The 123,312-nt window shown below is 31.4% G+C and overlaps 9 protein-coding genes, 2 long non-coding RNA genes and 1 other non-coding gene across 12 annotated transcripts; 3 read left to right on the plus strand and 9 right to left on the minus strand.

Annotated features, from left to right (window-relative positions):
• Positions 1-5,203: 5,203 nt before the first annotated feature.
• On the plus strand, positions 5,204-6,149 carry LOC126685898 (NDR1/HIN1-like protein 26). The gene has a single exon (XM_050379892.2). The coding sequence runs from the start codon at positions 5,321-5,323 to the stop codon at positions 5,960-5,962; it is 642 nt and encodes a 213-aa protein (XP_050235849.1). The 5' UTR covers positions 5,204-5,320; the 3' UTR covers positions 5,963-6,149.
• A 3,302-nt stretch (positions 6,150-9,451) lies between these two features.
• On the minus strand, positions 9,452-10,752 carry LOC126685897 (uncharacterized). Its single transcript, XM_050379891.2, has one exon. It carries the CDS (start codon positions 10,516-10,518, stop codon positions 9,673-9,675), a length of 846 nt encoding a protein of 281 aa, XP_050235848.1. The 5' UTR covers positions 10,519-10,752; the 3' UTR covers positions 9,452-9,672.
• A 14,461-nt stretch (positions 10,753-25,213) lies between these two features.
• LOC126654267 (small nucleolar RNA snoR136) lies at positions 25,214-25,361 on the plus strand. The gene has a single exon (XR_007632519.1). It is a non-coding gene; the product is annotated as a small nucleolar RNA snoR136 (small nucleolar RNA).
• A 3,553-nt stretch (positions 25,362-28,914) lies between these two features.
• Positions 28,915-37,123, plus strand: LOC126653783 (protein DOWNY MILDEW RESISTANCE 6). The gene is made up of 4 exons (XM_050347719.2): positions 28,915-29,237; positions 29,440-29,687; positions 34,861-35,185; positions 36,595-37,123. The coding sequence occupies exons 1-4, from the start codon at positions 29,040-29,042 to the stop codon at positions 36,835-36,837; spliced, it is 1,014 nt and encodes a 337-aa protein (XP_050203676.1). The 5' UTR covers positions 28,915-29,039; the 3' UTR covers positions 36,838-37,123.
• Positions 37,124-41,734: 4,611 nt separating this feature from the next.
• On the minus strand, positions 41,735-48,948 carry LOC126686904 (caffeic acid 3-O-methyltransferase-like). Its single transcript, XM_050381194.2, has 4 exons — positions 48,412-48,948; positions 46,226-46,536; positions 43,845-43,909; positions 41,735-42,170 (listed from the first exon to the last, which is right to left on the minus strand). Exons 1-4 carry the CDS (start codon positions 48,933-48,935, stop codon positions 41,847-41,849), a joined length of 1,224 nt encoding a protein of 407 aa, XP_050237151.1. The 5' UTR covers positions 48,936-48,948; the 3' UTR covers positions 41,735-41,846.
• Positions 48,949-58,974: 10,026 nt separating this feature from the next.
• Positions 58,975-66,267, minus strand: LOC126686907 (caffeic acid 3-O-methyltransferase-like). Its single transcript, XM_050381198.2, has 4 exons — positions 65,849-66,267; positions 64,223-64,533; positions 61,885-61,949; positions 58,975-59,320 (listed from the first exon to the last, which is right to left on the minus strand). The coding sequence occupies exons 1-4, from the start codon at positions 66,265-66,267 to the stop codon at positions 58,997-58,999; spliced, it is 1,119 nt and encodes a 372-aa protein (XP_050237155.1). The 3' UTR covers positions 58,975-58,996.
• A 1,287-nt stretch (positions 66,268-67,554) lies between these two features.
• Positions 67,555-68,494, minus strand: LOC126686908 (uncharacterized). The gene is made up of 3 exons (XR_007644013.2): positions 68,151-68,494; positions 67,930-68,009; positions 67,555-67,711 (listed from the first exon to the last, which is right to left on the minus strand). It is a non-coding gene; the product is annotated as an uncharacterized LOC126686908 (long non-coding RNA).
• Positions 68,495-69,190: 696 nt separating this feature from the next.
• LOC126686905 (uncharacterized) lies at positions 69,191-70,705 on the minus strand. The gene is made up of 5 exons (XR_007644012.2): positions 70,247-70,705; positions 69,918-70,148; positions 69,791-69,838; positions 69,462-69,555; positions 69,191-69,369 (listed from the first exon to the last, which is right to left on the minus strand). It is a non-coding gene; the product is annotated as an uncharacterized LOC126686905 (long non-coding RNA).
• Positions 70,706-71,080: 375 nt separating this feature from the next.
• LOC126687472 (uncharacterized) lies at positions 71,081-78,186 on the minus strand. Its single transcript, XM_056106308.1, has 6 exons — positions 78,138-78,186; positions 77,508-77,591; positions 77,040-77,120; positions 76,841-76,924; positions 75,378-76,757; positions 71,081-73,989 (listed from the first exon to the last, which is right to left on the minus strand). The coding sequence occupies exons 1-6, from the start codon at positions 78,184-78,186 to the stop codon at positions 71,081-71,083; spliced, it is 4,587 nt and encodes a 1,528-aa protein (XP_055962283.1).
• Positions 78,187-84,274: 6,088 nt separating this feature from the next.
• Positions 84,275-87,828, minus strand: LOC126686906 (caffeic acid 3-O-methyltransferase). Its single transcript, XM_050381197.2, has 4 exons — positions 87,340-87,828; positions 85,378-85,688; positions 85,015-85,079; positions 84,275-84,639 (listed from the first exon to the last, which is right to left on the minus strand). Exons 1-4 carry the CDS (start codon positions 87,756-87,758, stop codon positions 84,337-84,339), a joined length of 1,098 nt encoding a protein of 365 aa, XP_050237154.1. The 5' UTR covers positions 87,759-87,828; the 3' UTR covers positions 84,275-84,336.
• An 8,888-nt stretch (positions 87,829-96,716) lies between these two features.
• Positions 96,717-105,591, minus strand: LOC126686075 (cytochrome P450 81Q32-like). The gene is made up of 3 exons (XM_050380098.2): positions 104,644-105,591; positions 102,565-102,602; positions 96,717-97,364 (listed from the first exon to the last, which is right to left on the minus strand). The coding sequence occupies exons 1-3, from the start codon at positions 105,541-105,543 to the stop codon at positions 96,788-96,790; spliced, it is 1,515 nt and encodes a 504-aa protein (XP_050236055.1). The 5' UTR covers positions 105,544-105,591; the 3' UTR covers positions 96,717-96,787.
• Positions 105,592-116,263: 10,672 nt separating this feature from the next.
• On the minus strand, positions 116,264-121,348 carry LOC126687473 (uncharacterized). The gene is made up of 2 exons (XM_050382036.1): positions 117,005-121,348; positions 116,264-116,905 (listed from the first exon to the last, which is right to left on the minus strand). Exons 1-2 carry the CDS (start codon positions 121,346-121,348, stop codon positions 116,264-116,266), a joined length of 4,986 nt encoding a protein of 1,661 aa, XP_050237993.1.
• Between the last annotated feature and the right edge of the window lie 1,964 nt (positions 121,349-123,312).

A 123,312-nucleotide genomic window follows, 5' to 3' on the forward strand; every position in this document is an offset into this window, starting at 1 on the left:
ATGAGCAAAATCTCTATTACAGAACTCTGGCTAGTGACTGTTAAAATCTTAAGTTCTTAAACTTTAATTATTTGGTAAATAACCTAGCTAATCTCCTAGACTTTATTGTATGGAAGCTTTTGTTAAGTTAAAAGTAACGGCTAGTAAAGTCCAAATAATCATAGGAATGATTGATTCCTTGCCGTTTCTTTAATGTTTATTTAAAAAAAGCCTTTTGTTTACAGATTCTTCATGTTTCCTCTTTTTCTTTTCTTCTCTGTGCCTTGCACACCTCAATTACACTCACAACACCCACAATTTCATACATCTTATTTTCCACTTTTCTTGATATTACATCGAGACCAAAAATATTGAAAAATCAAATATTTTATAAAAGTAATATGAAATTTCAAAAATTAAAATAAAACCGCAAAACAGAAAACTTGAATAGATTTATGTTCATAGATTTATTTTAATAAAATGACAACATCTCAGATTTTTAAATATTATCTTAGAGTTAAATATTTTTATGATTATCGAAACATCTAACATTCTTCACGTTTCTTCCTTTTTTTCAACAACAGTAAGTTATTCAATTAATATTGGTTAATAATGGCCTATATGTTGGATAAATTGTTGGATATTTAATTTTACCACGCAGGTAATCTGTTAGTTATATTTAGTAATTATTGATCAGAATTATAGTTTCTCACTGTTAGAAAAATAAAATTTTATTAAAGTATAATAAATAGAATGATAACAAGTGGTGAAAATGACCTTATAAATATTCTTATATTCAACTGATGAGATTGAAAAACTTGATAAAGTTTAGTCTTTGATCAAAAAAAATTGTTAAAGAGATAGGTAGAGCAACTAATTATTCAGTTTAGTATTATATACAATTCAGTCTCTAATACTAATTTTGTCACGATCCAATTTCACAGACTGTGACAGCACTACAGAAGGAGAGAGATAATTACAAAATCCGTAGTAAGCATGTCGAGATATTGACACTTGTCTCTATCTCTCGTTTGTTCATGCCATAAGTTAATCCATATAATTTAAATTTCATTACTCATTGCCATATTTACTTCTTTAAGCATACATGATTAAACTATGTTAAACTGGTTCACATTTCATATAACCATGCTCGCATGCTTGAATTATGATCCGATTTCACAGACTGTGACCCGACACTAGGTAATGAGAATTGAAGTGGCCACTATGATCACTTCGATTCCGATTCGACGTTCTGGAATTCTAGGGATCTAACCAACATATATATAGGTTGATATGTAAATAACATCACAAGATTTTTACAACTTAACTCTAAATTGACTTCTAGAGTTAGACACATATTAATCATTATATATAACACGTTTACACAATTCATCTCACTTATACATTTTCATTTTAAACATTCACGAATTCAATTAGTCAATTGTTAATCTCTAGCTCCGATTTAAATAAAAACACTTTTGATTTTTGAATTCAATAAAAGCCAACACAAAGCAAAGTAAGTCGAGTCAAGTTTGAATATTTCATTATCATGTCGAACTCGAACTCATATATTTTTGATAACAAAGACTTATTTTCTGGAGCAGAAGTTCAAAATTATTGTCAAACCTTGGAATGTTGACTGTCTGCAAGTCCACATATCTAACAGTTCCGGATTATAGTAACTAGTAGTCCAATTTCAAATACTCTATTTTTTAACATGAGCGTAGCCGTGATTTGAACCAGTGACTATAATGCCCCAATGGCAACTTGATGGCTTTCAATTATATAACTTATAAGACATAGTTGCATTGAACAAGAAAGGTAGTTAGGCACTAATCTCTTCTACCTCTTTTAGAAAGCCTCTCAATTATTCTAAAAGTGTTTGCTATCTTTAATTATTGCTAAGATAGATATCCCCCGTATCTTCTCATGTCAATTTTTCTCCCTTGCCATTCATAATATAACTAGAAAAGCAAAGTGTATTTGCACATGACATGGACCTTTTTGCATTTAAGAGCGCATGAATATTCAATAAAATAAACACTTGTTGCAATATCTTGGCACCCATCAATTTTAATGTGTGATTTTTGTCTCCTTATGTCTCAATTATGTCTCAATTTGCAGAGATGTAAGTATGTATGTACTCATTCAATTTTTGTATTGGATTATCTCAAAGTCACTTGAATATTTAAAATGTCAAGTTTGAGAAATATATACTATTTATTGTAAATAAAAGATATAGACTAATTAAATTATTTTAGACTCTTTTAACTTTATTTTTTGTTTACAATAAATGATGTAGATTAATTTATCGACATGGATACATACTGAAATAATATCTCAGACTTTAACTATACTTTTTCTTTTAAATAAAAAATGGTATTTTTAATTTTATTCAATCGATTCTTTAATATTAATTATCTTTTTTTATAAATAATAACAATAATATTAAATATTAATAATATTAGTTAAATGGATTCTTTATTATTAACTCTTTTTTATAAATAATAAAATAAAAATATTAAATATTGATACTATAAGTTTATTTTTATTATTAATTTATTCAGTTTATATATTAAAAATAAATAATTTAATATATTAAAATAATAATAACCAACTTATTTTTTAAAATATAAAATATTATTTTTTAGATGAGAGGGTTTATTTATTCGTTGAAAAAGAATACATATTTTTTTTACAAGACTTATGAGATTTTTTTAAACAAATTTCAACTATGAAATGACACATTTAAGTCTCCATGTTCAAACTAATCTCCATTTGAGCCGTGTAGGTCCTTGCGGAATGTAAACTCTAATTCTAAATTTTAAACGGCCACATACAAGTGTACGATTTAACTGCAACCTCTAACATAAATAAGAAGAATGTCTTATTAATTCACCTACACTTTAAAATTGTAAAAGAAAAAAACAACATTTTAAAGTATATTTTCAACTCGCTGTAAATATTAAATATCAGAACTTAATATGTAGATGAGTTAAATTTTTAAAAATTGTAAAGGCAATTAAAATGAAAAGATATATGAAGTGATAATGATATTAGAAAAGTTGAGGCTTGTCCCACTTCAACTTGGGATTTGTCGTGCTCGTGCATCTCACATATCTGTTGTAATCAGAAAAATCAGCTGGAAGCATTTCTTGAAGTGGCGCTGGTCCGATCAATATGAACCCAGCCGGATAGGACCTTACATAACGACAAAATTCTGCTACTTTTTCTAATAAACTGCTTCATATTTATACTTGGAGTCCGAAATCAAGATTTAATTAAAGGTGAAGGAGCCATTGCTATTTATAGATTTTGATTGTTTATTCATTAAACATGTAAAACGATGATGATTTATGATTACGCTAAATAAATAAAATCAAGTTGTTGATGAAGCTTGAATAATATTGGATTAATGTTCTCTCAATTGAATGTCTATTAATTTGAAGCGTTGTATGAGTATGTTTTACTTAGTTAAATGAGAGTTTGGTAAGGATAGAAATTTATTTTGATTATAGAGAGTTTGATACTTAAATTAAACAACTAATTCACTCAATGTCTCAAAGTTCAATCTATTATCTTTAACACATTCATCCACTTAGAAAGTTCAAATCAATTTAAATCGAATTTAAATATTTAGTTTAAAAAAGTTTAATTTGAACTTTAAATAATCAAATTAGATTATTAATTTATATTAATAACAATTATATTTATAATAAATTCAGTCTGAACTTAATTCTATATAAACCTATATAATGTATGAATTTGAGTTTTTAGTTAAATTTTTTGTATAACGTGGTGTTTTTTTTATTTGAATTTCATATAAATTTACTTAATGAGCCAATTTTAAATAAAAAAAATTTCCTTTGCCTTAATATAATTGTTAATTGTTTTTGTTTTTATGTCCCAATTTTTTATATCTATTTTTAATAAATAACAACAGTTTAAATTATTTTTTATATATTTATTTACTTCCAATCCACTAATAAGTTAATTAATATTACTATTTATTAAAAAAAAAGGCTAATCACCTCAAAAACTACCGATCTTTCATTTTTTTTTTCGATAACACCCCGACCTTTTCATTTCGTCAATTGCACCCTATTTCGTATTTTTACGTTTCAATAGCACCCTAAAGTATTAAATTGAACTCTTTTCATTTGGATAAAGTTCAAAATAAATCCTTCATATTTTTAAAAAACTCTAAATATCATATGATGTTTTACATTATACATACAAACCCTCTTCTCTATAACAAAAAATAACTAAATTAATAACAAAAAATAAATAAATCCGTTCGAACGCCGCCGCTCTCTGTCACCCTCTCCGTTCAAACGCTGCTATCCGTCACCGGTCTTCCATGGAAGACGAGTTGCGCGTCTTCCATGGAAGACCTTCCTTTGGGGAAGACGAGCTGGTCTTCCATGGCCCGTTGAAGACCAGCAGCTATGCTGGTCTTCAACGGGAAGACCAGCAAGATCTGCTGGTTTTCCCGTTGAAGACCAGTAGTTCAGCTGGTCTTCCACGGCCGGAAGACCAGCAAATCTGCTGGTCTTCCCGTTGAAGACCAGCAGATCTGCTGGTCTTCCATGGCCGGAAGACCAGCAGATCTGCTTGTCTTCCATGGCCGGAAGACCAGCAGATCTGCTGGTCTTGGTCTTCCGGCCATGGAAGACCAGCAACTGGTCTTCCATGGCCGGAAGGAGGCCAGCTGCTGGTCCCGGCAGCGGCGGTGGGTGGTGGCGGATTCTGAAGCGGCAGCGGGTCGAGCGGAAAAGATGTCGGAAAATATTTTTTTTTGTTTATTTTGAATTAGTGGAGAAGATGGTTTATTTGAACATATTTTAAGTTAAGGGACTTGTTAAAATTTAGCCAAGTAGAAAATAGTATAAAATGATCCTTAGATTTGGTTATTTTATAAAATTTAATCCTTATAATCATGAAATCGTCTATTTTTTTTAATTTAGGGTGCTATTGAAACGTAAAAATACGAAATAGGGTGCAATTAACGAAATTGCAAGGTCAGGGTGTTATCGAAAAAAAAAATGAAAGATCGGTAGTTTTTGAGGTGAGTAGCCAAAAAAAAATAAGAAAATGGTAATTATTGACTATGTTAAAAAAAAAAAGTTTATAAAAAATTATTACATAAATTATATTTTTTAAAACTGCAAATAACTCTAGTTATTTTAAACCGAACTCATGGTGGACTCAAACAATAATAATTTCTACTTTCTGTAATGCCAGTGCTATCTTTCTCTTTATTTAACCCATCATTTCTCATTTCCTTAACTTACTAAACTTCCTACCATCTTCTCCCTCTACCTCCAACTCTCCACTGCAAATGTCTCTGGTCTCCATTCAATCTCCAAAACACTGCGCCACCAAAGCAACCCTAATCAACATCAACACTCATCTCTACAGAAAACTATTTCTTCTCTTCTCCACACTTTTCACCACCCTTCTCTCGTTAATACTCGTCGTCTGGATCATCCTCCGCCCCGGTAAGCCCCAGTTCTCCCTCAAAGAAGCGCATATTTACCAACTCAACCTCTCCGGCCCCAACCTGCTCAACTCCTCCATCCAACTCACCTTGTTTTCCCAGAACCCTAATGAGAAAGTTGGCATTTACTACGACGAGTTGCAGGCGTACGCTGCTTATAAGGGTCAGCAGATAACTGTGGAGACCACTCTTCCTCCGTTTTATCAAGGGCATAAAGATAGTAATCTGTTGACTGCTTCTCTGATCGGCGCTGGACTTCCGGTGGCTTCTTCGTTTGGTTTTGAGGTGGGACGAGACCAGACTGTCGGGAAGTTGGTTGTTAACTTGAAGGTGAATGGAAGGCTCCGGTGGAAAGTTGGGACTTGGGTTTCCGGACGGTATCGGCTTAACGTTAATTGTGTTGCGGTTATGGGATTTGGACCTGATCTTCCGGCCGGACCGCTGAGTTTGAAGCAGGGGACTCAATGTTCTGCCACTGTCTGAGTTGTTATTTGCTAACAATATTTATACACTATATGCAGCAGCCTGTGAGTTCATAATTAACTGTTTATTTGTGCTTGCTACGTTTTAATATCAAGTTTGTGTTTAAAGTGTTTTTGCTGCTCTCTAATTCTGTTCTGTAAATAATAAGACACGGATTTAATTTATAAACTATAGTTAGTTTCATTAATTAAGAGTTTATAGCTTATGTGCGAATTCGATGAGCTCAATCGATGTCAAAGCGGTTGACTATATAAGGTTCGAAATGAACGGAATCAAAATAATTATTTATTTTATTTTAAAATTATATATAATCAAACTAAATTTAAAAATATTTTACATCACTTAAATTTTTTTAGTTTGATTTGTCTTAATAGAACTTTACTGTCACAACTGAATTGAGTCAGGCTCAAGTTTAAGTTTTTTTATAATGTCAATACGAAATGAATTAATTAAAATTTATCGGTTCGGTTATCCAGTGTACATTAGCTATTTAAGATGTCTATTATGTACAAGTGACTATTTTGGACGTTTATTGGAAGACTGTCAAATGAGTTAGTAAGACCTTATTTTAATTTAAATGAGATCACGAGTCAAAACCGCATTTATATATACAACCATTTAAAATTTAAAATTACGACTTTGCCTCCCATAGGAGATTAGCTAGTCAGCTAGAATGTGAATTATCAATGCGGAGAGTTTAAAGATACCGTCTCATAACTGAGATCCATTTTCAAATCTTAGTGACCTCTACCCAAAAAAAGGTTGAAAGATATGATGGGGTGGGATTTGAGGAGAAAGGCAGAGATAAAGGCGGGAAAATAATAATTAAGTTGCTAGCTTTGGCAAGGATGCATGAAATTTCGACGTCAAATCTCAGCTTTATTGTACATAATAAGATAACACAAACTTTGTTCAAGTACTTGTGGGTCCTATCATCCATTAGGTTTTCAGAATCTTTTTCTTTAATTACCAATTCGCTCAAGTTTAAATAGAATAATATAATAGAGACCACACTATTTCATTGAGCATAATTGAATCTCTTAAAGTTCATAATGCATATCTATGCATTATGAAGAACAGTAAGGTTTCAAATTTTTATTTAAAATTTTTTACGTCGTTCTCTCTTCACTTCAAGATATAGCTAGCCGGAGGTTAAGACCGGACTGCTAAAAAAAGTACAGGTGAATTAAAAGTTAATCAATACCCCCGGTCAAAAGTTGGGGTCCAACCCGAATTTGATGATTAAATTTGGTATTCTGGAATTCTAGTCACGAACCATAACGATCTATCCTGAATATCCTTCCAATGATCAGAGAGACCTATTTGATTCCTACCCGACTAGTACATAATATGGACAAAAATAGTTCCATCCACAACTCCACAAAAATTGAAAGCAAAATCTGGTCGAAATGTTTTCAAAAGGGAGTAGCCTTTTTGAGGCCATAGGTATCAAAAGCTATTTGCTTTTAACTTTCTACAAAATGGGATTTCTTCTTCTTTTCTTTCCAACAAAATTGATGCTCAGGCTCACCAAACTACACATTTATAGTAGTTTTACATGAAGCTAGAGGTAAAAAATATCCTATGGTGAGCGAATAGCATTCACGACTACCGTTGCGATATGAGCGTGCAAAGAACTCTTACGCACAGTGATCACTTGATATCCTCTACAAGTTTTCAGAAGAATTGGGAAACAAGAAAAGCATTGAAACTTCCAAAAATATGTAGCAAGCGGAGAACCTATCTTTTTCCGGTATTCTGTCATATTCGAACTCAGTCGGGCATTATTGAGTTTTTAACTAGCAACTGTGTCATAACCGAGTAGAAATAAAGAGAGCTACAATTAAGCTGGAAATTCTAACAGAGCCTACGAGAGGAAATGATGAGGAGGAAGGTTAATTGTCAGTGTCACCTATGTTGCACATAAACTTTTGAGTCTTACATTCCGGCGTATGGTTACCGTTTTCAGACACGCTTTTGAAACTCCGAAACTCTCTATATATAACATATTCGTATAAGAATATATTTTTTTCAATGTTTTCCATTCAGCGTTTCTTGCTAGAACAGTCTAAACCATTCAGACACCCAGCTCCATGACACTTGTAAAGGGGAAGAACTGTTAGTGATAGAAGGTAATAAGTAATAACTTGCTGCTACAACTATACAAATCAGAGTCCTACAATCGCATTCCTAGCCGCCACATTGAAGAAGTTATGCACGTCCTTCATAGATAGATAGGTACCAACCAAAATCTTATGAACGTCATGCTATTAGATATATAACCAAAATCTTTTGAACGTCATTTAGAACAGACAAACATATCTGTCTATCTGGTTAATATTTTCAAAGAAGAGGAGAAATAAGGATAAAATTAGTTGCTATCCAAAGGCTAATCTTTCGTATCATTCCCTAAGCTTTAAGGATTCTGTCTCAATTTGATTTAGGGTTCTTTTACCCTTAAAATGCCTTCCACTTGTTTCAATTAATAGCAAGGACCGAAATTGGCTTTGTTGAAACATAATAGCTATGAAACATCCTACTGATGTACTCAACCCAGAAAAATACTTTTACTGGTCCAAGTTTTTGATCCAGTGAAAAGAAGAACCTATATAGTGTAAGGAGGGATTTGGTTTGTTTTCACTCAAAGACATCACTGTTTTGCTCTTAGTTCCTATCCCCTTGAGATCATACACATGCACACAGGTATCCGTAGATCAAGGACTACAAACTAATAACAGAATGGCAAGCTTACTGATGCATGATACTGAGGGCTACAGTGATGCGAATCATGCGATGATTCCGTTGTCGGATAATTCATCTAAACACCTGATTAAGCAGAGAGCTGGAAGAATAAGCTTCATAGCACAAATTGTATAAGCCAATACCGTTTAGCAGAAAATTTTACTTGTTAGACATCCTAAAAACAAATTTTAAAAGGAGGGAAATATAACACAATTGCAAGGGTTTCATGATCATCAAGGAAATATGAAATTCATTGTTGTCACAACTATATTCAACTAAAATTAAGATAGAGCAATTTTGGAAATTTGCGAAATTTTGTTATTAAGCTACCATACTAGACTAACTGTCAATTATGAGATACTATGGATATGGAATGGCTATTAGACTACCAAATTATTCCCCATACATACTTAATTTTCTGATATTTCTAAGGAATAAAGATAAAATGCTCTTGCCATTAAAGGTTACTATAGCTATCATAAGATTGCAATCTACTAAGTTTACCCTAAACCCCATGTTAATTCAGTCACTAGAATCCAGTTGCGGGTACCTCTGCTTTAAACTAAAACCAAAATTAACTGCCTTATCTCAGTCTAGCCATGCAAAGCTACAATTTTCAAAGGGTACATAAGTAGAAATCTAACTATGAATTCCAACAAAACATGAAGGCTCAAATGCAACATGCCCAACCATCAACAAACAACACTAAAAATGAGACATGAACTCCAGAATTAAAAAAAAATGAAATGGAAGAGTAAGAAGGTCCATATTGCACATTAGAAGCGAAGATTACGTTCACAAACAATCATAAATCCATTAAGCTCTCTTAATTTTATGTTAATACAATTTCCTAAGTATATTGGGAACATGCCAAAAGAAACGATTGCACAAAGCTAGTATAGTAGGTATATATAATCCAAAATTGTTATAATGCAGGTGAAAGCAGAAAAACAATAAACTAACCCACATCAAGATTGTAACAAATCAGAACCAATCCATTTCCAAAAATGCTTCTTCACAGACACAGCTTTATCCGCCGCCCTCTTTACATCAGAATCACAATACTCCTCCAATTCCTCTGTACAAAACTCCTCATCAGGTAATCCATCCACCATCACATCCACAGAGTGCAACAGATAACGCGCAGGCAAACCCGGATACGACAACGAATGTCTCTCTTCAATCTTTTGATTATAAGAGCCATCGATGATCCTCACATTCGCCCCATCGTTTATAATCGAACCAAGCTCTTCTTTAATAGCTCGAAAAACAGCAGCTTTCGGGTCCTCATCGGGTTTCATTTTCTCAGACAATGGTCTAAACCTATTCCTCACACTACCATCAGACAATTCTTGATGCGATTCAACTAAAATTGTATTATCCTTACCCAAAATTCGTACTGTCACGACACTGACTGTGCGAATCGGAGGGGTGGAGTCTGCCAGTGAGGTTTCACCCTCGGATAGCTCGAGCCAGAGATTATGGATGTTCTTGGTGCCGGGTTTTACGCCCCAGGAGGCGAAAGAATCGGAGGGTAACCGGGGTTTGAGCCAATCGGAGAGGGACTGGGGAGTGGCGAAACGGTGATGGGTCTTTGAAGTTGACATTACGGGGATGTTGAGGAATCTCCGGCGGTCTGGTGGCAGACAGAGAATTGGTAATTTCGGGAACTGGGGTTTGGTGGCGGAGGCGGAGGCGGAGGAGAAGAGGAAGAAGATGGAGATTGCGGAGAAGAATAAATCTTGGAAATGGGAAGGTTTAGTATGGGTGTTTAGAAATTGATGTGAGGATGATGGTGGAGTTGGTGGTGACATATCAGTTAAAGATTGATAATTTGATACAGTGTGGTGTTGAATTGCAGTATAGGAATTGGGTTTGATGGATTAAGTCCATTCTGATGATGAAGAAGAAGACGAGATTGTTTGTTTTGTGGGTGTTAGGGTTTGAAAAATTGAGGTGACCAATGAAGGAACATTTGGGATTAGATTTTTACAAATGGAAGAAGAGCAAAGGATTAGTTTGCCCCTTTAACTTAGTATAGATGATCCAAAATGTCGGATTTCAGAAAGTTAAACAAATAAAACTCTAAATTGACACTTTAGCTCATTTTCCACCTTATTACATGTAGGGGTGTGCAGAGTATTTGGTAATGTTAACCGATCGAATCAAACCGAAATATTATTGATTAATTTGGTTCAGTTATATTTATAAACTAGTGAGATACCCTTGCTTCGCTTTGGGTTGGATCAGTTTAATTTAAAATATAAATTTAAATTTAAAAATATAAATTATATACATGCTAATTGTTTAAAAATATCATGGTCGTTTCGATATTTAAAATTGAATGTACGTACGTTTTAAGTTTATTTTAATATTAAAATTGATATTGACTGTATAAAAATTAAATTTGTAAAATATATTAAGTGTCCACAAATTTTATAATAAAATAAATTAATAATATAAAAAATTTTATTTAAAAGCCTTATGATGTTGTAATAAAACATTTCAAATAATTAACTAAATATCAATGTGTATTGTGCAATTCAATTATTTTCAGTTTTGTACTGTTATAAATTTTTAAACTGTAAATTTTAGATGTCTTACAGATTTAGGTTAACATAAACAAATTGATAATTAAAAAAATTAGCAAAAGATGTCAACTTGTTTTTAGTTAAATTCAATGATTCAAATTTTAAAGTTCATAAATTTGATACATTTTAAAAATTAACAATTTATTAAAAATTTGCATAGAAATTTTATTTGATGCATTGTTTAAGAGGGTTTATTTTATTATAGAGATGGTCTTGACACTTTAAATTAAATCATTAATTATTATTTTTATTTTTTCTATTCAAAATCTTGAATCTAGTTCAAATTATTCTTTTCATTGTTGTCAGCCGAATATCAATACCCTGTAATGTATTTTCTTTTCGCCAACTGAACTAAATTAATAAGTCACATAAAAATTAAACATAACATGAGGATAAAAAAAATAGTTCGTTCAATTAAATTAAGATTGCAACTTGATGATTTTATACACGATCAATTTTATGTTTAAGCATTTTACACACGATAAATTCAAAGCCAACGAACCCAAAACGTGATGAATGTTTAGAAATTCCAATCAACAAAATAACATTATTTAATTTGATATCTTGAAAAAGCATGTCGTTTTTTAGTTAAATTCACTCTATTCACCGATTTGTATCTCAAAATATTTTTATGTGCTTTTTAACCCTTTAACCTTGTTTTTATATATTGGGAAGGAGATGAGTAGTCTACAAGCAATTTGCTTACACTGTTTTTTTAAGAAGTAAAAAAATTTAAATAATTTGGCATAACAAAGAAATATTTCTTGGAGGCATTGTTTCTTAGAGAAGTAAATTTTCTATTTAATTTAATTATGGTGAAAAATAAATTTTCCAGCTAAATTTTTAAAAAACATCTGGCACTAATCTAAGGAGTATGATGGGTCTACTGTAAATAAAAAGTCTAATATGGATTCTTTAAAATCAAGAAAAAAATATTTAACCAATATAATACCCTCAAGTGTAACAACGAAAGAAGAGTTAATGATTTCCATGTGATGACATAAAATAGAAAAAAAAATTAAAATACAATGGCTTTATTGAAATTTAATAATAGAACATGGATCTTTCTAACATTAACATGAGGAAATTACTATAAGGGACAAAAGAAATATACATTTGTTGTTAGTAATCTTGTAATAATGGGAAAGAGTTGTGTTTAAATAAAATTGAGCCCAAAAACACTCAGTGATTTTGGGTTGGCTTAATACATTATTTAACCCCTAAATTTTACAACTTTGTTTCATGTGACCTATAAACTAAATTTTTATTTCATTGGACCTTTTAACTATTTTTTTTGTTCTATTTAACCCCTAAATTTTACCATTTTGTTCAATTGGACCTCTTAACTATTTTTTTGTTCCATTGGACCTCTTAACTATTTTTTTTTCTATTTGACCCCTCAAACTATACTATTTGTTCTATTTAACCCCTCAACTAAATGTTTTCCGCAATTAATATCTAAACTACTTTTTTACTCATTTAACCTCTAACACAATGTATTAATTTAAAAAAATTAAATATATTTCCTACATTTAAACTAAAGAGCGATATATTTTATAAATTTTTTAAAAATCTATTTAAGGATTAATTGCTTTAGAATCATATATTTTAGCGTGTTTTACAATTTAAACACAAACTTAGAAGATTCGTAATTGATTTGAAAAGTTTGAAATTGCAAAAAATTAAAAGTTGGTATTTTAAAATTTCTAAAATTAGAAATTCAAGTTATATTTACGAATCACACTAAAATTTATAGTTTTTTTTAAACAATTAAATATTTATTTAATATTATCAAAGTATAATAAATTTATGTATTTTATAAATATCGTTAAGCAAAAGATACAAACTCCTTTTATCAGTGTTGAAATGTTAAAAAACATTTACATGTTCAAGAAGTAATATCATTTAATTATTTGATCAACTTTAATTTATTTATTTATTTCTACCATTTTGTTTTTAATTTATATTGTCGTCAACAATTTACGAAAATATTATTAAAATGATATATTTTTTAAAAAATCACATGTCATTGTATATAAATTAATTTATATGCTTTTAAGCATTTATTCTAAATATAATATGGTTAAAAAAGTTGTATTTTTTAGGAGGTTAAATGGGTAAAAATTAAAAAATTAAATGTACAATAGGAAAAAAGAATAGTTAAGGGGTTAAATATAACAAAAAAATAGTTAAAAGGTCTAATAGAACACGAAATTAGTTCAAAGGTCATAAAGAATAAAATGGTAAAATTTAGGGGTTAAATAGAACAATGAAAATAGTTAAAAGGCTCAATAGAACAAAAAATTAGTTTAGAGGTCGTATGGAATAAAACGGTAAAATTTAGGGATTAAATAATGTATTAAGCCCTTTATACTATGATTGTATATAAATTAATTTATATGCTTTTAAGCATTTATTCTAAATATAATATGGTTGAAAAAGTCGTATTTTTAGGAGGTTAAATGGGTAAAAATTAAAAATTAAAATGTGCAATAGGCAAAAAGAATAGTTAAATGGTTAAATATAACAAATTTATATGCTTTTAAGCATTTAAAGTTGTATTTTTTAGGAGATTAAATGGGTAAAAATTAAAAATTTAAATATGCAATAGGCAAAAAGAATAGTTAAGGGGTTAAATATACCCAAAAAAATAGTTCAAAGGTCTAATGGAACACGAAATTAGTTCAAAGGTCATAAAGAATAAAATGGTAAAATTTAGAGTTTCAATAGAACAATGAAAATAGTTAATAGGCTCAATAGAACAAAAAATTAGTTTAGAAATCGTATGAAATAAAGTGATAAAGTTTAGGGATTAAATAATGTATTAAACCAAAAGGTTCACTTTTATACTATATATATATATAGATTTGAAAAATCCGGTCAATTTAGTTTGGTTTGATTTTTATATTATAATTTCTAAAATAACCGACCGAATTAACCAAAATTCAAAACTACATCGTCTTGATTTATTTATATAATAGTATTTTGTAATTCTTGTAGATGTTGAGTACTTTTGTAATTTAGTGTTGAATATCCCAAAATCCTAGTATTTTTTTGTTCGTCTTTCCTTATAAAATCAAAACCCTTATCAAACCAAAACTCTCTTCCTTATAATCTGTGCCTTACCAAAATGATATTTGCTAAACCAAAATGAATTGCTCCTTCATCATTTTCTATTCTTTTTTCTCACACATCATTACACGTCTTAGAAAAATTTAAAAACTATGTTCAGTCCGCCATAAGTGAAAATGACGAATTTGTTTTTCCAAAATATTTCAATTTCATTTAGAAATAATATAGTGTAAGCTTTTAATTGTTAAAATCTCTCATCGGAGTTTCATGGTCATGACTAAGCAGGGGAGGTGGATACACCACTAATTTTAAGGGATAATATATTTGGTGTTTGATTTTATTTTTAAATGACAATTTAGTGTTGGACAAAATTTTATATCGAACCGATAAGTGAACTTATTTATAAATTACAAATTGATGTGTCTAGCTAGTTTCTTTCCTGTAGCCCTTAAAAACGCAGTTTACGCGGAAGGGGTCAATTTCCACATAGGCAAATACTTATTAAAACGTAAATGATGTGAAATTTATGGGTCGACTTATTTTAAATGGACAAAAGAGCCCTTTGCAACAGTAAAACATAATCTCTTTAAAAGCATATTTGAAGCCTTCTCCTTCCTCCTGTTGATTTTTTATTCTTCAACTCTTTCTTTGACATTGAAATAGAATTTTGTTATTGTGACAAGAGGTGCGTAGAGAGAACTTCATGGACATGCCAAAATTCGGGACGAAAGTTCATGACATGCGAGATAGGAGATTGCAGCTATTTCAAATGGAAGGATTAGTAGTGTTTCATGATGGAATCCGGCCATATCCGAATATAGAACAGATATTTTGATCCCACCGGATGGTGACTCCTAATCTTCGCGCTTATTTTCATGATTAATAGCATTGTCTCACATTTTTTTAATGAAAAACAGTGTTGTGGTCGATAAAATTTTGAGCACACGCCTCATTTTGCCATTCATAGAAATACATCGGTTCTATATTTTTTTGTATGCAATCACAGAAATAGTAATCATTATGTTTATATAGGCTTAAATGCACTAAAAATCACTAACTTTCGCGTGTTTTTAGTATTTAACACGAACTTATAATTTTGACATATAAATATATGAACTATCAATTTTTTGCATGCATAACATGGGCACCGTTTTTGACATAAAACGGCACCGGTTTTGACCTAAAACGGAGATTTGGTTATATATGAAAAAAATTGATATTTTGTGTATTTATATGCCAAAATTAAAAGTTCGTGTTAAATATCAAAAACACGCGAAAGTTAGTGATTGTTTGTGCATTTAAGTCAAATATATACGAAGACTTAAAATACTATACTTTCATAAATATTTTTTTAAAAAAATAAATGTTTGAATATTTGTATAAACATTCTGATCAAGTCACTGAAAAAAATGGGTCAAATTGTGTTACTATAAATATTTTAAACTTTAGATTTATATATATAAAGAAGTCAATTAAATTCCAATCAAATGATAAGTGGTTCGTCCAAAAAAAATTGTTACTTTTCTTAATAAGAATTTCGACTCTAGCTATGTATATGTTGATTTTTTTTCATTATTATAAAAAAAATCGGATCGAAATTTAGTTTGATTTAATTAGGTTAAATGGCATAAATGATAGTCCGCAATCTGATAAGTCGTATGATAAATTTCACTACAACTTTTCTATAATTATAAAAAAACTCATTTTTAGTTTGTTTAAATTTTAAATATAAGAATTTCAGTTAAGTTTTAATATAACCCTAACTAAAAATAACCAATCAAATTGACTGTTGGATTCAGTTTAAAATTTCGTTTCAGTTTTTTTTTGGTGACGAGGGAACTCCCGGTGGAGTCCACCACCATTTGGAGCGGAACGACTATCTGAATAAATTTTCGGGAAGGCTAATTTCGGCATGCCACCGTCGGACTTTTCATCTAATACGAGCCTTTAACAATTCATTCAAGTGCTCCCAATGAGTTCCGTAAGATGTGGAAATTACAATGACTTAACCCGTAGTTCTCTTTTATTATTTATATTATATTATAAACCAAAAATAAGTTTGGTTTTGTTAAATTTGATGTTTTTGCATTTTGCAGCAGTCGATTAAATGGGAACCACCGATTCCATATCCACAAGGACGGTTTACCTTTTTTGGTTCCCTGGATCATCAGAAAGCCAAGTCTTTCCACAAATTTCTCCATCACTTATAATTAGCGTCTGATTTACGTTGGACCTTAATTTGGATTTGGATGTGACCGAGTAGAGTCAGTTTGCAGATTATTTTAACTGCAAATTCTATCCTAATCAAGTCGAATTTGAGTTGGAATTACTAAAATAAACAGACCAAATTGAATTCAAATATCACAACTAATCGTCCACTTAATAGACTGCTGGATCCAATTTAAATTTGATTAATTTGATCCTTTTCTTATAATTATATCGCTATAATAATAATTTTACTTTTAGGTATAATCACCCTCAAAATTTAAAATATTTATGTCTTTTAGCAATTGCAAGTAAATTAATTAATTTTTATCATTATGTTTAAATTTGAAAGATTTGTTGCAATATTAAACTTTTGAATTTTACTTTTTAAATATAAACATTCAAGTCTTTCATAAATTATGATCAAATTTTATAAATTATGTGTAACTTCTAAAAACGATTCTATAAAAGTTTGATCGCAATTTATAAAGGCTTAATGACGTAAAATATCACAAATTTAAGCGTGTTTTACAAATTTAACATAAACTTTCAATTTTGGCAAATTAATACACAAACTTTTGAATTTTTGCAATCTTAGCACCGATCAATTTTTCTTCAAAAAAATAGAGAAAAATGCTGATGTGTACACCGGAATAACCACTGTTCTGGCGTCCACATCATCATTTTTTTCACCGAAAATTGATCGGTGTTGAAATTGCAAAAAATTAAAAGTTTGTGTATTAATTTGCCAAAATTGAAAGTTTATGTTAAATTTGCAAAACACGCTAAAATTTGTGACTTTTTACGCAATTAAGCCATTTATAAATGATGTAATGTTTAAAATTAAAAAATAAAATTTAAAATTTGGATATAATTATAAAAAAAACCTTTTAAATTTGAACATAATTATATAAATTAAAAAATTTGGTCGCAATTGATAAAAAAATATAAAATTTGAATTTAGAATAACTAGATCTTATTTTTATACTATTAACATTTTGAACAAAGGATCACTTTACCCCCTGAACTTGGCGCAAAGTATCAAAAACGTCAAAATTAGCAAAATGGGGTCACTTTTACCCTGAACTTGTCAAATTTGGTACAAAACCCCCCCTCCCCACTCTCACTCCAGAGAGTGAGATACACTCTCCGGTTTTCAAAGTGGTTTCGGTTTCTTAAGGTGGTTTTTGATAGAAAAAGGTTTAAAATAGTCCTAATTCTTTTTAAATATTTTAAATTAATACCTAATAATTTAAAAAAAAAACAATTTAATCCTTTTAATTTAAAATTTTATATGACAAATTAACCCCCAAATTTTATATATCTAACAAATTAACTTCCAAATTAAATTTTTAACAAAAATATTAAAACTTTAAAATTTTTTAATAAAAAAAAAATTAAATTCTAAAAGACCCACGAGTCTTGATGAACAGACCCATGGGTCTGTTCATCAAAGATTTGATGAACAATTTTTGTTCATCAATTGATGAACAGACCCAAAAATGTTCATCAAAAGATGAACAGACCCATCGTGGGTCTGTTCATCTTTTGGTGAACAAACCACGATGGGTCTGTTCATCATTTGATGAACAAATTTTGTTCATCAAAATGATGAACAGACCCATCTGGGTCTGTTCATTTTCTTCAAATGAAGAAGATGAACAGACCCAGATGGGTCTGTTCATCGTCTTCCTCGTCAAACGAGGAGCGGATCCGCTCCTCGTTTTGGCGAGGAGCGGATCTGCTCCTCGTTTTGGCGAGGAGCGGATCCGCTCCTCGTTTTGGCGAGGAGCAGATCTGCTCCTCGCCTGAGGAGCAAATCGCTCCTCAGGCGAGGAGCAGAGCTGCTGCTCCTCCTCGGAAAAGAGGAGCAGCAGCTCCCTTCTCCGGCGAGGAGGCTCCTCCTCCTCGCCGGAACTGTAAAAAAAATTTGAATTTTTTTTGGAAAAAATCTAAAAAAGCCCCTAAATTAATTAGGGTTGAATTATGATTAGTTAATATTTAATTATAATTATTTAGAATAAATAATGATTAATTAGAACCTCACTCTCCATTTAAGGTGCCACGTCAGCATAGGGGTGTTTTTGTACCGGTTTTTCCAAGTTCAGGGTAAAAGTGATCCGGTTTTCCTACTTTGAACGTTTTTGATACTTTGTGCCAAGTTGAGGGGGTAAAGTGATCCTTTGTTCTTAACATTTTATATTAAATTTTTGTTGGACCATGATGTAATCAAGTCGAGTCAATTAATAAATTATTTAAAAGTTATTTAACACATTTTAAAAAAATTTAAGGTTAATTCATTATTTATCAAATCTGGTTCGAATTGAAACTACTAAAGTAAATAAATCGAACCAAATTCATATATTAAGATATTTGACTCAACAAAGTCTAGGGTCTAACTGAATTTTTTGATTCATTTTTTTATAATTACATATTGCTATAATTATAGTCTTTATTTTTATATTAATATTTAAGATTAATTTATTCCTTATCGAATCGAGTTGAAATTGAAATTACTAAATAAATAAAAATCGAATAAAATTAAAATATCAAAATTTTCGACTCAACAAACTGATCTCAACTCTAATTGAATCGAACTTACACTCGACTGTATTGCAATTTGATTCGATTCGTCTCGAATCGACTCGAATCGATGATAGTATCTAACATCTTTTAGTAATAAAGGAAATTAATGACTACTCGATGAAGTACATAAGCCAAGTATTATGTTCCTCCCAACGCTATATCAAGATTGTGATGGCTTTGATGGTTACCTACGGTGCATCTAGTGATATAATTGTCGCTGTATTTCATGAGTGAACTAAATTTATAGACATTAATTGCCACTTTATATGTCACCATCTTATTTAAGATACTCTTAAATTTGACTCAGTCTCGCCATAAGATCAAATGGCTGATATTTACACCACGTCTCAGTTTTTTTCTTTTGGTCATTTTCAAGACTTAGTCACCGGAGTCAAGTTGGCATCTACTACTGTTATACAACAATTATTCCACATGGAAATCAAGAAAAAGGGGTACATTTTTATGAGACAAAAATTATTCATAACTGTTAATGAATTCGCTGGTGCAAACCGTGTATCTCTTGGGCAACTGTTCAAAGGCATCTTAAACGTGAATTAAGCTCTACGCAACATTTTTTTTTTTGGTAAGCCCATCCGGTTTCCAAGGCTTCGTCCTGACTAATCCGGATCCGACCCGTGTCGCGCACCTGGCATGGTGGGTGAGTCTGCCAGTGGGAATTTTCTGCATTTACAAGGACTCGAACCCGAGACCTTGCTTAAGCGATACCAAGCCGCTTACCACTTGGACCAACTCCCATTGGTAGCTCTACGCAACATTTTGATAGATCGTGAGTTTTCGATTCCTCCCATAAATACTTCTACTCCCCAATTATAAAAAAGCAAAAAAACATGAATTAAGTATCATGTCTCTCTGGAAGGAAGCCTTGAGCCTATACTCTTCGCATGTGCGAACCCAGCCTTTTTCGAGTGTGAAAATAGCCCGACTCAAATTAGAATTCAAGACATTAGTTAGTTCGTGGATGCGAACTAAGTATTCAAGAACGCATATGATATATTTATCATTGACTTAAAAGCCATTGTAACGTGCATTTACTGCACTTTCATGGTGTTTGTGACCACCAAAAAGCCTCCCACCTTTTAACTTCTTTTCAGTTGCACTCTGATGTTGCAATTTTGTCAGCTGCACCCTAATTCGCATTTTTGGGTTTCAATTCCACCCTCAAAATCAAATTGAACTCTTTTTCATTCGGAAAAAATTCATAAAAACATTTATAAAGTACTCGTTTGAACTCTTTTCCACACAAAAAGTTAAAAATGGATGACTTATTTTAACTTTTTTCAAATGGAGAAGAAATCAATTTAGTACTTGAGGGTGGAATTGAAAACCAAAGGTGCGAATTAGGGTGCAGCTGACAAAATTGCAACGTCAGTGTGCATTTGAAAAGAGGCTAAAAGGTGGGTTTTTTTTTGTGATTGAGCCTATATAATAAGGTGATATTTGAGTTCTACTAGGATCGTAATTTAAAACAAAAGTGATAGTATTATTCAAAATATACGGCTCAACGTGTCTTGGAACCGGAACTAATAGTTTCAATTTTGAACTGATTTTTTTAATCTATTTTCTAAATACCTATTATATATGTAATTATTATTAATATATTTTACCATATTAATTTTTAATATATCATACTATGCATGCATTTATAATTAATTATTGTTATATTATATATTTTCGATATTATCATATACCATATATATACCAATGAGCTATATCTTAAATGTTATAAACGCTGGACTGTAAACTGCTAGATCGTGCGTTCCAATTTTACCACAAGCACTCTCCCTCTCCAATTTTCAAGAAACAATATATGAGTCATAAGTATATCTTTTTTTTGTAGAGTACGATTAAATCTTAATGCGTACACAATATACGTTACTAAAATTTAACATTTTCATACACATCAATTATAAATTTTGCCATTCCTTTTCTGTCGGTATATAATTATATCAAATGATATATATAATATTATTTATTATAATTTGTTATTTTTTTAAATATTAACTGTAATTTTATTTTCCTATTATAGCAACATAAATTATATCTACCATGTATATACATATAGCCATCAAAATTTATAGTAAATTATATTACTAATTTTTTTTTAAATATAATTAATCGCATACTTAAGGTTTACTTCTAATTTTAACTATTTTTAAGAATACAATATTTACTTTGATACGAGTAGTGGAAATATTATCCAGGCGATGGCCGCTCTTATATGCAATGACAATCTAACATTCTTTTTTTCTATTTCTCATCTTTCATCATGTATGAATTTTCAAATTTAGATCTATCTCCTGGGATTAAGGGATCTGACTCATTGACTGGCCTGGATAATTAGACTTCAAACTTATACCTCATAAGGTGAGTTTGGCTACTGGCTAGGTGTCTTAAATCTTAACAAATGAGAACAAAAGGGCTTATGGAGTTTTAGTCTTTTTATAACGAGTTGTGGCACAACTAGCTCGACTAATGCAGTGTTTTATGGTGTAAACCACAAAAAACACTAAAAAATGCCATAAATACACTACTTATACACTATATACATACTATTTATACACTATATATACACTATTTATAAACTAATTTTACACTATATAAACACCATAAAAACACTATATATACACTACTGTTACACTAAAAAAAAATTGTCGGTCGGTTCGGTCGACCGAACCGAAAAAACCAAAAACCGAAATTAGAAACTGAAAAAAGGTATTTTTGAAATTAAAAAAACAAAAAGGTATTTTTCGTAAATAAAAAAAGATAAAAAAAAATCAAACTTGACAGGTAAAAGTGTAAATAAGTTACTACTTTTAATTTACTTAAATTTATTTATAAATATAAAGACCGAATTGAAACTTTACTCTTTATTTTCCATCTCTAACAATATTTGAGAAAAAAAAAGTTAACAAGTTTCCCTAAATACAATTATTGCTTGATTATACAATATTATTCAACTCTTTAGCATTGTAATCACAATTTCGAGACTACATTAGGCGTCGAAATTTTATTTCATTTCTAGCTGATAATTAATTTCAATAAAAAAAATTGATCTAATTCTATTAGTGTAGCCATCTCAATTAAACCATTTTAAAATATTCACTACCTTAGTAATTCTATTAAATGACACATCATCTAAAAACTACTGATATTCATTTTGTGATAAAATATATATATATATACATATATTTGGGCTTCTAGAATTTATTCTAAAAATTAAATAATTATTATTTTTAAACAATTAAATAATATATATAAATAGAAGAATAAATCTATTTTAGAGTCTCTAAACTATACAATTTTAATTTATTAGATCCCTCAATTTCTATTTGACTTTCTCAAATTCCTAAATTCTTGTTTTTTGGTCTATTAGATTCTCAAACTTTCGTTTTTTTTGTTTCTTGAGTGTCTAAACTTTTATTTTTTGATCCATTTGATCCTCAAATGAATTTCCGTTTAAGGACCTAAAGCACCTAATAAATCAAAAAAACAAAAGTTTAAAGATCTTAGTAAGCCAAATAAAAATTAAAAACCTGATGAACCAAGACAATATAGTTCAGGGACCCAAAAATGGATTATTTAGCCTAAATAGAAACATATCTCCTTTGAAATATCCATAAAAATTTAAATAATTATTATTTTGACTATCATTTTTTTTATATTTATTATTAATACATCCACATTCTCGATCTAATTATGAGAAAATAAAAATGCGAATAAATTTGATTTATATATTTGTTATTAATGCATCCACATCCTCGATCTAATTAAGAAACATTTTTATGTATTTATTTTTAAAATAGTTATAAAATTATATTCCGTCCTAATATAACTAACCATTTCTTTTTTCTTTTTCTATTCCAATATACTTATTCATTTCACATTTTTTAAAATTAATTTGTCTATATTATGTTTTTTAAAGTCCGTTATTTATATTATCATGACTTCAAAAAAGTGAGTTAGTCATAGTTTTTAATAAATTTATAATAAAGAAAAGGGAAAAGATTATTTATACTATTAAAATTTGCCTTTAGGATAAAGTAAGCCCTCAACGTTTAAAAAATTTCAAATATGTCCCCAATGTCTTAAAAATGAACTAGCCCCCCATTTTTACTTATAAATGAAACGTTGAGGGCTTAATTGTCGAAAATGTGGGGCCTGGTTGTTTATTTTTGAAGACATTGAGACATATTTGAATGTTTTTGAACGTTGAGTGTTTATTTAATTTTGGAGGCAAATTTTAAGAACATATATGATCTTTTTTCTATAAAAAAATAAGGGATTTTTTTTTATAAATTTAGAACATTAGTTGTATGTTTTTTAAAATGTGTGAAAATAGTTAAATAAGCAATTTTTTTAAACAGAAGAAATGAACAAAGGATTAATTCATCCCCTCAACTTGACATGAAATATCAAATGAGTCATTTTGGAGTGTTTTTTGAAAAACGAATCCCTAAATTTAACAAAAAAATCACATCGCACCCCCCCGAGCAAGCGAAACACACTCTCCGGTTTTAAATGGTAAAAAATTTAAAATAATACTTAGTATTTTTTTATTCTCTGCTTTAATGCTTAATGATTTTTAAAATTTAATTTTATCCCTTATATTTTAAAATTTCAAAAATCAATTTAACTTTTAAATAAAAATTTAGGAACTAAAATTTCCCTTTTCTACCTTCTTCTTCAATTCTTCCACCAGATCTACATTTTTTTTTTCTTTCCTTCCACCGGTTCCTCCGCCATCGCTGGTGTGCCTCTGTTTCCAAACAACGAAGCTCCTCTCATTCTCATCCATTCGCAGACGAGAACAGAGGTTGTTCTCGTTTGAGAACAAAGCCTCCAAAATGACTCATTTAATATTTTGTGCCAAGTTGAGGAGGTGAATTGATCCTTTAAGAAATATATGATTTGTTTTTATAGCTTCACATCACATTTTTTTTAAGTCTTTCACTACTAAAAAACAGTGGTTTTGTGACGGAAATTTGTGACGGAAAAATCCGTCACTAATTTGTGACGGATTTGTAACGGATTTATGAGGGATTGATAATTTTGTGACGGAATTAGTGATGGAAAAAATTGTTGGGCTGGTGTTTTTTTATTTTGATATTTGTGACGGATTTATGACGGATTTGTGACGGATTTTAGTGACAGATTTATTTTCCGTCACAAATCCTTATTTTGTGACGGAACAATGACAGGTTTTTTCCTTCACAAATGTTTGTGACGGGATTTGTCACGGGACTATAATTTTAATCCCTAAAAGCAGCTTGTAGTGTTAAAAATTCATAAACGTACTTCCGTCGATTACCTTTCTCCTCCATCGTTCTATAACAAAACCCTAATCCTTCTCCTTCATCATTCTATCACTAAGACCGTCCACTACTTCCGTCGATAACACTTCTCCTTCATCGTTCGTCGTTCATTTTTGGTGTTAAGAATTAATAAGAAGCAATCCCTAACTCCTTTATCGCTCATTTTTGTTGTTAAGAATTAATAAGAAACAGTCCTTAACTCCTCATCGTCAATCATTCTATTTTCGTTTTTATGTAAGCAATTGAAGAGAAGCAGCCTTCGTTTTTGTCAGCCTCGCCTCTAGCACCCATGGCCGCAGTTGAAGAGAAGCAGCCTTCGATTTTCTGAAGCTTTGTTCAGGTTTTCGTTCTTTTTTTACTAGTTTGTTTCATAATTTAATTTTTTAATGTATTTAGGGTTTGGGACTCTCCTGATAGTCTTGTTTTAATTCTCTGTAATGTACTATGTTGTTTCCTGAGCAAGTATGTGAAAATGGACATAACATAGATAATAGTTACACAATGGACATAACATGTATGTGAAAAGGCCACAAAGAGAGTATAAAATGTAATGGACCAGATGATATCAGTATTTGGTTAAGCAAACATCTTGCAATGGTGTTTTTGTTACACTTTGCTACTCCATATAATTATTCCGTTAGATCTGTATGTTAGCTCATTTGAGAGGACATGACAATGGAGTAACTACTTTACTTTTCATTATCCTGTTTGTGTAAACTGTAATGGCTTCATTAGAATGTCATTATAATCTTTCAACGTTGCACTACATTAATTTATTAATCTATTGTTAGTGAAGCCAAAATTGATGTTTCCCTAGCTATCCAATAATGCTTCTTTTCTGTTTCATTCGGACATCGGGAAACTGCATTCTTTTGCCGTTATTAAATTTTTAACTTATAATTTAAGCTTTATGTTTGTAAATATCAGTTATGAAGTATGCTGAGATTATTAAGAAGCTGAGGAGATCATGAAGAATACACCAAATGCTTATATATATGCTTCATCAATTTGAAAATCCTGCTAATCCGAAGGTATTATGTCAATTGATTTTTGAGATAGTTATCTACGATTATAGGAGTAGAAGTCAATACTTAGGTATGTAGTCTATGATGTTGAGCTGTCGTTTCCATGGTCGACTACGGTGTTAATTTAAATGTTAGTACTGTGCTCAAATTATTCTGCTTTTGGTTTTAGCAATGTTTTACTGCTTATATGTTTGTCGATTTTATGTAGCAACGAGTATGGATTGTTTATGGCATTCGCATTATGTGTTTTTAGAGGGGACATGATTTGTATTTGATGATATTGGCATGGGATTTAGGCTGATTGCTAATGTCTACTCATTTTAGTAAAAAAAATTAGTCATTTTAGATGCCAAGTCATTTTAACATTTGATGATATTGGAATGGGATTTAGTCAAAAAAATTAGTAAAAAAAGTGTCTACTCATTTTAACATTTTTAAAAGACAAAAGACAAAAAACAAATAAACAATGCATTCATTTCACACATCACATTACTCTCTGTTTCCTAACTTTTCCCTAATCTCCTCTTTTAATTCTTGTCCCCATACGCAATCTTCAGGACTAAACTCACCCTCTCTAATTTCTCCACTTCTTTTCTAGTTTCATGCTATATATGTTTTGCACATGTAAGTTTCCATCTCTATATATGTGGTTTGGTGATGTTTCTTAAACTGTAAAGCTATGATTCTTCATTGATTTTGAGGTGCTAATGGCTGTTCTCATGCGGGCAACTCTTGGTTTGAGAGAGAAATGCACATTGCAATTTAACAGACTACTTGCTTTGACGGAAGGTCTGCTAGTAGGAATATGGTTGTATAACAATGCTATTCGTGGTTTTTTTTATAGCAATTTTTATTCGCGAAGAAAATTATCGGCTCTTTGTTTTCTACTACAAGTGGGGATATCATTTAGTGCTGTGACTGCTCCTGCTAAAAAGTTGGCAAAGAGACAAAAAAATGCTGGGAAAGCCATTGTGGTAAGTTTCTCTATTTCTCTTGGTTTCGTTATGCGAGTCTTGTTGGACTTCTTTGAAACTTTGTTGCATCGACGCTAATTAGCTTATGTTTTCAATGATTGATATAACTTCTGTGACAGTCAGCGTTTTGAAAATTTTAAATGTTGAGAAACTAAATTAATCAAGGTCTCATTAAACTATAAGTGTATATTGCGGTAACCAAAGAGTTCATGCAAGGATATAATTATATCTTACTTTTGTTGATCTGATTATGTTTTATACTTGATAGCTTAGGATGACAATGGGGATTGTATCCCCTTCAAAGCTCACAAGTATGTATGTTGAGCTACGATCAGGGTCATTTTAGGATTCTCATTATTCTAGCAAATTATTTGAGTTGCAATTTTTCAGGGAGAATTTGTAAGGGTCTAAGAGTATCTTCGTCTTTTAAAAGTGGCGCTGTCCATTTTATAAGGACAATGGTTTTGAATTAAAAAAAAGGACAATGGTTTATGAATATGATTAGAGATTTTTACTTACTCCTCCACAAAGCTAGCCCCCATAACTTGCATATACATTTTAAAATGTCGCACAACAGGAATGAAACATTTAAGTTCTGCAAATGACTACTTGACAGTCATGCCCTTTTAGTTTTAAAGATGACTAGTTAAATATATTATGTTCTAATGTCTATTTACCTCATTACTTTCTTATAGATATGAAACGTAAGCAGTAACGCCAAATGAACTATCTCGAGCAGCAACAACAAAAGCATAAAGAGTGATAAATAGGTTTTGGCGGTTGTATCACATCATTGACGCCTCCTATATAGTAGTTGTTTTCATCTTTGTATTCTACAACGTTCGTACTTAGATTGCTTGCTTATGATATTTATAAACACTAGTATGTAACACTCTATTTTGAAATTAATGGATAACTACCATTACACTTATATATCGATCATTTTCGTTTTATATCCATTATTATAATAATACGAGAATGTGATTCTTTTGAATTTGTAACAGATTTGTAAAGGAAATGCATGTCACAAAATAAATTTTATCACAAATTCGTTACAAATTTGTGAAGGATTTGTGACAGCCATATTCGTCACAAATTATATTTTTCACAAATTTTTCACAAATTAGTGACGGATTTGTGACGGACAAATTCAAAATCCGTCACAAATCCGTCACTCATTGCGACGGATTTGTGATGGAAAAATCTGTCACAAATTTCTGACGGATTTATGAAAAGTGACCATTGACTTTTGTGACGGCAGTTTCCGTCACTAATCCGTCACAAATTTGTGACGGATTATTTATTCCGTCACAAAGTGTTTGTGACGCCTTTTTTGATGACGGATTGAAATCCGTCACAAATCCGTCACAAACAGCTGTTTGTGACGGATTTGTGACTGATTTTGCCGTCACAAACTGACTGTTTTTTAGTAGTGTTTTAAAAATTAGCGAATGCCGCCTCTTCGCATTCGGTGGGTGCACTTGTAATGTGTCGCAGCTAGTTGAGTATTGCTTGTACTCGTTGCTGGCACGCCTTCGTTAACAATCTAAATAAGGCGAATGGAAAGAGGATGGTGGGTGAAGGCTTATAGAAGAAAAAGTAAGCATTTAAATGAATATTAATAATTTTAAATTGAATGTTGATTTCATTGCTCATCTCATTTCCTGTGAAATGAAAAAGAATATAACTTGATTACATTGAAAATGATAAGATTTTGGACAAGAAGAATGTTAATTAGGAGTACTAATTATATTTCATTCGTTTTAAGTTAAGAAAACTCCATCTAAATATTTAAGGTGATTTAATTTTATATATATATATATTTTAACTAAAATAATAAATTTGTTTCAAAAAATTATAAATTTTAATTCGATAACTTTATAATTTATAATAAATATGTCTAATTCTAAATTTGGATTTATTCTATGACTCATAACTTCTATTTTAAATCCGTATAATATTTTATATTGGTATAATATTTATAAAAAATAATCTTTTATTAAACAAAAATTAAAGCATAAATAATACTAATTAAAATTTAAATTAGTTTCTGATTGGAACATAATCATTATAAATTATAAAATTAATGGGGATCATATTATAAATTAATTTACAGAAAATATATTTATTATCTTAATTAAAATATAAATATGAATATATAATTGTTTAATTATATTTTAATCTTTTTAAATAGTTAGACCAAAAATAATCAAGCATGATAGATTCTTTCTAATAGTACTATTAGTATTTTTTTTGATGAATTAGTACTATTATTATAAAGAGGTGGAGACAATCAAACCTGGAATTCTTAAATAAAAGTACGTAGGGACAAGGATGATTGACCTTTTTTAATAATTAAATAAATGTGCTACTAATATAAATTGTACTTTAGGCGGTGAATGACACGGCAATAAAACTACCATTATAAATACATGTGTTGATATTCAGTGAAGAGCATGCTTATTCTTCATTCAATGCACAACCAAACCAGTTCTGTTCATATATAAAACCTTCATTTCTCTTTTTCCATAGCTATATATCTTGTTGCCATGGCCGCAAAAGTTCTTTCCTCCGGAGTCCACTACAAAAACTTACCGGAAAATTACGTCCGACCGGCATCCGAACGTCCCAGGTTATCCGAAGTTTTAACATGCGACGATGTTCCGGTTATTGATTTGAGCTCTGAAAATCATGCCCAAATTGTTGAACAAATCGGATATGCATGCACGAATTATGGATTTTTCCAGGTAAATATTCTGTTGAAATTCTTTGTGTTATTCAAATTTGCTTGGGCCAACCAACGAGCTATAGCTCAAAAAAGCATAAACGCTAAACAGTAAACTGTCAAAGTTGTGGGTTCAAATTCTCCCTCAAACGCTTTCCTTTCCCTACTTATTAAAAGAATATTTGTTTTGGCCACGAAATCTGACAGTTATGAATAATTTGCAGGTGGTCAATCATGCAGTGGCGGATGAAGCGGTGGCGGGGATGTTATTGGTGGCGAAAGAATTTTTTAATCTGCCGCTAGAGGAGAAGATGAAACTATACTCCGATGACCCTTCAAAAACTTTGAGATTATCGACGAGTTTTAATATGAGTAAGGAAAAAGTTCACAACTGGAGAGACTATCTCAGACTTCATTGCTATCCTCTTGACAAGTATGTGCCTCACTGGCCTTCTAATCCTCCTCTATTCAAGTAAGTGTTTTTTTCCTTATCTTTCATCCTATTACGTTTCGACACGTGCCCTGCTTTTTCACTTTTTGTTTTTCTTTTTATCCTCAGTTTTTGTTAATAATAATGAATTAAAAATTAGAGTCAATCATTCATTTACACATTCAAATAAAAAATTCTTTTAAAAACTCAAAAATACACTAGTTATGTTAAGAAATGATGGAAGGAAGTACTATTTATAGTACTTATCATCACCTAATCTTAAACTATAAAACGTTAAAAATATATCTAAAGTATATATTGTTAGATGGATAAAAAACTATATAAAATCTTCTAAATTCATGCATCTATAATATATTTATATGTATGCATAAATGAACCGTATGGCAACACAACATATATAATTAAATTCGTTATATGCACTATATATAGAATAGTTGTATATAAGTTTGAGAGATCTGTTCTTTGTAAAATTTTATAAAATAGGAATATAAGTTGAATGTTTTGTGAGTTTTACATAACTAGTGTCTTTATACTTTTAAAATTCATATCAATTAATTATTATTAAGATACGTTTTTGCTCATGTATTATTATTTTTATGTTGTTGATATTTGATTAAATTGTTATTTTTAAATTAATATAGACATATATTTTTAATATCAATTGTTTAAACTTTGAATTAAATAGAACATTAATTATTTGAATTACAATGACAGAAAAATAACAAATGCTATGATAAAATAAAACGTAAAAACAAAAAATAGTTCAACATTGTTTTTCATCTCCAACCGTATATGATATTGTATATTATTTTAGTGTAAATATGTTCTTCCCACTATTTATATTATTATATATTAAAATAGTATGTCATTTAGTATATTGTTGGAGATATCTCACACCAAATAAATATTTGAGTACATCGCTGGAGAATGGAGATGTCTTTAGCTTGCTATTTTACGTAATGATATTGGTAATTTTTTTGTAATTTTATATAATTGTTCAATGGTAGTTGTAGGCATAAAAAGGCTTTAAAATTGGTAATTCAGACAATTAAATGATACTCCTATACTATACAGTAAAATAAAAATAAATTCAAGCACCATAATTTTTTTCCTTAAAATTAAGTTCAAACCGAATAAAGTGTTGCATGTCAGCCTAATAAGTTTCCCCATGTGACACATCACATGCTTTATGCATGTCCCTTCCTTCGATGCCAATTTGGTTTCTGATACCTATTTCTTACACATAAGCTTCTTTTTGTATCTAGTCAGCAATGACATCAAAACTGTCTAGGTATGTGTGATAAGCAATGACGTCATTTTTTATTTTATTATTATTATTATATTATTTATATTAATTAATAATATATTTAAATTTGACTAACATTTTGAGATTTATTTGTTATTTATTGATATAGATAAATTAAAAAAACTACAATAAATATTATAGATCAATATAGTTCTTTTAAATGTGATAAATATTGTAGACCTAATTCATTTGAATAAATGTAATCTTTTCAAAAAAATAGTTTAAATAATTTTTATATTTTATATATAAAAAATATATTAATAGTTAAATTTTTAATTGGTGAAATTTTATATTGAAATAATAATTGAACATTTGAAAATAACTATATCTAATTATTAAAATTATATGGATAAAATTTCAATTTTAAAATTGTTTATAAAATATAAAAGATAATTTATAATTAATAATTTAAATGAAAAATATTTTTTAGAAACAGTTTTAAAATTGAAGTATAAAATTAAAATGTGAAAATAAATCAACAAATATTGACACATGGTGGGATACAATTTTTATGTAGTACTATACTTTTTGATTAGATTTTTACAAATATTTTTATTCTTATAATTTTTTTTATAAAGATCCAATAAATTAATGGAGGAATCGTATGGGTCTACTGTAGATTCTTATCATGGAACCTTTTTTTGTGGTACTGAGGATGACATCCGACACCTCAATCCGTGTTGACGTAAGCAAAGTGAATCATGTGACATAAGGAAATAGTAATTGGTAGGGTGACGTGTAATATAATGGCCTTCATTGACTATTTAATGCGGTGACTTGCATGTTAGTAGACTTCTTCTAGATAAGCCGGTGTCATTTTTATTTATTTTATTATACTTGATTTTGAAGGGTGTGATCAGTGTGGATCAGAAATATGAATTAATATAAATTTTATTAATATTGTAAAATATGATCAAGTCATATCCCTTGCGGTTGTATTGATGAGCAACGGTCGAAAAAAAAAATCAAAATATTCCTACTGATTTGGTATAAAACGAAATGCTTATACCAAAGAATGCGGAATATTTGTATATCATCTTACAAATAAAATAAGCGCAAATCGATATATTATAATTAACAGTTTGATACCCCTTATTTTAAAAGTTTATTTAATGGTCTATCAATTTTAATTCCGTTAACTGAGAGATTTTTCTGTTAATTTGAGGGGATCAAATCGTTTAGCAGATTGAAATTTGGGTACTAAATTGTTTAAAAGCGAGGGACCAAATCGTTTAATAAGATTAAAAGCGAGAGATCAAATCATTCATAAAATTGAAGGTGGGGTACCAAATCGTTTGAAAGTAAGTGTCGAAATTAACGGAGGGATCTAACAATTAATTAACGGAATTAAAACTGAGGGACTATTAAGTAGATTTTTGAAACAAGAAGTACCAATTGTTAATTATAATATACCTCGGGGACATTAGCGTAATTTGCTCATAAAAAATAATATACTATTCCTTCCATTTCTTTCCAATTAGTTGACATTTTAAGTTTATGCAATGATACTATATACTTTTATAATAGTTTCTACATATAAATTGGAACAATTTTTCTTTCTAAAACATCAATTAATTAAAAATAGAAAAGTTATTAATTAAGTAGTTTGACATATAAATTTTTAGTCTGCCATCCTTTTTCTATAGAGAGTATACCACAAGCTACTGATAACGATTCCATGCCGTATCCGTTATTGTTACCAAAGAATTCAAATTGCATAATATTATTGTCCTAATCGGTAAAGTCTTCCTCTACGCGAAGAACAAAAAGACAATAAATATATTAGAACAAATAAGAAATTAAAAACACTTGGTATCACTTAAATAAGACAGAAAAATTACTTGTCATGGAAAATAACATAATGCCCCTTTTAAAAAGATAAATTTAGAATTATATAATAAAAAATAAATCACCACCGATCAATGACTGTAGTTCAAATGGTATAAGTATTGGATAGCAAATTGTTAAGGTCGTGGTTCAAATTCTCCTACAAGCGTTTTTTCTCCCCAATTATAAAAAAATATATGTTTTTCTTTTATGAAGAAATAAAAAGGAAGATAATACGGCTATAGGTTACTTGGTGCAAAATATTATTTGAAGTGTCCTAAAGTGTAAGATTATATATGAAGTATCTTAAGGTGCGAAATTAATTGAACCCTTATCACGATAGTAACTTCATTCTTATCATTCAAATCTTTCTTTTCTTGAAGACTTTTCAAACGTATCCTAATTTTTTGTCATCCTAGTATGAGTTTTTTTATCTGGAAATTTTTTTATGCGTTCTCAATTCTTTGTTGATTGAATGATTGTTTTCACCAACATTTTTTTTTTCAAAAAATAAAAGTTAATTGTCGGACTTTGTTAAATTAGTTTAAGAATGGAGACTTTGAGAGTGCATTTAAGAAATTTAACCATTTAAACTATAACTCATTGGTATCAATATTTAATTCTATTTTTTATTTTGACTCCTGGAGTATTATTTTAGAAAGATAATCATCTGATGTGACGCTAAATGTAACATACATATACACTTAAATAATTGTTCTTGTCATGTTTCTATATTGCTTCCAAACAATTTCTGTCTTGATTAGTGACTACTAACTTGGTGATTTTAAATTCAAATTGATTGAAGAAAGGAACAGATATGTCATGAAAAATGAGATCTACCTTTATGAGCATTGAATTGGTAATGAGACCTCGTGTGGCTTCTAAACAAAGACTTGTCATTTTTAAAATTTATGATTAGGGATGGCAATGGCCGTGCCCGCCCCTAATGGGATGAGGATTCTCCATCAATCCCCTTTATAAATACGGGGGTGGGAAAAATTATTTTCCTTTCACGGGAATGGGGAGGGCACATGAAGTGCAGTTTCCATTTCATGAGAATTTCCATTTCCGTCTTAACGGAGACCCGGTATATTTTTATATAATTTATAATATTTTTTAATATATTTGTAATTTGTAATAATTATTAATATTGAACAATTAATATTTTTTAAAAATATTTCATGAAAATAAATAAAATTATTTAAATATTTATATTTAAATTATACGGAATGCAGGGATCCCATGGAATGGGAAATCCTCAGAGATGATGATATTAATCCCCATAAAAACGGGGATGATATTAATCCCCATTGTCATCTCTACTGTGTATAAATAAATTTATTTAATAATTCATCTAATATATATTTTTAAATTATGAATTAATTTAGTACTTAATTCTAAATAATTTTATAAAATTATATTGAGCTTATTTGAATCAAACTCAAAATAATAAAGTATTTACTAGTTGAGTTCATATACGTCTAATCTTTCATAAATTAATTCATAATTAAAAAATACTGAAATTTATGATATGAGAGAATTATTTAAATTGTGACGTGTTTGTATTACTATATTAATGAAAATGCAGATTAGGTAGTAGTCAAGGACTAAACATAATAACTAAGAAATGTTCCTTACACTAAACTACTTAGTTTTTGTTAATTTTTCATTATACTCTATAAGAAATTATTCAAATAATTCCAACAATGTGAATTTTATAATTAAAAATATCTTTATTAACAATAATCTTGTAAATTTGTAACTATTTTTTTTATTGAATAAAATGACTATTAAAGACGATTAATCAATAGAATTGTAGATTTGGTTGAAATTTATACCATATCTATATTTCACTATTGTTATTTTTAAGTTGGGAAGAACAAAAGGTAAAATATATTTTTCTCCTTATTTATCTTTCTTTCATGTTGATACTATTTTATGTCCTTAATCTTGTCATTTCATCTTCTTCTTCTCTTACCGATCGTTGTTCTATTTTCTTATCCATTTTCCCTTAATATTTTAAGCCACCCTGATCTAATAAAAAAGTCATGTTATGTTTAGGGGAATCGTAAGCAACTATTGTGCAGAAGTTCGGAAACTCGGATTTCGCATACAAGAACTAATTTCAGAGAGTTTAGGCCTTCCAAAAGATTATATAAATGACGTATTGAGTGAGCAAGGACAACATATGGCTGTGAACTACTATCCGCCTTGTCCGGAGCCTGAATTAACATATGGATTGCCCGGACATACGGACCCTAATTCTCTCACAATTTTACTACAAGATCTACAAGTAGCTGGCCTTCAAGTCCTCAAAGATGGCAAATGGCTTGCTGTTAAACCTCATCCTAATGCTTTTGTCATTAACATTGGTGACCAATTGCAGGTAATTATCATATTTTCATATTCGACTTTCTCTATTATATATATATGTTTTTTATTGTATGAGTATATATAAACCTAATATGATTTGGAATATGCAATTTTAGCTCTCTATACATAGATTACATTAATCTAAAATTAATTAATAAAACTCTTATGTTCTTAATATTAATTTCTAAGATCAATTTTACTATTTCTTTACATGAGTCTTTCATTTTTCATAGTTAAAGTTTACTAATTTGACTTAATTAACTTTTGTTGACAAATAATTTAGATTACCAGTGTTATTTTATCACAACTTACTAGAAACCGTTGTTTCAAAAAATTTCATCATGTTGTTTAAGTATTTTTTGCTAACCTGCTTTATTTAATAAAAGTTTTATAAAAAAAAGATATCTTGTTAATGCAATAATCATTTATTTGTCTTCTTTTTCATAAAATACATAGATTTAAATATATTTTATTGTGTAAAATTATTTATCATAAATAGAAGTATTCATATCAAATTTAGCACTAGAAGTAAGGCAACCAAAACCACTAATATTAAATTTTAAGGGTAAATTGTAAATTTTTTAAATAAAATAAACCTGCTAAATCTACAAGCATAGATGTATTAGTATGTTTTTAAAAATATTTTATAGATAATTAATCTCTTTTTTTATTTTTAGTAAATAAAATAGTCTTACAAAATTTAGAATAAGTATAGTAATTTTTTTTTAACATAATTGACAAGTTAAATATATATATAAAAGATAATGATATAAAATAATAGCAATATAAAAAGTTTTAACATAAAAACTACAGGATACTATATTACTAATTCTATAGTTTATCATTTAATAAGAATTTATTTTTCTAATAATAGAGAACAATATTTACTTATATGATTAATTTATAGTAGTAAAATTAATATTGCTTGGAAACAATTCTAATTATTGAATAAGGATTTAATACAAAAACTAATAAATAAACAAGTGTTATAAAACAAAATATTATATATATATATATATATAATTTATCATTTGAATTTGTTATATCCAAATATTAAATAAGTAGATTAAGGATCTAATTTAAATTATATATTACAATATCTTAAACTAATTTGAATACATATTTAGAGAAAAAAAAATATACTTTTTTGATAGTAATTAAAAAGTTAATAATATCAAAAAATTAGATAAATAATATTTAATAACAGTTAGAGCATTTATTTTTTAATTTTGTATATTTTATATAATTGATATGAATCACAACATGATATCAAACTTGAATTTTTTTTAATCCAGTCAGTACTCATCGATTCCATACAGTGTTATATATTCAAATATTTTAATAAAAATAAATGAATATTATTGTTATCCATCTAATTTAAGACAATGAAAGAAATAATTTGTGAGAATTGAGCAAATGCAGGCACTGAGTAATGGAAGATATAAGAGTATATGTCATAGAGCTGTTGTGAATGTTGACAAAGCAAGAATGTCAATTGCTTCATTTTTGTGTCCATGTGATGATGCATTGATCAGCCCAGCTAAACCTCTCATCCAACATGAATCTGCAGCCATATATAAGGATTTCACTTATGCTGAATATTACAAAAGGTTTTGGAGCAGAAATCTAGACCAGCAACATTGTTTGGAACTTTTCAAGAACTAATGTTGTGTTTGTTCTTTTTAAATAAATTACTCCTCTCTGCTTTTGTTTAGAAGGCGAGTCGGTGTTGTTTTAGCAAGAAGCATAACGAATGCATAAAAAAAACAACTTGATCTCTGTTTGTGGCTAGATTTGAGACTCGCTAGTAGTCGATCTAAGACTAGTTGTAGTCGGTTTTATCATTAGTGATCTTTTATCTTTGACAAAAAAATCTTTATTGTCAGTATAAGTTGTATCGTTAGCGCTCAAACTTTATTTAACGCGTCCGATTTATATTCGGATTTCGATTTGTATTGTTTATAATTTATTTTTAAATTTTGTTTAATTTACAAATTAAAGACAACTTTTTAGAAAAGATATCCGTAACCTACTATGATTCTCATGGCTAGGAATTTCTTACACTGAATTGCAAATCTTACCACATATGCCCCAAAGTAGATTGCCAATTTTCATCTAAAAGTAAAGAAACTATCAATCAGGAATATTTTAGAATTCTGTTTGATATTTTTTTTAAATAATAATAAATTTTTATTTCAAATCCAAAATAATTACAAACGTAAGAAAATCAGGATAGTTAGAAAACCATTCATGTTAACGTGGAATGAACTCGGCATTTTGCTCAAGCACGTGCACTACCTGGTTAGTAAATGGACTAGCAAATAAAAAAACTCAAATTAAAGAATTGCTTTGCCATATCAGCATAATCAGAAACTACAACGTCATTCTCACTACTTGATGTATTTCTAATATCCGACATGATTTCCAAAGTGTCTGACTCGACAATTAAATTTGACCATCCTTTAAGCCAAGAATGAGCTTCCTTTATATCAATTACTTCAGCATGTCGAGATGAGTCTCTATTAAATTTTATTAGAGGTCAAACACTAATTAACTAATTATCAAAAAGAGATTAGCATAAATGTCGAGATGAGTCTCTATATTAACATATATAGAAATGTTTTTTTCATCCCACATTGCTATTTTACAAATAAACCAAACAAAACAAGCATTTATATAAGCTAAGATAACATATCAATAGAAGGGTAAGTTTTTCCACTTATTTTACATAATACTTTTAATATATTCGACCCTCTCCGGCGTTCTCCTGACTTGTTTGTTCTTAATCTCAAACGGACCTATGTTGCATGCATTCAAGAATGGAGTTTCTACCCGGTCACTCGAATTCGTTGATAATATCATTATTTATCACTTGACGTCGTCTGTGGGAAATAACATATCTATTCATTATATCATTTTTGAAGGCAATTGTTGGGCAAAGGTAGAAGAAGTAGTTTGGCTAAAGCCTCCCAAAAATCAAAAGTACGCCATAGCCTTTCATGCTTTTCTGAGTCTGGCTAATGTCTCTCATATTTGACCGAGCTAAACCGTGACCTTTTATGCTCTGTCAGTATAGTTATTTTTTAGGAAAAAATTCGAGCAGAGCAAGCTATCGCTTAAAAAAAATCAGAGCATAAAAAGCTGTTGCTTAGAAAAAAATCCGAGCAGAGTCATTACTCATGAAAATTCTCATAAGCTATTGCTTATGGCCGAGCTGAGCCATTACTCACAAGACGTTTCATAAGCTATTGCTTATAGCCGAACAGAGCTATTACTCACGAAAATTTTCATAAGCTATTGCTTATGGCCGAGCAGAGCCATTGCTCATGAAAATTTTCATAAGTTACCGTTTATGACCGAGCAGAGCCATTGCTCACGAAAATTTTCATAAGCTATTGCTTATGGCCGAGATGAGCAATAACTCACAAATATTTCCATAAGGTATCACTTATGTCCTAGAAGAGCCATAGCTCACAAAAACTTTCATAAGCTATTGCTTATGGCCGAGCAGAGCAATAACTCACAGAAAATTTCTATAATCTATTGTTTATGGCCGACCAAAGCGATAGCTCATATAAATTTCTATAAACTATTGCTTATGGCTGAGCAGAGCCGTAACTCACAAAAATTTCCATAAACTATTGCTGATGGACGAGTAGAGCCTTGGAACTCAGACATAAATATCCGACATACTCGAGGGCGGACTTGTGATTACAATATAGATGGTATACGCAAATCACCTAAAAGACCAATTTTACTAGAGGCAAACACTGATTACCAGAAGACATTAGCATAAATGTCGAGATGAATCTCTATATAAACATATATAGAAATGTTATTTCTACCCCACATCGCTACTTTACAAAGAAATCAACGAAACAAGAATCTATATAAGCCAAGACAGCACAACAATAGAAGGGTAAGCTTTTCCACCTCTTTTACATAATACTTTTAATATATTCTTGGGTTCATACTGACTTGCTCGTCCGGAGACCTCTAGAATGTCTTATTCATAGCCTGAACAGTTTCATCGTAGCAATCCCCGCCACACAAGCAATACCTATCTTATCGCCCTCGCTGAAAATCGATGCATCTACATTGCACTTGCACCAACCAACCTCAGGGAGCCTCCATCTGTGTAAGCCTCCGTCCTTATCCACCACCGTTGATCTGAGGTCAGTTTTACCAAATTTACCAAATTTAGCCAACTTCCATGAAAAAAGTTGATGCGCAGCGTAACTTAATTAGCCCAAATTACAGTATTCTTATTGCACCCAAGATGCCAACAACCATGGCAATGAAACACACATTTTTTCCCTTTAACACTGTCAACCAATTAAGGAGCCATTCTTGAAGAGAAATATCCAGCACAGGAAAAACAGGTAACTTCAAACTTCTCCAACAATCCATGGCAAAAGAGCAAGCACAAAACAAATGAACATCAGTTTCTTCAAAAAAGAAACACATAGCGCAAATTGAAGACTTTCTTCCTTCCTAGAGTCTCAGTCGTAGGAAGATAACCAAATGTCAATCTCCATTGGAACTTCCTGACGTGGAGGGGAAATCGAAGCTTACAAATTTTCCCCCAGATAGATAACGGAACCAGAGTCAATTCGCCAAAAAGAGATTTGTAACAACTCTTAACTAAAAAAATTCCTGTAGTTTCCAACCTCAAAAACATCTATCCTGAACATTGCGAATACTCAGGGTCACACGTAAAATACGACAAATCAATCCCTAATTAAATAAATCTTTAAGCAGACCGATGTCCAAAGAACGATGACATACTTCAAAAAGACAGTAAACTTTCGCATCAACAAAATCAGGAATACAAGGATCTAAAACAGACCCATCTCCTTCACCCTCAAGCCAAGGTTCAGACCAAATTTTTGTAAACCATCATTTATTCTGATTCTAGCATCCAATTTTATGACTAACCTCCTTTCAAAAATACTTCTCCATATAAAATTCGGATTTGATCCTATATTTGCTTCTCAAATATGGATTGATGAAAATACTTAGCTTTATAAACGCTTGCCACTAGTGACTCTCACGAACTAATAATACGCCAAGCTTGACAAGAAAGCATCGCTATATTAAAGTCTCAAATCTTTTTAAACCCCAATCCGCCAATTATTTTGACACATGTGACTTATCTCAACGAGTCCAACTTATACCTTTCTCATTAACTTGAGTCCTCCTCCACCAAAACGAGTTAAGCATTCGTTCAAGCGCATCAGATAAATCAACAGGAAGAAGGAATACATTTATTGTATAGTTTGACAACGATTGTGCGAGAGTCTTGATCAGAATCTCCTTTCCACTCCGATATAGAAATTTTGCGTTCCACCCTTTAATCTTTTGCCAAATCCGCTCCTTAATAAAATTAAAGATTTTTGTCTTAATTATTTCTACCAATAAGAGATGGAAGACCTAAATATTTTCTTTGATCGTCAAACACAATATCATTCAGGATATTAGCTATATTATTTTTAGCATCCATAGAATCGTTTTTACCAAATATAATATTAGATTTATGAAGATTGATTTGTTGCCTAACAAAACTTCATAATTACGCTAGATCACTTTAATCTGACCCATCTCATCAGTTGAAGCTCAGAAAAATAAGTAATAATCGTTCGTAAAGAAAAGATGATTAATAGCCGGAGCACCTCTACAAATCTCTATCCGTGAATTTTTCCTACACTGTCACTCTCCACAAGCAAACGACTCGATCCTTAAGAACACATGATAAATAAATAAGGGAAAAAAGGACCGCCTTGTTTGATACCCTACTTGGAATCATGGGTTCCATATCAAAATTGTTGCCAATGCTCGTAAACCGAAGTGACAAGACACAAGCCATAATTTTTCAGGTTTAGTCCACGGTCAAAAAGGCAGACTCCATCACAAATTCTCTTTCTATCAATGATGTACTTAGATTCCAAGAATCTTTTTTTTGTATTCGATGAAAATAAACTGATGGGTTTAGTAAAAATATACTTAAGAGAATTATTCCACTTATTTTGACAGAATTTGAAATCAGCATAATAGCTTCATTATTGACGTGCACTTAGATTAATTTTTTTAAGTAGTAGAAATTACAGGTCATATTTGAAAAAATGGTTGCAATACGAAATATATTTATTGTTCATTGATCGATTTATTAATAAAACCATATTTAACTTTATCGATTGCTAATGTTATATTAGAAATATCTTTTTATGCCATAAATATTATCAAGAATTTGCTGCATAATCGATGGAACACAAGTTATTAAATGATTGTTTAGTAGTTCATACTGAGAAAGCTATATTTGCTGATATCACGTGATAAAATTACGAAACAATTTTAGAAAAAGAAAATAGAAGAAATATGATACATTATACTGATTAATGATTATACTTTTATATATTTTTCATAAACATTGTTTTTCATATTATTTTATATGTAATATAATAGTTAAAATTGGATCCCTTTTATTAATATTTCTTCGTCCGTCATTGGTTACAACCTTTCATGTCATAACCTTTGCAAATAGCTATAGTTATTTAATTCACAATTTTTCACTAATTGATAAAATTTAATTATTAATATTTTATTATAATTATATGAGTAATTAATTTATTACAAAACACATGAAAATGCCAAATGCATCATGAAAGACTTAATTACTAGGCATTTTTGACCGAGCTATTAGGCTTTTTAAGGAATTCAATGACATAGTAATTGAAGGCGCAACACGCTACTCGAAAATCTTGAAAGCCAGCTCCTCTAGCTAATGCCTCGAATTCTTTTTGAGTTCGTTGTTTACCGCCTATGGTATAAGCCAACATTAAACAGTCCATTTGAACTGCTCCCTTTGTCGCTAGGCTGTTGTCCGGTGCCTCCGGAAGTATGTATTCTACAATTATAACTTTTCCATTCTCCGGCAGCGCATTGTAACAGGTTTCAAGAAACTTTACGCAGTTTTCGTCGCTCCAGTTATGGCATATGCTCTGCAACATCACATGCAAATGTGTTAAAATATCACTTTATTTTTATAATTTTATGACTTCTAACTTTCTACTGTGTAATACTCTATTTCAATGTGAATTAAAAAAGTTTGCATAATTGTTTAGATATTCATATCTTCGACCAAAATGATAGATATATCCTTAAAAATTTGTGATAATATGATACGGCAACTTTGTAGTTTGTCACAAATATATCAACCGTCATCTTAAACCTATTTTTGAGAATTATTATTATAGTTAATGATTTAATTTTTATTTGATGAATGATTATTTTATATAATTGATTTTTATCTCAATTTACAAAGAGTTATGTGAGTTTAAACTAAAGTTTATGTGCTTGAAAATAGATTTAAATTGGAGGTTGAATATATTTATCATAAATTATAGAATTAAAAAAGATAGATTGTCAGGAATTGATTATAAAGATGTATTTTCCATTTCGGTAAAAAAATGTGGATAAATATAATTATTTTGCTAATAAATTTAAAAAATAGTCAAATAAATGTCAATCTTTAAAATTTTTTAAAAAAGGGGAAATTGAAGTTTTTATTTAGGTTTGCAAATAAATAAAAGTTAAATTTATATTGGCTAGGACTTAGGACAAACATAAAGATATAATAGCTATATTAGCTCCCGAATTTTTTGAAGTCTCTTAACAAAAAAAAAAAAAGGCTTAATGCCTTAAAAAACCCCGACCTTTCATCCCTTTTTCAATCCTACCCTAATGTTGAAAATTTGTCAATTTTATCCCATTTTAAATTTTTTCATTTCAATTGTACCCTGAAGTATAAAATTAACATTTATTTATTTGACAAAAGTTCAAAAAAAATCTTCAAAAATGATCAATTTAATATAAAAAGTTAATGTAATGCAAAAAGGATTAATTTAGAGAATTTTTGTCAAATAAAAAAAAGGTCAGTTTTATGCTTTAGGGTACAATTGAAAAGAAAAAAATACAAAATAGGGTAAAATTGACTGATATGCAACGTCAGGGTAGGATTGAAAAGAAGATGAAGTGTTAGGCCTAAGAAAAAAAACTAACCCATTTTAAGACTTCTAAAATATACATTTTTTGTTTAAAAATTCTTCAATTTTAAATTAGCTTTTCCGGACCCTATCTTCTCATTTTTGGTATTTATAGACTCTTCGGTGAGTGTCTTTGAACGGACATCCATCGAAGGACCTATAAATACGAAAAATGAAAAGATAGAGGCCAAAACGAGCTAATTGAAGTTGAGGGTTTTTATTTAAACAAAAAACATATATTTTAGAGGTCTTACAATGGTTTAATCAATATTTAAAAATAGCTATAAATTCATTTAAATATTATGTGGTTTTGATTTTTGACATAAAGGAATTTTTAGAAATTTTTAAATTTACTAACCAAACTTGACATAATTTGTTTAGAAATTCATATGATAGGACTCTTTAAAATGTAAATATTTTTATAATAAATTTTACATTAAAAGTTAAAGTGGCAAAATAGTTGTTAAATGAAGTTATCGCTTAATCTTTTTACTGGAGTCTCTTAAGAAAAATTAAAACTATAATATTGAATTCCAGTTTAATCATATCTAACTTACCAAAATAAAATAATAATGTAACATGTTATAGATTTATAAATTCTTAAATTCCAACAATTTATAAGAAACTAACCTTCAAGAAAATGGCATCTCCTTTAGGAACACTAACAAACATGTCTCCACCAACATGTTCCACTCCTACGGCCACCATTATTCATCAAAAGAATTATCATCTATGTTTTTTTTGAGAAATATAAAATAAATTCATAAATCTACAATATGATGAAACTGATTTGAATAAAATTACATTATAGTTTAACATAATAATTTCAGTTAAACCTTGTATATTTTTTGTTTACTTTGTTAATATTATTGGCATAAATTATAGAATTGTTTCACCAAATTCTAAATTTTAAAATGTCACATATCAAATTCTAACTTTTTACATTTTTATATTTTATAAGCGAAATATCTTTCTTGTATGTGGCATAGCGAGACGTTTGTATGACCAAATGGCATACACACGTATGAAAAAAAAACTACCGGAAAAGACATTGGTCTAAAAAATACAAAAACATGTAAAATTATGATTTGATATGTAACATTTTAAACTTTAGGATTAGATCGCTATAATATTTAAAAATTTTGAACTTCTCCAAAAATAAAAACCAAAATTCAAGAATCTAAGAAAAATAGTTTCCGTGCAACATTAAAAATTAAAAAAGAAAGCATAATCAATGAAAAGTATCCTTCTTTTTGAACTTTTTTTTATTTATGACCTAAACTTTTAAAATCGTCAATTTTAGTTTATTTTTAAATTTTGTGGTATTGGCAAAATAAATTTCAGTGTTTCACTTTTATATAGATTTAATCCCAACGTTTAAAAAGTTACGAATCAAATTCCAACCTTTTTTTTTTATTTTTGCAATTTGTAGAACCAACCAGTTTTTCGGCAGTTTTATCTCCTTTTTTAGATTACAAAATATAAAAACATGAAAGGTTAATTTTTTTTTTAAAAAAAATTCAAAACGTTAGGATTTAATATGTCAGGCTAATAATCACCCACGGCCCCTGACTTTAGGGGTACCTTACGACAAACCCCCTGATAAAAAAAAACGATCAGTAAACCCCCTAATCTTTGTGGCGGCGCTCGCTAAACCCCTTTTCGCATAAATTGACCAAAATACCCTTCAAAACTGTAAATAAATACAAACAAACCAGACAACTTCAATCTAACCACACTTAAAACCGACCCAATCAAATCAAACCAAACAAATCTAATCAAACCTAAATTTATTTAAAAATTAAATAAATAATTATTTTTAATTTAAATAAAAAAATAAAAAAAAAATACTTTTTTTAATTCATGCCGGTGAGCAGACCCACCGCGGTGGGTCTGCTGTGCAGCAGACCCACCGGCGTGGGTCTGCTCTTTGCAGCAGACCCACCGGCGCCGGTGGGTCTGCTGCAAATAGCAGACCCACCGTGGGTCTGCTTCAAAGAGCAGACCCGTGGTGGGTCTGCTCTTTGCAGCAGACCCACGCCGGTGGGTCTGCTGCACAGAGCAGACCCACCGGCCGGTGGGTCTGCTGCACAGCAGACCCACCGTGGTGGGTCTGCTCTCCGGTGAGCAGACCCACCGCGGTGGGTTTAAATTAATTTTAAAAAAAAAATTTAAATTAAAAATAATAATTATTATTTTTTAAAATTAAAGGAGTTATTATTTGGATAATTTTTTTTCCGGCAATGGACGGTGGTGGCCGGAAAAAACCGGCGGCGGCGGGTGAAAGTTTCGGTTGGATGGTTTGATTTAATTGAGTTGATTGGTGATTTAAGTATCATTTGGATGGTTTATATCTGATTTGGTTAGGTGAATGATTTTAGATTTGGTTAGATTAGGTTGGTTTGGTTTTTGTTATTGACCTTAGGGGTATTTTAGGTATTTTTGAAAAAATAAAGAGCTTGGGGCGGTTTTTTGGGGCGGTTTTAGGGTAAAAGGGGTTTAGCTGATCATTAGGTAAAGTTTAGGGGGTTTACGGCAGCTTTTTTTAGATCAGGGGGTTTAGCGTAAGATACCCCTAAAGTCAGGGGCCGTGGGTGATTATTAGCCAATATGTCAATACATGTATCTAATATGACTTTCACGTATACATAAAATTGAGATTCGTAACGTTTTAAACGTTGGGATAAAATCGTTATAATAGTGAAACGTTGGAATTTGTTTTGTATATACCCTTTTAAGTTTTAGTTCCAATGAGATATTTATTTAAATTGGAATGCAAAAATATTCAAATATATTCTTTATGTTTGAATTCTCGATGGTAAGATGCAAATTGAAATAATATAAAGGACATTATTTGATTATTTTTCTCACTATAATTTGAACAAATGGCTATAATGAAATATAAAAATTAACTAAAATTAACAATTTAAAAATTTAAACCATAAATAAAAATTGTCAAAAAGGAAAATATTTTTCAATAATTAAGCCAATAAAATAAATAAAGTATGTACCTGGATAAAAAGAAGCATTTTCGATGACATGAGGCAAATCAAAATTAATACCCTTAATAGAAGGGTATTTAGAGACGATCATATTAACTACGGCTCCGGTTCCACCACCAACATCAACAACCGAATTCAAACCCTCGAAACCTTTGTATGTCTCAAGAATGTTTTTCATGATTATTGTAGAGTGATTCGACATTCCTCTGTAGAAAACCTTATTAGATCTTGGACATGTTTTGTAATAATCGAAAGATGTCATTCCGTAAGCCTTGTTGAATGGAATGCCTCCATCAAGAATTGCGTCTTTCAAATGATACCTACATTTTTTTAACAAATGTTACCATTATTCATCTGCAGCTTCGTTTTATATATCAACAAATAATGTTACATACCGGGTTAACCAAATACGGGTCAACAATAGTCTATTTAGATATCAAAATCTAAAAAATATAAATTCAATTGTATCCCAGATTAAGTAGGTAAGCTACGGTTTAATCATAAGACTAGCGAAATTCAGTTTTCAAGATATAACTCAATACTGATGCTTTATGCGATCTCATTTTATCATGCTAACCCTTTCTCTTTTGCATAGCCACACTTCATAATATTTTTTTTATCTAATATTTTAAAATATTAAACAATTCTTATCAAACTTTTCAACAACGTCAATTTTAGTTAATTTTTAATATAAATATTTTAATTTTAGCCAATTATTTAAATTTCTCAAAAACAATACCAAATATTTTCATTTTAACCAAATTTAACCTTTTTTTCTTTGAAGAATACTTATAAGATTATTTGAAATAGCCATAATTGAAATAAATTAAAAAGATTTGATATATTTCTTATTAATTGGCTAAAACAAAAATGTACGTACTTATTGAAAATTGGCTAAAATTAGTGTTTTTAAAAGGTTTATTTAGAACAAATGTCTCTTGAATTGTTTTGGTAATTTAAGGCATTAATTCTATTTTTTTAGTATAGTCCTCTTTTACCATTACTTCTCTCTATGCGGATATAAAAAAATTAAAAATTAAAAATATGTCAATTCATCATTATAATTTTTTTTATATTTAGTTGTCTCTTCGTTAGTACAAATATAACCGAAAAAAATAAAACATAATAATAATAATCACTTACATTTATATTTATTTTTTAACTTTTTTATTAGAATACTACTTTATATATATTTTCAATTTAATAATTATTATCAATTAAAATTTAGAAATTTTGAGTTAAATTGTTGAAACATAAGTTTTTTGTGAAGCTAGTTTGATTTCCGTTCCAATTCTAAAAAAATTGCAATTAACATTATGCTCACAAATTAAGAAATGGCTCCCCTCAAATTTAGTCTCCTTCCATTTTTTAAATTGACTAGAGTTAGAATACTAATTAAAATAAATTACTTATAATATTATATTAAGATAATTATTTCGAGTATTAATTAAAATTAACTACTTTAATTATTATTATTCTAATTATTAATTAATCAACAAAAATTCTAATTAAAATAAACTACTTTTATAAATTAATATGTTAATTACAATTTGATATATTTTATTTATATTCTAAGATAAATTATTTTTAATTAATTATTATTCTAATTTTTTTAATATATATCTAAATACAATTAATTATATAAATTATTATTAATTAAATATAAACATAACTACCCTATTTTATTATTATTATTATTATTAAATCGTAGTTTTACTGCTGTGGACCGGCTTTTATAAAGCACTTTTGGACAGTAGCTATTACTGGGATCCAATTCGATAATGAAATTCTTCAAGCAATGATCTTATCTACGTAATTTCTCTTGATGCGATATAAAATACGACTTTCGAGAGTCATTTAGCCCTTTAACATCTTCTCTCAAAATTGGCGAGGGGACTAAACAGGATTTCACTGAAGAAGATCCTTTTTTTTTCCTTTTTTCGAAGAAAAAGAGGATCTGGACAAAATCGATGAATCGGAAGAGATAAAACGGAAGGATGAATTTCATTTTTACTTTAAAGAGACATGCTACAAAAAAAAGACCATTATATGAAACTTTTTATCTGAGTGGGAATCAAAAAAATTCAAAGTTCGTCATACTATAAGCCCACGTGTGAAACACATAGAGCGATACCAGTAGATAAAAAAAATGGAAAAAATTGTAAACTGATGAAGAATATATAGATAATAATTACCAGCTCTCCATGAAAACTTTATCCTGATTCATGAGACAAAGAGCAGCAATAGAGACACCATCTTCATTCTTTATCAAGAATTTGCAAACTGGACCCAAACCATAAACCCTCTCAACTTCACCATCACCAAGAGTTCTTAAAGAACAAGTGAGAACATTGTAGCAAGCCAGAAGCCGCAAGATGCGGTCCAACATGACCGGCGCATCAGGGTTCGTTGCGGGTAACTGGGAAGCGAGATCAGCCGGCGAAAGAAGTGCCGACGGACCGGCTTTCGCCATGATTTCAAGTAAGTCAAGCTCAATGGCGGATTTAAGAACCATCGGTAGTACTGATGCACTTGCGAGTTGCATAGCAAATAGGTTGGCTTCTTCATCTGAAACTTGTGTTGGTGTTATTTGAGTTTCACCGATTGATCCCATTTCTTCCTTTTCTGTTTTTAGAGAATTGATAAAGAAAATGTGTATATTAAAAAGAAATCCTAAGATGTCTGCAATGTGGAGCGGTGGAGAATATATATATAGCATTGAGAAGTTGGACCAAAAATACATTTTCTACTTATTACTAATATGCCATTAATTTTATGTTTAAATTTTTTTAGCTTTAAGACTTTCATTTTCCCTTTATTTGAGAACCCTCACTACTGCACAAAAATAGAGTTATACGTGTAGAACAAATTTCCTTTCTAACTTCATCAGGTGTCATGAAAAATGTACATGCATATTTAGAGACAACCCGCTTATGCATATTGTGCCGCATCATATTTATATTTCATAAAAAAACGCCACATGTTATAAAACCTAACAATATAGAGCATAAAAAACAACGAGTTATAACCAATATTTTTAACCGGACCGGGAAACGAACCGACTTCATCGGAGACTCACGGTTTGACTAATTTAACCGAGTTGGATCGAATTTTTTAATTTTAATAAATACAAATGATTTAAATTAAAATACCTAATCTTTTAAATAAAAAAATATTTATATAAAATTATTTTAAATTTTTATTATAAAAAATATAATTGTAAGTGATCAATGTTTAAAAATATATAGAATAATTAATTTTTATTAAAAGAAATAATCTTTTTCATTATTAATTAAATTAAAATTATATAATTAAAAGTTATACATAAAAAATACAATGGTATATTTAATTAAAATTAATTATTAATTTTGTGAAGTATAATAATAATTGATCAATATTTATATAAAAAAATTATTGTATAAAAACTTTTTTTTTAAAAAGTAATTATTAATTTCAGTAGTTAAATTTAATAAATCAAAATGTAATAAAATATTTAAATAAACTATATATATTAAATTTTATTATGTGAAATTAATTAATAATAATAAATATTTTAAAAATATATAGAATAATTAATGTGTATAAGAGAAAGGAAAAAAATGTACTACAAGAGAGAGAAAAAAGAAAGTGTTGTGTAAGAAAGAGAAAAATAAATGTGTTGTGTCAAATATTGACACATGTGTAGGGACAACGAATTGAAAAAAAAAATGACTTTTCCACTCACTTTTTTAAAATACCGGATTCATCCAGTTTTGGTCAGAAACCAAATTTTTCCGATTCAACCCAATTTTTGACTGGTTTTTTAACTATGAGATTTTTACCCGTAACCGGATTAGATGCTCGACCAGTTCCCGATTAATCTGGTTCGACCGGCCGGTTTGGTTTTCAAAACATTGGATATAGCTCAAATAAAATAAGCAATAGATAGCAAACTGTCAATGTTTGTATTTAATTTCTCTCACAAATGTTTGTTAAATAAATACCGTAGGGTATATTTAAATTAATTTATATTTTTTCATCACTTTTTATTCATTTTTTGATTTCAATCTTCAACTCCTGCTCATGTTCTTCTTTCCCCCTCTAGTGAATTACCCCTTCCGTTTTTACTTAGATTTCGCTTTTAGGTAAATTACTAGGATTAAGAAAATACTTCTTTTGTCTTAAATTACAAAAAAAATTAGTTTAACCTATTTATAAAAATTACTGTTGAAATGATTAATTTTAAAATAGAGTTACTAACCCCACTATTGGATGATTTATTCTTGAAAATTGAACTAACATTTATTGAAGTAATTTAATAAAAATGTTAAATTTGAAAGAATATTGTAAATACCTCATGAAAATCCTAAAGTGACAACTACTGATAGACAAAAATATTTGTCTAAAGTGACAACTAAAGAAAACTGTCACGACCCAATTTCGTAGATCGTGACCGGCGTTAGGATATGGGAGTGGTAGCTCCGAAATCCGTAGCTAGCCTCGTAGATAACATACAAATACATAACATGCATAAAACACTACTCGGGAGCAACCGAGACTCCAATTTAAAACTAACAATTCATATAAACAATATAATTCAACAACAATAAAACCAAAATCTCGACACAATCCAACAACATGCCAAGTATATAAAAAAAATTCAAATCCAAAGTAATAACATATCATTATGCATAAAACAACATTCAGACTAATCTGACAACAGCAGTCTAAAATAATAAAGACATAACTAATACTACTGCGATCTAAGAGTTTTAAATAAGTTTGACATTTTTATTTAAAACAAAAAATAAACCTTCAAAGAATCAATCAAAATGGAGATCCACTATTCAGTCAAAACTGTAAACCTGAAAATGGTTTAACAACGAGGTCAGATATAATGAGATGAGTTCATACGACTGATAGAAGTAGAAATACTCCTATTTTCTAGGTACTCTCAGGTCTTTTTATTGCATATTTAATGTCGAAATCATGTTAGTTTTGGTTCTTATTGTTATGTCCAAGTATTTCAGGTACATGCACGTAAATGGATGGTTTTGGAGCTTATTAGAGCGATTTTGGACTTACGAGAGAGCCGGGAAGCGTTTGGAGCTTATTTACATTTATTAAGGGAAAAACCTTTATGTATTTAACATTATGGAATAAGTATTGAATCAATCCCAAAGTAGGTGTGACGAATCAACACCGAATCCCAAAATAGACGGGAATAAGTCCTCGTCGATTCAAAGTAGGCGAGACGTCTCTACGCCGATTCCAAAGTAATTACCTCGTGCACACAGTCTCGATGATACCCATCGAGTGGCTCGTTTTAATCCAGATCCATACTGATTCGAAAACCAGTTCGAAAACATTTATATAATAAAACATACAATTTACTTAATAAATCGGTAAATAGCAATATAAACTCACTGCTTACTAATCCACGTGAAAACTCCTAGCAAGCAACCTAACCCTGGTTCGACTCGGAAACACGAGCAGCTGACGAGTCTAATAAAACATAAATAGGAATCAAAATCAATCCTAACTCTTAAGGAGTACTAGATGCCATATATGATTAGCACAACACAAGCCAAAGTATAACCACATATAGAGTAATCACACAACTCAAACAATCGCCAAAATCAAATAACAGTTAAGTCTTATTGAGTTCTCACTTTTAAAACATATTCCGGAAGCCATTTAAATAACTTAGTTCAATACATGAAAACTAAGTTAAAATCCCAAATTAGTGAGTTAGCCGAGTTACCACAACTAAAGCTTACCCTCACATATCGGGTGATCCAAGTCTAATCTGATTCAAACATTTTACCAACATATAAATTAAAGTTTAAAAGTCTAAAAAACCTTTTAACAAATTCAAATACTCATTTAAAAATAATGGAACTCAATATGAAAATCGATTATACGGATACATGATATAAAATCAAATAATTCAGATTAAATGAATTAAATAAGTCAGATTAAATTAATCAATAAAATTTAGAACACAAATATAATATAACTGTTCTTATAATTTGAAAGGGATTAAATCTGTTTTCAGAATTATTATTTTTGAAAGAATAAAAATAACTATACCGAGAATTAAGAAAAAGAACGCCAATATTTTTTGTGTCCTCTATGATATGTGTAGAGGTTACATATTCACCTAAATAAAAAGAAAAGTAAGCTTAACCAAATTGTTGTACCAACATCCAAACTAAATATAAACAAGAGTATCGTTAAAAACCGTGCCATGAAAAAAAATTCAAAACAAAAGCGATTAAACATAACATCAAAAGTATAATTACCCAATAACAATTCTAAAAATTATTATTTGTCCAAAAAATATACTCCTAGTAGAACAAGTGAGAAAAAAAATTATATCTTCAAATGAAGAATCAATTTTGAATAACACGGCCATAATTTTATGTCTTTTTTTTGTTGTATTTGTTATTGTATATAGATAAAAAAAAAATAGTTAAGAGTTTTTTATATACGCTTAGCTAAATTAGGGTTTTATTTAAAATACATAAAATTCTAACATTAGTCCTTATCTTGATATTATCCTTATTTTACTTTACTTTATTAATAATATTATCATTATTATTATTATTATTATTATTATTATTATTATTATTATTATTTTACTTTATTTTATTCATATTGTTATTATTATTATATTATTTTATTCTACTTTATTAACATTATTATTATCTTACTTTATTTTAGGGTGGCGATATTTCCGGAGCAAATTTTGATATTGCCAGAGCAATTTTTAAAATTTGGACATTGCTATCCTTTTATAATTATTCAACTATTTTCTTCTTTTTAATTTACTACTATTTTTATTCTAAAAAAATAGCAATGTCCAAATTTTAAGGGTTTTCATAGGCAATATAAAAAGGAACCATATGAATTTCCCTAAAAAAATTGTTATCCCTTTTAAGTAGAATTTTTAAGTTTTTGTTATTCAAATAGTTTTGTAATATTAAATTCCAAGATGTTAATAAAAAAATTAAAAACCATAAGTATAAGTTTCCTGAATGAGTAGAGAAACATTTTTCTGGATTTTAACATAAATTTTATCAAAGTGTCACTTATTGCTTTTTAGTTATATATGGAATGTTTTTATGTTATTAATTCTTTTAGGGAAATCCATATGGAATTTTTTTATGTTGTTAATGATGAATCATCGTTTTGATTACTTCTAAAAAAAGACAACCAATTTAAAAACAAAAATAGTAAACTAAAAAGAAGAAAATAGTTGACTAATTATATCAAATTTGTAAAAATGAACTTTTATTGATTAAAATTCAAGATTACAAAGCAAAGAGATCAAGTCTCTTATTTATACTAAATGGCTCATAAGTAACTGCCATTCTGTTACAAGCCTAACAAACACACATTTCACTCTTCAACCAATCAAAAAAGAGCATAAGAAATGCGTGGGATGCCAACTGGATATGAGCTGGATGTGAGCTGTCATGAGCTGGCTTAATCTGCAAGCAATGCTGACTGGAAAGAAGCTGCTGACTTGGAGCTGCTGACTTGGAAGAATAGAGAAGCTGCAATACCCTCCCTCAAGCTGGAGTATACAGGTCCTGTAACTGCAGCTTGCTAATTGCAGAAATGAAATCATGAGGAGGTAGTGGCTTGGTAAAGCAATCAGCCACTTGATTAGAGCTATCAACAGGAAGAAGATGTATTAATCCAGAAAGCATCTTGTCCCTGATAATGTGGCAATCAATTTCAATGTGCTTAGATCTTTCATGAAAAACTGGATTGTGTGCCAGTTGAATAGCAGAGCTATTATCACAATACACTTGAGCAGGAAGCATCACAGGTTGAATCAAATCTGTGAAAAGATAAGCCAACCATTGAAGTTCACATGTAAGACTGGCCAAAGCTCTATATTCTGCTTCTGAACTAGAACGAGAAACAGTGGTCTGCTTTTTGGACTTCCATGAGATCAGTGAACTACCAAGGAAAACACAATAACCAGAAACAGATCTTCTGGTGTCTGGACATGAAGCCCAATCAGAATCTGAAAAACCTTGTAGTGTCAAAGCTGATTTTGATCCAAAAAAGATTCCTTTGCCAGGAGAACCTTTTAAGTACTTTAAGACTCTAGTAACAGCTTTGGAATGTGCATGTGTAGGACAGTCTAAGAACTGACTAAGCTGTTGTACTGCAAATGAGATATCAGGTCTTGTATGGCAAAGATATAAAAGTTTGCCAACTAACCTTCTATAAGCAGTATTGTCTGATAATAGATCAGTAGAGTCTTTAATCAGTTTGTGAGAATTCAGCATTGGTGTAGGAGCAGGCTTGCAGTCTGTCAAACCATTTTCAGAAAGTAAATCCAGGACATACTTTCTTTGTGAAAGATTAATACCAATGTCTGATCTAGCAACCTCAAGCCCTAAAAAGAACTTCAAGGAACCAAGATCTTTGATGCTAAACTGATCATGTAAGAATGACTTGATATCTTTAATTGCAGACAAAGAAGAAGAAGCAATTATAACATCATCCACATAGATTAACAGAGCTGTGAAATCACCAGGATTTTGTCTGATAAAGAGAGATGGATCTGTTGCTGATGTTTTGAAGCCATGTTCATGTAATGCTGAGGTCAATTTTGCATGCCATTGCCTGCTGGCCTGCTTCAAGCCATAAAGAGATTTCTGCAATTTGCAGACTTTGTTATGATTAGACTGATCATTGAAACCAGGTGGAAATTTCATATAAACCTCTTCATCAAGATCACCATGCAAAAAAGCATTGTTGATGTCTAATTGATGGAGGTGCCACTTGTTAACTGCTGATAAAGATAATAAAACCCTTATAGTAGTCATCTTAGCCACTGGTGAGAAAGTTTCTGTGTAATCAAGTCCTTCCTGCTGAGTATAACCCTTAGCAACTAACCTTGCTTTGCACCTCTCTATTTCCCCATTGGACTTGTATTTGACCTTGTATACCCACTTACAACAAATAGGTTGTTTATCAGAAGGTAAGTCTGTAATAACCCATGTATGATTGTCCTGTAGAGCAGCAATTTCTTTGGACATTGCTTCTTGCCAACAAGGAAACTTTAGAGCCTCATTATAAGTCTTAGGTTCTGAAATGGCTGAAACAGATAGACAGAATTGCTTGTGAGCAGCAGAAAGCCTGTTATAAGAAATGACAGAAGAGATAGAATGAGGAGTGGTAGTATGAGGTAAAGTCAAAGAATAATCTTTCAAGTGAGCTGGAATAGTAGTAGTTCTCTGAGATCTTCTTAAAACTGGAAAATCAGTTTCTTGAAAGACAGGAGTAGAATGAGAACTAGGAAGAGGAGCTGCATTCCAGGTATTTGTAGATGGAAGAGATGGTGAAGGTGGTGAAGGTGAAGAAGCTGGAGTATAAGAATTTGCAGGTAATGAAAGATAATCCAGATCAAGTATAGAATCTGGATTGGATACTGTGGTGGGGACTGACACTGAAAAAGGGAATATTTGTTCATAGAAATGGACATCTCTAGAAATGAAGGTTTTTTTTGTAACTATATCATACATGATATATCCCTTAGTGTTAGCAGGATAACCAAGGAATGCACATTTCATAGCTCTTGCATCAAATTTCAACTTATGAGACTCAGTAACTGTGGCAAAAGAGAGGCAACCAAACACCCTTAAGAAAGAATAGTCTGGTGCTTTATCATACAGTCTCATGTATGGTGTAGTATTTTGAATGACAGGAGAAGGAATCCTGTTGATTAAGAATACAGCATGAGTCACACAATAGGACCAAAACCTCATAGGCATGTTAGACTGAAATCTAAGGGCTCTAGCAACATTTAGAATGTGCTGATGCTTCCTTTCAACCACACTGTTTTGTTGTGGAGTATGCACACAACTTGTCTGATGCACAATGCCAAATCTGCTGTAAAATTCTGGACAAGAGAACTCCATCCCATTATCAGTCCTTATTATCTTGATTGTCTTGTCAAACTGTGTTTGAACATGTGTCACAAGGCTAAGAAGAATTCCCCTGGTCTCAGATTTATTCTTCATTAGGAACAACCATGTGTATCTTGAGTGATCATCAACAACTGTGAGAAAATATCTGTAGCCTTGTATGGAAGTAACAGAAACTGGACCCCAAATATCCACATGAAGCAGATCAAAAATAGACTTACTCACAGAAGAGCTAATAGGAAAAGGCATTCTCTTTTGTTTAGCTAAATGACATACATCACAAGCATGCAAATTTGAATCATTGACATGAGATTCAATTTGCTTTATTAATTTTAATCTGGCATGAGATAAGTGCCCAAGTCTATTATGCCAAAGATCTGAAATAGAACTTGTACTCTTATTCTTAGCTACACTATTACATTTAGAATCTACTATATGATCTTGTAGCAAAATGTAAAGCCCCTCTTGCTTCTTAGCTAAGCCAATCATTGTCCATGAAATCAATTCCTGGATAAAACAAGAATTCTGATGAAGAATCAAAGTAACCCTTGGATCATCTGTCAACTTACTTGCAGAGATCAAGTTAAAGCTGAACTCAGGAACATGAAGCACATTGTACAAAATCAATTTCTCAGATAAATGTACAATTCCTATGTTTTCAACTTGAATAAGCTGGCCAGTGGGAAGTTTAACATGCACATTTTTGACAGCTTGATAAGAATGAAAGAAGGATAAATTACAGACTATATGGTCTGTTGCTCCTGTGTCTAAAATCCACTTATTTTTGTATGATACTGAAGTAAAGAGGCAATGAGAAATACCTTCATTTATATCAGTAGATGATGGTTTAAAATCAGCAGATAATGCAGATGGTTGCAGATTTGTGGATAAGGCATTAACATGTGAAGTGCAGCCATTTGAAGAAACACCAGAAGCACCTGGCAAATCTTGTTGAATCAACTGCATTAACTTTTGACATTGTTCTGCTGAAAAAGGAAATACTGTTCCTGAAGGAGAAAAAGAAACCGCATTGTCATTGGCATTATTTACTTCAGTAGAGTTAGATCCTGCAAACTCCACAGCATTTGAATAAGAACCATCAGTCTTGAATTTGGATTGGTAACTTGGTTGATAGCCTGGAGGATAACCATGTTTCATGTAGCATATATCAACTGTGTGCCCTGTGTTTCCACAATAAGAACACAACTTAGGTTTCATTCCTGGAGAATAAAAGGTACTGAACCTTTTATTGTTATTTCCTCTATAAAACCCTCTTCCTCTAGCAAAACACACACTTGGTTCATGATTAAAACCAGATTGCTCTTCTGTTTCCTCATATTCACAATTATTTTGCTGTGTTTGACCTTTTGTAAACATTACATTTGATTCTGCCAAATTTCTCAGGTTAGTGTTCCCAGCTAGCTGCCTCTCACTTTGGATCACTAACTGAAAAACTTTGTTGATAGGAGGAAGAGGTTCAGTCATTAAAATCTGCTGCCTGACATTGCTGAACTGATCATTTAGTCCCTTCAAGAACTTTATTACTCGATCATTAGAGTGATTTTTCTTCATTAATGGTAAAGCATTGCAAATGCATTTAGGAATGCAAATGCAAACAGGAAATGGCCTTAAACTCACTAACTCATCCCATAGTGACTTTAAATGAGTAAAATACTCAGTAACTGACATTGAATTATGATGTGAACCATAGATTTCCTCCTGTATATCACCAATTCTATATGCATCTCCCTGTGAAAAACGATCTCTCAGATCTGTCCAAATCTCAAAAGCATAATCCATGTTAGCAACACTATCAGCTATAGTAGGAGTCACTGATCTATACAACCAGGACATGACCATATTATTACACCTTTCCCAAGCAGGATACAAAGAATCATCATTATCAGGAGCAAAAATTGAACTGTCAACAAACTTAAACTTGTTTTTGGAAATTAAAGCCATTCTCATGGACTTATACCAGGAATGATAATTCTCACCATTCAGAAGATTTGAAACAAGAACTAATGAAGGATTCTCATTAGGATGTAAAAAATAAGGACTGGACATAATCTCTTCAGGTCTCATAACATTCGCCATTAAAAAGAACTTAAAAGCTTGAGAAATGATCACTTACAGAAGCTGCAATATGTTTGGAAGCAAAGAAAATAGAATCTGCAATCTGTTTGAAAACAGAGAAAATGTTGAACCAAGAGAATCACAAGAACAGGGAAGAAGAGGAGCTCAATGGCTCTGATACCATATCAAATTTGTAAAAATGAACTTTTATTGATTAAAATTCAAGATTACAAAGCAAAGAGATCAAGTCTCTTATTTATACTAAATGGCTCATAAGTAACTGCCATTCTGTTACAAGCCTAACAAACACACATTTCACTCTTCAACCAATCAAAAAAGAGCATAAGAAATGCGTGGGATGCCAACTGGATATGAGCTGGATGTGAGCTGTCATGAGCTGGCTTAATCTGCAAGCAATGCTGACTGGAAAGAAGCTGCTGACTTGGAGCTGCTGACTTGGAAGAATAGAGAAGCTGCAATAAATTATAAAGGGTAGCAATGTCCAAATCTTAAAAATTGCTCAAGCCGTATCAAAATTTGCTCTGAAAATTTTATTAACATTATTATTATTATTTTTCTATGTATTACACAACAAATACTGACTTTTTTATAAGACCCACAAGTGATGACAGACCAAAACTAGAGTTTATTTAACTAGTCAAACGAGACAACCGAAGCACAAAAACAATCAACCTAACGGCAGAACATACAAAAAAATTACGGAATATTATAATACATGAAAAGGCCAACTATAACAGGAAAGACTTAATTACTAGGCGTGTTTGACCGAGCTGTTAGGCTTTTTAAGGAATTCAATGATATAGTAATTGAAGGCGCAACACATTACTCGAAAATCTTGAAAGCCAGCTCCTTTAGCTAATGCCTCGAATTCTTTTTGAGTTCGTTCTTTACCACCTGGGGTATAAGCCAGCATTAAACAGTCCATTTGAACCGCTCCCTTTGTCGCTAGGCTGTTGTCTATTGCCACTGGAAGTATGTATTCTACAATTATAACTTTTCCATTTTGCGGCAGTGCATTGTAACAGGTTGCAAGAAACTTTACGCAGAGTTCGTCGCTCCAGTTATGGCATACGCCCTGCAACATCACATGCATATGTTTTAAAATCACTTTATTTTTATAATTTTATGACTTCTAACTTTATACTTTGTAATATACTATTTCACATGTCACTTAGATAAATTTGCAAAATTGTTTTAGGTATTAAATATTTTTGTTTCTTAAAAATTGTGACAATATGATGACAACTTTGTAGTTTGTTACAAATATACCAACCTTCATTTTCAACCTATTTTTGAGATTTATTATTATAGTTAATGATTTAATTTTAATTTCATAAATAATTATTTTATATAATTAATCTTTTATTTCAATTTACAAAGAGTTATGTGAGTTTAAACTGAGGGCTAGGTGTGTTAACAATAGCCAAACTGAGTCAAATAACAGTAATGAGGAAGTTAATCAATTGCACCAAGTTAAGATTCTCATTCCTAATAAAGAAGATCATGAGAAGAATTAAAGGGGTTATATTGAGACTAATACATGTCAAAATGGTAAGTCAATAAAAGAGTATTTATCCCCCACAATTCAAGAAAGACAACGACATTAAAATAGGAGTTCATTGAAATCATATCTTTCCTTTCATTGTATTATTTCCTTTGTAATATTATCTATAAATAAAGAAAAACTTGAACTCTCTTTTCACGTTGAGAAAAGAGAAGAATTCTCTTAATACTGTGTTCAATTTGTCTTTTTCTTTAAGATGCTTGAAAATAGGTTTAGAATGAGGGTTGAATATATTTATCATAAATTATAGAATTAAAAAAAAATATTGTCATAAATTAATTATAAAGATGTATTTTCCATTTTGGTAAAAAAAATGTGGATATATATATATATATATATATATAATTATTTTGCTAATAGATTTTAAAAATAGTTAAATAATTGTCAATCTATAAAATTAGAAAAAAATTAGAGAAATTGAATTTTTTATTTAGGTTTTCAAATAAGTAAAGGTTAAATTTATATTGGGTAGGATTTAGGACAAGATAAACTAGCTATATTAGCTGCATACTATTTTGAAGTCTCTTACCAACAATGAAAAAAAGATTAATCCATTTTAAGACTCTTAAAATATACATTTTTCATTTACAAAAAGGTTAATTACATTAAAAATCATGACTTTTACATTTTTTCACAAAAATAACATGACCTTTCAAACGTGGCAAATAAAGACACAGCCTTTTGTTTAAATCCAGATTCAACACTGGCACATTTTTCGGTGGAATTTCGCTGACTTGGCACTTAATGGGTGTGCCGCGTGTCCGGCCACGTTAGCGAAACCGCCTTCTAATGTTGAAATTGCAATAAAATGAAAGGTGATGCCTTTATTTGCCACGTTTTAAAAGTCATGTTATTTTCGTGAAAAGGTGTAAAGGTCATGATTTTTGATGTAATTAGCCTTTTAAAAAAGGATTAATGTCAAAAAAAATCACGAACTTTACACGTTTTCTCATTTTAATCACGCAGTTTAAATTTTCTCATTTTCATACACGAACTAACACTTTTTCCCAAATTCATGCATGGCGCTGAGGTGGCACTCATTCATTGGTGTAAAATGACCTCCACCTCAACGAATTACACCAATGGAGTCGTGACACCTCAGCACCGTGCATGAATTTGAGAAAAAGTGATAGTTCGTGCATGAAAATGAGAAAATTTAAACTACATGATTAAAATAAAAAAACGTGTAAAGTTGGTGAATTTTTATGACATTAACCCTTTAAAAAATCCCTCAATTTTAAATTAGCTTTTCCTGACCCCTATAAAAATATTTACACTATAAAACGACATGTGGTAAGAAAAAAAATTATATTAAATGATATATGCTCTAATAAAATATATTCAATTGATATAAATACAGTAAATTTTATCGCTCAATTTAAGTTTGGACTGAAAATAAGTTGAGTGATAAAATTTTATTTTATTTATATCATTTAAGTCATTCAACTGACTTTACTAACCAAACTAGACATAATTTGTTAAAAATTCATATGATAGGACTCTTTAAAATGTAAATATTTTTATAATAAATTTTACATTAAACGTCAAAACGGCAAAATAGTTAAATGAAGTTATCGCTTAATCTTTTTACTGAAGTCTCCTAAAAAAACTAAAATTATAATATTGAATTCCGGTCTAATCATATCTAACTTACCAAAACAAAAATAATAATGTAACTAGGTTATAAACTTATAAATTCTTAAAGGCCAAACCCATATACAGGTCCCTGTACTTTACACTTTTTTTTCTATAGGTCCTTATACTTTATTTTTGTATTATCTGGTCCCTCTACTTACCTATTTTTGATTTTCATGTCCTTTGTGAGTTTTTTCCAGTCCCTCTACTTACGATTTTTGTTTCCTCCAGTCCCTTTACTTACAATTTTTGTTTCCTCCAGCCACACGAAAGGACCGGAAAAAACTCATAAAGGACCTGAAAATCAAAAATAGGTAAGTAGAGGGACCAAATAATACAAAAATGAAGTATAAGGACTTACGGAAAAAAATGTGTAAAGTACAGGGACCTCTATATGGGTTAAGCCATTCTTAAATTCCAACAATTTATAGGAAACTAACCTTCAAGAAAATGGCATCTCCTTTAGGTACAGTGACAAACATGTCTCCACCGACATGTTCCACTCCTACAGCCACCATCCAAAATATTAAAAACAATTAAATTTATAAATACTATTAAATTAATTTGGCCAAATAAATAAAAAAGGTCAAATTTAAAAAAAAAAACACAAAATTTCGAATTTTTCAATTTTATTCAATTTGTCCTGAAACACATGATTTTATTTATATTTTATCAGACTTTCAATTTTTAATTGATTTTGCATATGTGGCGCCGACGTGGCATTGACGAGACGTACCACACATATGCCACCTTGGCGAATATAAAATAAAAAGTCTAAATAAATATTTAGATTAAAAAAAAAACTTTTACACCCTCAAAATTGAAATTGTTTCAACTAAATCTTTAAAATATTTATCAATTTTATGTTTATGATTTTTTTAAACATTTTTGCCATTTTCTTCGTTTATTATATCTATAAATTAATAAAATAATAAATTAAAACCAATTAAATAATCATTGCGTCCCCGCCGCACGGAATTTTTTTCCCAACACTATTTCAAAAAAATAATTTTTTTTTCTGAGGAGGATGCTCCTCCGTTTTCCGGAAAATAAATTTCAAAAATTTCAAAAAACATTGACGCACAAAATTTTAGTATTTTAAATTTGTTCGGGTGATTTAATCGAGTTTCGAATACAATAAACGGGGGATGCGGTAGGAAAATAGTGGGACGGTCGGAAAATGGGGGAGTCGACCAATAAATGATGTCTGAGGTGGAATGGTTGGAAATAATTATAATACGTTCGTCTTTTTTGTGACGAACACGATATGGGTTCGTCTCGAAAAAGACGAACGTGTTTTAACTATTTTAAGAAAATTAAAAATTAGTTTATATTTAAAAATTAATTTTAGTTATAAAATTGATTATTTAGAATATTTTTTAAATATTTTAAATGTTTTTTAAAAATAAGGTTTTTTAAAAAAAAATTGGTTGAAATTGTGTAAATATTTAAAAAAAATTAAAAACTTAAATGCACTTTTAATCTACTAATTGTCATGGTGACACATGATGGGGCACGTCACATCAGTGCCACATTAGCACAAGCATGTGCCAATTGAGGGTTGGACAAAATTGAAACGAAATCACGCATTTCAGGAAAAATTGGATTAAATTTAAAAAAAATTATAAAACTTTTTTCAAATATCTGGCCTTTTTGAGTTATTTGGCCTATTATTTATCATCTATATATTTTTTTTATTAATAATCATCATCTATATAGTATAGCAGTGAAAGAAAACGATATAAAAAACAAAAGAATAAGGATAAAAAAATATGTATTTGAAAAATACTATAAATAATACAAAATAAATTCATAAATCTACAATATGATGAAATTGATTTGAATAAAAGTACATAATAGTTTAACACAAATATCAAATATTGAGATTTAATATGCCAACACCTTTTATATATAAAAATATATTTTAAATTTTTGGAACTTTTCCAAAAATGAAAATAAAAATTCAAAAACCTAAGATAAAAATAGTTTCCGTGCAACATAAAAAACAAAAAAAAAGTATAATCATTGAAAAGTATCCTTCTTTTTGAACTTTTTTTTTGTTTATGATCCAAATATTTTTTTAATTTTGGGTATTGGCAAAATAAATCCCAACGTTTCACTTTGTAGCGATTTAGTCTCAACGTTTAAAACGTTACGAGATAAATCTTAACCTTTTTTATTTTTTCAATTGTTAGACCCAATCATTTTTCCGGCAGTTTTATCTCTTTTTAGGTTATAAAGTGCAAAAACACAAAAGGTTAGGATTTTATTTAGATATTTTTGAAACGTTGAAATTTAATATGCCAATACATGTATCCAATATGACTGCCATGTATGCATAAAGTTGCCGAAAAACGGTTAGGGCTACGAATTGCAAAATTAAAAAAAGGTTGGTATTTGTTTCGTAACGTTTTAAAAGTTAGAATTAAATCGTTATAAAAGTGAAACGCTGGGATGTATTTGCAAATACTCCTTTAATTTTTAGCTTCAATTAGATATTTATTTAAATTGGAGTGCGAAAATATTCAAATATGCTGCTTATGTTTGGAATTCTCGATGATAAGATGCAAATTGGAATAATATGGAACAATATGAAGGACATTATTTGATTAATTTTTTTTTTCACTCTAATTTGAACTAATGGCTACAATTGAAATTAAATATTAAAAAATTAACTTTAATTAATAATTTTAAAAGTTTGAATCATAAACAAAAAAATTTGTCGGAAAGGCAAGATATTTTTCAACAATTAATCCAATAAAAAAACAAGGTACGTACCAGGATAAGAAGGAGCATCTTCAATGACATGAGGCAAATGAAAGTTAATACCCTTAATAGAAGGGTATTTAGAGACAATCATATTGAGTACGGCTCCAGTTCCACCACCGACATCAACAACTGAATTCAACCCCTCGAAACCTTTGTATGTTTCAAGAATATTTTTCATGATTATGGTAGAGTGATTTGACATTCCTTTGTAGACAACCTTATTAAATCTTGGACATGTTCCGAGATAATCGAAACATGTCATTCCGTAAGCCTTATTGAATGGAATGCCTCCCTCAAGAACTGCGTCTTTCAAATGATACCTACATTTTTTTAACAGATGTTACCAATATTCGTCTGCAACTTCGTTTTATATATCAACAATAAATGTTGCATACTGTGGCAATTATACCAAACATTTGAGTATTACATATAGACGGCCACATAAGTAAGATTGAGTAAGAATTAAAAGAATAACTTTTTATTATAATTTTAAAATATCTAGAATGTCACTCGAGTAATTCAACTAATTAATTCAGAATTATATTGTCTAAGTACATTTACATTGGTTGTGCATTTAACTATTGTTTTTAAAACCGGACTAAGATGGCTAGCTAGACCGGGTTATTCGAATACGGGTCAACAATCTAGTCTGTTTAGATATTAAAATCTAAAAAATAAACATTCAATTATATCCCGAGTTAAATAGGTAAGCTACAGTTTAATCACAAGACTAGCGAAATAGTTGTCAAAATATAACTCAAAACTGATGCTTATGCGGTCTTATCTTATCATACTAACCCTTTCTCTTTTGCATAGCCACACTTCGTAATATTTGTTTATCTAATGTTTTAAATATTAAACAATTTTAATCAAACCTTTCAAGAACGTCGATTTTTGTTAATTTTTAATATAAATATTTCAAATTTAGCCAATTATTTATTTTTTCAAAAACAATACCGAATCCTTTTGAATATTTTCATTTCTAACCAATTCTAATTATTATTTTTTGCAATTAGCATTATGCTCACAAATTAAAAAATGGCCCTCAAATTTAACTCTCCTTCAATTTTTCAATTCCACTTAAATGGATGACATACATAGACGGAGGTACAGTAAGACATATTTATACAAATATCCTTTTTAAATTATAAAATATAATTAAAAAACTATTAAAAAAGTTACTAGAGTTAAAGTACTAACTAAAATAAACTACTTATAGTATTATATTAAAATAATTATTTTAAGTATAAATTAAAATATATTATTTTACATATTTAATTATTATTATTTTAATTATTATTTAATCATCAAAAATTCTAATTAAGATAAACTACTTCTAATAAATTAATATGTTAAGTTCTATTTGATATTTCCTATTCATATTCTCTAGAAATTAGATAAACTATTATTTAATTATTATTATTATTATTATTATTATTATTATTATTATATACTTAAATACAACTTTTAATTATATAAATATTTATTAGTTATATATAAAAATAATTATCCTATTTCATTGTAAATATAATTATTATTATTTGACAAATCACACTACACGCCTACGTCGATACTAATAGATAAAAAAAATAGAAAAAGTCGTAGATTGATGAAGAATATATAGATAATAATTACCAGCTCTCCATGAAAACTTTATCCTGATTCATGAGACAAAGAGCGGCAATCGAGACACCATCTTCATTCTTTATCAAGAATTTGCAAACTGGACCCAAACCATAAACCCTCTCAACTTCACCATCACCAAGTGTTCTTAAAGAACAAGTGAGAACATTGTAGCAAGCCAGAAGCCTCAATATGCGGTCGAGCATTACGGGTGCTTCCGGGTTCGTTGTGGGTAGCTGAGAAGCGAGTTCAGGCGGCGAAAGAAGTGCGGACGGGCCGGCTTTCGCCATGATTTCAAGTAAGTCAAGCTCAATGGCGGATTTTAGAACCATTGGTAGTACTGAAGCACTTGCGAGTTGCATGGCAAATAGGTTTGCTTCTTCATCTGATACTTGTGTTGGTGTTATTTGAGTTTCATCGCTTGATTCCATTTTTTCCTTTTCTGTTTTTAGAGAATTGATAAAAAAAATGTTTATGTTTGCATTGTGGAACGGTGGAGAATATATATAGCAAATAACTTCTGATTTCTGGTCAAAGAGTGTCAAACATTGAGGCTATATATTACATACATACCAACGGATTATAATTTAAACTAGTCGTAAGCCCGCGCATTTGCGCGAAATCTAATTGTGTGTAATTGAAATAATATGTATAAAAATATCATACAAATAATGCTGATAAACTAATATCACATGATCCGTTAATCTATAAAATACAACAAAACAATAATCGTTAATAATTTTAATAATTTGTTGTATCGAAAATCTATGATACTTTTTTGCATTTTATTTTATAAAGTTTAGTCTATCGGAATTGTATTTTTATCTCTCTTTGTCTTGGAAATGTATTATGTCTCATCTAATTTTTCTGTGTTGTTAAGATTTGATTTCGATATCCTTCCTTATAACTCTATTCTTTTTGAGATTTCCAAGCAAAGTATATTATTCCATGTTTCTTCAATTAATAATATACACAATAGACATTAGTTATAGTTAACAACATCAATTTACTGTTAAATAAGTGTGCATGAATCAATTTAGAAATATAACATATATAACCCCATTTTACAAAAAAAATGATGATATTGAAAAACTAAAAATGAAAATTAAGTTTGCAAGAGCTAAATATCAGCTAATGAACAAAAGTAGGTTCCACTTTAGCAAATTCAACTTTCTGCCTGATTCATTTCCACACCATAACTTTAAGCATGCCCGTTACGTCTGTAGCAGGAACAAATAAAGTAGGATAAAATTGTAAAATTGATGTATCAATTAAAAGATTAAATGTGAGTATCATAAAAAAATTTGGTCGTATTTTTCTAAGTGTACAGCAGTTATCGAAGACAAATTTATTTATAATATCATGGTTATTGGGAAATTCTTGCATATATTGTTCTAAAATAGACAAATACGATAAATGGAACTCATATTAAGCTTCAAAAGTACACACTGAAAGATAAAAAGAACAGCAAAGAGCTAAATCAACCTTACTTTTGGATTATAAAAATGAAAATCAAATATAACAAATAATAGATCAACCTTACTTTTTTTTTCAAGTTGATAAATGTCTGAGCATCATGCCCATAATCTATCCAAATCGACCATCTATTTAACATGCAGATCCCATCCATTTTGAATCTATTATACCCCATAAAGAACTAATATGCATTAGCTTTAACATCATTTATAAGCATCTAAAACTGAAACTAACAAATTGCGTATAATGAATAAGAACCGTACAATTCAATTAATTGATAGAGATAAACAAATTATTACATATGGAATTAACAATTGAATTTGGATACGGTTCATTAAAACTTCTCAATTGTTCTTTTGAGCTTCTTGTTCAGCCTGACACCATTGCCATTTCATAAACCTACAGCCAAAAGAATGCACAGATATACATATTTGTGAATATCATAAGAATCTCACTGCTCACACACTTCCAACTTATCAAAGTTTCATAGTCAAAATTACAAGAGGCATTTGAATAGCAAAAGCAATTTTATGCACAATAACCAATATTCCACCGGATGTTCTGTCAGCATATACCCAATATAAAAAAATCAGCAAGTGAAGTAAAATATATCGTACCTGCTGCAAAGGTAGTATAAGAACACAAAAGAAGCTAGAATAAATAAATATCATGTCAAAACTCACAGTCCATGGCTCACCTGCATATATATTCTTCACTTATTATCATTAATAAAATTTGACTAAAAATAAATAATAAAAATACAATGATTAAAAAAAGGTAAGAACACAATTGTACATGATTAACTAATAAAATAACCAACATCGAAGTTCAAGATTACCATTTTTCAACGCATCCTATAAACAGCTCCAAGATTTTAAAAAGAACCTTAAATTCACTATGAACAAAAAAAAAGAGTCAGATAATTATAAAAACTTGGCCTGAATTCAGTTTGATGTTTTTTGCTTGAGGTCACTTATAATTTGTTCGCTGATTGTTGCTTGAAGATAGAATGAGGTTAAGTCTTTGATGTTGGTATAGTAATCTAAAATGAGGCAGAGAGTTTGATGTTGGTTAGGAAGCAAATTAAAATTAAAAATAATTTATAAAATGAAATAAATATAAGTGTTTTAGAAAAGGTGGGAACTAATAAGAATTCTCTATTTTGTGAGAATTAATGAGAGGGCTCCGTTGGTCCTCTCAATTATATAATATACTAGTCGTAAGCCCGCGCATCTGCGCGGAATCAGATTTATATATAGTGTATTGAATGATAAATTTTAGAAAGATAATTTAATGAATTTTTAAAAAATTAAAGTTTAAAATGCCCGAAAATTTTAGAAAGGTAATATAAATAATTATTTAAAAACATAATTAATGAACTAATAAGAAAAATTCTATCTAAAAATCCTAATTATGAATTGTTTTAAAATATTGAATATCTACGATACATTTTTTGCATTTTATATTGTCATATCTTTCTTCTACTGGTATTTTGTCTTTATTTCTCCAATGAGCTTCTTTTGTTTCTTGGCATATTTGTCGACAGTTACTTCTTGTAATAAAATGTGGATCGGGTACCATGCTTCTCAATACTTTAATATGCTCTTCAAACAAAAAAATAACAGTGGATTGAAAGTAGAACTGTTCACATAAGGCTTGAGAGCTATATGTTACCATTAGGCCAAAATGTTTCGATTTGGTTCGATCTAAAACAAAAATTTTACCTAAATTTGTGTAAATAAAAAAATATTTAAAAAATATCAATTGTATTCCTTATTTTCCAATATTTTGAATTTTTAACTTGAAATTAATTAAAGTTTTTTTAATAATGTAAACTTAGCAAATATTTTTTTTAATATACCAGAACTGCAAATGAGAAACTCATATCTTTAAGCAGAGCTAAAATTGAAGTTCATATCAGATAACCTACATATTTGGAATCCAAAACACAATTAAAAAGCTGTGCACAAAAAGCATTTGCAAAATTACCTGTAAAGGCATTTCGTACTCACTAAATATTCCTATCCTACGCAAATAATGCGGAGGCATTCAGGCAACTGCAATACAAAACACAAATATAAGCATTCATTGAATCCTACTCCATGTTTCTTTTAATAAATCAATCAAGCTTAACATAATAATTGTAAACCTGAATGTTGGATCGAAGTTTCTGGAGAAGGTGAGACAAAAGAGATTCGGTGGTCTGCCTAACTTCTGCAGCTAATTCTTGGATGACAGGTAATCTTTGAGAAGGAAAAACAACAAAGTCTGATTAAATGGCTTTTACAAAGTTAATTCCAAGGTAACATCAACTGTAAGGAACTAACATATGTATCACTTAAAAGTTTGCAAACAAATGCATCTAAATCAAGAGCTTCATCATAATTCTATTTCTTACACATCTGCAAAATGATAAGAGGCCAATGAAGGTTCTTAACCATGTATCATTCACTTAATTAGAATGAGGCAGACAATTACCTTCTTTCCAGCCTCAACTTTCCCAACCTCAGAACCAATAGTTAGTACCTTAATTAAGAATAAGTAGAAGTGTTATGCCTACGAAGTCAACATCACTTCATAAAGACAACAATGAAACTTTATTTACCTCTCCTATTAGATATCGCTCAAATTTCACAGCTGATTTGGGCAACAAAACACCGCCCGAAGATATTTGTGGCAGAAAGTTCATCAATAACAATTCAAATTTTACAATTTAAAAATTTCATAATCAAGCAAATGTTTGCCAAAATCCTTCAAGAGCTGATGTAACAAAATATAAGCATACATCGGGTAGGCCTTCAAGACGGATGAGGACTCTATCAGCTTGAGGAATAACCTGCAACTCTCACAGCAATTAATACATGAATTTGGAACTAAGAATCGTACAAATGACCAAAAGGACACGAAATTTGCAGTAATGTCATAATTGAGTACCTTGGAGGGTTCCCACGTTTTAGAATGACATTGATTTTCAAACAATTTCTCTTCAATCCTGAACGGAATCCGCAAACGTTTCAGTAGCATCTTTTGCAATTACTTCTTCAAAATCGCCGAAAGTCTCGTGAGCTTTTTGAGCTAGCCCCTTTGTCAAACTCATTGTTGACTCCCGCATTACTAACGTCTTGGATTCAGGAAAGTGGCATCCCATTATCTAATATTTGCCAGATTTATCTTTAGTTGTATCTCTTACAACCATTTTATCAAACAGGTTATGAGCATTAGCAAAACATCCAATTTAGCATAAATTTCAAATTCAATTCAAAACAACTTAGGCAAGATTCTATCGGCATCTAAACTAAAACAAACAAATTTCATATAAAATGAATTAAAATCATAAAATTCAAACAATTGGGAGACATAAACAACATAATCATTATTTAGAACATGTCAAGTCAAATACACTAATTAACACTTAAATGAATATGAAAATTACCTGTGGAATCAAAAACGAAATTTGATTTTGAAAGACAGAGGTTTGTACAGGAATAATCTGAAAATTGGGGGTGTCCATTATACATTCATTCTAACTTGACCTATTTTAATATGTTTTTCAAATTTACAAAACACACTCCCACCCAAACAAAACACACATATTCATTAATTAACCACATATTTTTAAAACCTCAAAACAATCTACTAAAAAAAATAACATGAGCTGAAAAATAACAACCACGGAAAATATAGAAACAGTACGTTGAAGAAAGAAACCAAGTAAATCAATAATAGAAATTGAATTCAATAAATCAAGAAATAAAAATTTCAGACAAATTACATCTCATTGACAGTACCAATAGAGGAAAAAATTTCATGATACACTACATTTCGAATTAATTGGCTTCCACCAGTTTCTTCATCAGCGTTGAGTATCTTTAAACCATTTTTTGATGTCACTCTAGATAGAGCTACATAGAGCTGGCCATGTGCAAACACTTGATTTTGCAATAACAGTCCGACTTGCTTGAAAGATTGTCCCTGACTCTTGTTTATAGTCATAGCAAAACACACAGATAATGGCAACTGCCTTCTCTTCATCTTGAAAGGCCACCTAGAATCTGTTTCAGTCATTGTGATTCTCGGTATTAATACGCCGTCTCCTTTATTTTTGCCCGTAAATACTCTTGCTTGCACAAACCATTTTCCAAGGTGTGTTATAACCATTCTTGTTCCATTGCATAATCCTGCAGATTGATTAATATTTCTCATCAACATTACAGGGACACCTACCTTCAACTTCAAATTATGATCTGGAACACCAGAAAACTTCAACGTATTAAGAAATTCGGTGGGATAAAGGATGTCTTGATCATTGATATTTGAAGAAGCTTTGCATACGAAATCAGAGCTATAATAACTAACTGCATCTTCTAGCAATTGTTCCATAACAACTTGATTAATTTCTTTTACAGTGTCATTCTTTGGCGCTAAAATGGCTCTCTCTTGCAAGTACTCGTCTTCTGAGTATCGTTGAAGTAAGTTTGGATATGTTGCATTCACAATAGCAGTGATAGGATCTTCGTATTCGCATACCAAAAGCTCAGTTGGTAATTCGATTAAATCGTCGTCTTCATCAGAGGATAAGTTTCCATCCCCAATTTGTAAAAGCCATTTATCAAATTCAGCCACTGAATTATTGCAATTGTTTTCAATATGAGTACTCATGAGTCTCATATTTTTATGTAGCCTGTAAACTTTAAAGTGCTCCCACAAATATGAAGAGTTAATCGCTGCCTTGATTATATCATTCTTTCCTCCTTTAGGAATCACAGGCAAGATTTGTCTAAAGTCCCCACCTAAAACAACGGTTATTCCTCCAAAAGGTTGATTTTCGGCATTGGGATATTTGAATTTCAGTATGTCCCTTAAGCTTCTATCCAATGCTTCAAAACAAAATTTATGAGTCATCGGTGCCTCGTCCCATATAATTAAGTCTGTACTTTGGATTAAATGTGCAAGTTGAGTCCCTTGTTTTATATCACAAACTGATTCAGAATTAATTTCCAACGGGATGTGGAACCTTGAATGGGCTGTCCTACCACCCGGAAGTAGTAGAGCCGCTATTCCAGATGTAGCAACCGGCAGAACTATTTTTGACTCGGATCGAAGTTTATGTATGATTGCTCTCCATAAGAAGGTCTTTCCAGTACCACCATGTCCATAAACAAAAATAAGTTTTCCTTTTTGCTCGTTAACAGAATTTATCACCGCGTCATAAATTGCTTGTTGGTCAGTGTTTAATCCTGATTGATATTGATCATTCAATTCGATCTCTTGGCGTATGTCGTAGTTCATCTCTTGTAGCAAAAGGGTATTGCTTATATTTCTGAATGTAGAGGTATCTGGCATTGGTATCTCATCATAATCTCTTACAGATTTGCCGAGTTCTTTCAAATATTGATCAATATCTATTAATGCATGGTTGTAAACCTCTTCTTCAGTAAAGTGGACATTGATACAGTGTGGTCTGCTTCTTAATCGGTGTAATATCCCATCTGCTAGTATCTCGCAGTTTGATTTCCACAACTCACCTGGATTAGAAACTTCACAATGAGCTAATATTGTGGCAAATAATCTTCGAATCTGGTCACCAGTAGCCCAGTTAGATGCTTCCTTTAGGCAATCAAACCATTCTCGATCATCATCTAATAGTCCAAGTGCATAGCATGCCGATTTGAATGTTGGATGCACAACGTTGTTTACAGTACGAATATTAGCAAAAGATTTACTGCCTTTAACAACATTCAATAGCATCCTCAAATAATATTTTTCTCCACTTGAAGGATGAGCAAAGTAAATTCTTCCAATGCAATTCCCTAATTTTCTTCTAGTCCACGACCTGTTCTTGTCATTCCATACCCATTTTGTAGGGAAATCAGTATACGTAAGCTCTCGAGCATCTTCATTATTTGCATTTGCTATCATCCATTCTGTTAATTTTGTCCTCACAGTACTTGGTCTCTCTGCAACTTCAGGCAATGAATCATTTTCATTAAAAATAACAGTTTGCTCATTCTCTAAATGAAAAGGTAATCTTTCAACGGCCGGGTCTCTGTAGAACATATCAAATTGGAATATCCGCCAGCATGCTTCAACAGCAGATATATATCTGCAGTCTAAATATGACTTTATCTCATCAGGATCAGTCATATTTTGATTTGAAGTACTTGGAGATTCTGTTGACGTTTGAATGCAAGCTTTTGCTCGATCAGGTCCCTTATTAATATACTTAAATAAGTATTTTATTGATCTCGATCGATTGCACCATTCTACATTTATATGACCTTGAAACTTCACTATGCAATCCCTGTTGTAAGGCACAACAAAACTGTTATCCATCCTTATTCCCATTTTCTCTACAAAAACACCATTATTCCTTCTTCTATATACTGGGAATCCTTCATCGTCAATTGATGTTTCTTCAGTAAATTTTTTAGGAAAATGCTTTGAGCACTTACCCTCGACCATACAAGGAGATTTCTCATTTCCATTCCCACATGGTCCATGCATCATATGCTTAGTAACAGCTTCATAACCTAGTGGATCATAGTCCTTTGAGGGAATTTCAGCCGAGATAATGTTATCAATCTGGCTGGCAGTTGGCTTCTTATCATCAGGATGTAAGAACACCAGTATATGTGCATGAGGGAGACCTCTCTTCTGAAACTCAATTGTGTACAAAACTGTATAAATAAAAGAAAATAGTTAAGCTATAAAGAAAATCATTAATTTAGCAAGTAACCTTTAAATCATATTGAATTACTGTCCAGCGAGTTAATTTAGGTATATCTCACCCTTTTTTCTCTGAATCTACTCTAATATAATAAAATTTCTAGCTTGAGTATCCTAAATAAGTCTATGAATCACATGTTAGAAGCATTAATCTACTTTCCTTCATCTTATCCTCGATGGAAACTACTCCCAGCCTTCCTCCTAACACACTCATTACAGATTCTAACATTATATGTCCGCAAATTCATTTTACTATTTTCGTTTCTGCTTTAACAATTTTATAGGTGGTTGTCTTTTCATTATTCAAAATTTGCTTGAGGAACTCGGCCTTCAGTTTATGTTGAATTTTACGATCACGTAGAACTTCTGAGGCACTATTCCACATTAACAGCCCGACTGTAATTAAAGGTATGCAGATGGGTTAATATGAGGTACTTCCATATAGTATAAGCTAATTAATTTCTACTACTACCACCAATACCCGTACCCTCACTAAACTTACAGTGCATGTACTTTTTCTTCAACCTGCTAAATAATTTTTATTTTAAGTAGAACTAAAATAAAGTAAAGAATATTTTTGAGTAGATATTGCAAAACGTATATAAAGCAATGATGACAACAAAGTAACTTATCATGTAGACTTAATCAAGAGATAATAATAGCCTAAAATAATGGAACAGTTCAATGGAAGTATGGACACTTGCAACTGCACAAATAGGACCACACCAAAGTAAAGAAAGATCGCTTCAAAGATTTAATAATGTAAACCAAAAAAGCCAGAAAAAACTATGAAATTAACTTATTCATGAGTCTTGCCACTGGAGATGCAAATGTTTGCAACCACATAACCTCCATAATGTGTAGCTAGAGCTAATTTTTTTTTTTTTGCATAATTCATCCAAAAAATGGTTTGCCCTTAGAATTGACAAACCAATAAATTGAATCTATATTATGCTATGGTTACTTTGTATTATATTGCACTGGTCTGTCTAAACATCTGAATTATAGCAAGTTTATAGGTAATTTTTTAGATCTAAATTATAAAATAATAAGCTAACTTAAATCTGAACAAAATAACATTAATTAAGGTCACCTATACTTTGTATAAATTAAGCTGTAAAAAAACTACCTTTTTTTCCTGCCATATTTGTTTCACTAATAGTATTATCAGTTTGAATTTTAAAATTCTAATTAAGATCAGCTATGATATGAATATGGTAGCTATTTCAAAAAAAATTAGAAAATCTTTTAAAAAATATTAATTAAGAAATAGATAAAATTACAGAATACTAAGGTAGCTTAAATATGACTAAAATTCAGAGGACATAAAGTGACTTACTTGCAGTTGTACGTCCAAAATATCTTTTGTGCTTGATATCATGAATCAATTCATTTACTTTAATTTGAAACACTCTACAGATAACTTCGACACGACTATAATCATCTTCACCTTTTAGTAATTGCATGAGATGTTTTATTTCAGGCCATTTAGGATTGCAAGTAAAAGTTATGAACAGATCCGGATATCCAGCCCACCTACAAATAGCCATTGCGTCTTGGTAACTTTGTACTCTATATCTCGGACTACCTAAATGGCTTGAAGGCAAAACAATAAATTTTCCAACTTTAGCAGCAATTGTATCTCCATTAGATATTGCATCCATTAAGCCATTGAAAAGATCAGCTCTCAATTTTGACTGATTGTTTCGTATCCATCTAAACCTCTCCTCTTCCATAGCCATATATGCATCTATAATATATTGTTGCAACAGTCTACCACACAATAAGAGTGTGTGTCCCTCATTGAATCTAAACTGTAACCGAAATGCAAACATTTGCCTCATCGTTAGCTTGTTTCTTTTACGTTGACCATTGGATGCATCTCTGTGTTGAACATCTATTCGATAACCATCTTCACCATATATGTGAATTAACGGATACATCATAGGCATGAAACACGGATGAAGTTCAGTTATTCTTTGTAATCCTTGTTGCATATGCTCCACTATAATGTCTCTGCCCGTACTTTCACTGCTAAAATCACCAACAATAAGTGCAGCTACTTCAGATGCTGTAGGGGTGTCATATACCCTACCGTCTTTCTCCCTTGTACTGATTAATCGCAAACGAACATCAACCACTTCTTCTAACTGAAATCGATCTCTTGCCATTCTAAAAGATTTAACATATGGATTATACTCATCCAACATTTTACACAAACCTTCAACAATTTCAGCATCAAGCTCATCAGTTGTTTGTTGACCTCCAAAGCATTGCATCCTATTTTTTATCTCATTTTGTGTATCATGTATATAGAGTTGAGCAAAACCAGGATTTTTTCCCGGAGGTGGCTTTAGTGAACCTATTTTATGATAGTTTTGACCACCAATTTTTAACACATAACTGCCTCTGCCCATATTCATTCTTTTATCAACCCTACCTCCCATTGAAGTAAAACAGAACATACCATTATATCTTCTGCTGTTGTTTATATAATGAGATCTTCTTGTTTTATTATCTCCCTCAAGCAAACTTTTCATAAACTCTGGAGGCTCTTTCATTAGAGGAAGTTGAACTCTACCTTGCATGCAACAAAAGGAAAACTTTGGGTGGATAGATCTTTTGGTTCTTTCACTTCTTTCTTCATACCACAAAACCGCACCGCAAAATTCACATATGCAAGTTGGGCTTCCAAAATCCCAAGGAGTAACATTACTAACTGTAAATTCAAATAGAGATAACTAATATGAATTAACACATATATATTTTTTCAAAAGAAAAATATGCCGTTGAGGATCTTACGTATAGTAATTGTTGCTTGTGCACCTCTCTTTGTCATCAAAATTCTTTTTCTATTGGCTCTCGCTCCTTTTGCACGTTGTTTATCTACTAAATTAATAAGTTATATCAAACATAATTCCAAAAGTATAAAATATGAAAACAATTTATTTATGTATATATAATAAGACGTCAGTTTTTTTTATTGAAAGTTCAATTATACCTTGCATAGAACTTCCAGATTCCAAAGTACTATTTGCACCCTGAATGCAACCTTCAAATTGTGGAGGAGTTGAAGTATCATCTGTACCGTCGAATATAGCAGACTAATATGAATAAACACGTGTATATATTTTTACAATAAATTGTATTATTGAAGATCTTACTCATAATATTTGCTGATAATACACTTCTTTTTTCCATCAATTTTTTTTTTCTATTAGCTCTCGCTTCCCTTGCAAGTCGATTGGCTACAAATTATATAACATAAAAGTAAAACGTATGAAAAGAATTTAAAAATGTTTATAGAATGAGAGGTGATATTTTTTAAAAAAAAAAAATCAACTCTACCTTTCATACAACTTTTAAAATTCCATGGAGTTGCAATACTATCTGTATAGTCAAATAAACCAAATTAATATGAATAAAAATGTATATAAGTATTAAATAAAGATATTGTTCAATAACTTACGTATAGTATCTACTCGTAATGCACCTCGTTTCCTCATCAAAATTCTTTTCCTATAAGCTCTTGCTTCCCTGGCAAGTTCTTTATCTACAAATAAACTGTATTTGTAAATGCATGTAATAAAAAAAATCAATGTGGAAAATTGAAATTGACACACATATTATTTGCAATCATAGATTTTTATACTATAACTTAGATTATTTTTTTTATTTTTCTGGTTTAATATAACTTTGGCTGTAATGGGGCAATTGAATCATATAATTTCTCCAATTGAAATTAAATCTATCAAGTTTGGGTATTAACACTATCTAATTGAAATATACAATTATTAATGAAATATACAATTATGATAAAATAACAGAAATCAACAACGATAGAGTTTGGCTAGATAGGTAAACCGATGTTTAGTGAGATTGTTGGGTGGATAGTTAATTAATAGCTGATTGATAATCTTATGATTTGTAGAAATAATTGAAGCTGGTTACAATAGTATGGAGTAAATTTAGTACCTGTAACAGCTTAGTGTATATGGAGGAAAGTGTATGGAGTACATTTAGTACCTGTAACCTATTTTTGGCTTAATACATACTTCAAAGGAGTTATAAATTGCATAATAATAAAAATAATTCTCACCTGTACATATAATGGTTGTTGCTATGATTTTCCTTTTTCTTGGTGCCATATTAAAAGAATAGACCAGATTGCTACAAAAGAGCCAAAGGATGTCCTAGATGTAAACATAACGAAAGGTTATAGAAAAGCTTAAGATAAAGTGAGATTAGTTACCTGACAATTAAAGTATAAGGTAAAACGCTAGAGATGAAACTCTCAGAAGTTGGAATGCTCAATTCAAAGCTCGGATTAAACGCCAAATTTAAACCTCTTCGGATTAAACTGTAAAGATCATATTAGTAAAAGACAGCTAGGTTAATTGAAAATGCTACACAAATGCGTTCCATTGTCGAACCTAAATAAGCATAATTATGATAAATTGAGCATATGCTGCATATCCCATTGCATGATGATACTTCAACAAAGACCAAATAACAACAACTATAACCCTTATCAAACCTTATAGCAAAATGCTAGCAATAAACATAACGAAAGGTTATAGAAAAGCTTAAGATAAAGTGAGATTAGTTACCTGACAATTAAAGTATAAGGTAAAACGCTAGAGATGAAACTCTCAGAAGTTGGAATGCTCAATTCAAAGCTCGGATTAAACGCCAAATTTAAACCTCTTCGGATTAAACTGTAAAGATCATATTAGTAAAAGACAGCTAGGTTAATTGAAAATGCTACACAAATGCGTTCCATTGTCGAACCTAAATAAGCATAATTATGATAAATTGAGCATATGCTGCATATCCCATTGCATGATGATACTTCAACAAAGACCAAATAACAACAACTATAACCCTTATCAAACCTTATAGCAAAATGCTAGCAATAGATGTTTTCATGTTTTCAAATCTTATAACTTGCCAACTCTAGCCAAACTACAAAAAACTAAATAATAATTTTACTGTCTTGAAGTAGGAAAATATGCAAAATAATTGGCTAATAAAAACTTAAAACTGCATTACGAACCTGATGCTAGTGGGAAAAATGGAAAATACCGAATTATGTTAACACCAAAGAAGATGATTCAAGAGTCTAAAGATAATCGGAACTATACTGCCGCTACTGCTGCAGGAAAAAAGAAACCGTATAAGAAGTTGAATTCAAAAATAATAAAGAAAGCAAACTCACATTTAAAGATAGAGAATTTGACGTTGGTTTTTGTTAGCTGATTTTTGCTTGAATTTGCTTATTGGAAGTTTGCTGATTTTTGGTTGAAGATGGAATGAGGTTTGCTGAAATTTGATAGAGTTTTGATGTCCGTTTGGTTGCCTGGAATGTGGAGAATTTTGCTTGAAGATGTAATGAGTTTTGTTGGAATTTAATGTCTTTGGTTGCCTGGAATGTGGAGAAACGTAATGTAGAGTAAAAGATGGAAGTTTGCTGATTTTTAATTAAAAGTGATTTATAAAATTAAATAAATATAAGTGCTTTAAAAAAGGTGGGAACTAATGAGATTGCTCTATTTGGTGATAATGAATGAGAGGGCTCTATTTGGTGAGAATGAATGAGAGGGCTCCGTTGGTCCTCTCAATTATATAAGTATATAGAATGAGAGGGCTCCGTTGGTCCTCTCAATTATATAAGTATATAGATATATAGATAGTATAAGTGCTGAATAATAAATTATTAAAGTCGTGAATTTATTTCTTCTAACAAACGTATTTCCTTTCCTATTATTCAAGAAAAACCCTATTACATACATTAAAATCCAAAAATACTTATTTCTTTTGCTACTTATTACTAATATGCTATTTTATATTTAACATTTTTTTTGAGGGAAATGTTTAACATTTTCTTTAGCTTCTAGACTTTTATTTTTCCCTCTATTTGGAAACCCTCGCTACTGTACAAAATTAGAGTGATATGTATAGAACAAATTTCCATTCTAACTTCACCAGGTGTCATGATGCATGAATATTTAGAGACAAACGGCTTATGCGTAGTGAGCCAATTCATATTTATATTTCATATAAAAACGCCACGTGTTACAGAACTTAATAATATAAGGCCTAAACTCTCCATTTTTTATTTTTCTAATTGTATTCTAACATTAAAAAACTCTTTCAAAACTCTTACACCTTTAAATTTCATTCTAATTGCACATTAACATAGAAAAATCTTTTCAAAATAAATTTTTTTAATTGTATCCTAATTAAAAAAAATTATAATTTTAATTTTAAAAAATTAGTAAATATAATTTTAAAAAAATGATTTTTTATACTATTAATAATATTAGTGTTTAATTAGAATATAAATTAAAAATAAAAAATTATTTTTTAAAAATAAAAAATTATTTTTTTAAAAAATTCATGTGAAAAGAGGTCAATTTAATAATTTGGACTATAATTAAAAAAGAATCTAAATATGGAAGGGTTCTGAGAGAATTTTCCTACGTCAGGGTGCAATTGCAAAAACGTTTAAAGCTGGGGGGGTTTTGAGTGATTAAACCATAATATAAAGCATAAATTTCAACGAATTGTAACTCAAATAATATAAATGCTGGATTGTAATTTGTGTCAATTCAATTTCTCTCACAAACATATAAAATAAATAAATAATATAAAATATATTTAAATTAATTTATATTTTCTTCTTCTCTTTTTATTCATTTCTTAATTTCAATCCTCAACTTTTGCTAATCTTCTTCTTTTTTCCTCTAATGAATTGTTCTCTCCATTTTTATTTAGTTGTTACTTTTGAATAAATTGCTAGGATTAAATAAATATATACTTATTTCAATCATATTTATAAAATTTTGTGTTGAAAAATTTAATTTTAAAAATAGAATTATTAATCCCACAATTAGATGATTTAATTTTAAAAATCGAACTACTATTTATAGTAATTTAATAAATAGGTTAAATTTAAAAAAATATTGCAAAAGTTTCATAAAAATTATAAAATGACAATATTTAATATTAAAAATATTTGTTTAAAGTGACAACTAAAAAAACGGTGGAAGTATATTTTTTTTATTAATTATAATTTTTTTTTACTCATTATAAAAAGGAGATATCACAAACAGCAATAAATAGTAGTTCAACATCACTATATAACAATGATAATTAATCAAATCGTACACTGATTCTTTTATATATATAGAGAAAATAACAAGAAAAATCATAAATCACAATTCTTTTTCACCAATTACCATCTTAGGTAGAGTTATTTCTTTGTTACCATTATTATATCAATTAATACCACAAAACCTATTTAGTTTTCATTTAATGCCATCTTCCACAAACTGACACTTGTCCAAATCTCTACCCTTTTAACTGATTTGCTCAATTTTTCTTGGATGGGCCACCACGTCATATGGCACGTATGGCCATATCTCTGCTCTTTTACCTGTTTGATATGCCACGCGGGATATCATCTTGGAGGGGTCCACATATCCACCTACTGTGACCTTATTTGCTTTCTAATCTACGCCTATTTGTTTTACACTTTTCATTCCCTCAACTGCTCTTTTTATTTTGTGTTATAGATGGCTCAAGCTTAGATTAATTCTTTTTTTATTATTATTGAGATGGGAGATATAAAAACAGAGTTTATGTTACTAAGTTTTAATCATTTTTGAGGGATGAATATAACATCAAATATAAATAATTTTATTACCTCGTGTAAAAGGGGACAAAAGATCTCTTAAAAGGTGTTATCTATTTATCTATTTATAAATAAATACATTTCTTTAAAATAAATTAAAAGTAGCGAAGAGGGTGATTACTTTTAAAATATACTAGAATTGCTTTACGTGTTACGCACATGACTCGTAATATGATAAGTATCATTACATATATTTAATACATTTGCGATACATATGTGATACATCTTTTATACATATTTGATACAACTCTGATATATATTTAATAAATATTCGACTGTTCAAACTCTTTTTTCTATTTTTTATCGATTTCATTAAATCAACCGACTAATTCGATCGGCTCTTTTTTATTTTTCAATGTTTTATATATTTAATTTATGTTTAAAAATCTGAAATATGTTACTTTATTTTTTAAATATAATTCAGATCTCGTAATTAAAAAATGGATACATCGGCGATACATTTTTGATACATTTCCGATACATATTTGATACATCTCCAATAAATATTTGATACATATATGATACATCTTTGATCGTCAAAACTCTTTTTAAGTAATATTGCATATATTTTCATACATGTTAATTTAATACAATTCCGGTACATCTCTGATACATATATAATACATATTCAATCGTCAAAATGTTTTTTCTTATTTTTTGTACGTCTTCTTTTTAAGTAATGTTGCATATATTTTTATACACGTTTAATACATTTTTGATACATATATGATACATATGTGATCGTCAAAACCTTATTTTCTTGTTTTTTGTACGTCTTATTTTTAAGTAATATTGCATATATTTTTATACATGTTTGACACATATTTAATACATAGTTTGTAGTTAATAATTATACATGATAAATAAATTATTTATACATGATAGATACATCTTTAATATATACTTATATATGATAAATAAATTATTTATGCATAACACCCGTGTTCGGAATGTATCAACAATATATCCTCTAAATAATTTATAAAATTACATTTTAAAAAATTGTATCGTTTAGTATATATGTATATTTTATATTGTTAATATTTAATATATTTATATTTTTAAAATTTAAAATTTAAAATTAAATTTCAATATTTATATATTAAATAAATATATAAATAGATTATTAGTTTTATTAAAAAAAGAAATTAAATCCAATCCAATTCAGTTTATACTGAATTGGATATGCATATTGAATTGGACCCAGTTATGGGTCCAATTCAGTAACTGACCCGCGCGTCATGCGCGGGTCATTTCAGTTGGTGGACCATCAAAATGGTAGTATTGAAAAGTTTTGGGGAAAGATGGCAAGGTTTGTAATAAATGCTAAAACAATTGTATATGGTGAAAAGGAAAGGTTTTTTATGGTAATTCTGTGAATTTCTCATATATATATATATATATATATATATATATATATATATATATATAGTATTTTCATTGTTTGATTTCTTTAGTTGGAAGTTGATTAGTTTGGTTTCTGGTTTCTATTTTAATTTTGATCTTAGGACGTTTTACAAAATTGCTAGTAACAAAGTTTTTACATTTTTTCGCTTTTTCTGTTTTGAAGTTTACAAGTTGGTCTTTTAACTTGATTACAATTGGTTGTTACACATAGTCATCTTTAACTTTACATAAATATTAATTATCAAAGCACCATAATTTTACGTATATTTATTTTCTTTCATCTCTTTTAAATTTTTTTTAAAATCAAAAAATAAATAAATTATACATTACATAAAATACTCTCTTTTGACCAATTATTAGCATATATAAATTATTATTGGCCCTTTCGAAGGGTTTTTATTCTGATAAAATATTTCTAACTTTTATAAAATACAAGATGCTTATTATGAGTCCAAAATTTTAATAAAATTTTATGTTTTAATTTTCTTTGTATAATTTAGTTGTTATAAATGTTTTAATAAAATTATTTTATACTACTAGTAAGACATAACTCAAAAAACTATAAATTTTAACTCTTCCGGAAAGAAGCATTCCATTCACTATTGAGGCTATCCTTCTGCTATGTTGCATGTCATCCAAACATTGGCGTTTATAATTAATGGGAATAACTCATTTTCAAGTACCTAAACTATACCTGTTTTATTCATCCGGTCCTTAAACTATTTTTGTCTTTATCTAGTCCTTCAACTTAGCGAAAAATTATTTTCAATTCCCTAAACGATAAAAACGACGTTTTCTCGTTATTTTCGAAAATGCAATTTATTACCCTAAACGGCGTCGTTAATGTCATTCAAGGACTCGAAAATGATTTTTCGCTAAGTTGAAGGATCAGATAAGGACAAAAAAAATGTAAAGACCGAATGAAAAAAAATAGATATAGTTTAAAGACCTAAAAATGGAATATTCTTAATTAATGCTATGCTTAAATTACTACTATATACCAATCTTTGCCTCTTAATTTTATTATTTTTGTGCTTTTTATGCAAGATATTTTGTATTATATATATAAAAAAACTATCCGGATAAAATTATACGAATAGAAAGACCTATATCAATTTTTTTTTCAAGATAAATGAGAAATATTTATGTTTTTTTATTCAATAGTAAAAACCAAGTGACAATTACAACCGAGTTACTATGCATTCTTGAGGAATTCGATGATATAGGAATTGAAAGCACAACACATTACTTGAAAACCTTGAAAGCCAGCTCCCTTAGCTAAAGCTTCAAATTCTTTCTGAGTCCGTTCTTTGCCGCCAGGGTTATGAGCCAACATTATGCAGTCTATATGAACCACTCCCTTCGTCGCAAGACTATTGTCCGGTGCAACCGGAAGTATGCACTCTGCAACTATAACCTTTCCATTTTCCGGGAGCGCATTGTAACAGTTTTTCAAAAACTTCAAGCAGTGCTCGTCGCTCCAGTCATGACATATCCACTGCAAAATCACATTCCTTCTTTTTAAATGTTACACTATTTTTATGATTTTACATATAACTTCTACAATTTTATTGTATATCTTTAAAATTGAATTGAAATTATTGAATTAAAACGTTTATTTAGATTTATAAAAAGTCAAAAAAATTAAATTAAATTTGATATATATTAGGACAAACTTAAAGATACAATTGCTACATTAAGTACCAACTATATTGAAGTCTATAATTCTTAACTTACCAAAACAACAATAATAATAAAAAAAATAACTAGGTTAACTACCAACAAGTACTGAATCACCATGTAAAAAATTATAAATCCTTAAATTTCGACTAATTAATTTATTAGAACTAAACTGATTAATTTTAAAACTAACCTTCATGAAAATGGCATCTCCTTTAGGTACACTAACAAACATGTCTCCACCAACATGTTCCACTCCTGCAACCACCATCCCAAATCCAAATCCAAAAATCAATCAAATTTATAAATATTAAATTAAATACAGGCTATGTAGCACCATAAACTATTGGCACAGATAATAGAATTGTTGGACCAAATTAAGAAAACCTTTAATTCAGAATATATCTAGCAAATACACTGTAATGTTAGATATATAATTAATTTTCCTAAAAAATATTGAATTTTAATTCCTGAAACAAAAATGAAAATTAAAGATTAAAGATTAAAAATTAAAAATTTCCGTATAATATAGAATACAAGGAAGCGAAATATATACCAGGATAAGAAGGAGCATCTTGAATGACATGAGGCAAATCAAAGTTAATACCCTTTATAGAAGGATATTTAGATACGATCATACTAAGTACCGCTCCAGTCCCGCCACCAACATCAACAACTGAACTCAAACCTTCAAAACCTTTGTAAGTTTCGAGAATTTTCTTCATTGTAATTGTCGAGTGATCCGACATTCCTTTATTGAACACCTTATTGAATCTTGGATCTGTTCCGTGATAATCGAATGCTGTCATTCCGTAAGCTTTGTTGAATGGAATGCCTCCATCGAGAATAGCATCTTTCAAATGGTACCTACATTTTGTAACTATTATGTCACCAATATTCATCTATGACTTCAGTTTACATATTGGTAACTATTGCATAATGTAACCATAACAACGTGGCTTGTAATAGAATGTAAAGACAACTAAATGTTACGGTTGCTGGCTGTTGTAAAAAAAAAATTATAATTGTATTAAATTTATTATTTAAAGACTAACTTAGTTTTATTATTTTACCAGTCAGATCTTTTAAATGACAGGTAGATATATTTGATACAATTTTTTCACAAAAGTTAGAATTAAAGTGGCAAAAAATTTAAACGTATAAAAATACATTTTGCCTTTTGTATTTTTGTACAAGATTCATTATTAGAATTCTCATATGATTGAAAGTTAACCAATACTATTTTAATTATTTGTCTTGCCCATAAACATCTGCCACGTTTAGTTAAATTTAGAAAGAGTTAGAAAAACAAAACGATTAATGTTAACACCATTCCTAAAGAGAAACGTGGATCTAAGAATTGAAATTTTTGTCAAATAGAAATTATTATCCTACAAGAAACTTGTTAATCAATATTGATCTTTTAATAAGTCAATATTATTATAGAGAATGATTGTCACCCACACACTCAATTGGAGCGGTAGGTAAAGTGGGGATAGTGGGTGTCAATTGTGGAGAATAGGTCCCCAAAAACCTTGTATGAAAAAATTCATTTTCATTGAGAAATTAAGGCTGTGTTCTTTATTTTTATTTTTTCAAAGATTAAATTTTTTATTAATAATAATAAAAATTACAGATAAACGATTCCTCAACATATTGAGAAATTAAGGTAGTGTTCCTTATTCATCCAAACAAATTGTGTTCATTAATTCAGTACAAATTTCTATTCAAAACAATTGATTCGTCCAATATTAGGTGACTCTAATAATAATGATATTTTCACATGTGAATGGTTATTAAACTTAAAATGTAAACAAACATAAACTTATATATTTAGTTAATTAAATAAAAATTGCCGATGATCAATACTAAACATTTAATTATAAAAAAATTGATATTATTTTAAATAATTAATTTATCTTAAAATTCAAACAATAAGATTAGGCTCATATTATCTCTAACAGTTCCATGATCACCTAAGTGGCAATCATCACCTAACAATTATAATAATATAACCTACATTTTCTATATTTTCAATTATAAAACTTTAAATCTGAAATTTGTGTACTATATGTGCAAGTCTAAGAGTTCAATATTTGTAGCATTCATACCAACCACTAAACTACTAAATCAAAATTTATAGTATATACTATTAAAAACTTAAAATCACTTAACTTTCATATAATTTTAATTTTAATTTTAGTTATTTATTCAATTTCTCTTATAATAGAAAGTCATTCTCTCGTTCAGATCATTTTTCATGCAACAGTTGGAAAGGGCACACTAGAAGCATCATCACAGCCACGGAGCCATATATATTACAATTACTAAAAAGAAATAAATTAAAATCTAATAACTAAGTTGATTTTAGATGAAAATTTAGTAAATTTAAGAATTTAATACCCCAAATTTGTAGACCTTCTTATTAAAATCCCACTTTTAAAAACATTTACTCATTAAAAACAATAAAATAAAGAACGGATGTAAATAGATAAAGAATATATGGTTAAAAATTTACCAGCTTTCCATGAGAACTTTATCCTGATTCATCAGACAAAGAGCAGCAATAGAGACACCATCTTCATTCTTAATCAAGAATTTGCAAACTGGTCCTAATCCATAAAGCCTCTCAATTTTACCATCACCAAGAGTTCTTAAAGAACAAGTAAGAACGTTGTAGCTAGCCAGAAGCCGCAAGATGCGGTCCAACATGACGGGTGCTTCGGGGTTCGTTGTGGGTAGCTGAGAAGCGAGTTCAGACGGCGAAAGAAGTGCGGACGGACCGGCTTTCGCCATGATTTCAAGCAGGTCAAGCTCAATGGCGGATTTAAGGACCATTGGTAGTACTGAAGCACTTGCTAGTTGCATAGCAAATAGGTTTGCTTCTTCATCCGATACTTGTGTTGGTGTTATTTGAGTTTCACCTGTTGATCCCATTCTTTTTTCTTTTTCTTTTGAAGTTAGAGAATTGATGAGAAAATGTTAAGATTCTTGCAATATTTAACAATGGAGCATTATGGTTTGAAAGTGGTGTTATATATTTGTGTGTAGCTCAACTAACATATAAGACTCCACCCAACGTTGAGGCCCTACCATACAATTTCTTCACTTTTATATTTTTCTAATGGCTTAAATGCATAAAAAAAATCACCAACTTTCGCGTGTTTTTGGTATTTGACACGAACTTTTAATTTTGGCATATAAATACATGAACTTTTAATTTTTTGCATATATGACCAAGTTTCCGTTTTAGGTGAAAACCGGTGTCGTTTTAGGTATAAAACATTACCGTTTTAGGTAAAAAAAACGATGCCGTTTAATGCCAAAAACGGTGTCCGTGTTATATATGAAAAAAATTGATAGTTCGTGTATTTATATGCCAAAATTAAAAGTTCGTGTCAAATACCAAAAACACGCGAAATTTGGTAATTTTTGGAGCAATTAAGCATTTTCTAATTGATAATGTTACCTTTTAATGTATAATTTATTTTTAATGAAAAAATGAATTATTATGTTATTGTTATTTCATCGTATTTTTGTTTGATTGGTCAATTTTTAATTTAGATACATACTAAATAGTTTAGTTACGTTGTTTGATCACGACGACAATTAGGTTTCAAATGAAAAATATTATTCAGATTCAAATGGAAATTACGGAATAAAATATCATGTGTATGACATACGTGTCGTGTATATTGTAAGCGGTAGCGGTGAAATAAAATTTAATTAAATGAGGATTCAATTTGCTGTGTTTTTTTAATGTTAGGGTTTAATTAGAATAACAAAAATTAAGGTCCAAAGTGAGATTTAAATTTAGAATGAGGATCTAAATGGTATTTTTGACCATAATTGAGTATAAGGAAATGAACAAAGGATCAATTCACCCCCTCAACTTGGCACGAAATATCAAATGAGTCATTTTCGCCGCTTTTGGTACAAACAAACCCAAAACTTGCGTTTTCGTATCAAAAAGCTCCTCGCCCACTCTCACTCAAGCAAGTGAACTACACTCTCTCTAAAAAAATGGAAAAAATTTAAAAAACCCCTCAATATTTTATCTATCTCTTAAATCAATTTTTGATAATTTTTATTTTCAATTATATTTTTATAATTTTAAAATTTAATAACTATTTATTTTTTTAATAAAAACATAGGGACATTTTTTTCCCTTTTTCCTTCCCTCCTCTTCTTCTTGCCTCATTCTTCTTCTTTCTCCGGCACAGTTCTTCTTCCGCCAGCCTCCACTTCCACCACCGTACACCTCCGCTCTCACCCATGTTTTCCTCCACTACCGTTTATCCCTATTAGGGATGAACAGAAAACGTTGTTGTTCATCCCTAAAAAGGATGAATTTCGTTCATCCCTTTTAGGGATGAACAGCAAAAGCTGCTGTTCATCCCTATTCATCCCTTTTTAGGGATGAACAATGGAGGATCGTTCATCCCAAAAAGGGATGAACGGAAACGGTGGGTGTAATTCAGTCCGGCGGCGGCGGTTGATGTGGCGGTGGTTTCCAATGGGTTAGGTTAGATTTAATTAATTTTAATTAGGCTTAATTAGTGTAAATAGGATGTTAATTGTGTTTGATTAGAATTAAATTAGGATTAATTAAGTTAAAAAATTTAATTATTCATTCTCACTCTATTTTTTGTGTCAGAGGGGTCTTTTTGATACGAAAATGCAAGTTGCGGGTTTATTTGACACGAAAATGCAAGTTTTGGGTCTGTTTGTACCAAAAATGGTAAAATTGACTCATTTGATATTTCGTGCCAAGTTGAGGGGGTGAATTGATCCTTTGTTCATAAGGAAATAGTCATTTAAGTAGTTGGTAAAAAGTAGAGATATGTTTTCAACCAAAAGAAAATCAGAATGAATGTTGGCAGGGAAGTTGTTTGCAATGGTTATGGAATCAAACTAGTTGGTGGTTGTGGGTCCAATAAAAGAGATTGGGGATCTTACATTAGCATTACGTAAGTATGAGTTTACTTGGAGATCTAGCAAGCATTCATCTCCTTTAAAATCATGGAAAATTGATTTTGATGCATCATTCCTAGGATGGCAATGGGAAAAGGATTCTCCGCTTTCCGTGGGGCCCCGCCCCTAATGGAACGGGAAATCCCCATCAATTACTCCCATGGGTACGGGAATGGGGAAAAATCATTGCCTAACCACGGGGATGGAGAGGGGACGGGAAGTATAGTTCCCAATTTATGGGGATCCCCATCCCCATCCTCATAGGGATCCGATTTATATATTATAAGTTTTAGTATGTTATTTATAATTTCAAATAATTTAACTTAATTTTTTTATTAGTTTCTATTTAGTTATAAATATATAATATTGTAAAACATAATAGTATTTTCTATAATTAATTTTTTTAAATATCTTATGAAAATAATGAAATTATTTATAAATTATATTTAATTGTACGAGAAACGAAATTCTCATGGGGATGGAGAATCCATGGGAATGTGGACAGAGATGATTTTATCCTCATTAATTAAATGGGGACGGGGATGAGGATTCCCCATAGACGCGGGGATAACCACCCCGCCCCATTGCCATCCCTAATCATTCTCTTTTAGTTTCTTCTTTTGCATGATATTGTAAAAAGGCTAAATATTTTTTAACTTTCGGAATGCCTATTTAAACATTTTAAAACTCATAAATCAATCTTAATTTGGCAACTGATATTTATTGAAAGTGTAATTTTTTAAAAATTGGAGAAAGAAAAATTGTCGAATGTGATGTCGCGTGATTCAGATAAATTACAATTTTCTATTTTATGCCAATTTGACATGTCATATAAACACAACTGAATCGATTTTGACAAATTATATAGATTTTCAATGAATTGTCAAATTGGAATATGTTTACGACTTTTAGAAGGTTTGATAAACATAAAAAAAGTCGATAAAATTTGGATATTTTCAGCATGGGCCATATATGTGAAGAATTAAGTTTCGATTTCCAAAATAGATTGCAGGATTCTAATTTTAATCTCAGGAAGGACATTCAATATATATATTTTTTTGCTAAAGGTTAATTATATTAAGAAAAAGTGAAGCACATCGGTGTAGATCAAATATCAAAACTAAAAACATCAATTAAATCTCACAATTTTTCTACGGAACTAAAAATAAAATAAATAACACAAGGATTACATGAGGAAATTTTGACGGCGCGAAGTAAACCGATAACAAAGCTTGAGCACCATTTATAAATGTAGAGAAATTCAGCTTGTATCATTTTAAATCATGCTTCAAACAGGTTTAAAGAACCTCGAATCTAAAATTTGACAATCGCTAAAAAAATTCGAATAATAAAAGATAGATATAAACTCAAAAAACCGGCATACAAAACATAACAAATACTCACAAAACTCTAGAAACGGAGCGGTGTTATTCAAACAAAAACTACAAAAGCACATAAATCAGTGAATAAATTGTTGTTGTCAATTAAAAACCGGAAAACACAACTTCACCAAAAAATTAAGAATTTGATTAGATTTCTAGAGAGATAAAATGATTTTAGAGAGAGAAACACCCAAGGACGTCTAATTTCATTTTCAAATGAATGGTCCAGGGACTTATGAATGCATTAAACCTTTCCTTTAAATCGCAGCAATTGAAGACCATAATAAATATATTTTAAAATGAGAAAAGTAATAAAAAAAAGACCATAATAAATATAAATTCTCTAGAACATGTCAATTATTGGTTTAAATGTGTGACACGTTTAAAGAAAATCTTATATACAAGTAATTTCATTTTTTTTCTTTTATCAAATAAGTCATTTTCTTTCTTCTTCTTTTTGCCATAAAACAAGTCATTTTATTTCACCAACTTCTTTACCAGACCTGGTATTTTCTAGTTTATTTGTCCTTATCTTGTACATTTTGTAGGCTATTTTTGGTTGGACAAATACAATATATGTCAAATATAATAAATATTTCTTAGAAATATGCATAAATTGGGAATAAAATGATTATTTTAATTTTTAAGATGGTTTACCATAGAACAACCATCTTTTTACAATTATGTAACTTGATTCACGAAATCATCTTTTGTCGTAAGCTATAATTTCATATTTCATTAAATGAAACAGGAATAGTATAAATAGGGGTAGTGATAAAATAAATTCTAACGGTTCACTTTTTTATAATTTAAGCCTAACGTTTAAAATTTTATAAACAAATCCTAATTTTTTCAACTTTTATATTATGTAGCCGAAGCCGTTTTTCGGCCATTAAGTGGTATTCCATGTTTTTCCGGCATATTCTGATGGGTGTCCAGTCATATTTCGAGTCGTTTGTGGACTCGTATTCTCGTTGGATGATTTCGTTTGTGGTTCGTTTTGGTGTTTGGGTTGATTAGGGGGTTTGGTTCAACCCTTCCCTTTTGGCCTTTTGCATTCGCACCTGAAACAAGCACGAGTGTGCTTGTTAGCAGGTGCATTAAAGTGCTCATCAGGTGCACGATCGTCCATTTGATGGTTTAGGGTGCACGATCGTGCACTTGGTGATCAGGGTGCACGTTCGTGCACTGGCTCAGTCGAGCGTTTTAAAAAGACTATAAATAGACTTGTTACGTACTATTTCATCCATTAATTTCTGTAACTAACCTTAACCGTCACTTTCACTCTCAAATGCTCTGAAAATCATTTGTTCCATTTCCCTCCATTGCATTGAATCGGTAAGCTTTCCTCGTTTCTTTTCAGTTTATGCTTTCGATATCGTCACGTTCCGTTTCTTAACTCATATCTCTTTCGTTCTAGCATCGATTTGAGATCTTCTTCTTCGTTACATTAGTTTACATCATACTTAATAATCCTAAGGTGTTAAATCTTAATTCGGTATGTAAATCTCTAGTGTTTAAGCGTCGTTCGGTTCATCGTTTTTGAGTTTTTATGGTTGTTTCTTCATGATATGTTGCTGCCGATTATTTGCTTTGCCATTGATATTTATGTTGTTTTGAGGTTATATACTGATATGTTATTGTTGGATAACCGAATTGTTATGGTTTGCTTCGAATCTCTTGTATTTACTTTGAATCGTTTAGCTATTCTCGTTTTTTTTACTCTCGTTTTCTGGGCATTGTTGTTGTCGATTTGCCCTTGAGTTTTGATGTTCATGTGTTGTATTTTGAGATCAGTAACTGGTTGGGTATTGCTTTGATTTTGATCTCTTCAATTGTTTATGTTCCTTTGCCATGGTTTGGTCAGTTTGCCGATGTTCTTCATGAGCTATGGCTACCGATCTATTTTTGTTTGTTAATGCACATGTTGTTTTGGTTTGGATTTTTGCCTATTTAAAATCAATGTGTTTGGCTGCATGAACATGACTGTTCATCTCCCTTGTTTCACTATCCCCACGGCCCAAAATACCATCGCAAAAAATATAAAGAGATCCTTTATTTTTTAGTTAATATAATTTTGATATGTAAGGTTTTAAAATTAAATTGTTTTTTTTTAACTATTATGAACTCATTTATACAATGTTAAAAAAAATAGGATCATTTTAAACCTTTTTCAGTCAAAAACCACCTAGGAAAAGAAACACCACCACTAAAACCGGAAAGTGTGTTTCTCTCTCTTGGAGGGTACAAATTTTTCCAAGTTCAGGATAAAAAATGATCCACTTTTTTCAATTTGGATATTTTTTATACTTTTACTAAATTCAGGTGGTAAAGTAATCCTTTGTTCAAAAAAAAAAAAGACACTGACCCAAAATCACAATATGTGATATTTCATACAATTCCTGAATCTAAATTATGCTCTACAAAAAAATACAATTTCCAGAATATAATATTTAAATAATATATATTTTATATTTTCATTTTCTATCTCAAGAGCGACTCTTGTTCGTTTCGGCCGAAATATGTGTTTCGAGTTCAGGGACCCAAAATCTTGTAAATACGATAATTTCGCTAAAACGCGAAAAGATAATAATTTTTCTGAAATATCATTTTATCCAAACCATTAAGATGAATATCTTTTCAAAATCTTAAATATATTGTAAAATCAAGAAAACATCGTTATTCGTAAAATCGCTTCAAAATTATTTTGAAGCATAACCGATTAAAACAGTTATGACATTCAAACCAAACACATATTTGTGTACAAACAGCCTCTAAGGATTAAATATTCCATATTTGACAAAACTACAATTTGGTCTCTCAAATTGTCAAAAATGACAATTTAGTATCTAAAATTATAATTTCACTAAATCTCACCAAAACATGGAAAACATACCAAAAGCATAGCCCATATTTAATTTGCTACTAATTAATCCCTCAAACTTTAAAAATATGCCAATTTAGTCCAATTTTGCAATTAAGCAAGAGATCACCAAATTCAACCCTAATTATCTACATGCAAAGCCAATTGAACATGAAATCAACAAGTAATCATACTCGAGAGAATTTTCAGAATTCTTAACTTTAAGAAATTCACATGCATGTATCTCAAACATGGTAAAAATGGCATGGAACAAATAAACATGATCACCAACAACTCATAACAAAAGTTGAACTCAAAAACAAGATAAATCCACTTAAATTTGACATGCATCCAAGGATTATCAAAAATCATATGCCTCTTGATGATCAAAATACAGAAAATCAATTGAGAAAGACAAGGATCAAAAGCTTCTTTGACAATTCAAAAGTTCAAATTTGATGCATGTGGTAGAAACTACCAAATTTTTGATGAGAAATACTCAAAGATCGTCAATTTAGCTTCAATGACTCATGAGTAGGCTTAGGATCATGTGTTTTTAAGTTGAGAGAGTTTTATTTGAGTTTTAAAAAACGAGTGAAAATAAATTTTAAAACAAAATTTAGATTTATATTCTGATCACGATAGACGATCGTCAATACTCTAGACAATCCAATATTTAAAAAAAGACGAGTGTCTAGACGTTTTAGACGATTTTCACACGCTTAAAATTTTGAACATATTTACAAAAATGCCACCAAACAAAACCAAATAATAAATCAAACATAAACCAATCATAAACCACTCAAGTACTCAAACCAAACCACAAACCAAACATCACACCAATCATAAACAAACACATAAGCCATCGGGAACTACTCCGAAACCTCAGCAAACTAACCAGAAACACACGGAATATCACAAAATCGCCTAAATAGCACAACTATTAGAGTATATTGTTGCTTATGGCTGCTGTGTTGTGGGTGCTGCTGTGTTGGCTATCTTTACCAGCTAGATTACAGCTGTAATTACAGCTAGATTACAACTGTAATTACAGCTCATTTCCCGCTCATAATATTAGTCTATAAATAGCCTTAAGCTTGTAGTTTGTAAGTTTTAGTTTTTGTAATCACAAAACTCATCAATATATAATTTTGGTTCTCTGATTTCAACATGGTATCGGAGCGGGTCCGAGCCCGGGATCAGGCATTGCCGCCGGAGTTGCCGCCGCGTTATTAGTTTCTTCTCCGCTGTATCGCGTCGAACCGGATTGATGATTTCATTTTGAGTTTCTTCTCCGTTGTATCCAAGTGAACCGGATTGATTTGATTATCCGTTGTACCGAACTGGATGTCCAGTCCCAGCGGTCCGGATTGATTTCAGTTTCAATTGATTTGATTGATTGTTCATCGTTATTGATTGATTGTTATTCTTCTCTGTTCTTGTTTGGAGCTGATCAATGGCGGCTAATTGATTGGATAAAATTGATCATTCCTATTGTTCAGTTTCATCTTTTGATCATCGCTATCGGTTCAATTTCAGGTTATTTTGATCAGTTCGTTAGTCTTGATTTCAGGTTCAGTTTCTGTTCATCTCTATCAATTTGTTATATCTTAGTTCAACGTTGATTTGATTCTCGTTTTCATTTCATTTGGTTTCTATCAATCTCTATCTCACTTCACACTCTCATTCCATCTTCTCTCAGATGATATGATTCCATCTGTGTTCTTTTCTTCTTTCTTAAGTAAATTTATGTCGATTGATTTGAATTTCAGATTCTTCTTTGTTCAACATCTGATATGTTTCAATTAATTGATTTAGATTGATTGTTGTTTTGGTTTATGCAAGAAAAATTTCATGATAATTTTTTGATTTGATTGGATCGGTTCTATCTTCAAATTGGTGAGACAAATTCACTTTACCGCAGTGCTCATCACCTGTTTGATAAAACTCCTCAATGAGTTTTTCTATAGCAACGATAGTTAATTCATATGGTGCTCAGCTTGGTTTAGTAATGGTGATATGAGGAGGGCTTGGAACATATTATAGTCAACACACATGAGTTTGCAGTATGTATATTACAGAAGAAATCTTATACATGTGTATTTGAAATTCATTGGCCATTTGACATTGTACAAATATCTTGCTGCCTGCATCCTTATGTTGGATTTCTTTCTCATTTTCTATATTGGGTTAAGAAGTAGAAATTATAAGGTTGTGGCATTATGGTTCTGAGTTACTTCAAGGCTTCATAGCAGATGATTCAATACTGCAATATACAATGTTTAGAGTTGACATATCATGGAAGCTGCTACCTCCACTCTAATGCACATATTGTTGCTTATGGCTACTGTGTTGTGGCTGCTTCTGCAAGGCTATTTCAAGCTGAACATAACTGATTATGTCCAGCTTGAGGGGGGATATTAGAGTATATTGTTGCTTATGGCTGCTGTGTTGTGGGTGCTGCTGTGTTGGCTATCTTTACCAGCTAGATTACAGCTGTAATTACAGCTAGATTACAGCTGTAATTACAGCTAGATTACAGCTGTAATTACAGCTCATTTTCGCTCATAATATTAGTCTATAAATAGCCTTAAGCTTGTAGTTTGTAAGTTTTAGTTTTTGTAATCACAAAACTCATCAATATATAATTTTGGTTCTCTGATTTCAACAACAACCGAACTTGGATGAAATTATTCCATATTTCCGATCCACGTTTTCTATAAACTCCAATTCCGCACGCACCTGCATCAATAGTTTAGAGAAATCTTTTGTAGTATAGGACGAGCTTTAAGCATGAGTTCCAACGGCTCAACTTTCCTCATAGTCACCGTCACTTTTTCAGTCATGTCAATCTGCTTCCCGTCGACCGTTTCCCAGTCAAAGCATTGAATCAAGGAAGCCAGAGTCAAACTTATTGTTCTCATTGCTAAACCTTCTCCAGGACAAGCTCGGCGTCCCATTCCGAACGGCAACAGCTTGAATCTCTCAACTTTACCATTCTCAAACCTCTCAGGCTTAAAACTTGTTGGGTCATCCCATAGCTCAGCATCTCTTTGAACAGCCCAAGCATTGACTACCAATATTGTATCGGCAGGCACATGGAATCCTCCGATCGTGCAGTCATCGGATGACAAGTGTGGAACTAACAATGGTGTAGTTGGATACATTCTCAAGGTTTCATGTACGATGCTTTCGAGATACTTTAGACTTGGCAAATCTGATTCATCAACTAATCGCTCTTCACCAATTCTACTCTCTATTTCTGATTTTGCCTTGTTTAGTGCACTTGGACGGTTCAGTAGATTCGCAATTGCCCATTCTAATGTGGTTAACAGAAGATATTACTTCTGCTGATAACTTGCAGTGTAAGATTCCTGAAGTTGCAGTTACAGACTAAGCCTTGAAGCCATGCTCACTGTCAATCTGGCCACAGAAGATTCCTTCCTCTTGTAACAAAATAGGCAGTTAGTCAGTTATAGCTGAGTGTGCATTTCTGTGTGTGAGCACACGAGTATTGTCTTGTATTTTTTCTTGCTTAGCTCACTGCTCTATATAAAGCAGTCTTGTATTTTCTTTTTAATTAATGAGAAAATAAAGAGAGAGCAGTTACAAATTTAATATGGTATCAGAGCTAGAGAGTTTTCTCTCTCTGTGTTTTTCATTTTCTCAGCATCCAAACAGCTTATTTGCTTGACTTTATCTTCTTCTTTCTTAATGATTTTTACTGAGTTAGAATCAGCAAGTTGAGATCTATAATCCGAGTTGATTTTCTTTAAGTTTTACCTCAGAAGTCCAAAAATGGCAGAAAGAGTTCTTAGATTAGAAGAGAATGTTTTGAGTCCTTACTTTCTTCATCCTGGAGAAAATCCTTCTCTGGTTCTTGTTTCAAGCCTTTTGACAGAAGAAAATTATCACCAATGGTGCAGAGCAATGAGGAAAGCTTTACTTTCGAAGAACAAGTTCAAGTTTGTGAATGGTTCAATACCAGTTCCTAACAGAGATGATCTTACTTATGAAGCATGGGAGAGGTGCAATAACATGGTAACTTCTTGGCTCTCAAGAGCTGTTTCTCCTTCAATTTCTCATAGCATTTCTGGATTAGACAATGCTGTTGATGTATGGAATGATTTGCAAGATAGGTTTTCTCAAGGAGATACTTACAGATTAGGAGATTTGTTAGAAGAAGTATATGCTTTTAGGCAAAATAATCTCTCAGTTACTGATTATTACACACACTTGAAAACCTTATGGGATGAAATCTTGAGTTTAAGACCCCTGCCTAGTTGTACATGTGAGCCTAGGTGTAATTGTGGAATGGCTGCTGCTGTTAAACTTCATTGGTCAAATGATCAAACCATAAAGTTTCTTAAAGGATTGAGTGATTCTTTTGGAACTGTCAGATCACAAGTTATAATGACTGAGCCCTTGCCTAAGATCAATAAAGTTTTTTCTCTTGTTATTCAACATGAGAGATTAATTACTGGAAAAGCTAATAATGTCAATGAGCCTGTGGCCTTTATGGCAAAAGGAAATGATATGCATATGGGAAATATTCCAAAAAACTACAATACAGAAAGTCAGTCATATGATGCAAATGTCTTTTATGCTGGAAGCAATAGAGGAAGAGGTTTTAACAATTACAGAGGAAATACTAGAGGCAGAGGTTTTGGTTTTGCTACAAACTGGAAACCTACATGTTCTCACTGTGGATATGGGAATCATACTGTGGATTCATGCTATAAAAAGCATGGTTATCCTCCTGGTTATCAGCCAAGGTACAGACAACAGACAAGTCAAGCAAATCAAGTGGAGTTTTCTGGACATTCCACAGATGAAAGTCAATCTTATACTCAAGATCACAACAAGTCTTTTCAGAATTTCAATTCTACTGGGAATGATACACATGGAAGTGTATTTCCTTTCACACCTGAACAATGCTCACAGATTCTCTCATTGATTCAGTCTAATCAATCAAAGAAGAAAGAAATTGATAATCCACAAGTCAATTCTCTGGTAGCTCATTTTAAGCCACAACAGCATGATCCTTCAGGTACAGTATTACCTGCAGTTTGTTCTGCTTCTAAAACTGTTGATAGTCTTTGGATTGTGGATACAGGTGCCACAGATCATATCTCATGCAGTCTGAGTTTTTTCCATGATTATCATTCAGTTAGCAATGTCACAGTAAAACTACCAAATGGAGTTCATGTAGCAGTCACTCACATAGGAACAATTCATTTTTCTAATGATCTAATTCTTAGAGATGTTTTATGTGTTCCCAGCTTCAGTTTTAATCTGATCTCTGCAGGAAAGTTAACTGTTGCAAAGGCAATTTGCTTATTAATACATGGTGATTCCTGTTTTATTCAGGATCTATGTCAATGGAAAACGATTGGCTTAGCTAAAAAGAAGGATGGTCTTTTTCAGCTAACCAAGCAGTGCAACTCAGTTTGTTCTAATGTTGTTACTCACAGAAATTCAAAAAAGACAGGCTTTGATCTCTGGCATTATAGGTTTGGTCACCTATCTCATCAAAGACTCAGATTGTTACAAGATATTGACAAGACCATTATTTCAAATTCAAGAGAAGTTTGTGATATTTGCCATCTAGCAAAACAAAAGAAGCTTCCTTTTCCTATCAGCACATCAGTCAGTAAAGATGTTTTTGACTTGGTTCACCTAGATATTTGGGGACCAACTAAGCAAGCTTCTGTTCATGGTTACAGATACTTCTTAACTGTGGTAGATGATAAATCCAGGTACACTTGGCTTTATATGTTAAAACATAAATCTGAGACCAGAGATTGTATTCAAGCTTTTGTTGCTTATGTCAAAACTCAATTCAATAAACAGATTAAAGTTTTCAGATCTGACAATGGTTGTGAGTTTGATTATACTTCCTTCTATAAAAGTAATGGAATTGTGCATCAAAAGAGTTGTTCTTATACACCTGAGCAGAATAGCATTGTTGAGAGGAAACATCAGCACATTTTAAATGTTGCAAGAGCATTGAAACTTCAATCACATTACCCCTTCCATTTCTGGGAATTCTGTGTTCTCCATGCTGTTTTCTTAATAAATAGAACACCAACACCCTTATTGCAAGACAAAACCCCTTATTACTCTCTTTATAGAGAAAAACCAGATTTCACAAATTTGAGGGTTTTTGGCTCCCTATGCTTTGCCACAACTCCTGCTGCACACAGACAGTCAAAATTTGATGATAGAGCTATCAAATGCTCTTTCCTTGGATATCCTTCAGGTACTAAAGGTTTTCTTCTTTATAATCTTGCATCAAAAACTTTTCTTATTTCCAGAAATGTGATATTCTATGAACACATCTTTCCTTTTTCACATCAACCTACTTTTTCACAACCAGACACCACACATCCAGATCTTTCTGTGTATGACTTCTTTCTACCATCCCACACCAGTTTGCAGATTCCTTCCTCACCACCTCCAACCTTAAACCCTTCACCAATTCCTCAAACATCCATTTTTACTGAAAATGATTTTCCACCACTCAGAAAATCCTCAAGAACACATTCCATTCCAAGTCATTTTAAGGATTTCCAATACTCTCTACCACCATCTTTACAGACTTCACCTCACTCTATCAATAATGTTCTGTCATACACTAACCTCTCTTCCAACCATTATTCTTTCACTACTACCATAAACTCCACAACAGAACCTACCACATACAATGAAGCAATTAAATTTGCTTGCTGGAAACAAGCCATGCAGGATGAGATTGATGCACTCCAACAAAACCATACCTGGGATGTCACTGATCTACCAGATGGTAAGAATGCTATAGCATGTAAATGGGTTTATAAGGTTAAACACAGATCAGATGGATCAATTGAAAGGTATAAGGCTAGACTAGTAGCCAAAGGGTTCACACAGCAATATGGCTTTGACTACATGGATACTTTCAGTCCTGTAGCCAAAATGACCACCATTAGAACTCTATTAGCAGTTGCTTCTATCAAAGGTTGGCATCTACACCAACTTGATATAAACAATGCTTTTCTGCATGGTGAGTTGCATGAAGAAGTCTACATGCAGTTACCACCTGGATTTCAACATTCAGATTCCTCTCAAGTCTGCAGGTTGCAGAAATCTCTATATGGACTCAAACAGGCTAGTAGACAATGGCATATGAAGCTTACAACATCACTTCATGAACAAGGGTTTGTTGCTGCCAATTCTGATCCATCATTGTTCACAAAAACTACTGGCTCTTCTTTCATTGCTTTGCTCATATATGTTGATGATGTAATTCTGGCCAGCAATTCTCTTTCAGAGATTTCTTCCATTAAACATCACTTACATGCCACTTTTAAGATCAAGGACCTGGGCATCCTCAAGTATTTTCTTGGACTTGAAGTTGCCAGATCAACACAAGGCATCAACTTGTGTCAAAGGAAGTATTCTGTTGATCTTTTGACTTCCACAGGTTTTTTGAACTCCAAACCAGTACCAACTCCTATTATTGCCTCTCAGAAACTCAGTTTAAGTGATAGTCCTCCTCTGGCAGACATTACTTCATACAGGCAAATAGTTGGTAAACTACTTTATCTATGCTTGACTAGACCAGATATTTCTTATGCTGTTCAACAGCTTTCTCAGTTTTTAGATAAACCTACTGCTGCTCACATGACTGCTGTTCAAAGAGTTCTGAGGTACATAAAAGGGTCTCCTGGCTCAGGTCTGTTCATTTCTGCTAAAGCTACTCTTCAACTCAGTGGTTTCTGTGACTCAGACTGGGCATCATGCATTGATACAAGGAGATCAGTTACTGGTTATTGTGTGTTTCTTGGCAGTTCTTTGATTAGCTGGAAATCAAAGAAACAAACAACAATTTCCAGATCTAGTAGTGAGGCAGAGTATAGAGCACTGGCATCTTTAACCTGTGAATTACAGTGGTTATCTTTCTTACTCACTGACCTGAATATCAAACCTCTCACTTCTGCTTTGGTTTATTGTGATAACCAATCTGCAATTCAACTGGCTAATAATCCAGTTTTTCATGAGCGTACTAAACATATAGAGATTGACTGTCATCTCATTCGAGAGAAATTGAAATCAGGACTCATTCTGCTTTTGCCTGTTTCATCTGCAAATCAGGTTGCTGATTGTTTAACCAAGGCCTTGGCTCCACATTCTTTTCAGCAAGCCATTCTCAAGCTTGGAATGCACAACATATACATTCCAGCTTGCGGGGGGATAACAGAAGATATTACTTCTGCTGATAACTTGCAGTGTAAGATTCCTGAAGTTGCAGTTACAGACTAAGCCTTGAAGCCATGCTCACTGTCAATCTGGCCACAGCAGATTCCTTCCTCTTGTAACAGAATAGGCAGTTAGTCAGTTATAGCTGAGTGTGCATTTCTGTGTGTGAGCACACGAGTATTGTCTTGTATTTTTTCTTGCTTAGCTCACTGCTCTATATAAAGCAGTCTTGTATTTTCTTTTTAATTAATGAGAAAATAAAGAGAGAGCAGTTACAAATTTAATAGTGGTAGCTGAGGTTAGTGATCCTCCGATTAGCAGAACCTACACAAAATTATATGCTTTCCAAGTTATAAATAAAATATGTTTCTAAAAACTGAACAAGGCACAATGGTTTTATTAATTCAATACTGATGACCAAATTGACAGAAATATCACTATAAAAAGTGAAAAGTCTAATTAATAAGCTATAATTTTCATCTTATGTCAGTTTCATCATATATTATCTAGTAGATATTTGAATAAAGTATGTTCATATTATTTTATTCTTTAATTATTAGACCAGTTTATCATAAAAGTAGACTAATAAATTAAAATATACTTTATTTTTATCATTTGGATCTTCCAGTATGTTCATATTATTAATTATTAGACTAGTTTGTTATAAAAATAAACTAATGAATGAAAATATATGAATATGGTTATATTAGAGTACTAGTTCATCTTATGTCAGTTTCTCCATTATTTTAGTTACTTATAATTACCACAAAATTAACAGACAAGAGTGACAAAATTATTTTGCAACGATGTTTATGTGAATATGGTTATATTCAGGCCTAATAGCAAAATAAATGTAAATTTTTACGGATTGTTGTAATTTTGACTAGAAATTTAAATTTTTATAATAATGTCTCGATTTTATTATTTCATTGCAATTATAACCATTTTTTTAAATCAATTTAATTGTTCTAATTTTTAGTTGAATTTGTAAATTAACTCCGCAATTAGTAAAACTCATTTTTCAAAATTTTACTTCTAATATTAAAAAGAAATAAAAATAACTTTAAAATTCAATAATAGTTTTTTAAATTTTTTAGTGATTGAAGGAAAAAAAATTGAGTTTGAAACTAAAAATGATCAAATAAAATTAATTGACACTATATTAAAGTGTAAGATTAAAAAAGATAATTTAATTAAAAAACGGCTAAAATTACAATAGAATAAGTAAATATATATATATATATATTTATATATATATATATATATATATATATATATATATATATATATATATATATATAGCAAAACAGAGAGATTCATATTAACTAGTACATATTTGAATAAAGTATGTTCATATTATTTTATTCTTCAATTATTAGACCATTTTATCATAAAAATAGACTAATGAATTAAAATATACTTTATTTTTATCATTTGGATCTTCCAGTATGTTCATATTATTAATTATTAGACTAATTTGTCATAAAAATAAACTAATGAATTAAAATATATTTTATTTTTATCAATCAGATCCTCCATTAATTTAGTTATTTCTTAAATATAATTACCACAAAATTAACAGACAAGAGAGACAAAATTATTTTGCAACGATGTTTATGTGAATATGGTTATATTCAGGCCTAATAGCAAAATAAATTTTTACGGATTGTTGTATTTTTGACTAGAATTTTAAATTTTTATAATAATGTCTCGATTTTATTATTTCATTGCAATTCTAACCTTTTTTTTAAATCAATTTAATTGTTCTAATTTTTAGTTGAATTTTTAAATTAACTCCGCAATTAGTAAAACTCATTTTTCAAAATTTTACTTCTAATATTAAAAAGAAATAAAAAAATAACTTTAAATTTTAATAATAGTTTTATACATTTTTTAGTGATTGAAGAAAAAAATTGAGTTTGAAACTAAAAATGATCAAATAAAATTAATTGACACTATATTGAAGTGTAAGATTAAAAAAGATAATTTAATTTAAAAAATGGCTAAAATTACGATAGAATAAGTATATATATATATATATATATATATATATATATATATATATATATATATATATATATATATATATATATGTATATGTATATATCAAAACAGAGAGATTATTAGGTAGACTCGGACTATCATGTCATCCGTGGACTTTCTTATCAATAGCACTATCGTAGTTTTGTTTATTATTTTTTTACACTTTTAAATAGTAATTACGATAATACCATTATTTTAATGACGTGTCATAATGTGAGATGTTTAGTCCACGGATGACATGGTAAACTGAATCTATCTAATAATTTCTGAGCAAAACAAAACATTTCTTGTTTTGTTGAATAAAAAGCAAGATTATGCTTACCAAAATTAAACCTTTGATGGTTTGATCTGAATAATAATCAGGTTCCGATTCCTGCAAAGTTAGCAAATGATCGATCATGGTGTGATCTATACATTTAACGCTTCGACGCCCGTGGATTAGCCGTTGCAAGAATGAATCCAGCCTCTGGCCAATCTGCCTGAGTTTCATTACATGCATAGCATCAAGCCATTTAAAACCAGGAAACAGATCTCCAAGAGTTGTGAATAACTCAGCTATCTCACTGAACTCTTTTATAGCCTCTTGAAACTCCTTCCCTTCATCGTCCACTCTACCTGCACCATAGTACCTCTTCCCTGCCACCATTCTCATTATCACATTACTTGATAGATCCACAAGCATTGGCCTTATTCCCACCCTTGCATATCCATGATGGCAAGAAGAAAGCGAGTCACGGAGCCTGCGAAGTAAGCAGTTGACTTCGTCTTTTCGGACGCTTAGAAACTGATTGAGACGATTCGTGGATAGGATCTCAGTAGTGCTTATACGACGCAGATTACGCCAATGCTGGTTGTAGTTTTCCGTTACAAGAACCGTGTTGTTGTAGAGTACGTATTTGCCGAGTGAGAAGTGAGGGCGGTTCGCGAGAATGATATCGTTCTTAGTGAAGCATTCTTCGACTACCGACGCTGATGATACGACCACTACGAGGCGTGTTCCTAGTCGGAGACTCATGATGGGACCGTATTTGTTTGAGAGATCGTGGAGAGTACGTTGACGGGGCTGTTTAAGCATGAGATGGAGATGGCCTATGATTGGTAATGATGGTGGACTTGGTGGAAGATTTCTGTGTTGCTCTCTTTTTATGTATGTAAATACTCTCATCGCTAAAACTAGACCCAAAATAACGCTCAACATTGTGTAAACCAGTGTTTCTTCCATGCTTTGCTTGCTTTATTTTTCTTTGAGAATTTCAAATTACACTACACCCTATATATTAAGAAAAAAAAATATTTATTTATCCATAATTTTAGTATTTGTCAAATATATCATGTTTTTAAAATATAACCAGTTAAGAGCTCATTAGTATACATCGGCCGAACTATACGCATTCTATAATTCAGTAACCAACATTTCATTTGTTACACTTTGATTACCTAACTTTTAATTTCTTTACAACCATAAGCTATTCATTTATTTCATGCGAAATTTTACTTACATGACAATGTAAAACTGTTTCCTAACCTAAAGAAAGCCACAAAAATAAAACGATATAACAAAATGACACACGGAGGATCATATTACTGAAAAAATTAACGACACACATATATCATACAATTGAAAGAAAAAAAAACATATAAAGGATCATACCATTAAAAAGACCACATACGGAAGAAATATTTTTGTTTCCTTTGACATTTAAGCAAAACTCTGTTTGAAATTAATAAAAAAATTAATCTTTTATTGTAATGAAAATAAAAGTTAGATTATTAAAATAAAACAAATAAAATGTTGGTTACCGAAGCATAAAAGGCCTATAGTTATGTAAAATTTACAATTACATTGAGTGAACCACGTGAAATTTTGTGTGATTGTTCTTTTCTCTTTTCTTATTTATTTTTTGTTCCGTTAACAAGTGGTATCAGAGATTGGGTTATATGAGTGAGAGGGGGTTGGCCATATCGAGTAAACAACGGTTGTTAGAAAGAACAGAACAGGAAAACTGAAATTTCGTGAAATTTGTGTTTTTCGCAAACAACGCAGGGTTAAATACAGTTCTGGCAGACACACTGCTAAAAGCATCTTGATTATGTTCACTCGAATTTATAAGGTCCTGATCGGGTTATATCCCATAGGGAACTCAAGTATTTTGTGATCTTCATCGGTGACTACTCGAGATAGGTTTTGTTATATTTTCTGAAATCAAAGGATGATGTCTTTGGGTGGTTCAAGGAGTGGAAGACCATGGTCGAAAAACATACGGACAGAACGGTCAAGACACTCAGGACGGACAACGGGTTAGAGTTTTGTAATGCACCATTTGATGACTTATGTAGAAAAGAATGTATAGTAAGGCATCACATTGTACGGTACACACTACATCAAAATGGATTGTAGAACGAATGAACCAAATACTACTACAGCGTGCTCGGTGCATATGGTTAAACGCGGGTCTTCCAAAGCGTTTTTAGGTTTAAGCGGTTAACATTGCTTGTTATTTGGTGAATAGATCGCCATCTACTGCAATTATTTTGAAGAGCCTCGAGAGGTATGATATGGTAAACCCTCTGTTTATTCTGGTTTGCGTGTTTTCAGTTGTGTTGGCTATACTCATATTAATAATGGTATAATAAAATGACACACGGAGGATCATATTATTGAAGAAAATAATGACACACATATATCATAAAATTAAAAAAAATACATATAAAGGGTCATACCATTAAAAAGACAACATACGAAAGAAATATTTTTGTTTCCTTTGTTAAGCAAAATTTTGTGACATTAATGAGTAACTAACGTTTTATTGTAATAAAAATAAAAATTGAATTCTTAAAATAAAATAAATAAAATGTTAGTTACCGAAAAATAAAAAATTCCTAGTTCTGTAATTGTAAAATATTTTAACTTTATATCTATGTACATAAAATTAATTTTATTTTATAGAATATCATACTATTTTTTGTAGAAAGAGTTATATTAAAAGGAAGGAACGTTTACAAAGCCGTTATTGAAAAATGAACTAAAACTTTTCGCTTGTTGCGCCAACCTGTGCGCTTCAGCATTATTCTTCCTATTTATATAATGGATTCTGTAAATTTGAAAGAGCGGAATAAGATGCCAGATATCTTGACATGTACTCTAGTGAATATGCAAGGAGCAAGTCCCTGTATTGATTGACTGAGTTACAAGAGCAGCATCGCCTTCAAAAATAACTTAATTCCAGTTCATATTAATATTTCACGCATGACTACCTCAACACATGACTCCTCGCAGAGTCGAGAATTTTAGGATACCTAGATTCCAAATGTTTCTAAAAATAGAAAAAAATGTCCTTAAACTCTCCCCTCTGAGTTGAAAGCCACACTCGCAATGGAGCCAAATTTCAACTCTTTACTGGCAGGGGCGGACCCAGATGAGAAGATGAAGGGGCAACTGTCCCTCCAAATTTTTTATATTTTATAAAATAGTGCTTCAACATTTTCTATTTTTTTAAAAATATGGTTATTAATTTTTTTCTCTTGTAATCTGTCCCCTCAAATATCTTTTTATACGATCACGTTCTCTCATACTTGAAGTTCTAGTTTTTATACGATCACGTTCTCTCATACTTGAAGTTCTAGTTCCGTCCCTGTTTACTGGTGCTTGCATCATCGTATCTGATCGTGATCAAGTTGGGAAGGGCAGGTATATCAGCTGCAAGCATAATATGTGAATTTAAAAAATAAAAAAACTAATGATATGTCAAGCTTACGTTGAACCCGTTGGATCTGGTCAGCTTTCACATGCAGTCTTGACTCATGAGTCATACTATTTGCCAAAATTGGTAAGTTTCCCATATTATTTTTGGATGGCAATGATTTTGAATTCAACTAACAATATTTCACGCCTTATTATATTGTAAATTGAATATATTATCCTTAACAGCTAAGAACAATAATAGCCAAATTAAGTATATATTCCTTATCATTCTACATTTTATTTATATTCTACACCGAAGCCGGTTGACTTCTCTAAATGCGACAGCCTCTGATTCTATTTTCAATGTAATTAATTCATATGCATTGTTGTGTATCTCAAATCATAGATTTTCCACCCACTATTAATAAATTTATTAATCATCAAATCTTAGGTCAATTCATCAAATTAATCATTGAGGAAGATCATAGCACCCATTTTTCTTCCGGATCAAACAGAAAATGAAAAAAATTGATTTTTAACTTCTTCAGTTGCTAAAAAAACTCAAAATGTTAAAAAAAATTATAACGATAAACGTGCTTGTGCGTGTTGGCATAGTATAATATTTTTTATAACAATTTTTTTAATATTAATAATTGATATATGCTTTACAAAATCTATAAGATTGGCCGTTAAAAATATTAAATAAACATAAAAAGCCGTTGTGAAAATATTATAATATTAATTACTATTTTAATATAGTATATAATTTTAAAAAACATGTTTTTTTATTATTTAAATTAAAAGTATTTAAAATTGAATATTCTTTACTTTTTATTTGATATATTATAATAAAAATAAAAAAATCATTTCTATAGTGAAACAAAGTTTTTTTTTATAATAGGAATGCATCATCCTCATTTCACTTTTTTTCAGTGTGGAACTTTAAACTTTTTTTCTTTCTATTAGTAACAAAACTATTTGTCGTTGTGAATGGTAATTGATGGGGTCTGTCTTTTTGTAATACCCCGATTTTAATAGGCGTCTATTTTGTCACGTTTCATGTTTTAGATTAATCGGGACTATGGAAAATAGCTTTTAAACTCACAAAGTGAATTTTATTATGTGATATATGTTTTTAAAATATGTATGGTTTTAAGTATGATTTTTGGGAATTTTGGGTATTTAAGTTGATTTTTGAGTTTTTAAGCTAAAACCGTTAAAATAATTAATTTTAGTTATTTTAAAAAAACCTAAAAATATTTATTTCAAGTCCAATGTTCATGAACTAATGTTTAGAAATATTTTTGAAAGTTTATTTTCGAAAATGGAAAAATGCCAGTTTTGGCCCAACAGCTAAAGCAAACTCATTTCCTCCACTCCACCAGTACTAGAGTGTTGGTGCCGAAGTTTTGGGTAAAGCATAGGTCATTGATTTTCAAACTTTTCACTTCGATTAACAAAAAATAACGAGCTGCCTTCGCTAATTAATATTTTACGGTTTATTTGGCGATTAATGTAAGTTCTTTTGGTCAATTTCCTATGTTTATTTACTGACTTTAATAGTTTAGAATTATGAGTTTTAGTTGTTAAAACAATAAAGGTTAAAACTTGTTTGGTTCAGTTTTGATAATGGTTTCGGTTTTGGAATTTTTAAATGATAATAATTTATTTTTTAAAATTCTGAGCTGTTATTTATAATTGATAAAATAGATATGTTTATTGGTGAATTTCATGGAATTAAAAGTGTGTAAATTGCGGGTTTTGGTATTGATTGCTAGTTTACGATTTTTGACTATTAATTTTTTTTGTGAAAGATAGTCTACTCTAATTGTTAGCGGGGGTTAGCAGGAGTTAATGTTAAACATTTTTAAATAGGCACACTGCAACCTCATACACATATCATTAGAGCTTGACCAACTGGGCCAAACCTTCAAGTGCTGACTATTAATTTGGTTTTAAAAATTGTCAATTATGAAAAACAATTTACTTTTAATTTTGGGGCTGTTGTTGTTAATATATTAATTAAAATTATATTTTGATTGATCTTTACATGATTTTGGAAATTTAATTTGTGTAAAAATATATTGTTTTGTGGTTGCGGTTTTAAAAGCGTTTTTGGGCCGACCAATCACCGGAATCTGGTGACCGGCAATGTGAGCAGCGAGGGCAGAGCTATCCATCTCTGTCCTATGCTCATCTCGGTAGCTCACTGTTGAGACACGGCAGTTGTTACTACCAGAGTTGCTCCGGCAATAAACTACTGAGGTGACCGGCAGTTTTTGCCTGGCCTAGGGCAGAGGGGCCCAAGCCATCAATCCATGGGGGCGTGCCCTGGGTGCCTCATATTTTGGCGGACACATTTTTAAATTTGAAAAGCATATTGTTTTAATTAAATGTGTTTTGAATTTTGGTTTTAAAAAAATTAATTGTGATATATATATATATATATGGATTTTTATATGTGAGGTTTTAGAATTATAATTATACGTTTATTTATTAATTTAAATAAACTAAGATGGATTGGGATTTATCGTAATAAATTACGATAACACGGAGAAAAGATAGTTGGAATTAAATTTGGTTATTTGATTTCTTTTAATTGAGTTTGGTCTAGAGTCTATCCTAAAAGATAGAGATTATTATATTTATTAATGTTTAATTTCTAAAAATAGATCCGGTGAACATTGCCACGGGTACCGACGAACAAAGACTTTAATTTTTGACGGGTGAATCTTATTTGTGGAATAGCAAGTTTGTGAGTGTTTGCAATTTATACTGATGAATATTAGTATTAAAAATATTTATGAACTGCTTTACATGTCTTATAAAGGTTTGATTTGTTTTGAAATTAAATTGCATTGAGATGCACACACACAGTTTTGAAACCGATTCATTGAAACGTTCTTACTATTGGGCGGTAATAGTGTTGTGTGATCACCGGTATTGCATTTTAATATGTCTATGCATGTGTTATGGTATGGAGTCCGGGCGACGGCTAGGAAAGTCTGAGGCGACGGCCTAGACTCATGGGAAGGAATTCTATGGAAAAGTCTAGAATGTCCTTACAGATCTCAGAGGCGACGGTATTAATTTACGGCCAAAGGCAACAGTATTAATTTACGGCCGAGATTTGTGTGCTTAAACCGAAAGATATGGTTGGCGACGGTATTAATTTACGGCCTATATGATCAACCAAAATGATATGGAATGAGTTTATGGTTTTATGTATGAAAGCATGTAGGAACATGAATCATGTGATTGAGTTTCATTTGGATCGGTAATCTAGCTGTATTGGCTTTTTTATTAATGTTTATTAGTATATCTTGTACACATTCACCAGTTTATCTGACCCACGCTGTGGGATTATTTTTTAAGAATAAATTTTACAGGAGAATACTATGTGACGTGCGTACTTCCAATCCTTGTTCTGTAAGTTCTGATTTGAATACAGTATGATGACCTCTTCGATAATATCTAGAGTTGTAGTAAACGTTGATATGAATAATGGTACTTTAGTAGACATGTTGTACTTTATATGTTTTATGTCTTATATCGGGCTTAATACATAGTTTGACCTCTGAACTTGTACCCTTTTACCCATCTAACCCATAAACTTAACGTCTCACCTATCGAACCTATGAACTTGTTAAATAATCCGATTTGACCCCTGAACTTGATAAATATGCAAATATTGAACCCTTCGTGTCCACCTGTCACTTGAAACGTTGTAGAAGAAATTGTGTACGGAGGGGTTAAATGTTTACGTATTTATCAAGTTCGGGGGTCAAATCGGGTTATTTAACAAATTCAGGGGTTCAATAGATGAGACGTTAAGTTTGGAGGTTAGATGGGTAAAAGGGTACAAAAACTATGTATTAAGCCTCTTAGACCATCTCCAACCCATACCTATTTTTGGGTTTGGGTCATGATTTTCAACTCCAACCCATACCTACTTCCCACCCCATTTCTTTGTTTGTGAATAGTAGCAACCCACTTCTTGGTATGCACTATTCACACAAACCCATTTTTTGGTTAATTGGATATTTACTTTTTAATTACAATTTATATAGCTAACTTTGCAAATGTTCATTTTGATCCAACTTTTCATTAAATACCAATTAAATTTTTATTAATGTAATCCAAATTATTTTTATAGGTAAAAATAAAATAAATAAAATAAATTCTTTAAATTAAATACATAAAATTTAAACAACATATTTTTTATTTAAACATAAAAATTACGTTACATTAAACATAAACATTACATTATATTAAACATTAAAGCGGGTAGATAAATATTATAATTAAACTAATCCTAGAACGGAAATTAACATAATAGTTAATAAACAACATTAAACATTAAAATTAAAATTATTTAATTAATAATCTGGTAAATTGCCCCTCGATCCACCAATATCATGAAAATATTGGCTAAAATTATCTTGTTGCGGTGGCATTTGTTGCTGCTCTCTTTTTTGAATTATTTTCTCTTGTTCAGCTTGAGTAATGGCCCGAATTCTCGGATTAGAAATAGTATTCAAGTCTATGAATAATATTTTGTTTTCTTCTTTCTCTTTTCGAAAGAGAAATTGCTCGTTTTGCATTTTCATTTGTTCTTACCTATCCGAACCGGACTTTTCAAGCAACTCTATAACCTTATCATTTTGTTCTTTAATGCTAACAATAGTAGAAAATTGCTCGGCCATTTTTCTCTTCAATTTAGCTTTTTTGACTCCAATGGGCCGTGAAGAACCACCAATATTATGATCTTCTAAATTATCAGAAAATGGTGACTACTCGGGAGATTTCGGTATTTGAGATTCAGAAGGAGAATATTCGGACTCGGATGAAATATTGTTGAAACGTGGTAATCGATGAACTTGTCTTGTACTATTGTTGTTATCCTTAAATTTTTCAAAATCTTTTATAGTATGCCACACATGATCAAATTTGAAACCTTTTATAAATAGCGGAGGCATGAAGAAGATTATTTCAATTGTAGTTTTATTATTAATATTTGAATGTAATGTGTTATTTTATTATTAATTTTTAATATAATGTGTTATTATAATTATAATTTTATTGTTTCAATTTTAATTATTATTTATTTTATTTTTTATAATTGGACATTAAATAATATTAAAAAAATTAATATTTAATTTAATATTATTTAAGCATTATTAAATAAATGAATAGATGAGGATGTATGTGTTTAAAATATAAATATAGATGTGAAATGGTAAATGGTTAAATGTAGTAGTATTAAATATAAAAGAGAATATATAGAGAATATTCTTTTGGTGTGAAAAATGGGGTAATGTGTTGGAGTAAAAACACTGTAGCAAACCTAAAAGTGGGTAAATTGAAACTTAAAAATAGGTTTTGGGTTGGAGATGCCCTTATACCGCTATTACTCTGATATTATGCTATGTGTACGGTCCATATGTTTGAATGGATGTTTATGACATTATATATATAAGGATATGCCAAATAAATATATGTATGGTATGCTATATGATGCTGTGTTTGTATGTATAGCTTTGAAACTGCGATGCGATAATTAAGTTGATAATTATTAGCGAAATTTCACCATGTTTTAACCGGAACGTTTTAAACAGAGTTTAAAATATTTTTAAAATATTTTGTTTTTCGCGAAAAAATTATTATGAAAGCTAGGTTTGCTACGGATTTTGGAACAACCACTCTCATTTCCTAATGCCGGTTTTGATGCCGAGAATCAGATCGTGACACTTTTCAATGGTATAATCTAACCACGACTACTTCAATACACTTTTCAACGGTACATTTTTCAATGGTATATGATACAAGTCGATCTTTAAGGGGTCGCCTGTACTATTTTTCCTGCACAAGTAACAAATATAAGCTCAAAGGACCTCAGGCTTGCTCAGCCTGAAAGCCACTCCGATGCTTAAGTCAGAGAGGGTTTTTTGGTAGGTAAATGAATGTAAGAGTATTTAAGTCTGATTTCTGCTTACCCTTCTCAGCACTCGGTGGCTTCCTTTTATAATGAGTTTAAGGCGGTGGTTATCTGGTAAATCGTGGGTTTGCCCCACGATTATTGATAATGGTGAAGGCACGTTCCCGATTATCCCGGGTAGTGGGTGTCAGGGAACGGAGTGGATGAGGTCGCCTAGATGGCAGACCGGGATGAGTCCGCCCGAGACAGACATGGGCGATGGGAGATTTGGAGGCTCGTTGGGCGAGCATAGCATTCGTTAGGCGATGCTTGGAGTTCGAATATTATTAGGTCGGTATCAGATGTCCCCCCCTTATAATCTTGCTAAGTCAAAGACTTGAAGCGCCAATTTTCAAAATTCGAATTTCCGAAATTTTCGAAACAACTTGAATTTCAAACGTTTCCTGCAACGGTTACGAATCTGAAGCGTTTTTTGACTATAAAAGAACGCGACTTTTGGTTTTCCATTGATTATTTCGAGGAGTTTCCTGCTGTCAGGCATTCGAGTGTATAAAAGAGGTACATATTCTTTAATTAAAAGTTTTTTACTCTTAATTTTTCTCTCTGCTTTTCTGTTAATTTTCTCTCTGATTCTGTATTTCTGTTGACGTATTTCTTCAGCCAGGTTTTCTTCGAGTTACATAGCACCAGACTTTCTCTTTTAATCAGTAAGTGGCTTAGCTATTTTTGTTTGTCTTCTTGTTTCCTTCTTCTTGTTTGCCTTCAGATAGTATATTCTTAGGATGTCTACATTAAGGATTTCAATGTCTTCCCCTTCTTCTTCCTCTTCTTCTGAGAGTTCTGCCAGTGACCCTACTTACCCTGCTCCTCTTGCCACCCTTGTTGAGTTGTCATCTGACGAGGAAGGGTTGTCTCAGAAGGTGATCCCTGATAGTGAGGAGGGTGTTGATGACAGAGGGCCAGAGGGCGAGGTTCCCCTTGAGGACGTTGGTGGAGATGGTGAACTGGGTGATGACGAAGGAGACGAGGAGGACTTTGTTTTTAAAAGACGTAAAGTCTCCTCTGGGACATCTTCTAGTAAGAAAAAGCCCTTGTCTGAGTGGCCTATCAGTCTGGGTCAAGAAGCCCTAGTTTGGATTAGGGCGAGGTACGAAATTCCCCCCTTCATCAGCCTTCGGATTCCATCTGAGGGTTCGGCTGTTAGCCAGGTCTTGAAGGATGATGAACAGTTGCTTTTTGTTGACGATTTTGAGGCGGGTTTGAGGCTACCACTCGACCTCTTTACCCAAGAAGTGTTCGATAATTTTAAGATCCCCTTGGGTCAACTCCATCCTAATGCCCACCGTCACTTGACCGGAGTTTTTATTCGTGGTCTCCAACTGAAGAGACAGGTGGGCTACGAGATTGTTAGGGCGATCTATTCTCTGGGGAGGAAGAAAAGCGACGAGTTCTTCTACTTGCAACCCGGGAGATCTCCCTTCACTGGCCTTCCCAATTCTTTGAAGCGGTGGAAAGGTAACTTCGTCATCGCCAAGAAGGAAGGGGGTTGGGGCTCCATTCCGAATGTTTTTGTGGAAGGGCCCCTTAAGTTGGAAAAGGCGAACCTGAGCGAGGTTGATAAAGAGACGTTGCGTCTGCTTCGAGGTGGCGCTAAGGTGCACGTAGTGAATCTGATAAATTCCTACTTCGGCTGGGACCAAAGTGTTGCCTCCAAGAGAAATAAGAGAGTGCAGGGTGAAAAAGGGGGAAAGAGGAAGAAGAGTGAGGACAAGAGGGAGACATCGCCCGATAATGGAGACGAGTTCCCTGATATGGGCGAACCACTGCTTTCTTCCCCTCTTAATATTTCTTCTATGCCTCTTAGTCCTTCTGGTACCTTGTTTGTACCATGAAGTTTTTATTTTCCTTTGTAATTTCTGTGGGGCATTTGCCCTCTTTTTAATATATATCTTTTTTATTTTTGAGACAGTTAGCTTCTATGTTCTCTTTATTTTAGGCGATATATATATTTCGACTCTGTATTTTCCTTTTTTGGGAATGAACTCGTCAGTTCTCCTCTTTGGAAATATTTTAAGTAATCAACAACTATGGTAAAGAGATGATATCTGTGGAAATTCCTTGTCCGAGCAAGGGTAAATTAAAATACTTGCATAAATTCAAATACAGTAATGTGATGAAATATCACTTGTAGAAATTGAAATAATGCTGTGATTAAACATCACTTGGAGGAATTGAAATACAATATTGAAACTGAACACTGCTTGACTAATTATACTACTTCTTAAGGAATAACTAATCATGTCTGATGGCGACCCATTGTGACTAAATTTTCCTCAAGTTGTTGGCGTTCCATGTCCTTGGTATGATTCTTCCCATGGAGTTGGTGAGTTTAAATGTTCCTTCTTTGATGACCTCGCTGATGGTGTAAGGTCCTTCCCAGTTTGGCTGCAGTTTTCCACTTCCTGCTTCTCCTTTTTTGACTTCGGTTTTTCGCATGACTAGGTCGCCTAGTTTGAATTTTCTTTTCTTTACATGGCTGTTGAAATGTTTGGCCATCTTTTGTCTGTAGGCTTCCATCCTGATGTCTGATCTGTTGATTTTTTCAACCAGGAGATCTAGATTGTTCCTGAGCTCTTCTTCGTTTTCTTCTAGGTTTAGCTGGTTGTCTTCTGTCCTTGGCGTGGGTGCGCCGATCTCTACAGGGATTACAGCCTCCGTTCCATAGGCTAGGGCGAATGGAGTTTCGCCCGTTGATTCTCTGGGGGTGGTACGGTAATTCCATAGGACACTGTAGAGTTCTTCTACCCATCTTCCTTTGCACTCGTCTAGTCTTCTTTTTAGTCCGGCCAGTAGGATTCTGTTGGCCACTTCGGTTTGCCCATTCGATTGTGGATGGTAAACCGAAGTGAACCTTAGGTCGATTTGATACTCGGCACAAAACTTTCTAAACTTTGCTGAGTCGAACTGCTTTCCGTTGTCTGTGATCAGCACCTTCGGTATTCCAAACCTGCACAAGATAGATCTAAAGAAAAAGTTAGTTATGCGTTGTTGTGTGATTTTTGCCAGTGGTTCCGCTTCTATCCATTTGGTGAAGTGGTCGATTGCCACTACTAGGAACTTCCGTTGTCCTGTCGCCAAAGGGAGAGGTCCCAGGATGTCCATACCCCACTGGGCGAACGGCCATGCACTGCCGATGGGTTTCATTTCTGAAGCTTGCTTTCTTGGTACCAAGGCATGTTGCTGGCAAGGCCAGCATCCCCTTACTAGCGTTGTAGCTTGTTCTTTCATCGTGGGCCAATAATAGCCTTGTAGTAGTGCTTTCCTGACCAGTGTTGATGCTCCGTCATGTGCTCCGCAGGTCCCCTCATGTAATTCTTTCATGATGTACTCCCCTTCTTCTTTGTTCACACATCTTAGCCAGGGATGGGTGAACGACCGTTTGTATAGCTGGCCGTTGTATATTCCGAACTTTGATGAAAGTATCACTATCCTTTTGGCTTCCTTCTTATCCTCGGGGAGTATTCCATTAGCCAGGTATGCTGTGAGGGGGGACATCCAGGTTTCTTCCCCTTCTACCATCAGTACTTCGCCTTCCTCAATTTCTTCTTGAAAGCTAGGTTGTCGTTTGATTTCATGAGGAATGTTTCTCATTGGGTCGTAATTCTTCGTTGCTGCCCACTTTGCCAATTCGTCGGATCTTCCATTCATTGCTCTGGGTATTTGCTGTAGCGACCAGGATCGCCCATTATTGGCAAAGAAGGTTTTGGCCTGCTTGGCGTACTTCTTCAATGTAGCTTCCTTTACCTCGAAGTTCCCCGAGACTTGGTTCACGACCAGTTGTGAATCACTGCAGATCTGGACTTCGGAGATGTTGAGCTCTTCGCATAGTTGCAACCCTGTTATCAGCGCCTCATATTCCGCAACATTGTTGGAGGCTGGAAACTCGAGTCTTGCTGAGTATTCCATTTGGATTTTTCCTGGTCCTTTGAGCACGACTCCGATGCCTGCTCCTTCTCCGCAAACTGCTCCATCGACGTGCATCTCCCAGGGAGTCGTTTTGTCCTCCATGGGTTCTTTGAATGTTAGTTCAGCGAAGAAGTCGGCTAGTGCTTGTGCTTTCAGTGCTTTCCGAGCTTCATAGATAACGCCCAGACTTCCTATTTTGACGGCCCATTCTGCTATGCGTCCACTTGTTTCTGCCTTCTGGAGGATTTTTCGTAGTGGTTGGTCGGTCCGTACAATGACTTGGTGTCCTTCGAAGTAATGTCGGAGCTTGATGGTGGCGGTGTATACACATAGCGCCAGCTTCTCCAACTTCGGGTATCTCAGCTCCGCATCTCTGAGTACTTTGCTGATGTAGTAGATCGGGTATTGTTCGCCTCCTTTTTCCGACACCAATACTCCTGCTATTGTTTCGTCAGAGCAAGAGATGTATAAATATAACACGTCGCCCGGATCTGGTCTAGCCAACAGTGGGGGCGAGGATAGGAAGCTTTTCAATTCTTCAAACGCCTGCTGGCATTCTGCGGTCCATGTGAAGTTCTTGATCTGTTTCAGGGTTTTGAAGAAAGGCAGGCATCGTTTTGCCGAGCAGGACATGAACCGACCTAGAGCCGTGATCCGACCGTTGAGCTTCTGGACTTCATGTATGCTCCGTGGCGGTGTCATCTTTAAGACCGCTTCGATTTTATCTGGGTTAGCCTCGATACCCCTCTGAGAGACCATGTACCCCAAGAACTTGCCTGCCGGTACTCCGAATACGCACTTTTCCGGATTGAGTTTTAGCTGGTATCTCTTTAGCGTCTCCAGGACTATCTTCACATCTGTTGGGTGGTCTTCAGCTCGGATGCTCTTGATAATCATGTCATCCACATAAACTTCCATGTGTTTTCCTATCTGATCTCTGAATATTGAGTTCACCAGCCGCTGATATGTGGCTCCTGCGTTCTTCAGACCGAAGGGCATCATCTTGTAACAAAATAATCCCTGGTCCGTTATGAAGGCCGTCTTCTCCTGATCTTCAGGTGCCATGGGTATCTGGTGATATCCCGCCTTGGCATCTAGGAATGTATAGAGGGCGTGACCTGCTGTGGAGTCTACTAACTGATCAATGTGTGGAAGTGGGAAACTATCTTTGGGACATGCTTTATTCAGATCTGTGAAGTCCACGCACATTCGGTAAGTGCCATTGGACTTTTTTACCATTACCACATTTGCTACCCACTTGGGGTAATAGGCGTCTTTGATCACGTTTGCTGCTTTTAACCGGGCGATCTCTTCTGCGATGGCAAGTTGTTTTTCGGGCGAGTGCCTTCTCTTCTTTTGTATTACTGCCTTCGCGTCGGTCGCTATGTTTAACCGATGACATATGACGTCCGGGTCTACTCCGATCAATTCGTCTGTTGTCCAGGCAAAGGAGTCTCCAAGCGATCTGAGGTTTTCGGTCAGAGATCGTCTGATTTTTTCTTCTAGCTCATCTCCCACTTCTATCTCCTTTCCTGGGGATAATTCGATTTTCTCAGTTCGCCCATAATGCTCCGCCCTTTCCTTCTTCTCTGGAGGTTCCATTGTTAGTACTGGCAAGGTTATATGTACCTTCCTGAGAGCTGTAAAGTATGCTTCTCTGGCTGACTTTTGGCATCCTCTGACTTCGGCATCGCCTTCTCTGGTTGGGATTTTCATCAGTAGGTACCTCATGCAAATGGATGCGCATGTATCGTGCAAGAGTGGCCTTCCGAGAATTGCATTGTATGCGAAATCCATATTGACCACCATGAATTCTGCTCGGATCTCTTTGTAGATCTCTCCATCCCCCAGTTGGATGTTTATCTCCAGTGATCCTTCCACCTGTACAGATTTGCCTCCTAGTCCCACTAGTGGAGTAGTAACATGTGTCAAATTTTCTTTCTTGAGTCCAATTCTGCCGAACACCTCCATCGTGATCATGTTTACCGAACTTCCCGTGTCTACGAGCATCCGAGATACCTCGAAATTGTTGAGTCGCCCCTTGACAACTAGGGCGTCCTCATGGGGGACTGATAAGCCATGACTATCGACCTCCGAAAAAGATACGCTTCTGAATTTCTTAGCATTCGGTGCACCTGGGCTAACCGAGTAGACTGTTCTTGCAGCTTTCTTCCTTGTAGTATTGCTGTCTCCTCCGGTCGATCCGCCCATTATTACATTAACCACGCCTGCTGGCTCTGGTCTGGGTCTTCTGACGATTTCTTCTTTCCGCTCTTTCTTTCTTTCTGATTCTGTCTCTCTGGCTTCGGTGTCCCTTTTTACGAACTGGGAAAGGGATCCCCTTTCTATCAATTTCTCTATCTCCTCCTTCAGGTGCCAGCATTCATCTGTGGTGTGGCCGTTGTCTCTGTGAAATTCACAGTATTTGCTATTGTCTCTTTTGCTGGCTGATGCAACGTTCATCTTCCTTGGCCATCTGACCTTCTCTCGGCTGTCTTTTACCCAAAACAGTACGTTGGTTCTGGTTGTGTTCAGGGGCGTATATCGCCTATCTTCGTCTTTTTTCCTTTTGTTTCTGAAATGGTCATTGCCTTTTTCTCCGAACCTCTTTCCTATGGGCGATCTGTCCCCATTTCTTCTTTCTGCAAACGTTCGTTCTTCTACCCGTCCGAGGCGATTCTCTATTTCTCTCTGGCCATCATCCACCCTGATCTGTGTATGTGCGATGGTCATCAGTGTGGTAAATGATTTTGGTGATTTAGCCAATAATTCCTTTCGTAGGTCGGAGTTGGTAGTTCCATTGAGTAATGCTGTGTAGGCGATCTCCTGGCTCAGGTCTTCTATCTGCATCGCCTCCTTATTGAATCTTTCTACGTACTTCCTGAGTGTCTCTCCTTCCCATTGCATGATGGCCAGCAGATCTGTGGATAGCTTCTTTTGAGGGATGCATGCTACGAATCTAGCCTGAAAAAGTCCTGAGAATTGTTTGAACGTCAGCACTGATCCTGGCTTTAAACTCTGGTACCATTCCTGCGCCAGACCTTTTAAGGTAGTAGGAAAAAGTTTACATAGTACGTGATCCAAGTTTGTCTGAACATTGATCACCGCTTGGAATTTGTGAATATGGCTCTTGGGACAACCTGTTCCATCGTACGACTCCAAATTTGGGGGGTATCTGAACTTTGTAGGGAACTCGTGAGAGATGATGAAATCTGCGAGTGGTGAGTCACTTCGAAGAGAGATGTCCACGTCTTCACATCTTATTCCAAGCCTGCTCATGACCTGGCGGACTTTTTCCTCCAGATGCTCTTCTCCGCCTTTGAGGGTGTGTTGTTCATCCATCCAACGTTCTTCGTCTGGAATTATGATGGGGGCATTTTGTTTCCTTGCGGAATTTTCAGGGGCATCTTCCTCTCGCATTGGTTCTTTTCCCTTGTCCATGGTTGACGTTGACTTCTGTACTGGTGATTTCGCTGATCCCTGTTCTGGCGATTTTAACGAGATACTCTGTTTGATATCTTTGAGTAGACTGGTGATTTCTAGGAAAGCCTTGAACATTGCTTGGTTGTTGATTGGCCCTTCATCAGGTGCTATGGCTATCGGAGGCATCGTCTGTCTTATCGCCAGGGGGTCGCTGGTTTCTCCTTCTTCGCTGGTTGGGGGAAACAGATTTAGGGCCGGTGGTTCTGTTTCCCTGTCTTCTCGGTTGGTAGCTGGTAGAGTATTATCTTGTGGGGGATCCATTCTTGAAAAAGCAAATTCTGAAAAGTATCTAAAAGGAACGACGAAACTAATAAGTTCCACGTTCACCGCACCAAATGATACAAGTCGATCTTTAAGGGGTCGCCTGTACTATTTTTCCTGCACAAGTAACAAATATAAGCTCAAAGGACCTCAGGCTTGCTCAGCCTGAAAGCCACTCCGATGCTTAAGTCAGAGAGGGTTTTTTGGTAGGTAAATGAATGTAAGAGTATTTAAGTCTGATTTCTGCTTACCCTTCTCAGCACTCGGTGGCTTCCTTTTATAATGAGTTTAAGGCGGTGGTTATCTGGTAAATCGTGGGTTTGCCCCACGATTATTGATAATGGTGAAGGCACGTTCCCGATTATCCCGGGTAGTGGGTGTCAGGGAACGGAGTGGATGAGGTCGCCTAGATGGCAGACCGGGATGAGTCCGCCCGAGACAGACATGGGCGATGGGAGATTTGGAGGCTCGTTGGGCGAGCATAGCATTCGTTAGGCGATGCTTGGAGTTCGAATATTATTAGGTCGGTATCAGTATATTTAAAATAAAAACCATAAACAATGCGTTAACAAGTTACAAATTATACTAAGAAAGAAAAGATATTACCCATAATGAACAAATTAGTAAGATTTACAAATTAATAACTAAGATATAGAAATACTTAATTAATAGTAGTATATTTTTACCATAATTGGGGATCTCATTCGTTGAAGTAATGATTGGGATCTCCAAAAATAATTCCTTGCATAGGAATACTTTCCAACGCATGGAATCTTAGAAAAATAATTAAAGTGCAATCTGCAATCTTGTCACACAATCCGTGATTCAAGATTACGGATCGGTGGGATCCAGGCAATAAATCGGGATTTTTTTATAAGAAGCATTAAATTAGAATTTTTTAATTAGAAAGCACAACTCCGTCAAAAAATCCCATTTTATATCACTTTTAAGGCGTGATTTTATATCATTATTTTGACACTATTATTTTACATGATGAAGTTGTCATTTTTAGTAATTATATTCTATATCTTTTCTTTTGAAACATTAATAATAAAGATAATTTTTTTTCTACAATCAAGCGGAATGCATTGTTCAAAAATATACCATCTCAATATTTAGAACTAAAAGGACGATGAATCAATATTTTATGGCTATTTTATAGTTACTTTATATAAAGTGGATAATGTAACTATTATATTATTATTTTACTAAAACACATATTATTTAAATATAATTATTTGATAGTTTATTAAATCATCAATAAGTATTAAAATAAAATAAGACTTTATAGCAGTAGTCTACTTTTATAAATTTAATGGCTTTTCTATAATTACTTTATTTTTGTTAATTTTATCTATTTTACCGTTAGATGAAAATGATTTCATCTAACAATAAAAAAGGATAAAGTAACTTTTAATTTATTAAAATTAAGGTCTAATTATTTAAAAATCACTCACCTTATAACTTTTTTTCATTTATACCAACCTAAGAAAATTTTCAATTGTACCCTATTTTCAATTTTTATGCTTCATCTCTATCCTAATGAATTGAATTGACCTATATTTCTTTAAAAAAGAGTTTAAATCAGTCATTCATTTGTATTTTTTCAAGTATAAAAAAGTACGATATAATCCTTCTATTTAATTGTTTTTAATATTTTC

Source organism: Mercurialis annua, linkage group LG6 (genome assembly GCF_937616625.2).
Source record: "Mercurialis annua linkage group LG6, ddMerAnnu1.2, whole genome shotgun sequence".
NCBI lineage: Eukaryota > Viridiplantae > Streptophyta > Magnoliopsida > Malpighiales > Euphorbiaceae > Mercurialis > Mercurialis annua.

Coding starts and splice junctions, on each gene's coding strand:
- LOC126686907 (XM_050381198.2), bottom strand. CDS start 66,267: ATGGAATCAAGCGATGAAACTCAAATAACACCAACACAAGTATCAGAT. Junction 64,534..65,848: donor AAAGTTTTCATGGAGAGCTG/GTAATTATTATC, acceptor AAAAAAATGTAG/GTATCATTTGAAAGACGCAG. Junction 59,321..61,884: donor GAGATGCCATTTTCTTGAAG/GTTAGTTTCCTA, acceptor GTGATGTTGCAG/GGCGTATGCCATAACTGGAG.
- LOC126653783 (XM_050347719.2), top strand. CDS start 29,040: ATGGCCGCAAAAGTTCTTTCCTCCGGAGTCCACTACAAAAACTTACCG. Junction 29,688..34,860: donor TCTAATCCTCCTCTATTCAA/GTAAGTGTTTTT, acceptor TGTTATGTTTAG/GGGAATCGTAAGCAACTATT. Junction 35,186..36,594: donor ACATTGGTGACCAATTGCAG/GTAATTATCATA, acceptor GAGCAAATGCAG/GCACTGAGTAATGGAAGATA.
- LOC126687472 (XM_056106308.1), bottom strand. CDS start 78,186: ATGGCACCAAGAAAAAGGAAAATCATAGCAACAACCATTATATGTACA. Junction 77,121..77,507: donor ATTACGAGTAGATACTATAC/GTAAGTTATTGA, acceptor TCGACGGTACAG/ATGATACTTCAACTCCTCCA. Junction 76,758..76,840: donor ACAAGCAACAATTACTATAC/GTAAGATCCTCA, acceptor TTGAATTTACAG/TTAGTAATGTTACTCCTTGG.
- LOC126687473 (XM_050382036.1), bottom strand. CDS start 121,348: ATGGACAAGGGAAAAGAACCAATGCGAGAGGAAGATGCCCCTGAAAAT. Junction 116,906..117,004: donor GGATAGAAGCGGAACCACTG/GCAAAAATCACA, acceptor AACGGAAAGCAG/TTCGACTCAGCAAAGTTTAG.
- LOC126686904 (XM_050381194.2), bottom strand. CDS start 48,935: ATGCTATATATATATTCTCCACCGCTCCACATTGCAGACATCTTAGGA. Junction 46,537..48,411: donor AAAGTTTTCATGGAGAGCTG/GTAATTATTATC, acceptor AAAAAAATGTAG/GTATCATTTGAAAGACGCAA. Junction 42,171..43,844: donor GAGATGCCATTTTCTTGAAG/GTTAGTTTCTTA, acceptor GTGATGTTGCAG/AGCATATGCCATAACTGGAG.
- LOC126685898 (XM_050379892.2), top strand. CDS start 5,321: ATGTCTCTGGTCTCCATTCAATCTCCAAAACACTGCGCCACCAAAGCA.
- LOC126685897 (XM_050379891.2), bottom strand. CDS start 10,518: ATGTCACCACCAACTCCACCATCATCCTCACATCAATTTCTAAACACC.
- LOC126686906 (XM_050381197.2), bottom strand. CDS start 87,758: ATGGGATCAACAGGTGAAACTCAAATAACACCAACACAAGTATCGGAT. Junction 85,689..87,339: donor AAAGTTCTCATGGAAAGCTG/GTAAATTTTTAA, acceptor TACAAAATGTAG/GTACCATTTGAAAGATGCTA. Junction 85,080..85,377: donor AGATGCTCCTTCTTATCCTG/GTATATATTTCG, acceptor TGGTGGTTGCAG/GAGTGGAACATGTTGGTGGA.
- LOC126686075 (XM_050380098.2), bottom strand. CDS start 105,543: ATGGAAGAAACACTGGTTTACACAATGTTGAGCGTTATTTTGGGTCTA. Junction 102,603..104,643: donor CCATCAAAGGTTTAATTTTG/GTAAGCATAATC, acceptor AATTTTGTGTAG/GTTCTGCTAATCGGAGGATC. Junction 97,365..102,564: donor TCACTAACCTCAGCTACCAC/TATTAAATTTGT, acceptor TCTGTTAACCAC/ATTAGAATGGGCAATTGCGA.